The sequence below is a fragment of the Corvus kubaryi genome, unplaced genomic scaffold (assembly GCF_017639235.1).
Source record: "Corvus kubaryi isolate FWS band 111438036 unplaced genomic scaffold, C.kubaryi_AGA036_p1.0 74, whole genome shotgun sequence".
Taxonomy (NCBI): domain Eukaryota; kingdom Metazoa; phylum Chordata; class Aves; order Passeriformes; family Corvidae; genus Corvus; species Corvus kubaryi.
Genome location: NW_024582061.1, coordinates 10,991,719 through 11,135,897, shown reverse-complemented (window position 1 = coordinate 11,135,897; position 144,179 = coordinate 10,991,719). Strand labels below are relative to the sequence as shown.

Below are 144,179 nucleotides of genomic sequence, written 5' to 3'. Positions count from 1 at the left end.
CAATATCCTCTTCTAGCTTCAGAGTGATTTAGGGATCATTTTCCCTATTGCAATCTATTATATAGTCACCTATTTTGCTTTCATGGCCATATACGAGCTTTTTTTGGACTTAGAAGTCTTCTGTGTTTAGTTCAGGGTGAAAAGGGCCTGGTTCTACTGACCTCTGGGCCCCTCTGACCTTCTGCTTGGTTCTGTGTATTAAAAGATATTCCAATTTACTCGGTAAATTGTTTCTGAAATTCCTTCTAACATTCAAAGAGGCTAATAACAGTTCAAAGTCTGGTTTTATAAGAGGTTGTCTTTCGAGTAGGGGGATTGATACTGTGACAACATACAAAATGACAAATCTCAAAGCATTAGAAAAACAGGTATCTGATAAAGTCAAAGAGTAGGTAGAACATTCTAGCAACTGGATGCTCCCTGTGCAAATCTCCAGAGCCTGAGCTAAACTCTAATCCTGTTGCATCCACTCTTTAGGGTTTGCTTCTTTTGTCTATATTAGAGAGTCACCACCAAAAAAAAAAAAAAAGTACCTAAAATGGGTGATCCACCGTCATTTGCTGGAGGTTCCCAGGTCATAATACACCAGTCTTCACCTACCTCAGTCACATTTGGTGCCTGAGGAGGATCAGGGACATCTGTTGTAAACAAAATAAATATTATTTAAAAAAAAAAAATCTTTCTTCTTTTTGCATAGGTTGAAATTAAAAATGTCAAATAAGAAACAAATCTGAATCATTTTTGAGGTGAAACAGGAATTCCTAATGAGGAGAGAGAGAGAGAGATAGAAAGTTAGTGGATCCTGGCTGGTGGTTAGAGGTGGATGGATGCCAAGGTCTTCAGCATGGTCAAGCCACTTGAGAGGCACTCAAGGGCATGTGCTAAGGCAGAGCCCACAGCCACAGGGAAAGGGGGGAACCAGTGATGCCTTAGGTTTTAACTTTCATATTTTTCAAATCCTGGGCTGCCTAGTGTGTAACTCTGAAGTTCCTTGTAGCCTGTTAATTTCTGCTCTCTCGTGCTAGGTAGACATAACAAAGCCTCTCCGGGCCTGCTCTCCAAGAACACCCAGACCATCCCAGGCCCAAAAAGTATAAACCAAAAGCTTCTAAAGGGGGGGCAAGCTTGGGGAAATTACATCATTAACTGAAGCTTTAATTGGAGAATTAACCCTGATATGCAAATGAACCAAGCCTATAAAAGTGTGAAGAACTCGTGACCTATCATCCATCTTGGTGTCCATCTCGGCAATAGCCTCTGGCTCCCCAGGGAGTACCTTTGAGGGCCTTTCAAACAAATACCTACCTTTATTCCCTTATTCTTGTCTAGTCTCTGTTTTCAGGTGGCCTCTCAAGGCATCACCAGGAGTGAGAGGGGCAGCCTGAGGCAACCAGAGAAGTTTGGCCCCTGGCAGCAGTGATGATTAACTCCTACTTAAATCCCATGCCAAGCTCCTACTCCTTGAGTAACACCGAGCCTTAGTAGCCTTGCATCTCAATTCCATGCCTCACAATAGGAACAAATCAGGAAATGGAACTTTCCTGAGAATCTACCACCGTGATAAAAGATGTGGCTCATAGGCACTGTTTCACATGACTTACCAACCACTTTAATGTTGATTAGAGCTGTGTCCTCTCCAGCCTCATTCTTTAAAGTTATTCTGAAAGGACCCGAATCGTCCCTCTCAGCTGCATCAATGACCAGGCAGCTGCTGTCTGGGTATGTTTCTGCCCGTATTCTTCCACTGTCTGTGACCATCTAGGAACCACAGTAAGCAGAGGGAAAAGTCGTATTTTCTAGATTTGAGAATCAAAATACTCAAAAGATCGAAATTCAAAATAGTACAGGTCACTTCAACAAAAACATTAAAGCAAGGTAAGAAAACCCACACTAAAACTCAGAACTTTAGTCACCTAATGACAAAAATGACAGAATAACTAAAATAAGTAAAATACAGTAACTGTTTAGTACTCAGTTGAGCCATTGCATCAGACAGGATGAGGTGCTAGGCTTCTCCTGTGAGCAGGGACACACTTTTGTCAACACCACGTATCATCAATTTGATGCAAAAAGAATAGGGTATTCTTCCAAAAGTCAGATCAAAATCTGAGTCATTCACTTTAAAGGTCAGAGTGATTGTAATGGTCAGTAGTTTTTCCTCGCTGATTTCAAGTGCTGTCACATATTTTGGAGTGGGAGCTCTCCTAGCATAATTCCCTGCTTGGATAGGACCACAGTGGTGACACTACAATTAATATTTGAAAAATAGTGGTCACAGATTTGACCAGACAGGTCTGATGAATGCAGTAGTAGTAACATGTCCCAGCTTCCACATTGCACAGTGAAAATTTAAATGTGGAAAGTGGCTTTTTTGGTATTTACACAGCCAGGGATTGCTCTAAGCAAAAGTTTTGTATTGACACCAGATGCAAGAGCCCAGTTGCCCAACCTATTGTGTCATTTGAGACTTGAACTCCATTAGAATTTATCATTTGTTTTCCAAAACCAAATCGTATCATGGCTTCCTGCCCAAACCTGGCAGCCATTCTGGGCTTTGAATGTCTAGAAGTAGGAGCCATTCGGTAAATTTTCACAGGTTTTCTTCTGCATCCCATATATCCTTCTCCTCTACCATTTTTTAATTGCAAACCCATATCTTTTTCATTATTAATTTCAGCCTTTTCTTAAAAAGATCCAAAAGATACTAAATAATATTTGTCCGTTTTGCCCTTCTTGTTTGAGCAAGAAGCATTTTTAGATAGAGGACATCTCCCACTTATTTTATGCCATTAAAATCAATGTCTTCAAAAGGCTAAACACTCTTTTTTGAAGAAAAAGGCTCCTTGTTAAGCTAAAGAAACATGTACAATGACAATGTACCTTGTCCCCTCTACTCCAAAAGACTTTTGGGGGTGGTTCACCACTGATGGGGATCTCAAGTCGTAGTTTGTTTCCTGCCACTACTGTCACAGTGTTATTTTCCCCAAGACCATCCAGGTGAAGTTTAGGAGGATCTGAAAAAGGAGAGAGATTGTCCAAGTTTGCCATGTAGCTGCTGCTCTGAGAGTTCAGTGACCTGGCACAGGTCTGCAACACACAGAAACATGCTCTTTGTTTTATTTTCTTGGTATTTTTAAGCAAATGAATTTTGTTTTGATGAAAACTTGTGAAGAAAAATCTATTTAAGAAAATAGTTGTCTGATGAAAAAGAAATCATGGCACCATAGACATTTTGGAATAATAAGACCACATTAAAAAAACCCACAACTGTTTTCCTGAGGCAGAATTATGTATATTCAGGTAACTTCTGAGAGAGATTTCCTCTAAGTGGCTCTTGAAAATTTCATTTGCAGGCTTTCTTACGGCACCTTTTACCAAGCTTCAGCCTTCACTGTTCTTACAGTTTCCAAATTTATTAACCCAAATCCTTTTCTGAAAAAGAAATTATCACTTTTATTATACTCTGTGTGCAGGGAGAACAACTGATTAATATCCTCTTGCAACTTTTTTTAACATATTAGAAATATAACAATGGTCATTCCCCTCTAGTACCACTTCCCTTTTCATTCTCCCTAAATCTCACCAATACTTTTTCTAACACAGATATCCCACTTCTTTCAGCTTCAATTAAAGATAGTGTTTTCTAAAACTTTGGTCATTTATATTACTCCCCTTTCGACTTCCAAGTTACTGGTTGCAGTTAGAAGCCGGTGAGGTATTGCTGTGGGAAGAGTCAATGCCCTGTTTTATTTTTGTTTGAATCACTGGGATCATTAACAAGCCTTCTGCCTTGCTGAATGAATCAAAGCTGGGCAGAACAATTTTCCCTCTAGAGAGCGTTTAATGTTTTTAGTGAATAGGTAAATATGTATTTATTCTACTACTCTTTTACCAAACTAAATCACACTTTGCAATCTTAGCAAGCCAGTTCTTCAAAGATAGTGTATAGCTGAGAAGTAGATAGCAGCAGGTGTTTTACACAAACTCTTAATAATGGTTTAGGAGCTCAGCCTCAAGAAACCTCCCCCAGGAGCTTCCCCCAGCACATAAACTATGAGCAGGTCCTGAGCGCAGGCAAAGGGCTCTCCCACCAGCTTAACTGCACTTTGCCAAAGCTGCAGGTCTGCTCTCTCTGGTGCATGCCTGCTCAGAGGATACAAAGTGGTTGTAATCAGGGGTATTTCACACTGCTTTTCATTTCCAAGGGTCACAGAAAGATGTTATATACAGGTCACTGTGCAGTGTACTTACCCACAATATGTACTTTGCATGGAATATTAATGTTGTAGGCATCCGGCACAAACATGTATTCACCCTCATCATCAACAGCAGAAACTGGTATAATAAATCTGTGGATTCTGTAAAAGAATTGAAAAAGAAGTCTATGTAAATTATATTTTTGAAGACTGCTTGAAGCTATAAGGAAAAATCTGTGAAAATTCTAGGAGATCTGTGCAAGTGTGTAAAATTACTGACTAAAAATCCTTTGCTTGTTGCTTAGTGATATTTAGACAATTAAATACTGTGTGCTTTGTGCAAAATATCATTGAGACAACCACCAAATAACCTAACCAATTCTAAAATTGTTTGTTTGAACACAGGACAAGGAAAAAACAGGAGTGTAATCTCTTTGACACAGGGATTCTCTGCTGCTGCCATTCAACGGCAATTCGGTTGTTCAAGAAAAAATCTGTAGGTGATCCCATTGTGGGAATATTCTGACTTTTGCTGGACCACCTTTGTGAGTTGATACAAACAGGAGCTATGAGAAAAAGAGGCATTTAAAAGCTGTATACTTTTAAAAGTGTCTAACAATAATTTTATTTTTCTGCTTAATGTCCCATACTAAGAGCAACAGCAATGTCAAGAAAAATCAATAGCTAGCAGTTAGGTGAGTCAAGGATTTGATTATTGTCCTCCACAGCCAAAACACACAAGATTAAAGGGAGCAAGGAGACATGGCTTTTAAAATGAAAAAAATAAATATATCTTGAGGGACAGAGGTTAGGCTTGATTAGCAGATAATTTTTAGTGAAGTAAGCCAAATATCGGCACATCTCCACAGCATCATTCCATCCAAAGCCAAGTCCATACACAGCAGGCTTACCTTCCTTTGTGATAAAGCTTTACACGGTCACTAGCTTCAATCAGCTGCCCATTTTTGTACCATTTCCCTTCCACGTTCTCAGATATCTCACACTTCAAGTGGATTTCCTGTCCAAGCCTCACAGTCTGGTCTTCTAGTGCAAGTGATATCTTCAGTGGTCTCACTTAGGGAAACAGAAGCAGATTAAAGAAAGGTGATGGAGCCCAGTAACCATGGGGGATAATTTCCAACTTGATAATGAAAGAGCATGAATTGCTCAGGGTGCCAATTTGTACAAAATAGTCAAGAGCAGAATGAGTATTACAAATAAAAGTGTACATTTATGCAGAACGCAAGATAACTTCAGAGGATGGATCAGATACATTTTGTTTGAAAACACAAGCATTTTAAAGAGATACTGCACAAGCAAAGCTGAGGGGGCTACACAGTCATGTGCTTGTGTCTAGATTTAACTTTCCTGTGAAAACCTGGAAGGACTGAAGAAAAGCAGATACTTCCCTTGAAAATTCCCTTTGTTGACCTATTGTATCTTTGCATGGATTGCTCTGTTTTCCATCTTAATGGAGTGACAGGAGGTTATCAAGCAGAACTAGTTCATGGCCTGCTACTGGAAACAGTGTCTAAAGAGAAGCCACTGTTCTGGAGATTTGCAGCTAAAAAACTGGTATGGAAGGTAAGACTCCTTTTAAACCCCCAGGGAAAGGCAAGAAAATTGTTTCTTTCTGTATGCTAGCACTCTGTGACATTCGAGAGCAAGGTGGATGATACTCACAGTCAACTGAAAGCTTGGCTTCTGATTGCCCTCCAGTTGTCATTACTGAGTAAGTTGCAGTGTCATTTTTGGCAGCTTCCTCTATGATCAAAGTGTGTTTTTTACCCTCAACCTTAATTCGATACCGAGATTTAGGATCGTTGGAAAGTTCTACACCATTTCTAAACCTAATGGGAAACAAAGAATTTTTATTTTTCCAAAGGAAGTCCTGTGCAAATGAGACTTCCATAGACTGAAACTCCCAGAGAAGACTTTACAAGACTTTAAGGCAGTAGAAAGATGAAACAAACTCATCCATGAACGTATAAGGGTATTTCTGCTGTTGCTACATTTTTGAATAGAGTTTTGGTGAGATTTTCTTAACAATTTTCAGGTTTACTGGTGTAGGAAAAGCTGCCCATGTTTTTGCCCGTGATTAAAAGCTTCTGGGTTTTATTCTCAAGGAAGCTGTTCAAAGTGTGGCTTACCATTTCACGTTTGCATCATCCTCAGACACTTCACAGCTCAGTTCCACTCGTTCACCAACATAGGTGCTGGTATCCTCCAGGCCTTTGGTCACCAAAATCGGAGGATCTTTGGGAAGAAAATGTTACAGATTTCCAATCTCAGAGGGAAAACTAAGTGGAAGAGATTTTTTAAATCATGCTGCAGAAGGCAAGATTACTTTAAAATTCTAATATGAGTATCAGTGCAGCCTTCTCTGCCTTAAATCAGAAAAGTGGTTGCTCATTAGTATGCTAGTAGGAAATCTGCTCAATAAAAGAAAAAGAACATTTCTTCGTATTAATACATGCTTTGCATCCCATTTTATTGACAGTTTTGTCCAGGAAGCTTGACATGAGAAGCTGACATTCCCCTTTTGCTTCCCACAAATCCCTCTTAGAAAACTGTGTTTTCATCAGGTCCTACAGCCCATGATGAGATATATACCCATATTATAAGATGACCTGATGACATATTGTGGTGACCTTATTTGTTTACTCCATTCCTGATGTCGTAACTCAAGTTTATTTAATAGCAAAAGACTGTACAACAGTTACTCTATGCTGTTTCTAGGGGCAATGGGCTCCGCTATTCTAAAAGTATCTTTCAAATATTTGAAGATTTTTTTCTCTCACTATAAGCTTTACTTTTCTGTTTGGTTTCTTGTGCGTGTGGGGGTAATCAACACCATGGGAGCAGACAGAGTGAAGATATGGCCACCCATTCATAACTTTTGATAGAATCTTCCCTCAAATCAGTGCAAATGGAATGAAAACTGATTTCTAGAAAGCCTGATCTGAGGGCACTTGGCCAGTATCAGAGTCCTCAGGTACCAAGTGTGGTGTTAGGGGAAGCCAGTGCTATGACACAAAAGCCTACAAAAGGGCTTAAAATTATGAAGGGCACCACAGCCCCAGGAGATCCCAATGCACAGTATCAAATCAACTATATCCTCATTTCAGGGTTTTCACTAAGCTGCTAAGTACAGGATGAGGGAAAAAAATAGCCAGGGATCACAGAAATACTGAGTGATCCTAACAATACAAATACAAATTCAAATACAAATTCAAAAACATACCGAACCAGGTCCTCCCTGTTAATTTCTGTTGCAGCCAAAGAAGCCACATAAATGTAGCACAGCTGAAACAGCATCAGGCTGACATAGTTACCTCTCACAAAAAGTTCTGTGGAGCATTTCTCATCACCAGCTGTTACGTAATAGCGAGCATCGTCTGTCATCGTACAGTTATTGATGAATAAAATTCGCTGGTTACCTTTGTGCTCAAAAATGTATCTGTTTGAACAGCAAAGACACATTAGCAAAACTTCTGGACCCCTTTTGTTTTATGTAGAAAATGCTTTAGGGATTTTTAGAGGCAAAAATTCTGGGGTTTACACAGTACTGGAAAAATTGTCCTTGGAAGCAATTTCCAAGTTTCAACAGAGCTGTCAGACTTCTAGCAAAAAGAGCTGTGGTGTAGAGTGACAATAAGCTGCTTCTGGCTTGTTCCAAGATCCCAGGGCTGGGTGATATGAAAAAAAGAAATATAAAAAAAGAAAAGAAAAAAAAGAAGCTGGAGCGGAACGATGGCAAATAAAATGGAGTCTGAAACTCTAGATGAGGAAAGCTGAAAATAAGCAGTAAGAGGACACCATCACTCATTCCAAAATTTTTGTGAAGTATAATAATAGCCAAAGTTAAGAAGTTAATATTATTGGTAGGCCAGATGGCACAAGATATCAGTAATGGGATATGGGGTTTTGGTAATGGGATATGGAGCCTTTCACCTTTATGTCACCAGTTTAGATCTGCTCCAGGTTTGTAATGACCAAAGCTCATTAGCATCTGACAGCTGCTTCAGCAGCCTGGTAGAAATGCACTGGAACACCTAATCCAGCCCCTCCTGCTGGAGAGGAATCCATAGAGCTGCTTGCAAAACAGCTCTGAGCTGCTCATGCCTATAGATATAGGGGCTCAAGAAAAGGTACTCTATTTTCCTTTTTTTTGTCAATCATGAATATTAAACAAAATCCTTCATTGATTTCTACAGCAACAGAATGAAGGAAATCCGCCTCGTTTCTGTAAGAGGGCTTTTGTTAATTACTATTTTTTTTTCACTGGGTAAGAGGAAAAAAGGCTAGGATTTTGTACTGCTCAGAAACATTTGAGGAGCATTACATTTTTATGTACATCCTTCCCAGCTGTGTCTGACTGTGGAATGGGGTTTTATGCACTGGGTTGAAAGAGCTGGGTGTGCCCACAAAAGGACTGGGCTCAACTTCCAGGCATTGCTCTAAAAGTAATCAAATGTCTGCACCTGAAAGACCACTTTCTGGAAGAGCCAGAGAAGAAACCAATATGCAGGTGGTACAGATGAAGAAGCTTGTGTACCCTGGATCTGTCGCCCGTGACTGATGGTGCAGGTTGTTGACTGCAGTGTGTCAAAGTTAATGAGTAGAGGAAGATGAGACAAACCCCACACCCCTTTTCTTGGATGGTTTATGAGCCAGGTGGGTAAGTGTGTGATGTCAACATCTCTGCTCTTAGCACATAACTACTGTAGAAAGATTGTGTCCACCTCCAGACACAGGACCAAGGACAAGTGATCGATTTACTCGCAGTGCTTCCTGGTATTTTAAAAACTATTGAGTAGGAAATCATGCCACATATTTTTGAGGATCTCTAATACTTTTACCTTGAGACAAAGATTACATTTAGCCTACAGTAGACTTTTCTGGGTCCTGAGCAATGTAGCATCATTTACATGCTCTCCACATCTAATGAAATTCAGAAATTGGTGCAACCTGAGCAAAGAGAGAGATCTGTGCAACACACTTGTCAAGGGAATGCATGCGTACCCATTTTATTGCATACATATGCTAAGATCACTTACTTTGCACTTGGTCGTATCTCTTGGCCATTTTTATACCACTTGAGTTCCACTGTTGGATCTGCTAGCTCCACCATGAATCTTACTTTACCTCCTTTGTCCACCTGGTATGCAGGATCGAGGCCTTTGGCAAAAGCTGTTGTGGAAGTCAAGTGTTACTTTAACATGGGATCAGGAAACAAGAATATGAATGCTGAAATGACATTGCATAAATCTCATCAAAGCTGTCAGAATACATGCACACAAAGTTATGCATCACAAGATATTCTCACACTAGTTTGCATGGAATCATCTAGAAACACTAGAATAAGCACAAAGCTGTGCAGATCTGCTTATCCCGGGCAAGTTCAAGCTGGTATGTCTTCAAGACTTTGCAGTGTGACTGTATTCCAAATAGGACTGAGTAGGTGCATCAAATGAAATACACAAATAAAAATTAATGTCTAGTAACATAATATATGTTATGAGGTAATGGGCAAGGAGAGAGGGTATATCAGGCAGCTGGATTACAGCTGAACTTGTGGAGGACTTCACCTACATAAAAGGGATGCCTCCAGGAAACCAGTGACACAGCAAATGTATCTATTGCATCCAGTTCTGAAATGCTGTCCAGGAACAAGCAGATGCTACAATAGTATAATGGACAGTGTATTGTATTCATATGTGTGTGCAAACATATTCTGTGGCATATACATTTATCTTATATACACACACACATCTATATATTTCTACAAAGAAACACGTATTTATATTTCTGTATGTAATTACACCTCTCATACTTTCAGTAGGGTAGATGGGGAAAGACAAGCCTGAATGTCCTCACCCAGTGCAGGATGGAGGGTCTGTAGTACAGCTGGGATTTCTGAGCAATGGAGATTAAGTGCAAAACGAAATGATGAAGAGCAAACACTTCAGGTGTTTGGAGTGACCTCTATTTAGAGCAGAAGATATTGATAACACAAGCATTGTTTGATCAGGTAACACCTTTCCACGCACCTGGGGGACATTGTTCCAGATGGAACCAGTGTTTGTCTGAGAGGGAGGGATGCTTTAGGTAAGCACTAAGTTGGATAAGGTGTTTACACTTGCACTGTGGATCAAAGCTGCCTTCTGATTAATTCCTTGTAGGAATGAGGCTTGAGTTGGAGTGTGAAAGTTCCCTCGCGTGCAAGTGAAGTCTATTTGGGTGTTTAAGGTGAATGGTTGCTTGTGATGGATGAGCACAAGAATATTCTGCCACATCCATACCTGCACTCTTCTTCACTTCCCTGCGCATCCGCTTCAGCCGCTTTAACATCCCTCTCAGGTCAGTGATGCCGTACTGGAAAGCAATCTTCTCGTACTCGCTGGGATTTGCGTTCTTCAGGAGTTCCCACACATCCACCTCAGGCTCTTCCTCTTGTTGTTTAATCTCCCTTATGTTAGCAAAATACAATTATGGGACAAGAGTTAGCGAGGTTTTATCACACCATAAAAAACAGGTGAAGCTGAATCTATGGTAAGGCTAGAATTGTTTTGACCAAAATTTGAAGGCTGCCATCATACTTTGTTTTATTTCACCCAGTATGGTTGGAATAGCTCAGAATGACATTCACACCTTACTTTACACATCTTCAGGGCAGAATTTGGATGTAAGTTTTAATTTGGCCTTTTCTGATACAATCAGTTATGAGAATTTTTATTTTGCTTAATTGCTTCAAAAAAAAAAAGGCAGTTTGAAAATGTAACAGCATACAGGCTAATCCCACTTAAATAAATTTTATCTACTGTAACTTGAGTGGAATCAATTACAATTTATGATGGCACCACTAAGTCTAATCTGTACATTTCAAAATTAAATAAAAGTGTTTTCAAACCCCGAGTCCCTGTAGGTGCTACTGGGGGTGACTGAAGACAGGACATTGAAATACAGGGGAATCTGTGTCTGTTTATAGTTACACCGGTGCTTCTCAGCATTACTTAAAGTTGTCATATCAATAGGAACTGAAGATTTCCACACCAGCTTGGACTTGAAGGATGGATCTGTTTGCTTCCATGTGTGTCTCAGTCTTAAGAGCAGGAAATGTTTTCAGAGGCCTGTGTGAGGAATCACCTTCACACAGAAGTTTCAATATCGTATTTACTATCTGCAATTCCAGGATAAGACAACCAATGAAGAGAAGTATAATTATTTTCACAGTGGCAGCCATTAAATGATAGAAAAATGGAAGCATCCTAAACAAAATGATAATTTTTCAGACTGGCAATTCAGCACAAAAAATGTGGACTTCTAGGACAATACTGGAACTGAAGAACAAATCTAGATTTTTCCTCCTGTAGTATCATTAGGATCAGATCAGGAACATTCCAATTTGATTATAGCTTGTCTAACAAAATCAGTGCTTTTTGAGAACAGAGCGAGAAAATAAACTTTTGAGAAATAAAAAATACCAGGCTTTGCATCTAGACACTGTTAGAGCTGAGCTTTATGGAGTCCAACAGAGGATTTTCTTTGACATATACAGAAATAGCACTAAAGATCCCTGAGAATCTCTGCATGGTTGGATAAAAAGCCATGGAAACTGCTGTGCTGTTAAGTCCATGAGGTTTATTAATTTTCATAATATGTCTGTTATTTTAAAAAGCAAGAGAGGTTCTCCCTGAGTAATCTTTCAAATACAATAATTCTGAGACAGCAATGTAAGTTAGACAATCTCAGGTATGTAATTTTATATTTTGTTCCTCTTCTCTGTGCTCACACTTTCCCGAGGGTGATTGTACAGCGAATGCTGCCATTTCATTGAGATTCCTTCTGCATGGGGGCAGGCTGAGATCAGCTTGCAAGCACTGGTAAAAGGTGAGATTCCCCCTGGGGCAGCACTGTCCTCCCCCAGGACTGGCTGCTCACCAGGCAGCATCTGCCCAATGTCAAGGAGATGAGCACTCTATGGCAATCAAAATAAAGCTCCCCTTTAAATCAGGCAGGGGTTGAGAATGAGGATCCTGATTTTCAACCAGATTGAAAGAATTAATTTCAGGCTCATTTTTCTCTTGCATACCTGGAGAACAAATTTTGGTGCTTAGAGCAAGCCAACTTCATTCTCAGACCTCAGTTGCTTGAGCTGAGGCCAGGGGTCAAACAGAGCATGGTATTTCCTAAGCAGACTGACCTCACCACAAAATCATTTTCGGATCTCTTCCCTAGAAAGTCTGTTTTGTTGCAAGATGTACTTTTTTTTTTTTAATAAACAAAGACTTAAATATTTGAGTGGTTTTTAGCTCTTATGCCTCTTGGAACTTAGTGCTGCTACTGATCCATTGCATTGACAAAGCATATGCAGTCATGGAGTGGCTTACTGAGACAAGACTTTTTATATGTCTGCCTGCCAACCAGCAGAAAATTGGAAAATAGACAGTATATTGATTCTATGCATTTAGGGTTGTTTTTTTTTTTAAAAAAAAACATGTTTCAAGTAGTATGAACCAAAAGTGAAAAGTCCTAGGTCTTTCCTTGGTCATACAACCATAAAAAAAAGGAGAATGAATGCACCTCCAACATTGCCTGTTGTAAAAATTGAAATGAAACCATGGATTTGTCTTCTAAATAATGGATGTTAATATCCACAGACATGGATATTAATATCCACACTGTGGCTTAATTAACAATTTTATTCAATTAAGCTCAGAAATATGAAGTTGCATTTCAAGGCCTGAAGCAAGGTGAACCAATTTGACCGAAGTCAAATAATGGTATCTAAAAACTAAATATTTGCTTTATCCATTAAGCACACAATAGGTATACTATGTTTATATGGCTGTACAGTATTTATCTTACAAATCTTAAGAGTTAATTGTTAGTAACGTGATAATGTCTCTTGAACCACATTTATCTTTCCACAGAAACACCAAGACCTCTTACATGCAACTGTCGTGGCTACTGAAACACCATGCAGGTGGTCATGAGAACTAGCACAGCAAGTCGTATTAGTAGGATGAAAAGACAAACTGAAGATCCTAATTAGGGATGAGAAGACTGAAAAACCAAAGACCTGGTGGATTGGAATTGGTTCAGGTAATTCTTTGTCTACTTTTAGCTTCAGCTTTTCCTGTGTGCTTTAGTTGCTTAAATGCTATCCTCTCCCTCACAGCCAATGAGCCCATTGGGACCTTTTCATGTAATTAATATTGCAGATTTTCCTCTTTCAGAGTAAGTGGTAGATGAGATAAAGGATGTAGTTCCTTTTCCACTTCTCTGTGATCAGTTGCCATTGATTTCCATGGCATACAGAATTTCTCTGCTTGATTTTAAAAGATAGTGAATTAACTATCCTGTCTTAATCTGGTAAAAGACTAAACTAGGTTTAAGATCTGAAAGAACTAGAGACGTAACTATCATAACACCAGATTTTCAAGGCAAACCAGAGAAACATGCACCCGAGTTTTTTTCCATCAAAACACTTGAGTCAAATAAAACATGATTGAGCATTTGTGTGCACATATTTAAAAAAAAGCTACAAAGAATTATACCAATATCTATGGCTTGAAAACACAAAATATGATTTTTTCATATCAGGATGTTCTTTACTTTTGCACCAGACTCAATTTTCTGAACTGCTCATCCCTGTGTAGGAAATTTCCCCCCTCTGCCTTCCATGCACACACAAAAGAAATAAAATAGCAAGTGAACTAAATGTTATTGGCCTCTTTAGGCGGGGGCTCATTTTTTTTACCAGAGCACTCAAATCTGAGGTTTCTTTTCTGCACACTTAGAGGCAAAATTAACTGAACATTTGTATATTATACTATAAGAATAATAAGTTAGAAACATTAAGAAAATTGAAAGGTCAGAAAATTCTTAAGAAGTTATTAATGCTACACCTGACTGTTTCTGTGTGCGAACCTAATGGTTTGCAATCCACACCTGCTCATTGCATCACTTGGTTCTCACCTACGTTTCAGGAGACCACTAAAGTCAAGTTCTCCTGCATCATCTTGTCCTTCACCGCTGTTATTGACAGAAAAAGATCAAATCTTTGTTTAATACAGGAAGACTTAGACAACACCCATTGCAAACACTCTACACTTCTCATATACTCAACACAGTCCAGACACACAAAGAATTGTATAAAATCAACACAAACTTGTATGCTTTTTCACATGGATTTTGTTTCTGTAGGCACTTGTGAAAAATAACACAAAGGTTTGTATTGCTTCTTCTTATACTCTGATGGCAAATTTTTGTAACTGCATACATCAATTTGCCGAGGTTTGTGTTAGATTTCAGTAACACAAACAAATGTGAGCTACTCATCACAAGCAGCTTTGTTTCTCATTTCCATAATGGACATTGTAAAAACAAAGGGCTTGTGCTGATCTCTTGCTATATGAATACAAACCAAAGATTTGAATTGCTGGGTGGTGCTTTTAACAATGCATAGCTCTGTCAAATACTGATTGAAAAGTACTTAGCCTCAAAGATTTAACTTTTCTCTAAATGAAGGGAGAAAACAGTTATAAAGAAAAATAAAACAGTACATTGTCCATTTTTACAGATAAAATCACAGTCCTATGAAGGTGCATTTCTTTCTATAATGTAGTCTTTAGCAGAATTACCTTATCATAGAGCACATACAGACAAAAGAAATGCCCTAAATATTTGTTAGAAGGGCAAAATAGTGCACATCTTAACTGAAATGATGCCAATGTTTAATCGAGACTTTACATACAAGATATTACTTAGAAAACCAGAAAATACTGAGATATCTTCATCTGCTTGGGCAGAGTAGTTACTGCATTTTTTAAAATGTGCTAAAGAAGGAAATGCACCTTGAAGGTAATATCTTTTGATTGTCTCTTTAAATTAAAGCCCTCTAAATAAAAGCAGTTCTCTCTGAATCCCAGTTTTACTTCTAGATTAACATACTGCATTCATTATGTGTTTGTAAAATATTTTCATTCTATATATTTTTTATATTTCATCATACAAACCTGACACACTGGTTAGAATTGCTGCTTTATCAGAAAGGAAACAAACCTTAAGACACAATGCTTTTTTTTTACATTCTCTGTAATATACTCTTTATTGTTTTTCCTTACTGATGGTATTTACTATTTACTGTAAGACTACAAAGTCATATCCTGTCTTCTTGAAATCAATGTGAATTTTCTCTCTGCTTTTAATCAGTGCAGGATTGGGACCCGGAACTTTCATATTGTGGCTGACAGCTTTCAGGAAACATGCAGTAGACTCTTTTAGTGAATGAAAATACATTTTTAAAAACCTCTAAAGAAACATATATTTAATTGCCTTAAATATTCAATCTTCCCTTAAATTAATGACACTTGTAATGTCACAGTAGGGGTATTTAATATTGTATATACTATGTGCTGTAACTATTTCATTCTACCCACCACCAATTACCTGAAATTCCACTTCTTTAATCTATATGTACAAAAACAATTTTATAAAGTACTTGATACAATTTTCTGACACAAGTTCTGTGCATGCTACCAGTATCCATTACTGAGCAACTTGATAGGACCACTGAAGTTACCTTCTTTTGAAAGCAGATCTGATGTCAATCGATGGAGCAGCTTGGGAAGATTCTATGAAATAACAGTAATACAGGAATTAAAAACATAATTTGAAGCTCCCATAATTTATGTAAGCAGTATAATTTTGAACATGAAATTTGTAAGTTTTCTGCTAAGTGACCAGCATTTGTGCTTCCCCTTTGGCATTAAGTTCTGATATCTGCCAAGATTACACTCAGTGCTAAGTGTACCATTTCTCTAAAGTCCTTGCTGCAGTTCTGCGTAGGAAATCTGTTTCTCTGATGTTTCTCTCCATTCCCCTTCCTGCCTTATTTACAGGCTCTGGCCTTTTTGTCTTCTCACTTCCTGCGCTTTCTTCCCTGCTGGCACCTTGTGCTCTCTCAGTACGCTCAGCATCAGAGGCAAGAGACAGAGACAGTCTCCTCTACAGCTACAGACTCACACTGAGTCTTGAGCCAAGGTGGGATCCTCCTTGTGTGAGTTACCCCTTTGGGACAGTCTGAATCACATTAAATGGTTCTGATCCAGAGCCAGTGGACGGATGGAGCCAGGCTGGCCCCCACCCTGCTGACCTCTGAGCACACACACACAGCCCTGAGTCTCATGTGGCAGAGCCTGATTTGAATTCAATATTAATTTTACCTGCCAGCTTTTCTAATGTTTGGATAAATGTCTTACATGGTATCTATCCCAGTGTTCATTTAGACAACAAATTACAGACACAAGAAAGTATTCTGAGCTCTGTGCTAAAAATGTTCACTTTAAGCATTACTTCATTTAAAGGGTCTGAGCAAAATGAAGCGTCATTTCAAATTTAAAAAAAAAGAAAAAAGAAAGAAAAAAGAGAAAGAAATCCTTATAAATCTTTACAGACACAAGTGGAACCTTACCAGTGACTTCAAGGTCAAAAGAGCAGCTATCAAATTTGTCCTTATAAGATACTTCACAGCGATAGTTCCCTGCATAGTTTTCCTTAGCCTTGATGATCTGCATCTCAAATGTGTGAATCTAAAAATCAAACATAGCTTTTCATTCATGTGAAGGATGCATTTGCACAAAGCAGGAGTTAAAACATGACTCTTTCAGACATGCACCAGAAACAAGGAATAACTCAAATAATGGGCTCTGAAAAGAAATTGCAATCCAGAAATGGCAGTGGAAAATTTTGATTTTCCCACCATTCCTTGTCCTGTGCTGGGAGAGCAGAAAAGTCTGCTTCTACAGAAGGTCAGAGATCACCACTGAAATCTGTGTGGGGAAGCCAGGCTTAGGCTCCACTGCTCTTGAGCTTCTACCTGTTCTTTTAAACTGATCTTTAACCTCCCTTTGGAGCTTTGCCCCCATAAGAAAGGAAAGTAAAGACGCACCTTAGTGTGACGCTCGAAGGACTCCTTCAGCTGCAGGTGCTTCCCTGCTTTACTGGCCAGGTCCATCCATTTTCCTTTAAACCACTTCACATTTGGCTTCCGGAGAAGGTCTTTGGCTTCTACTTTGGCTATAAATGTAATATTCCCACCTTTCAAAAAGAGAAAAGAATAATGCAGCTATTGAGAAACGTGTGGTTGGTCAGTTGTATCTCTACGAGTTTCTTTCACTTCTGCTCCATTCTGTCTCCACGTGTTCTATCACAATATTAAGAGTCAGATGGAGTCACACAGACTAGGAGAGTACTGCAGTGATACAGAGGTTAATGATTTGGGGTCTGTAAGCTTTCTGTCTGTGTCAGTGTGGAGCTTGAGGCACTGAGAAATAGGATAAATTTGGGGCAAAAGTCCATGCTCTCATGGGTGAATTGTTCCGAATATTTGACTTCACTTGCTCAAAAGAAGCACAGGTGTTCTGGGTCTGGCAGCCAGGGATAAACTGCAGTCTGGAAAAGGAAGCCCAGAGCTCTTCATGCACTTCTATCATTAATTCTTTAAGCTGAGAAGTGACAGGAAAGAATCATCTCTCAACAGTGAATTGGGAATAGTAAAAGCTCTCATTTTTCAGAAGACCACTGCACAGCCCCTGCTGAATTTCCATCCTAACATTCATCTAGAGGAAAATACAACTTCGTGTATTTTTTTCCCAAATAAATTTTCCCCCAATCCTCTTTTCTACTCAGAAACTGAGAAAAATAAGGGTAATGAATAAAAATATCCCTACATCTGACCACATCTTGGTGTATCCAAGGAGATAACAGACCTACTAAGTAGCCTGTACTGAACTTTTTAGCATTGCTGATACCCTGCATAAGATCTTCCTGATATATCAATAACAGTACAGCCAACAGTGTCACAATAACCAGCTTTCTTCTCCAGAAACTATACCTCTTACTGTTACGCTCAGTAAGTTATTAGACTTTGAGCTTGTCCCTGGGTTTTGCTTCTCTCCATGCAGTCCTTTTGCCTTCAGAGCAGAGTTCACATCCAGTTGAAACCAGAGGCAGTACTTGCAGCTGAGGGCAGAACCTGAGTGACACAGGAACTGCAGGTACCATTCCCAGCTCTGCCTCAGCCTCTGTGTCTCTGGCAGTGGCTTTCGATTCTGTTCCTAAGCACTTACCAACACTCACTGTCCCACTCTGAGGTTTCTCGATGAACAAAGTGGATCTTTGGGTGTCATCGCGTTTTTCTGACTCTTCTGGAGCTCCTTCTCCAAGAGACCATACTGAGATGCAGAGAGAGGGGGAAATATCAATCATCTGAGGGTGTTTTATTCCCGCCAAAGTACACTTACCTGAACTTCCTAAACTCTCTAGCCCTAGCACCTTTCTCTTCAGATGTCCTGAAAGATATGTAAGCTTTTGTTCACACTGACATCCATTGCTTGGCTGTCCCATTGTGTACAGTTCCTGCAAGAACGCTACCTCTGTGGTGACCGAAAATTAAACTCTCAGGGAGGAAGAGGGGGAACCTGATCAGCCAGGATGGGCACTGAGCAACTTGAATGGCACCAGCATTCAACCATGAGTGCTTTACAGAGGCGATGCACAAAGGTCAGCTCTTTGTTTTTCAGAGGAGATGGAGGTTCTGAAAACACAAACAGCTAGAAGCACAAAAGTCCCCACATTCAATGCACAGTTTCAGTGGATCTCCCTCAACCCAAACTAAGTCCATTGTACAAGCTGATTCTTCCTCTATGTCTGCAAAGCAGGGCAGGAATGAAGCTCACTTCTGAACTTTGTTCTTTTCTCTCATGACAGAAGCAGAGAGTTTGGGAATCGGTCAATACCATGTCCTGCCATGTGCATTTCATGGGATTCATGGGACATTCTATGGGAAAAGTAGTTTGTCAAATGGAAATGATTGTGACATATGCTCAGACACAGCAGCTTCTCTTCTGGAAACTGGGACTTTGGAACTGAAAAGGTACTGAGAGAAGCAGCAAATGAGTGCTCTCCCCAGGGCAGAGCACTGTACAGCTGTGTGTTTCTGGTCTTCCTCTATATCTGCACAGTCCTGGCTTTGTGCTCTGCCATGACATCTCAGGCAAAACCATGGTCAAAACCGATTCCTAGCAGAAAGTGCAAGGAGAGCAAGGCAGTGGATGGGATGCCTGTCTGTTTTCTGCTCACTTTCTGCAGAGAGGCAAAGGACATGTCTCATATCCCAACCTGCAGTCCAAATGCCACATCTCCATTTTTTGAGGAGTTAGTGCCAGTACAGGGGGGAAACTGATTAGAGGTCAGAATAGTCTTTCTGATATGTAGCAATTGCTGCTGTGGGAATCTTTTCAACTCAGGAAAATTTCGACCACCCACAAATGCAACACAGCTCATGGCAGCCGTGGGAAAATGCAACCAAATTGGGTTTATTATCCTAAAGTCTATTAGGAATTTTAAAAAGGTGTTGAAATGCTAGACAGCTTTGCTATAAAATCTTTGTCCTTGAGTCAGTTGTGGGTGGTGTGCCTAGCCCCTCTTATGTATATGTCTGCTTGTACAGTTTTTCTCACAGCTAAAGACATTCATGTATATACACACACGTATATACACATATATATACACACATATGAAATGATTTACACAGACATAAATGAACAAATATATATAGATACATATCTATATATACTCTCTATAATCCAAATGTTTAGATTATATCACTGTAACATGGCCATGTATGGAAACAACATGAGAACAAGTGAAAGTTATCGGTGGGAAGACGATGAAGCGATGATAGTACAGGATCTGGTCACGTGCAGTAACAAACCTAACATGCCACGGGGTGAAATGGAAAAAGGATATTAATAAATGGAAAAAGCTTACACAGAGTCATTAATTTGGTACCACATGAAAGAACACCTAAATATTATCATCACCTTTAGATATTAACATTTTCCTATTTATTAAGCAAACAGAAGGGAAGGTGGGTTTGATGAGGGCTGGCATAGGTGGCTATGCCAGGTCTAGAACCATGGTTGAAGTACCAGCTGCTCATTTTGTTCCAGAGGCTGCAAATCCTGAAACCACAAGAGTGGCTGCAATGTGCGTTACCTGCCAGGGTAGGAAGAAAGAGGTTATGAGGATTTTGCTAAGTTTTCCCCACCGTCCTTTGAGGTGGGAGAAGAAGCCATTCTCCTACAGTCTTCTGGGACCTGCGTGTGGGATTCAGGTGAGGCTGAATGTAGGAACGGAATTCCTGTGGGCTGAAGGAGGAATGGAACAGCTATGTATCTATCTATACAGAAACAGATATAGATAGATAGGTATGTATGTATGTGTCAAATACTGCTATACATGTCCTGTTCTGTGCAGCAGAGCCTTCTCTCACTCCTGCTTTAGCTGCTAGAAACCTCTTTGCCCTGGTACTTTGACGCATTTCAACAGCTGTAGTTTGCTGCTGTCTAAACAATGAAAATAAAGTTATCTTTTAAAAATAAAGTCTAAACAGTATTTTTATTATGTAATTTTGGGAGTGTTTCATCGTGTTTTTCAGGAGGTCTCACCTGAATCTTTTCTTTCCGCTGGCTTAGACACCCCATCTGAAAGGGAAGAGCAATTTAGATGACACCCGCTCAGAGATCACAGCTTTACTGACCTCAGATCACTGGGATTTTAAGAACATTGATTCTTCATACAAGAAGATTAGACTAAATATTTAGGACCACATCCATGAGGAACTACTTGAATACCAGAAAAAAGTGAACAGCTAAGAAAAAAACCCCAAAGTTTTCCCCACTTTTCTCTAGAAAATCTAAATTAGCTTAATTCCATTCAAGATGTTCTTTAAAAGGTTATATGAGGCTGCTGTTTTTTCCATGATTTGTGTAGTTCCATGTAACAGATGAATTTATGTTGTTCAGTATTTATCTGAGGGACAGCATTTTGATTATTTAAACTTATATTAGATTTAAACTTATGCTACTTACTTATCTGGAGTTGCTTTGGGGTCTACTAACCAATATTTTATCTTCCACTGGGAGAAGATCTACTAAAGACCTCAAGACAGGACTGGAAAGGGACTTAACTGCTCTAAGGGTCTTGTACTTCTCAACAGAGATTAATATAATATACGGCACTTTAACATTTTTTCTAAGTGGCATGTTTTGAGCTCAGTCCACTGGTTTGGACTCTTTCTTCAATAATAGTCAAGAGAAAAATACATACATACATACACACTCAAAGCACTCTCACAGTCCTAACCTGCTGGTGGAGTACTAACTGAGGTGTCATCTTCATCTGGGAAAAGAAATACAAATGAAAAAGCACATGAAGAAACTGAAAGCACAGATGATCATCTGCTTTAAAACAACCACATGAAAATGTAAAACCTGCAAAAGAAAGGGAAATAAATCCCAATATTCAGGAGCATTCACAATGGAAGATTCAAACTGATGAGGAAAGCTTGGCATAATTCAGTAGCTGAAATGGTAAACCTTAATGCTTCAAGCAAGTAAAAAAAATGAGATGTGGACTGTGATCTATTATTAAATCATGAGTTTATATGAGAGGTGTGGAGTGATTCTGTTTGTTAGAGATGTAATCCAAAGTGATTACAATAAGAAAGCCACAATGAAATGAAGGTCAATCACAGATCTAACCTGAGGAAGATGTCATTTCTCTGATGACCACGTCTGCAATTAAAATGTGCACCACATATGCATTCAGCATTATTAAATCAAGGAATGAAAAAGTTAAAACTAGTCTCCTGGACTTATACTTTTTAATTTCTATACTATAATATTAATTTAAAATGCAAGGAATAGACAACTCTTTTTTTCTCCTATCAACAGGAGAATAATTTTAAAAAAGAACTATTATCATCATGCTGGATTTTCCTTTTGATCACACTAAAAGTTGACCGTCACCAGCTATTAAAAAACTATAAGCAATTGTTACCCAGTTATTTTAAAATGTTTAATAACAGAATACATTGAGGCATATATTTCTATCAATCAAAAGCCTGAAAAAAAACATGAAACAGGCATTAAAATGAAATACTGTAATCATGATTATTAGAAAACCAGAATCTACCATCTACCAAAGACCATCTCTACAAGAGTCACCTACATCTTTTTGAATTTCAAATGTTGAAACCTCAGATACCAGCTTTGATAATCAAATAGTGTCTTAAAAACCTAATGGTGAAAAAGAAAGAAAATAGCCAAGGTATCCTTTGAAAGGCAAGTATAAACTAGATCGATTTAGGATTTAATAGATAAGGAATGTGAAGATAACATGGTTTTATACTGTATCAGAAAATAATCTGTAGAACATCTCAGAATGGAGAACAGAATTGAATAAGAACATCTTTTGAAAAATATTAACCCACATCTTTAAAGATACTTTTCTTTGGGTTTGGATTTTTTTTATGTCTTATATTTGTGTTTCCATAATCACATTTTAAATCTGAAGTTATCCTTTGACTTTGACCTGAAAGTTAAAATTTATCTCTATTTTTCAAGGAAAAATGTAATGACCATGACAAAATCAGTATGAAATATAGTTGCATTTTCATAAACACTGGCAACATTGAATTTTTGGGTTTGTTTAACTACTGAAGGAAAATTAAAAGTCTGTTAATAGAATAGATCTACTTAGCCATAACATTTTACTCATTCCTTTTTCATGATTCATCAAACTTCATTTTAAAGATCTCTTGGGAGGAGGATGACACTTGTAAAAGGTATGCCTACACACAAAGGATTAATGTGTTATCTTGCAAGTATCTTTTCTTATTCACAGAGAGAGAGAAAATAAAAAGAATAGTGGAAGAGTTCTCATGACCTGCATCATCCAGTGCCATAAGGAGGTGTTGAAAATGTTGATTTTCAGCAAAAGCACAGTAATGATTAAGTCATTCCATTAAGTCAGCTGTTTGAACATACTGTATTAGCAACGAAATGGATGCAAGGCTGTGTGCTTCCACTGCAAATCTTTCTCCATATTTCATAAAAGCATCAAGTGTACTTGCAGCTCTTTTTGTCAATAATGTCACCATTGGGATTGATGATGGCTTGAAGAGCCATCTGACTGGAAAAAAATAATTAAGAACAGCCTAAAACATTTGATGTGCTGCATCCTGCATGATGATGATGTATAATAATCAAGTTATGAAAGGATCACTCAGATTCCTCTTTCATTCAATCATTTGAAAAACTAAAAAACCCAAAAAGATGTTATTAGTTTTGCAGAGGGATTGCTGGGGTTTCTCCAGGATAATCTATCACTTTTCAAACAGAATGTTAACATCAAAGACAAACAAAGGAAACAAAAACACATTTCAGAAGTATCAAGATGAAAGCCCAATTGAACATGTTAGAAATGGAAAGAGTATGAAAACAGTACATGCTGGAAGGTTTGTTTTGATAAATGGGTCATTATCAATCTATCACTCCTTATATCTCGGGCTCCTAGGACAAACTTGATTGACTATTGGTTCAACAGCTATAGCCAATTCACTTTCTGTGATGAATGGTTGTTTATGCTAGCAATAAAGTCTATTTAAAGATGACAAAAATAGCAAAAATATCAGATCTGTCAGTAGAAGTATGATAATTTATTCACTATCCTTATCTTCTGCAAATAAACTTTTAATGGAATATGACAAGAGTTTGGTGTGGAGAAATCAATTGATTCATTTGACAGTAGGCTGATAAGATGCACTACTCCATATAAATCTTTTTTCTTTGTCTCTGGCACATTCTCATTAACATATACAGCATTTATGTTTCTTTTCCTTGTTTCTAAATGATACCATTAGCTGGGGAGCAGACTGAGCTTCATCAGGAATAGAGTCTTGTTGGATGAAAGAGCTCTCCATATCTCAGAAGAAGCTAACCTAAAATCTTTTTATACTCACACTTGGTGTAACCTTAATATTAAAATTCCTGACTAGCAGCACAGCAAATGTGGAAAAATCTGTCAAAAAAAAAAATGTAATTACTTTTTTATATATGAACTGCTGGTATCAAGAATTTTAGACCTACTTTCTCCTGATCTGAAACATACCACACAACATGGAAGCTGCTATTCTGCCACCAGTCACATTGTTGACAAACAATGTTTCACAGAAGTGGCAAAAACCTATTAATTGTATATTATTTTATTTTTCTATTCCATTGTTTATGCTGAAATTACAGAGCACAGTAAGACTGAGAGTTTCAAATTGACTTCAATTTACCAATCGGATTTTCAAAGGGTGTTCAGCAGTCCCATCAAGGGGACTTGGCATTTTGGAAATGGTAAATGAAGTACATACCTACAGAAGGCAAGTTTTAGTAGGGAGATGAATGGATAAGTGAAACCTGGAAAAACACGAGGATGACACGTGCGATGAACATTTTAGTATATGATTGGAAGAAACCTAGAGGAAAGGTATCAGTAAAACATGCAGAAATTTTAGTAGCTCTCTGAATGGCTGGATGGGACCTAAAAAAAGGAATGAGCAAATTGATATTAAAATTTGATCATTATTCCAGCAAGTGGGAACAAAATTATAACATTCAATCTGTAAGATAATGCTAAAATTAAAAACAAAGACACAACCATTTAAATTGAAAGAATATAAGATAATGTAGTAAATTTGGAGGAATTTGTGCTGATTCACTTTTTTTCTCTGAAAATAAAATGGATGATCATACATATCCTGAATTTTTACATCATTATTATGGATATTTTAAAATGGTTTATTTTATGAAAGAAAATTTTATATTTACTGCTCTGAGCTATTAATTTACAGAAAAGTAACCACAAGATACAGAGAATTTACTACACTGTTTTGCATTTCATAACTTTACAGTGAACACAAAGGAATATAAATATGTAATTTTACACAGACAGTAAGTATTTAAAAGAAATAAAACAGTACAACAGACACACAGGTAGGTATACTCCATCTTCCTAACTTCTGTTCTTAATTTTGTTTTAGGGATGAGGTGTAAATTATGGACTATGGGATTTACATGGACTACCAAGATTCCCTTCCTAAATGTCAGGTTCCAGCACTGTCCCAGCTGGACTGTGCTGCAGCAGAGGCCCATCTCAGGTTCCTACAGTGTGCTCAATCTCATAAACTATCAGCAAACAGGTCACAACTGCTGACACACAAGCATTGTAGAATTGTTGTGGAATTCAGATATTAAATTTCTCCCATCTCATTCCCACTCAGGGAAGTACCCAAATCTGCTACTTCTGAGGCTGCAGAAAGTGTTTTACATATAGTTTATACAAACTATACAACATATATATATACATATATACACACAACTATACAAAAGCCAACATGTGGTTCTGTCATAATTTCCTTGCTGAACTGTTCATTTTCAAGTGTAAATGACTTTGGACAGATTGGAAGAATGGAATCTTTTCCTTTTTTGTGAGTTATGCTCACCCTTACAAAGACCTTTTTCTTCTGGCACACAAACATGAAGGAATCACTCTATGAAAATATATTTTCCCTTGCTTGGTGATATTCTGCAATAAAACAAGCGCTGATAGGAACAACTGCACTGTAAGTAATTTTTTAAAGTATTACTACTGAGTGTCTGGCAATGTCATCTACTTTGCTTTGCAGAGGTGACAGTTTCACTGGAGCATGGCAGAAGGTCATCTATGTATTAATATTCAGACTTTCATTGGAATTTTTACAGAGGCAACTGCTGCCATCATGGACTGAAACTGGAAAAGATTTCCATAGTAGGATCGCAAACAATATTTTTTGGTAGTAAAATCCTCCTAGTGCTGAGAGGTTTCCCTCAGGAAGAACATTTTTCCTCCTAGAAAGTACTCACTAAATTCCAAATAGAAACATAATAATGTATAAGAAGATAACAGAAGTATCGGATAAATGACCTACCACGTTTTCGTTTTTATTCAGTGAAATGTAGGCTTGTAAGCAGTGGGGAAATCACTATTCATGTTCAGTTTGGGAACAAACATTTCTCTCATATCCAAATTAAAGCAAGCAGAACTAACTGTTGGAATAGCTTGAGGCAAGACCTTCATCTATTTTCCTATCATTAGGCATGCAAATTGTTTCTGAATTGCATTTCCATTACCAAGTTGACAGATTTGATTACTCACACAAAATTCTATGTGTCAAAATAATTGCTCAATGGAAGGATAACTGGCAAAATAGCATGCACTGAAGCCTGGTTCAGCATTTTTATTTTCAAAAGGGTACTTGAATCACACACTCTTAGTATTTATATTTTGACTCTGCTGAGAAAAATAGCCATGCATGCCTTTGCCAAATAAATCTTCAAGTATCAAGTATGCATCCAGTCTGTCTAAAAGACAAGATTTTGTTTGGAAGAGACCAAAAGCCAGAATACATTTTCGAACAAGCCATTTCTTGATTTGCCATGAAAAAGCACCACCATGCCAGATGAAAAGCAAGCATTGCATCAGTTGTAAGCATATCTTGGTCTGGTTTAGCCTTTGATCAGAAGATTATTCTTTTCAAAATAACCTGATGGGGTGTTTTATTTCTACTTTGGCAGGGCTCCTACAAAAAAGTAGGGGAATTTGGCCCAGTTGCCTCAAAATATATCCTTGTAATCAGAAGAACTGACAACAGAGCTGGAATCTAATCTCAGCAGCACAAAAATACACATTAAAACTGGAGCTGAGTTTTGCACGCACTGCTAGTGGAACAGCTATCTATTTGTTCACAGCAGACACTCCTCAAACACACTTTTCAGAACCTGTAATGAGCTCAGCTGCTGGGCTCCAATGAGGACAGAAAGGTGGACGTGTGATTTTTAATTTCAGATGAAAAAATCTATGGAGCTTTCGGAAAGTTAAAATATCAAGTTTCTGTGGTAGAACAGAAACAGCTTAGAATGACAGTAGGACATTGTCCACTTTATTTAAAAGTATCTGAGTTTAAGCAAGCTTGGTCAGGGGCAACATCCAGGCTCATTTAAACACAGCTTTCTGCTCATGCAAATCACTTGTAATGTGAGCCATTAACTAAACAGTCAAAGTAAAATAATGTTGCTAAAGTATCAGTCTGGTTTGCAGATTTTTTGAAGATACTCGTAAGTATCATAATTTCCTCATGCTGGCTAAGTCATGCAGAAAAAGGATTTAGGAAGCCTCACATCACACTTCTGAAATTTAGCATCAAAATTCTGAATTAAAGCTCAAACAATCCAGCATCAGAACAGCATTTAGGAATGTTGCCTTTATTGCCCATTTATAAAATATGGTTTCAGACTTACCTTTACCCTTTTCATTTCCACCCTCCTGTGGTGTTGTTTTTTCTGTGTAGGAAGTACAAGTATAGTTTTGAGAGGATCTTAAAGTAAAAAGAAAGACTTACACAGCATTAAACAATACAGGTTCTGCTAGTATTGGAAAAACAAGTTTAAAGAATGATTGATACATGTGTATATGTAATGTACAGTTGCAGTCCTGTAAAGCATTTTACAACTTGTGCATATCAATGCAATTTCTATGTTTTGAACAAGGCGTGTAAGATTGATGTTCCTGGACTCAGTGGAAAAAAAATGCTAGGCTTTTTAGAAGCAGCAATTGTTAGTCTCTTGTTCTTGGGCTAACTGGAAAAAGCTTTTGAAACGAGTTACATATCACTGTTAATTGGAAAGAAATTGGATCATGCATGAGTTACTGCCACTCAGTTTATCCTTAAGGAAAATTACAGAGAGTGTATTGAGGATGTTTTCTTTAATTCTTTATCATCATCTTCATCATTATCAACATAGTCTTTCCAAGACTACTTGTATTTAATTTTCTTGATCAGAACTGTCAACCTGTCCTCTACTCTGAGCAGGTGAATGTGAATTACTTTTGGCCTCATATGTATGAGAAAACTTGGACTGTGCTTTGAACAAAACAATTTCCGCATGTTCTCTATTTCAGGATTTGATAGGATTCCTATTCCTTTTTGTTTCCTACCTCATTCAATTTGCATACAAAGTAATCTAGAATCTTGTCAAATCACATGAATTGTGCTGTCTTCAAGGTATAAACAGTCAATATTCTATTGCCTGTGAACTATGGCTTTCTGTGGCAAACTTACCTGTCAACTGCCTGACAGAACATGGGTTTGGGTGATGGTCAATAGAGTAACATTGTCAGGATGGAGTTAGGATAATTTTAGTTCCATGGAGGAAACATCTGCAAGAGCCAGTTGATTCTCTGATTATCCTGATTTCTTGTTGACATGTGTGCAGCCACAGTAACTATGAAAATTAAACCTGAAACTTAATAGGAAAATCCACGTTCTGGTAGTGTGACAGACTCTTGGATCCTTCTGTCTGGATTCCCTAAATTCCCAAGCTCCAGTTGTCAGGCTCTCCATCTTGGCCAAATGGTCAAACCTGTTCCTTTTTAATGGGACTTTTGCCGCAGTAACACTTCATTTTCCCAGTAGGAACTGGGATAGGAGATTTCACTATTCTTGGCAGATGGTAGCATGTCTACATCCCATTTGAAAACTTCATCAGCCAAAGTGTTCCACACTTGTGGCTTGACATCAAGATCTGGAAGGAACTCTCACAATGACTTCTCAAAAATTTCCTGGTGCAGTTCAAGATGCTTGATTATGTCCAATAAAATATTTATAAGTTATAAAATTTGGAATCTTGAAACCAACTTCCCTCTTTGTGTATTAGCACTTGGTAATCCAAGATGACAGCATCTTGAGTCAGGCAGAAGGAAGCTAGAAGTGACTGACACTTGCAGCTTAGAAATATCCCAGTTTGGTGTGTGCCTAACCATAAAGGCCTAATGACACCCTACTCATTTTTCAGAAGGAAAACAGGTAAGGACAAAAGAAAAGAGATTACAGAAGTGATTTTGCATTTAATTCTGTGTTTTTAAATAGAAGTGAAGAAGTTAATTATTTGAAATTGTTAATAGATATTTTTAAGGTAATGCTTCAAAGATGCTATTCCTTTCTGTGTACAAAAAGTTGTTTCTCATTTCAGTTCTTCTTGAAAGTTAAGACTGATTAAAAACATGAATTCCAGGACAAAGTATATCAGGTAAGACCCTAAGGGTGAAATTAATTAGTTTAATATTAACAGTACAAATTTAATGGTTCACTAGAATATCATTAATTAAATACCAGTTAACTTTCCTTACTAATGTATGCAACATGAAAGAGTTCATCACATAAAAATAATATATGGATAATTTAACCATGAAACTCCTCCTGGCAATTGATACTACTACCTTTGTCATTTTTTAAGGAAAGAGTGTATTGTTGGAACAAAGACATCTTGAATCAGCCTCATGAAATGCCAGTTAGCAAGACTGTAAGTAAAAGCAAATTTAACACTTGTAGTGAGAATATTTGTTCTGTTTGGAATTGTTGTTGAGGTTGCTATACAGAGAATTAAACTCACCAAATGGTTAAATTAGACATGCATATTGTAGATATATGTATTAGCCATTATCTGAGAATATAATTCAAGTTACTCAATGGCACAAGGCAAAGGCTTGCCTGCCTTTCCAGCTCCCACTAAAGAGAACCCTTGTGCTTTGCAGAGCTTCAGCTTTACCTGAAGCCCTCAGCCTGACGAATGAGTTTCACCTCACCTAACTTTGGCTTCCTGGAACTCAGCCACTCCATTCTAGACAATCAGACCCCTCAGGGCAATTGCCTGCACAGAGATATCTAGTGACATTTTAGATAGGTTATCTGGGAAATGCCCATTGGATGATGGAGGATGTACTCTGCTGGTCAGAGGCGGAGCACTGGTGAACTACTTAGATGGGATACATAATTTTCAAAGGACTAAAAGTAAGTGAAATGAATATCATGCTTGATTCTGTCAACTTTACTCACAATGTAGCTTTGAGGCAAAAATGAAATGAAATATTTTGGTAATTAGATGCTGTCCAGCATCAAAGAGAACAGCCCCATTTAGCCACAGAATTTAAGCAGCCATCATTTACCTGTATCCTGAAGGACACGCGCAATATTAAGCAAACAGCTAGTCACTCACAAACAAAAACTGAGCCTGAAATATCAGTATTCAGGCAAAGTGAAGTGAGAATATCTTACTTGGGCAGGCTTTTTTAAATTCTCTTGCTGTCCTCTTACCTTCAAAGAGACAATGAGCACAAACCATACTACGGCTATGCAGTATCTAGTCTCATGCAACTGTTCTTAGTGCCACAGCTCAAATTAGCATTTTTTACACTAACCTGGAGGTGGCGGTGCACTTTCATTTTCAGTTTCTGAAAAATAAGGAAAGAAGACAGACATTGAGCTTCAAATCCAAGCAAATCTTTTTCATACATTTGGTATACGTTTGTTGACTTTGAGTCTTCAATATTTGAATGCAGTTATGAAATTTATTTTGCTTTCACGCACGCAACATGACAGCTTCAGAGTGGCAAGGTCAGAGATCTAAAGCTCTTGTTCTGCAAAGAGAGGTTAGTGAACTTGTTTAGTGTGGAGATAGATAATATTCATAGAAACATAGAATCTTTTAGGTTGGAAAAGGTCTCTAAGATCATTGAGTCCAACCACTAACCCAGCACTGCCAAGTCACCACTAAACCACATCTCCAAGCACCACATCCACATATCTTTTAAATTCCTCCAGGGATGCTGACTCCAGTTCTCTAGGCAGCCTGTTCCAGTGCTCAGCAACCCTTCCAGTGATTGAACAAATTGACTAGCTAAAATATATTTTTAAAACAGAAAAGGAAGCTTATTTTCAACATTTAAAAGCTTTAGGAGTCTAGATGCATTAAAAACAGCAATATTTATTGGCACTAGTGCATTGATTTACAGTTTAACTACTTATAACAAGCAAAGATTTAAAAGGTTGAAATGCTGAACTGTAACAGTAGATGGCTCTTACTGACCTTTGTCATGTTACGAGCATTAACCTTTGGGACCCCACCTCAGGTCAGATTGAGGAAACAAAATTCCAATTTCTGTCACACAGAAATGCTGGTAAGGCTATTCCTTTACACTCAGTTCTAAATACAGCTAAAACATAATTCTCATTCTTAATAAATCCATTTAATGCTTAAAAGGGAGGGATATTTTTAATGCAAATATAATTTTAAGCTGACTGTGTGGATTTGATATGGTTTAGGAACTACCAGTCACATACACAGATACAACAGCAAATCCTTGTAGAGGTTCCAAAGAGAATCCCTTGCTACAAGGAAAGAGCTTGTGTTGTACGTTCTGATCACGGCACCCATCACACAGAATGGAAGGAAGTGTATTAAAGATTGACACACAGAGTGTGAAAATAATAAAATATCTTTACTTAGGTTCATAGAAATTTATTTTTTCTGGTCTAATTACTGACATACTAAGTTTTGTTTTGAAGCCTAGAAAAATATGAAAATTTTTCATATGAAAACATAAAAATTGCACCACAAAGAGTATGTCTTGGAACCTATTTGCTTTGCTACCATGACATTTCTCACTGTTTCCACTGAGAGTAAAATATTCTGCTGAGACATCGCTGTGGCATGGAAGTATGTTTCTTGTATGGAAAAGTAATAACAGAAAATTATTGATTGTATAGTTTTCCTTGTGAAATATAATAGAAACAGGGAGTGTTCTTATGAACACTGGATTAGAAAATCCTCCCTGGCTCACCAGTAAGAGTTACAAATTTATAATTGAAAACAAATAAAGCACTTTCCACTCTCAGATGAAAGGCTTATGAGACTTTTGAGGGACTTGCCTTGAATTTTTCTTTCCTTTTGAGAGGTGTTCCCTGGCTTCACCAACAGTGCACTGCTGGTCAGCTATCACACATCTTACAAGTCCTGCCATAGCCAGCACAGATGTTAGCCAAAGTCTGTGGCACACACCAGACCTGAAACACTATTATAATGGTCTAAACTTCATCTCATGCATGCAGACAACAAAAGGAGACATTCAAAACCTGAGCACTCTCCTAGGCAACCTATGCTATTGGACCCTGTTCCTAGCAGAACAGGGACTACACTATCTCCAAAGGTCTTTCCAACCTCAGCTATTCTGTGATGGGATGATGACTGAAGTCAGACCAAGAAGCCAGTGGTTTGTTTCCTAAACCATAATTCAACACTGTTCAAGTTGTTGCTAAGAAAACCAAGGCAAGAACGGATCTCAAACGAGAGACCTGAGGTATAATGTGGGAAGAAAAAAGAAACGGGGAGAGTTCCAGGCACTGGGGGTGGCAGAGACATGGGAGATACTTCAGCATAATCTTCTGGCCATGTGCAACCCCTTTCATGGTCATGCCTGGCTTACAGTTCCATTCCTGAGGACAGCCAGGAAAAAAACCATTAATAGCTCCGAGTAGTTTCCACCTCCCCAAAGAATGATAGCCCTCTCTGGCTGACCTCTGCAACAGGCTTGTCAGCCAGGACAGGGCTCTGCACACTCAACCAGCAGCTTCTGGTTGTGCTCCTTCCCTAGGAGGCATGCTCCCTGGAGTCCCCAGATGCCATTCCCTGCGGCCTGTTGCCTAATATGGTGCTCTGTCCAGGCATTGTCAGGGGGGCTGCTGGTGGAGAAGGTCTCCAGCATGCAGTCCTCAATCTCTTTGGAGAAGTGCAGTTCACTGGGTAGCAATGATGCCTCTTGAGCTAAAGGGAAAAGAGGCTGCTGAAGGTCTAGTTACCACTGAATTGACACCATAATGTCAAGTGCACCGTCTACAGAACAACCACTTCAGAGTCTCTGAAACAAAAGGTCTCTTCATTGCAGTACTTTATTTGAGAAACTGAGAATGTTGCATTTCAGAGGGTTGTGTCATGCTAAACACAGACCTTGGTTTAATCATTGGTTGTGAAACTGGCAATGCATCAGGTTATATGTAATTCTACAGCAAGAGTAGGAATTAACTGGCTATATGTGATTCTACAGCAAGAATAGGAAAAAACTTAGCAGTCCTCTCTACATGGCTACTCAGAAAAAATAGTGTATTAAGTGCAGTTAGCAAATAAAATGAAAGCACAACTGTCACTTAGATAATATCTCCAGAAATGCTTTCATGCCTCAGCCATGTCATGAGATGCATTCAGGATCTAGTCTGACACAGGATATGAGCACTTAGAGCCAAGACATTTTTATTTGTAATTTATAATTATATATGCTCTCATGCACACTTGAAAATCAGCAGGAGATGCAACTTGACCCATTACCAAGAGTTTTCCGTCTCTTTTTTCACATTTACTATGTTCAGTTTTTCAGATAAAATAAGACTTAAAATCTTTTGCTATGCATATAGATAACGAAGCTTTAAAAAGTTGCATGAGATGAACTGATGTGCTAAAGTTATGGAAATGCTTAAGAACCATGTTAAATTGAAGCTATCATTATTTAAAATTTCAACTCCATTTTAGGTCTGGTTGCACTGGCATCCAACCTGCAACAGCCAGAAGAAGCTTTGGCAGGGAACTGACATATGGATGTCAGTTTGAGTGTGGTGGCCAGTCCTCAAGGGTTCTGGATTCCCACTTCCACTGGCTTCTCTGACAGCGCCAAGCATAGAAACTCCCTGACATCACATATATTACTTTTCACACTGGAGTGCAATCATAATGTGGCATGATGATTGTTCTAAAACAGTCTCCAGGTCCTACTCTACTGCTGTGCTGAAAGCAAAGTATCCTGAAGTCCTGCAGTTCGGACCGTTCAAGAACTACAGCCTGTCAGCAAATATACTGGGAATGAGGTCTGGCTGGATAACTCTCCATCCTTCAACTCTGTTCTCATGACCAGCTTTATTTTGGGTAGGCTTAAGGCTTAAGAACTTTCAATCATTTTGGAAAATGAGTAGTGGGTGGTTTTTTGGGTTTTTTTCCTTAGGTAAGTAAAGGAAATGACCTTGAGCATTAAATCAGGGCTTGCAGAAAGACTAAAGATAGCATTTCATCTTCATTGGGCTGGAACATTCACAGGAAGGAGGAGGAAAGTCTCCTGCAGTCATTTCTCCTTGCAGTTATATACAGATCAGTTACAATCCAGCAAAGAACAGCCAAGAGATTCAAGATCTCACTCAGTCTGAGCAGAGGATTTATCCCCCTTTTACCTGGAAAGGAAAGCAGGACTATGGCTGCACCATCACGGACACAGGTATGATATCTGTCCGCAACAGCAACATATTAAAGAGACTCTCATATGTCAAACAACATGAGGATAGTCACTTAATGCTTTTTGTCACAAAGACCTGTCTCTGTCAACTTGTGTCAAATTTAAGTAGATGGATTAATCTTGTGGACATAGCCTCGAGGGATCAGACCAATATAGCTATTACGTAGGCATTCCTAAAGTGCTGACTCTGCTAGTCAGTCAAAAATAGACAAAATGCTGGTTTGGGGAGAGAGCAGGGCTCATCTCAGCCCCCGTGCAGTTGTCATGTGTAAGGATTGTCCCCTCTGCCTGGCCCCGGTAAGACACAAGAACTGTTCTTGTGGCACAAGGCTTTCTCCTGGGATAGATGCTCCACTGAAATAGGTTGGCAGGGAAGGACTTAAGATGTGAAATGGTTGCTTGACAGACCTCATTTCCAGACCAGACAAAAGCAGTAAAACTTATTCCTTTCATTCCTTATATCCAGAAAAAAAGGTGCTCCAAAGAAAAGAAATGGCTCAAAATGGTTGGACTCTTTTTTGTGGATCAGTTCGCTCAGATAACAGTGGCATCAGTGATGTGGGTAAAAGACATAGCCTCACCTTTTGGAAGGCAGGAATTTACTCAACAAACTAGAGAGATTGCCAGAACATCAGGAACATTTCATTGGGAAACAGTACAGTTAGCAGATCCCAGACTAAAAGAGCTGGAAGAGGGCTAGGTTCAAAGTAATTTATAATCAATAAATGTGCATTCAATTGGACTTAAACTGAAGTAAATACAATTCTTATTCAAAGAAAAGAGACCAATGCTTATCATTCTGCAAAACACAGAGCACAGTCATGTACACAGAATCTGCCTGGTGCCTCATGAGCCTGTTCTCCACTGAGAAATAATCTGATTTGTGTGCAACTTCCACAGACAATTCCCAGTCTGAGCAGCAGCAAGGAACTACAATACCAGCTGAAATCATTACCACTTTTTATGAATTTCCGTGGACATTTTTTATGTTGTTTTTAAAATATACCTACAGAAACTGTTCTAAACAGACATTGGTCCTAAGTCCTGAAAGCAAAAGTTGTTCTAAAGGACTGAAGTAAATAAGCTCTGGTGGCTTATTGGTGCTCTGGTGGCTGGTCAAATGTCTGTTATTGTGGCCAGCAGTGTGATGTATCAGTTTGGCTCTATTCATAATGTATTTCTAGTTTCTGTTTCCACTTGTTGTGATGGATTGGACAGATAAACTGCTGGGTTTGACTTGTGACAGTGTTTAAAGGTGAAAACAACATGTTAAATACTCCCTCTTATTGTGACAAAGTGAACAAACCAGCATGTTCACTAAGAGGAAATTATTTTATATTCCAGCAGCTAAAAGTGTCACAGTCCAGTGATGCATCTTTATGTGGGGACTGAAGAAAAAGTAAAATTAATAAAGAGTTTGCTTAAAAATTTAGTTTTGCATATGATTAAAATTCAAAAAAAACCAAAATGCCCGAGGATAATAACTAGTCCCAGCATATAATCCTTCCATATAAAGGATTTCATCGGCCACCGGAGCCAATCAAACCATCACAGGCTAAGTGTAAGAATGTTCCCTGACTTGAGGGCTGAAAGCATTGACAGTATTTAAGACAGATAGGTAAAGTTATCAAGTTCCCCTGCACTCTTAAACTCATTTTTAGCCTACTCAGTCCACAAGGCACCAGGATCGAGTAATTGAATTCCGTTCTATTTCCATGGTATCTTTCTTCTCTTACCTTATATCAAAGAAAACAATCCATAAATGTTAGTTCCTGAGCACTTGTACAGCTGAGATAAAAAATGAGTATCTATGCTGGTACCTCACACTGAACAGACTACAATTTGAGTGCCAAATGTCATAGAAATTTTTGACTAAATCTTTTTCCACCGAGTTTTTCACAATCACAGTTTTCTAATTTATTTCATCATTAAAACCATACCAAACCAAAAATCCCAACTTGTGGGGTTTTTTTAACTTCCAAGACTAAAATTTTGTGATGCTATCTATCCTGCAAATTCAGGTAGGTAAAGTTTTGCTTGTTAACCACTTACCAAATAATAGGATTTCAGTGAAATGTGTTACAGTGTTTACCAGTGTGACTTGTACTCAGGTAATTCAGTTTACCATCATTACTACACCTTCATGAGAACGCTTTGTCAGCACAACTGTACTTGCAGAGCCTGAGACTATTCAGGGTGACATTGATTTACCTTTTATTCCACATCTTGATGTGTTAAATTTTATTTCCATGTTTGGAAATAAAAACATTCTACTTTGAAATGTCGCCGCAAAAATTGTTCTACAATGAGGTGGTTGAAAAAAACTGTTGCTGAAAGAAGCTCCTAGTATGCATTTTCCTCCTAAAATGTGCAGCGAAAATGGTGGAAATCCCACACAGAATCAGCTTCTTCCTACAAATGATAGAGGGACTCAAATTTTCCTCTATTATGGCACCATCTCAGTTTGTATACCACTAGCTTAATGTGAGTCTGAAATGATTCACAGCTCCTGACATTCTGTGTTCCTCACCTACCAGTTTCAGTCATCTGAGCCATTCTTTAACCCTGCTTCACATGATGCACTACACAATTCTGGCTCTGGTTAAACAGAAAGGAGAAAGCTGGCTGTGGAAATATCGCCAACAAGATGGGTGCTTATTATGTCTGAAGGACAGAAGCAACGCTCCTATTTTTACATGTAAAACCAACAACAACAACAAAAAGCAGTCCTGAAACACGTGAGCCGGACTGTGAACCTCACAGATTTACTCCAGCAGTGCCATACCTGAAAGCCCTTGCTCTTCTTAGTTTCAAGAGACGGCACAGGCTCCTGGAGGGGCTGGAGGCAGGAGCTTTGCAGAGCCTCTTGCCCCGTACCACAGCCCAGTATTTACTCCGCCTTTTTGTATTTAAAATGCCTCGTTGAGGTCTGTGAAGGGAATCAATCCCCCCTCCACCTGCGGCTGGGCTCGGCGTTGTCCCCGCTCCTGCCCCGCAGGGGGCGAGCTGATTCCTGCCTCCGGGAAAAACCAGGGATCCGGCTCCCAGGGGAAATGCAGCCCTTTAGTATCCGCAGGGACGTAGGACAGCCCAGCCACAGCGAGCCAGGTTAGTTCCGATGCTCAGGAACTGCACTGAGTAAACACAAAATGCAGGAGCTCGGTGTAGTTTGGGTTTCTTTCTTTCTGCTCCTACTCCAGCCACGAGAAATTCTTCTTTTAAATAACCCAAACCTAATTCACTTTTGATATGTATGTACCAAAATAAATTTCTTCTTTTAAATAACCCAATCCTAATTCACCTTCAATACATATGTATCAAAATCAATTTCACTCATCAGACTAGTCTGATCCCATATTAAAAAGTATGACAATACCTAGACTTTGTTCTCAGTTTCCTATCCCTCCTTGCAATGGTTTGTTATTAATTTTTTTTTCTAGAAGCAAATATTTTCATTTATCTCAAGAGATTCCCAAGGGCAAATTGAAAGCAAAAGACACCACAGTGTAATACCAGAGATAGAAGTACAGTGACTAATGCTAACATCCTTTCTGAAAGCTTCAAAAGGTAATAAAGTAGACAAGGTTGTCACATAAAAAACTTCATAAACCACAGAACTGCTGCTCAGGAATGACAGTAATCTATTCTTCAAAATTAACAATTTATTTTCAATGGCAGTTGCACTTCTAATTATAGGATAAAAGTCAGCAATAAAGTTGAAAGGTCATTTCTTTCAGGAGATGAGTACTTTACCAGTAATGAACTTCCTTTCAGATTGCCAGATAATTTCCTGACCAGCTCAGGAAACATTTGCCAGTTTGGAAAAATGTCTTTAGTCTTGCTCAACCCAAAATGCAACACAGTTGTTTTGCTGAGCTGTTCTGAAATATTTCACTCTGAATTAAGAAAATCATTTGCAGTATTGTTTTATGGAAATCACAGTATGGACCTGATGCTCTGCATAATCGTAGTGAGTTCCACAAATGACTGTCTCCTGATGTTCAGTGCATTCAGAGTAATCCTGAGAGTCATGTGGTTGTGTGCAGAGAGTGGGAAATCATTCCACACAGGGAGATTGACTCTTAGGGAAAACGATGACATCAGCATAAGGCCGTGGTGGCATGAATTCATGCAATCTGTCTTCTTTCAGACAGTCCCAAGGAAACATTTGAGACATGCTGATGGGTTTCATTTTCACTTAAATTCAGATGAAAACATTTCAGTGATTTAAAATGAAATCCCATTGGTATTCCCATTCCATGATTTTTGATCACAAACTTTTCTTTGGTGTCAGGGCAAAACCAGACATTCACATGTTGGGATTTGCCAAGGACTGAATATATCAGCTTGTTATCAGCTCTTTGTCGGAGTAATATATGCTACAACTGGGTCTAAACATTGTCACAACCATATCCAAATACCAAATAAGAAAAACATTTGCTAAACTCTAATTGACAGTGGGTGACAGATAATCTGTTACTCTGTGATCTTTTCAAGAAGGAAGAGTCTTAGACTTCCTTCAGATAAGAGCACTCTCCTGTCATCTGCATTTCAGCCTTCAGCCTCCTCTTGAGAGGCAGTGTCTTACAGAATGGGATTGTAGCAGGAGCCCAGGCTCGGGGCTGTCAGGCGCCTACGTGATTGGGGATTGTTCCAAGTAGTTAATCACTAATAACCCATTACTTACTTCACCCTGAATTTTCTACCCAATGCTGATTTTCAGTCATCAGACTTGTGGAATACATCTCACTCAAGATGAAAAAGAGGGTAGTAGAATCCACTTTTTAGTCTGCTAAGGGTAACTCAAACTTACAGACTACAAAATTCAGTGTCTACTACTTTTTGTGCGTTTCAATGTCCCAGTACATGCTAAGCAAAGTGGACTTGTAATTAAGTTTGGAAAAGAATTTAAAAAAAACCCGAACTGGCAATACAGGAAAGCTTTGTATCAGAGTTGCAGTATTGCTGATAGGGAACACAGAATCAGAAATTGCCCTAAAACTCAGAAACACTTCTTTATTGAGATTTCTGTTTACTGACTTAAGGAGTTCTCTCTTTTTGTAAACTTTTTTGTATGTAAATATTTATCACTGTTCAGATATTCCTGGGATTCAGCCTTGTGCTAGGAAACCTTTAGGAGTGTTTTGCATGTGTGGAAAGAAAGGACTCTTTCTGTAGGTGGAAATTTAGGAGATCTACATGAAATCATGTATGTCCCTTTGTGGCTGTTCACATATGGAATTACAAACATCCCTCCATGTTACCACTGTTAACGTTTTCTACCTCTCGATCTCATCCTGCATCAATGAAGATAACTGCGAGAATTGTATGCATTCACTTTAAAAAATCCCAAGACACTTATCTCTGCCTTTAGGGAACGTTTGCACACAGCAGGATGTTTGCAGACAAGCTGTGGGGTTTGCATCAGTAAATCAGTAAGTGATATGCATGAAAGAAAGCTCCTACAAAGCCTGACAGCAAAATGCATTTAAGATGCTGTTGTGAATTACAGTCACAGCTCACGGCATATGGTTCCTCTCCAGCTAAAAAAGCTGAGCTGTCGGGTAAGAGAGAAAACTTCATTGCAAAACATGGAAATGCAAAACAAGGGCAAAGAAAAAGGGGCACAGGACAGAGGTCAGATTTCCCCTTTAAAAATAGGGCTAAGGAAAGCTTAGATGAAAGATTAGTAAGGCTGGAGGGAATGCCATGGAAAAAATGTCATCAGGCATCTGACCCTCTGTGCCTTCACTGAAGACTGCATCTGTGGGGGAGTGGCAGCCACAGTCTCCATTGGAATTACACTCTTCTTTGGGTCTAAAATAAGGTTTTTGACCTAGATACCATGTTCTTATAAAAACACAACATACCAAATGTGCTACAGTGTACATATGTATATCTCTACCTACATGAGCATCACAGGATGAGACCCAGAAGCTATTAGTCTATAAATTACTCCATCTGCATGGCATTTCTCATGTGGTCATTCCTAGATATCTCAAGCCACAGATATTCTCCACACCACCAGGAATAAGTGTTTGCTGCAGTTTTTGTAGGAACAATGATTTAGTGGCACTGGAAATGAAGAAAGCTGCTGAAAAAGGATGGAAATGCAATACTATGTACATTGAGGTGGGCAAATGGTTAGACGTTTCATTTCACTTCAGAAAACAGTGAAAGGTCCTACTACACACACACAATCAGCTCAGACTGATAAAAGGAAGATTTTCTTCCTTCTAGAACTGTTGGAACTAGAGGCCATAATTGGTGCATTTCTTTTCCACCAAGAAGATCTCGTGGCAGAGATCTATGAAAATAAACACAAAAATACCTGAAAGTTGGAATTCAACAGCTGTTCAGCAACTGTTTTACTGCTCTTTCTAGTCCACCAGCATGCTGCAGTAGGTATCAAGGAGTAAGACCTCTCCCACCAACGTAGCCAATAAACTTTTCAGTTGGGGTCTCTTTCAGTTTTAGCTGCATTTGTATTCAGTTTAGTTTTGTCACAACTTCAGGGCTTTGAGAGAAGGAAAAATCTGGAATAGGCTTTTGGACCAGATTTGCAGGCTGGCTGAGCAAAGGATGACTCCCTTTTAAGAAAAAAGTAATTGTGCTCTGGTGTGAGTTGCTTTTGCTCAATCACTGCCTATCATGTTCCATCCTGTCAATATATAGAGCAAACATCTCTGCAATTAAAGTCTAAATACACAGAGGTAAGATCTATAAGCTGAAATCTGTAGGAGAAGGGAATCTTCATCTCTATCTGTGGCTGACTGCAGCCTACCCTTGGCACATATGACCAAAATTAGGAAGTTATTCTGGGGTTGCAAAGACATGATGAATGTATTTTAATACAGATCTGTCTCAGGAAGCATCATGCTGCTACTGAACAATGCTTTCAGATGCTTCCTAAAACCACCATTTGATCCTACAGAGAATTAAATTAGAACAGAATTTTTTTTAATAATCATCTGATCAAAATAACTTGCTGGAGCCGTCACATATAAGGACAACTGCCCTAGGAAGTAGATCACACACTATTTTCAATTAGTAACAGGGCCAGGGAGAGCAAATTATGTAAGAACTATTTCCTAATCTCCAGGGAAGGGAGAGCAATGACTGTCTTGTTCATGTTCCATTGTTGCAAGAATACAGCAGGATTTCCGTCTTGCTGCACGGTCTGTACACTTTTGGAAACATGGAGGGGGCATGTGGAGGGGCTCTAAACTCTGAAATGAGTTACCCAACCATGCTCCCACCTTCTGGAAAACACTTGCACTGACTGACCTACAAGTTGTCATATTGGTGATGGCCTTTCCTGAAACAAACAACTCTGTGGCAAACTTCACTTCATGAAGCAATTTTTAAGATGGTGGTGTTTTTTTAATTTTTGAACTTTCCTGAGACTCTGTCATATTTGACTTTCTGTTCAGCAACCCTTCAACATTATTGCAGGAGGTCTAATGTCCTGAATTAACCTCCATCGAGCACAAGGAGAGAGCAGGGCATGCAGTATCTCAGTATTATGACATCTAACACCACCATGGCTAACTGCAGCAGAGACCACAGGTTATTTTGTCACTTTGAACTGAAAATACACATAAAGACACTTAGCCAACCAGCAGAGAGGGTTATGGGTGTGATTGGTCTTCAGAAGAGGCTGTTCTAAGCCATGTGGGTGTAAGGCATCCTGTATCACCTTAGTCTATGTCCCAGTGACTCCTCTGTGGAGATGCTGATAGCAATACAGGCACAGAAAATGGGTGAGAGAAGTCAAAGAGAAATCACTCCCTTTGGTGTAGGCTGCATATTTCAGGGTCTGAGAGGTTTCTGAGCAGAAATTTATCTTCAGACTTCTTGAATCCAGAGTAACTTTCTGTCCTTCCAGCATCCCAGGAATTGGTGAAGATTAACTGAAACTTTCATCAAAGCATGCTTGCTAGAATGGCTTCCTAGGACATCAAGTCCTGTTGGACACAGAACTGGATTCTTACTCTAACTCACTCTCTTCTCTAAGCTGCTTCATCTTGGCTGAACATCTGCTGGTTCAGTGAGCTCTAGGAGCTAAGACCACACCAAACAAACTAGAAAGTTCCAGAAACAGGAATTCTTGGAGTTTCCTACATGTGTTTTCTTGACACTTTGTAGCATATTCAGAAACACTGTGTTATTTAACATTAAAAGTGCTTTTTGCTCATAGGTACAAATATCACTGATGTAACCAGTCATTCATCTAATAGCATGAAGCTGCTGGAGGAAGTGAGAGTAGGCTTGTATAAAAAGGAAGAAGATGAATTATTATTGATTTGAACAGGAATGCAACTTTCTGTTCCCTCTCATTGAAGGAAAGCAAAAATTTAATGCTGAGTTGATTTAAACACTCAGCCATGCACTAAGGGATATTGATGACTTCTTATGAAAATAAAACAAGTAAAAGCATCAGATTCTCCAAAATAACAAAAGAGTGGCAGTAGAACCTTTCTTCATTGGTATTATTTTATTTTTATCAAAGCACGAAGCAGATTATAGACTACAGAAGGGTGCACTCTGCTCAAGGAAATCTGGGCCTAATGTGCTCCCTTATTTGTTGGGGAAGAGCATCTGAGTATCATGTGCAAATAATAATGGAATGTAGGTCTCTCCTTGTCTTCTTACAAAACTACTCACTGAAGAAAATCCTTAAACATCAATTGAACAAACTGTAGAGTAGCCCAGCAGACTTACTGCTAAGGTGCTCAGAAAAAGGGAGGCACATGAATGTGTCTATGATGTGCAGTGGGAGTCCAAGCTGCCATTATAATCAATGGAATCAGATTTTTATTCACTGTGAAATAGCTGCTTACAACTCGATTTTCATACACACAGGTGATGAAGGACACACAGATCCTGTAGGACGGCCATCTATTTTCTAGCTGCTGTTCTATGGCGTTGCAGGCCTCCCACAGGTCCTGAGTCCTATCTGCCTGCCCAAGATGGGTATTCTGTGTATCCCAGGGCATCTTATGTGGCAGTGAGGCACCTATGTTTAGGGAACTGCTGGGTCAGCTGAGTAGCAGCGGACCTCTGACTTTAAGGAGTGTCTGACCCTGACTCCACTGGGAGCAAGAACACCGAGTTCACTGGCACATGCTTCCAGTTGGGTATCTGGTTCCTAACCCAGAGATCTTCTGTGACAGTGTAAAGACCATTTGGATCTTTACAAAGATGCAAAGTTACCAACATTTTCAACGAACTAACATGGACATTAATCTCAGTCAATTCCTCTTGTCCCTAATGCTTAAAACACCAGCAACTCTTCAAAGCGAAAGAACAAAACCTCCTGGTGTCATAAAGTGAACGATGATGGAATGATGGAAAAATAGCTTCAACTATTGATTCTCTAACAGCAGTGAAAAAGAGAAACCTTTGTTTGGAATCTTCAGAAATTTGTGACAGAGCAGAGAGAGTGAGCTGGGTGGGACAAGAAGGGGTTGTTTCTCAGTCACACAGATCCTCAGACTCGAGAGATAAAACTGCTTGAGGTGGGACTGAGAAAACTCTAACTACAACTGAAGTTAACAATCCTATCCACTTGTCCTTCATTTTACAGATTTTTACATTCAGGGCAAAGTCACATTAGTGTCTGAATAAGAAAATTGGTTTTTTTTTCATTCTAGAGCAATTATTAAATTAGGACCTCTAATTTACTGGAATCTCTGCATTCCCATGAATGATGAGTCTAGTATTCATCCCTATCCCAAGGGAAATTTCCCCAGCTAATTTATTTTCAAACTTGATTTGCTGTTCCCCTTTAAGGAACACTCTGGATGTCCCCTGATGAAACATGAAATACATTCCATGACTTATTTTCCAAGGACTGTTGATGTGTTGGGCAGCTACAAATGTTTTCACAACTGAAGTCCCCCCAGATCTCTGTGCCATTGTTCGGTTATGCAACCACCTTGTTTGGTAGACCCCTGAAATTAATACGAAAAAACTCATTCAGTTTTTCATGGAAGAGAGGAGTACTGTAGCATTGTTGGTTTTTTTAGAGCTCTCTTAAAGTGATATATTTAGGAGGTATGAGGGGAAAGAACTGGGTTGGCCTTTATTTATCTTCCCAACAGGTGCAGTACAGGGAGGCACAAAGGCAGCATTTGCTAAATTCAGTTTTGCCAAGTACAAAGCACTCTTTTATCTGCTGAAAGACTGTTCCCTGCTTTCCTCCTAAACTCAATGAGGTTTTCATTTTAGTGTGACCATATTAAACATTTTATTCTTGTGCACAGATGCACTGTTTTTCACACAGGGTGGACAAGCTTTTCAACTCAAGTAAGAACAACAGCAAGTAAGCCACATCAATCTTGCATTACCCTCCTACGGCAGTATTAAAATAAAGTCAATGCACTGTATAAGAAAAAAAGTAGTGCCTTCAACTTACACCATAAAAAAACAAAACATAAAAGCACAAAGATAAATCATGGTGAATTTTCAGTCAAATTAATTTGATTGAAAAAGTTGTCAGAAACTTAGCAACAATGGAGGCAGAAGGTCAAAGAATAAATCTGAGATGCTCTGGTATCTCAGAAGGAAGTGTGGGAGCAACACTTGGAAGTCAGCAATGGAAGGGCAAAGGCAATCTAAGAACAACGCAGTTCCCAGCGTGCAACACAATCTGTGCAGGAGGAGCTGCTCCGTGGGGCGCGGGACGGGAGCGCAGCCCACCCTCACAGATCTGATAACAACAGTGAGGCGTAAGTTTGTTTTCCATTTGAGGAGGGCTTAAAATTTATTAGCTACAGGTGATGAAGAGAAACTTTCTAAAGAATTGAGAGGGAAAATAAGATTAGGAGTTAGGGTTTCAGTCTTTCATCATCCACCAAAACTCATTTACCTGCGTTTTGAATACAGAGCTTGCAAAAGATACATATGGACCGGACTTTGAGTGTGGTTTGGCTCTGAGACTGAAGGAAGTTAAAAATAATGGGAATACATTCCACAGTTCTGCAGAGGAGCAAAGATGATTGCAGAAGATGGAAGTCTGTATGCTTTTCTTTTGCATCACTATGCAGCAAGGAAAGAGCAGCTGCACTACCCAGTGTGGTGCCATATAAAATGGTTATACAGGTCCAGTCTTCTGCGTGGAAAGCACTAAACAATGCTGTAAAATCTTCACATGCTGGGATCTTGAACTTTCAGGAAAACTTTCCATCAGCAGTTTTAATTTTGTCACAAGCCAAATCTGTATAGTAAAGCAGAATTCCCACTCAACTTATTTTTTCATCTATGAGAAATTGTCTAGCCTTGAAAATACGATATTAAAAGAAATCTGACATTAATTAGCTCTTAATCAACCTTCATGCCTAGATTATTTTCTCATTGGAATGCTGATCTACAGTTCTACTTATATGATTTATATGTCTAAGTGACTTGTTTGACAGTGACTGTTATCTTGATACACCAGACAGTCATATTATTTAGAATATTGTAAATATAATGCAAATATAAGGATAGAAAAAAATCTCACAATGAAACGAAACTAATTATCTTTAAAAGCAAATAGAAGTAAAGGCTGTTTCCACAGGGTGTCTTCATGGGGAGCAGTGTTACTATATCTCCAAAGCAGTCTGCACTGGTATTTATGTCTGTTTACCTCCTTTCACAAATTGCTTCATGTTTTACAGATTTCTCTCCTAACAGACAGTATATGCAAGCAGTTTTCTTCACAACTTTTACATCTATGCTATTTGTAGATTGAATAAAATTTTACTCAAACTCTGTCTAAAGTAGACACACTGATTTTAATTTTGATTCCTTGCCAAAATGTGGGTGCTCCAGGCAGCATCATTCAAGCAAAGCTTGCAAACACTTGGAAAATGAAGTTGGCAGACAGTCAATAAATGCTTTGGCTCAAAATTTGGAATGGTCGCTTAACTCATGGCCATGAGTTATTTCCTAGATTGGGGAGAGTAAATAAGGCAAATTTACAGAGCTGCCTACTGGGAACAGACTTGCACCTGTCCCTGTGGGATGATGCCCACAAATAGTTTGAAAAGGTTGCTCTTGAGAGACTTGGCACTTTTACAAAAGCGTATCCAAATGCCATGGCCTGTGACAGCTTAAGAGGGCACCTAATTAATGAGCAGCTCTTATTATGAGTATTGGTTAAAGGAAAGGGGGGAGAGGAAAGATTGACTGAGTGATTGCAATAAATTGCAGGAAGTAATTATGTGAGGGAGGGTTATTTTATTAGTCACCAGGAAAGCTAAAGGCTGTTAAAATTAAATGCACTGGTTAAGGTCTTTGGCAACTCAGTCACACCCTAGTCACTAACTGGGATCAGTTAACCCATTGATGCAAACTTCACCTTGCACATATATTTTGAGGCAGGTAGGAAAAAACTGTCCTACACCACCATGACCATCTACAAAGAAGCTACATCTGATCTTATATACAGGACTTGACTTTTAGGAGTACCATAAAGGCCTTAAATCATTGGTCATGGAAGCCTGTTTCTACAGTGACAAATTCCATCAGGCTGAAGCTCTCCAGCAACCTTCTCTAAACTGAGTGGTGTGTTTAATTTGGTGATCCTATTTGTTAAGAGTGCTTTGTGAGGCTACACTGTCACCAAGTCAGGAATTTTCTCACTTTGTTAATCTAATAATCTTAAAATAGCTCAAAGAGCATTTGGCCTGAAAAAACAACCTGGGAGCTTGCTATAGCACTGCCTCTGAAAAATTAAGCTACATACTTCAGAGACTGTAGTGACAAAAAACACACAAAGCTGAGATTTTCTTAATGTTCAAGTGTTAGCCAGTTTCTGATTTCTCACTACTTGCTTGTGTGTGCTGTTTTTAATTTGCAGGGCCTATGCAAATGAGGAGTATGGGATAATTCAAGTAGGTTGCTTCTGTTGGAAATGTCAGAAGAACACTGTTTAGGTGCCCATGTGATGCAGAAACCTTAAGCCTCTTTTTTCCCCCCTTTGTTTTCTCTTGTAGTCCTCCAACAAGCTCACCAAAGGTTTCTCAGAGAGTCCTTCCAGTGGTAATCTCCAGAATTAGTCAGTCTGAGGTTCACCTTCACTGATTAATTTCCTTCAGCCCTTGATGCCTTGGAAATTACCATGAGAACAGGCATTGGATGAACATGTGAGGTTCTGAATTCTTACTGGTAGAGCTGGTATGAGTGGAGCTTGCATGAGTAGCAGTATTGCACTATTACTGGTACCAAATTCTCCTGCCACTGATACAGTAGGTGCTCACACTTACAATACAAGTGCTGCCAAAAGCTCAGGCAAAGTCTTGATCAACAAAACATCTTCAGGAAGCAGCTACTCCCTGGAGTATGATAACATAAACCTGCTACTCCCCTGATCTCGTGGCTGCAAATAAACTGAGTGCAACAAGGACCAACCAGTGTACAACCCAACTGTATCACTTCTCCAGAGCTCGCTACTACTTGTGAATTCTAGCCCTCTTAAGGCAGAATGCTTCAGCATGGTTTAGATCCTGAATATTGACTCATCAAAAATCACATTTGTTCCACCAACAATATAATGTTGTTCAGAGCTGCTAAACTTATTTTGTAACACAACCATGGAGCTGCATTTGTAATCACTGCATTGTAAGAACATCTTTGAAACAATCTAATTTTAAACAGAATAAGAAACATGAGCCTCCAAACTAATTTTCTTCAAAGCGCATAACTTTTGAAAGTGCACAAATATTTTAGGGTTGGGTTTTTTTTGAGCTGACAGACACAGAATGTATTCTGATTAAAGTGTATAATACCCATTCAAATAACAGATCAAATAAAAAGGACACTTAATACATGTGTAAATAATTTGAATTACAAATAAGACACTCTAGAAGGGGCTTGGCTCTAGGTTTGATATGGAGGATTAGGCTCTTGTATTAATACGTGCACTTGGTGTAGCTATTTTCAGAAGGCTACTTCATCTATCATTGTCCTCGAGCACTGAGGAGGGCCAGTAAGTAAAGTGATCACACTGGTCTGTCAACACTACTTGCTTAAGACTCAGTAGTGCAAGAAGTTTAGTTTTCATGTGTCCCCAGCTGAAGAAGGTGCCAAAAATGGGTAATGTTCCTGACAGTTGCTCTGCTCCTGCCTTCCCTAAAACCAGAAAATATTAAAAAAAAAACCCTTGTAAAATGTTTGTAAACTTGTAAAAAGCCAATGCTATTGATAAGTCAGTGTTAAATGTGCCTTTTCAAGCTGCACACATTGGCCTTTCAGGAGGTCTTTCAGAATTGATGGGAAATAAATGTTAATTGATGACTTCTATACTTTCCATACCTTAAAGATTAAATTCAGTTTTGCATATGGGAATGCATTAGGAAGGCTGTGTGTATAGCTTTCCTTCACCAATATTTGAAAAGCATATAGAGGCTGCATATTATGGCTTTGCAAAAGCTCTTTATATAATCAATGTCAAAAAATAACCATCAAAAATTCTTACCAAAACTTACAGATTTGAAAGAAAAATACAGGAAGGGCTATAGAAATAATGTAAACAGAAGAAGCTTATTTAGCTTAAATTTTCGAAGCAGTAGAAAAATAAATATTAGCTTTTAAAAAAATATTAAATAATAGACCCTGAATATTTTTCACCTTTTTCCTCAGCCTCCAATGGACAACTCCATGTCTCAGTAGCAGACTACACACTCAGTTTCTTTGCTATGAGCTTAAGAGCATCACAGAAGGGGCCAGTATTACTGACTTTAGCTATCCTTCTGAAACATAAAATAGTAATTTCTGTAATGTGCCAGAATGAATCATTCCAGTTCAAGCTGTACAGAATAACTTACTATATTCTTCACTTATGCATCAGATCTACAGAATATATTTTCATCAGAACCTTAAAACTGTTTCATAAGCACATTCTTCCCATTCAACAACTATTAGAAAGCTGCACAAAAAACATATCAATGTCCTGACTCTTTAAAGCATAAGAAATGTTTATTCCCTCTTTTCCAGAGTTTAGATAGCTTAGAAGAGGGAAACCACAAATTGCACTAGAGAAATCCTGTAGTTTTTAAAAAATGAATACAGCATTTGCCCAATCAAGTAGCTTCTCAATATCCATTCAAAGTCATAGTTTATTGTCTTAAACAGTTTGTGCTATAGCCCTGCCTGAAGGTAGTTTCTTAATCTAAAAAGATCAGTGATCTCTAATGATTTAGTGATGTTATATGGCTATTGTTCTCAATATTATTTGTGGCTGATATCTGGTCTAAAAGGTGTTTGGTGTGTGTGCGTGCTTGTCATTCCTGTATTTAAGAAGTGTTCAGGTAATGTTCTGCCATGCTTACCATCTTTCTTGGTGGGTTCCGGCATTGTTACAAGGATTCTTTATTCCCAGAGAGTTTCAGCCTTTCAGATGCAGCCAGTAGTAGCCCCAAGTCCAGCGGAGAGTGTGTGAGATCAGTGTGACAAGCAGAGGGTAAGAAGAATTCCTCTGCTTTATATACCGCGGCTGAAATATCAATCAAAATAGCACCTCCTCTCTTTTCAATGCAAACACTTTGAAAATTGACAGTTATGGGAAACCCTTCACATCTGTTGTCTGCAGCCTCTGCTCCCTTGGCTTTTGGAAGGAATCTCTGCTGCATTGCATGGGGCTGATGAGAACATCTATAACTTTCTAAATTCAGCCGGACAGATTGCTCTCTGCGTCCTTCTCTGTAACATGCAGACACGTATGCACACGCAGACAGAGGCCGAAAAAGTGACTGCCATGCTATTAAAGAGCCCCTACTGCCTGCAAAACTTATAGGAAATGCCTGTATACATTTATGCCTCTTCCCACAACATAAAAGTGACAAGTACAGGTACAGACAACATGCCTGCAGTGAAACCTAGTTTTCTTCCTTTAAGAGAGAGTGGTAAGTAAAGACAGAGTGAGAAGCAGAGTGTTTCTCAGTATTAATGAAAAGGATTATTGTATTGCTCTTTTCAGCAGTGAAGATCCTCTATACTTCCCTTCTATTTACATTTGCTACACTTTCTTGGGTCCTTTCCATGTAGCCATTCTCATTTTGGCATTGGTAGAGATTATAATGTTCCTTTCAGCATGAGTAATTCATTAACTGGAGAGATTGGTGCTGAGAGTTGAGTTATTCTCTTCTCCACTCATCCAGGAGATCCAACACTGCTTGCCTTTGCCAAGCCAGGAAACCAGGCAGAAGGAATGGAAATCCTATCTGTAGCACATGCACAGAACCACTAAACTGAGCTACTGGGTTGCCGTCCTCTTAGACTCCCATTTAAACTACAAACATGTAGGCAAGAGAAAGGCAGGTCAAGTTAATCAGAGGGTACTAGGATCTACTTTCTTATGCTCTTTTAGGATTTTGAGACAAAAATGTAGGAGTTAGCACAATAGATTAAATGGTGCTCAAAGATTTCATGCTATTGAAGCACATGCTCATACCATTATCAGGTATCAGTAAGAACCAGACTACTAGAAAGATTGCTCAGTGTAGGAATACACCCAAATGTTATGGAAAACCTTTCTTACATCTTTGAATAGGAATTGGAGATGTAACAGTGGTCATTATTCTATAGCCAATGCATGAGAGTTTCCTCTGCAATCTGTTTTTTCCTGGATATTTAGACATCTTATAAAGGATGGGCATTTTGTTCCTTCTTTTTAAGACCATCATCTGAATTCTTCTGCTCTATTCATTGTGGTGTTTATTATTTGACTGATTCATGTACAGAGATAGGCAAGACTTCTGCCTACAAGAACTTAAACAAGGAATATTAAAGCTATCTTCCTCCTTTGTTTCATGTCATTATCTAGGTAAAGCTGCTTGTATCACTGAAATAATTCCTGTCCTTGGAGAGCTAAGAGTGCTGCCCTGGAAGGGTAACTGGGGATTTCGTCCCTCTGTGTGAGTGGGGTGGCAGTAGGGAAGCAGTGTATGAACAGACCTAAAAACATGGCAGAGATGCATTTTTATTGTTCCCTTTTCTTCTGCCCACATCCAGGCACGGAACTCTGTGATGGCTGGAACCAGAGGGGGATGAGGAGCAGCTGCTGATGCTCTCCAGCATGGTGGTTCCTCAATGGTCCTTTGTAAGATGCACAGATATTTCGCTTTGCCTTCCACCCATCATGTGCCAAGACGTGCTGAGAATCGTGCTTCTGGAGATTCCTGTTAATACAAACAGGATTAAATTATGTCACACTCTAGCACTGAGAGGTTAGAGAGGACCTCCACCGCAGTCTCACGGTGAGAAAGGATTGGTGGCAGCTGCTTATCCTTACAGCCTTAAAGGGATTCCTTTACAGCAAGAGAAAGAAGGATATTCAGGAAGAAAATCTTATTCATAGTCTACCTTTATGCTACTGAATAAATCAGTACTGAGACCGTTGCTGGACCAAGTGAAAGTGTGTTTTTCTCATCTGCACAGCAAAACTTCTTCTCCATCGTTAAATTGTGAGACTGCAGTCAAAATCTATACAGGGAATGGTTACTGGATGTGCCTGTGTTGCGGTTAGGCATAGGTGGGAGAATGCTGGCTGGCCCAAAATGGTACCAGGGAGCATCTAACCATCTCCCAGGGTTATAGTCACAGGTCAACACTTGAACTCATGCCCTAGCCCTGCTTTATTTACAGATATAGACATAGATAGAAAAATTAAATTGGCTCTATAACCTCTGATAGGCAGGAGGGGACGAAGACTGGTTATGAGTAGAAAAAATAGTGAATTACTGTATTTGCCTTTGTAGTCAATGGAAAGATCTGGGCTTCTACAGGTCTCTGTTTCTGTGAGTGCAAGCAAAAGGCTCTTCAGCTGCATGAAGTAAACTGAATCTGCAGAGCAGCAGCCATCTGAAAATTTGCTCGTCCATTAATTCTTTCCTATCCTTACATTATACTTGCATAATTCATTGCCTTTCATGCCATGTTCTCATTTATTCTGATAAAATATTCCTGTGTTGCAACTGTACTGTAATGTAATTTTTAGTGGTCTTATAGAAGGTGCTGCTGGGGTAGATTTAGACTGTGATATCTCAGTGTACCTTAGTACTAGTGTTGACAGGGAAAGTAGTTTATTTCCTAAGAAAGTAATCCATATTTTATTTGTTTCAGTCTAATTCCCAGAAGAGTCCATGCCTCAAGCACCCACAGCTATTTCATACTCTGATCTAAGACAACTTAATAATTTCAGGTCATTTTTCTCCCTGCACAAATATTGCCACAACTGTGACCCCTTCTTGCTTGTGCTGTAACAATTAGTACTTTGGTGCTACTGGGACTTCCATTCTTATACGTCTCTTCCACACTGGCAGACTGAATGATAGTCATCAAGCTTGCCTTATCACTGCAGAGAAAAGATGAGTTGATTTTGGCCAACAATTGTCCAGGTTGCTTTAAGACTGCCAAAATAAAGAAAGAAAAATACTGAAAAGAAGGAAATGCCTCGTGGTCATTTCTAAGCTTATGCTTCTTTGATCACAGAGATGTCTAAACATACTTACAATTATCCATCCACACAACCTGTACATTCTCTGTTAATGCATTTGTCTATTCATTTCATGAAGTTTAAATTTTTAACCATTTTTTCCTGCTGTCCTCTTCTGCTTTCCTATGTATGGCAACCACTCCCCTGATTTGTTTGCAACTCATCTCGTGAAGGAGCTGAACAGGAGGAGGAAGCAGTTAACTCCTCAGTGCTGAACACGTGGTTTCTGAGCAAGTGAAAGGGCCACAAACCACTTCTGGACTCAGCCAGAACCCTATTTACCAAATGACTGATGCAAGCCTTCACAGAAACTCTGAGGTGGAAAGAGCTGAGCTCCACCTTGTTTCTAGCCTACCACCCGGACCTCAGCAGACAGAACTAAAGGCTCCGGCATGCCCAGCCATCCTTTCATTAACTCACGCTATTGCACAGGCTGCCTCTCGATGGAAACATCCCTTCTCATAACTTGCTACTGTCCCTCCATGTGTTGCCTTGTGCCCTTGCATTTTACCCGTCCCATAAAGTGAATGTCTCCTGAACAAAATTTATCTTCAGCACAGCGTGGCTTTTGTGTACCACCATAAGCCCTCTTCCTCCACCACCTCAGGGGCCAAACATGCAAAACTCTCCAAGCCTTTCCCTTCCAGGCCTGCCTCAATTAATCTCCTACAGTCTCTTTCCAAAGCATGACTACCCTATTTTAACTCTCCAGCTCCTTGAGCAGTTTCCAAATGGCTGCCAATCAGGGCATCAGATAATTAAATCATTCTCTCCTGTCTGTTTTTAATAAATTCCCTTAGTCAAACATCCAGAGCTGTATTTGCAGTTGCAGCTGCTAGATCTGCATCAATAACTTCATATTTGCTGCTATTTCAAGGACTGAACTCTCTCACTTACTTTAGTCTATTAGGTGCCTGTCTGCTTGTTACCAGAGAAAAATCTTCACCTTGTGACCAAGCCAAAGGATCAGAACACTCCCAGAAGGCCTCAGAGACAAACCTTTGACCAAAGTATTTAACCAAATAGTAGTCATTTGATTTAGTTCTAGGTAGTTCTGTGAGGAGCAGGGAGTTGGACTTTGTGAGCCTTATGGATCCCTTCCAACTTGAGATTCTCCATTCAAATTTTTTCAATTTAAAAGTTTTATTGCTATTGAGACATGAGTCCATGCCTCAAGCACCTACAGCTATTTCATACTCTGATCTAAGACAACTTAATCATTTCAGCTCATTTTTCTCCCTGCACAAATATTGCCACAACTGTGACATTAAAATAAGAATGGTGATATTAAAATAAGAATGCCAGGCAAAAATTATCAGTGAAGATGAGAACGGGTCCTCTAATATGTGTTTATATTAAAAAATAAACAGCATCTTGGGCGTGTTCTTAATAAAGAATCCAGAGTTCTGAAGTCTCATGTAACAGAAGTGATTCTTCATCAGTCTTAATATCTGGACCTTTGCAGCCTTTGGGAAACAGTTATTTACAGAGCCCAAGAATGAAGAATGAAGGACAAAAAGCAGGATGAGCTTCCCCTCCCATCAGGAGGAACACATAAACATGTTTATCCAGGGGGACACTGGAATGAGGTTTGACAGTGTCCAAGCCCCATCCCAGTCCCAAATCCCCTCCCACGAGGCAAAAGAATGGTCAGAATGGAAAGTTTCCTTAACATTCCATGTCTACAGCAGAATTGCATCATAGTGGTGACATTTTCTGCTCCAATTCTGCCTTTGCCACACGGCCTCTTTAAATCATAGGTAGGACGTTATAGATTTTGGTGAATTTATTTATTGTTACAAGTGATATTTGACATCCGCTGGTATCTTTTTCTTTTCTACCAATAAAAATTAAAAATCCATTTTTTCAATTTGTACCATGCTGGCAAGTGGAAAGCTAGAAGTGTTCAACCAAAAAATGAGCAACCAAAAAATGCAGAACTTGTATTTTTACAAGGGAAGAATGTTGTGTCTTAGAATATCTATTGCCTTTTAAGTTCCCATCTAATTTGTGAAGGTATTCCTTTTTGTCTGGTAGCTTAGCTGATCTTCCTAGTGTTGATGAAAGACACCTGGATTTACCTGGCCAGCTCAATTTAATCACAGCCTTGCACTGTAGACTTGCCAGGAAAAAACCTCTCCTACCCTGTCCTGCACTCTACTTTTCTTCCATGTAAATGAGACGTGACCTTTGTTAAGAAATACTTTCTATATTGATGTAGCATCCACAAATGGGGCCTTACTCTATCTAGCAAGATGAGGGAAGATTAAACTTTAAAGCCTACACTGGATTTTTTTTCCAAGGCAGTTGGCTTGGAGACACTTCAAGGCATGTACAAGATGTCGTTGACAGATAAACACCACTTGTCAGCTTTACCTTCTGCCTTACAGTGACCCAGAGGGTGACATTACTGTGTAAGCAACACATGCCCCATGGTGTCCTATAGCAGTCAGAGTGTTTCCTTTCTGACAGTAAATTCCAGCACTCTGAGGCACTCAACACCAAAGTCAAGAGCTGGTGCCTAGGTCAGGGCAGCAGGCAAGACAGCAGGAGAAAGAAGGAGAGCAGCTTCTTTCTGTCAACTGCTTGGCTGGATCAGTCAGAAAAAGTTAAGTTGAGGGTTGATAAGAAAGGAAAAGCGATGGGAACTTTGCCACTGCTCTTCAAGAGAGGCAGACCTTATTTCACTCTGGTTTTAGGAGGAAATTTGAAAGATGACCATGCAAGCCAGGAGAGGAGAGAGACTTCGCAGCCCAGGTTTTTGTTCTTACTTCCACAGGTGAAACTGGGAGCAGATCCTCACCTGAGCTATGCCTAGGTAAGCAAGACCCGTGCTGGGTTTACATGCTCCAGTTTCCTGGAATCTGTCTGATTGGGAATGCCCGATGCAGGGTATCAAGCAGAGGTTTCTTTGGCCCTCGTTTAACCTCTTCGTTAAGCATGTGAAGTTACCTCAGCAGCTCATGAAGACATGTGGTTTGATCCAGCAGATTATGGTGTGTCATGCTGGGATGGTGTGTCCAGCACTGGCCAATGAGGCCTGGGATGAGGTAAACATCCCTTCACCATTGAAAACCAAGGGCTCTGATCTCGGCTCCTCTCTCAATTGCAATTGCAATTTTTTTTTTTTTTTTCTAATATGCATATAGCATTTCACCACTGAAGCTGGTGGATTAATTTTAAGTTATTTTCAGTTCATTTGATGCGTCTTATTAGCAGTCTGAAAAACTTCAAAAACATAGTTGTTGAAATTTAGCCCTGAAAAGTCCTGAAATCCGTAACTATCCCAGAAATAGCACAGATTTTCCCAAATTCTTTTTTCCAGGTCTGTTTCCCTACTGGTTACATTTAACATGTTCCAGTTCCAATATTCTGCAGGTACCTGTTGTACCCAAAGATGCACACTCTCCATTATAGGAAATGCTTGCACCAGGCCTCTGGATGAAAATATTAGAAATATATGGATATAAAAAAACTTTATTTATTTTATTTATTCTCCTTTAGAAATTTAATTATTTTAGACTTACAAGTTTTACTACTTCATTGAGGCAGATATGTATTTAAACTACTCAGAATGAATGATATAAGCCCAAGCGTCAAAGTTCATTAACATTCAAAGACAAGCACCCAAATCCCAGCATAAAGGGGCTGAAAACTTTGAAATTAACTATTTGATAACCTGGAAATATTGTGAAAATGGCTGTTCTTATTGTGGCTGTGCTTATTGAGATTACCGCCATCTCAGGTAACCCTTGTCATAATGATCCCATGAAGGTACTTAATAGAAATATATTCAATTCCCAGGTGTCTGAAGTAGTTCATGCACATCTTCCTAAGCAGCTTCCTTAACTGGGACATACCTTTGTCCTCTCTTGGTAGATTGGGGTTGATATCCCATTCTTTCAGCCCACAGCTCTCATCACACCTTCTTTGCTTCCTTTGAGAACCTGTGGAGTGTGCATTGGTACCAGTTTGCACAGTGGAACCCCAATCTTAGTTGCTACTATGCCATATTATTACTATCTACAATGCCTGAAAGATACTGCTGCATATGAACAGATGGAATAAAAGGTGCCAAGATAATACCAGCTGGGGCTGGTATTATCTTGTATCTATTAAAACACTTGTTCTTAGCATAAGTGCCATATAGTTATAACACCATAACACACTCAGCTAATTTGTTTGACATATTCACAGTATAGTTTCCTGATACACATCATCCAGTGCTGCTGTGGACTACTGCAGTCAGGATGGGCCCATTCTCCTTTGCCTTCTCTCTTCCTCCTTCTTCAGGCAGGATGCCATGTTCTTTTCCTTGTGCTGGAGCTATGCAGGAGGAGTCAGTTCTGCTTACTGGTCTGAGTGGATCCTGCTCTTTTGGAGCAGGAGGTACTTTATTTATGCGGGCTGAGCCTGCTGAAGCAATGCCCTCTATCAGCCCTGTGATCACTAGACATGAGGAAAAGGGAGCACATGGCAGGAGAGTGGGACTATCTCTCCTAGATGCAACCTACACACACATAGTGCTAAGTTTAACAGGAAATTATATCCTTGTTGTGTCCAAGGTCCACAGTTTATAAACATCCACTTCCTATTCTGGAAGATAATAGAGATACGTGTGAATTATTCTATACTGCTCTCTTAACTCCCAAAACATCTGTTTCATGGAGAGATTTTCTTCATTTATGCAAATCTCTTTTCCTTTGTATTGGATAAAAAAAGCCAAATTCCTTTCAAACCTCAGTGAACCACTGGGGGGTCCTATTGATTCACTGAGGAGAGTGAGCATGGCCTGCAGGGGACATGACTGAAAAGGCAGGACACAAAGCAAACCTGCAATAATCAGCCCTGAATCTCTGCCTTGGTGGAGGCCTTCACCTTCTCACTAAAAGCCAAGGTTTATTCAGTTTTTGTCATTTGCTCTGTGAGCCCTCAGAACTTTGTAGTTCCCCTTGAGCTTGACAGATGCTGGTGATTTACCTTCTTCCTATCACATTATGTGATGAAAGGAATGACATACCCCCCTTCTGCACTAACAAATGTCATCTTTTATGTGACACACTTAATCTAAATGGCTGAATGACAAGAATGTGGTGGCAACACCCTAGCTGCATTTATGAGCACCTTTCAGCTTTCACGCAGTGCGTCTCTATGCTGGTGTTTCCAAAGTCTTTGTAACCTCTATTCACTCTGAGTCAGCACTGGGCTGCATATTAGTGATGTCTTTTAAATAACTGATGAGGAGATTTCCTTGGGGAAAACCCCATGTGTAGAAGATTCTGACTCAAAGTTTTTGGACATCATCCAGCATTAATTTTAAAGATAGGCTATAGCTCAAAAAGTTACATGCATTGGTAAGATTGAAAATTAAAAAAGACTTGTTAGAATCAGTTAGCAAGGATTTACTGCATTAACTAAGCTTCACAAACAGCCTGGTGAAAATAGGCTAAACAGCCAGGTTAAAATAATCTAGAAATAATATTTTATATATAAAGGAATAAACAGAGATAAGCAATGGTATTTGAAGATCCATGTGAGGTATTGAAACACAGACAGGAACCCAGAGATCTGATTCTCGGTCTTTGTCCTTGACCCCTAATCTGAGGTATACGCTGCTTCCTGAATTAAAACCTGGAAGAATAATCCCAGGGGGATATATTTCACTTTTGCCCTGGGCTGCACATATGACATTCAGAACAGGCACTTGCTTTTGGGCTGAGATCCCTTGTGCTTAAGTTTTACTGAGTGCAGTGCCAGCTTCTGCATCTGAACTCATCTTTCCCAGCCATGGAGGCAGTGGAGTTCTGGTCACAGGTCTCAGCACAGTTCCTTAAAGATGATCTCACACAGCCATCTGAGAGCGCCCTCTGGTATCCGCCACAGTTCCCATTGCCCCTGCGGAGTACATGGGTCATCAGTGTCAAATCCATCTCCTTCAGATGACTTAGTAACTGCAGGCACCCCTGGTGGCACTAGACACCTATCTTGAGGCACCACCACTTATCAAATGGGGTTTACAGGGCAATGCAGAAGAGAATTTTAGGATAAGGTAGCTCATATTTTGGAATTTGATGGTGATACCCCTTACAGTGACCAGCCCATTTGTCAGTGTTCCAGAGATATCCAGACATCCAGAGATGTCTCAATGCACCTTTCACAGACTTTCCAGTCAGGGCTCTGACTATTCCTTTCTCAATGGTACAATGCTTCTCTGGGGTAAATTTTTGATTTAATTTGTATGCTTTAGGAAAAAAGTTGGTATTGCAGGCACTCCTCTTTGGGAAAAATTCTTCTTCCAAAAATAAATCCTTCCTGCTCAAGTTAGAGCCTGAGGCTTAGGGTATTAGCAGTCTGGAACCATAACAATACAAACACATGAGAAGCCCAAATAGGCTTGGACAGCATTTGTGCACTATGCCACCACTGCTTTCTTATTACCAGTTCAATTACCATTCTGGGATTTCTTCCACAGGAATTTTTCCCTGAACATGAACTGCAGAAGCAGGAATACTTTGTGCTATCTACTGGCACCTTAACAAGCATGATAAACTTTTTTTCTTTCAAGTGCTAAATTTAAAAAAAAAAAATCAATGACTTGAAATATCTCAGCAGTAAATTGATCATTTAAACAGTTGAAAATGCTTTTTTATACAAACTTCTCAAGCAGGCAGTGGCAGTCCAGCCCTTTCCCTGCCCAAAAGGACGCAGCCAGAGTCCCAGACTGTTGCAATGTTTCTTCCTCATGACTCTTCCTCATGAACCATTCCTATGGACATTTTGGCCAGTTCAGCTGGACAGTGCTCAACACTAAAATGTACCGAAAATGAGCAGGTATGCCAAGAGAGCTTATACTTCTTAATACTGAATATGAAGAGCAGAATTTCTAATCCCATCCTCTATCATTGTCACCCTGAACAATCCAGTCTCTGCTGTAGTGTTCATACCTAAATAACTGAGGAAAATGGGTGAAAATCTCCATTTCCACTTGATAATGAAAATCATTTAACTGGGAGAAGTCTACCTCTGGCTTCTTCATCACTTAAAGATGATAAGCCCAACAGCTGGAGTAGATATGGCATCCTCAGGAACTGAGCAGTTTATACAATGGATTAGAAAATTAACATCCTGTGTTCTTCTCCCTGTTGCCACACAGGTTTGTGGCACATGACACAGGTCAATTTTATCCTGATCTGGGAGTTGTATAAATCTCAGGATGACAGTCTTTGTTCTGAGAGTCAGATGTCTGTAAGATGTCTGTGTGTACTGGCACACATAGTCTTAATTCAGAGAGAGATAGTCTTTTCAGGACAACAATCTTAAAGAAGATTTTAAACAAGAAGATGAAAGACTCATGAACTACAACTAAGATGTAATTCTGTTTCTACAAGAGGTCTCAGAAAAAGATGGAGCTGTGAAAGAAAACATTTGGATGTTGTGATAGGTAGGATGACAGAGATGCAAGCAAAGAGAGTTAAATCTGGATTATGACACCTTCAGGGCTTGGGAGAGTGAGAACATGAAATGCAATTTGGCAGGATGAGGGAGGAGAAGTCAGTGAAAAATTCAAACCAATGTAAAGTACCAAGGGTTGGAGGGATTTTATTGATAACAAGCTTCTCTTGGGCTACAAAATGAGGTTAAAGCATAAAGGGATATTTAGTCTGAAGATATGAATGACTGAATAAGTGAAATAGCTCTACTGTAAGGCAGCATGCTACAACCACCATGCTCAGTCAGGCATACTCATCACAGTTTTGGTGTAAGAACACACATTTGCACACAGGTGCACTTCTGCCCAGCTACTGATCCCACTGAACCTAGCAATGCTCCCTGGTGCAGGTGCTGGTGGGATTGTAGGAAGAGGCCCTTTGGGAATTTGAAGAGAATGCAAAAATCCATCATACCCCAAAGAAACTCTTCTACCCTCCAGGTAGAAGGTAAGGGTGTGATTTCCTAGCACTTACAGAAAGAAGGGCAAGGGTGGCCAGCTCTTGATTCTTACAAAGGGAGAAAAAGTTTTGTCAAAAAAAAATTCAACTGTCTCTGAAGGTGCCCATTTCTCTGAAGTCTGAATAGTTTCATCCATAGTTACACAAGCTAAAAAATAAGTGTGTATCAGCCATTGTGTTCCCAGATGTTAGAGAACATCCAACTGCCCACAGATAGCCATAAATTGACTTAAACCAGATTTTAACCCTCTGTCTGTGGGATGTCATGCTAGCAAACACTGCAGACTAAATGGGCTCTGACACGATGCAGCGTTCTTGTATACTTATAAAGCTGGTTTCTAATCCACCCTAGACATTGAATTAACCTTTTTACCCTTAGCATTTTGCATGGAAAAACTGATGAACTTATTGGGGAAAGGTCTACTGTTAATAATACTTGTCCTTAATTTTGTCACTATTTAGTAAATGGTGCTACCAGGAGTCAGCAAGCTCACACCAAGTACTATTTTACTTAGCAACTGAGAGCATATCAAAGAGCAAAGTGTGCTTACTGAGATGACTAGGGGAGGATCAAAATGTGGTCTCTCTCCTCCTTAATAACAACATAATACCTAAATTTGTAGTAATCCCTATCTGGGATGCCCTTTGGACATTTGCATATGTAGCACGGATTACATTTGTTGAGCTTCTTAACAGGTTGTCCGTACCGTTTCATAAAAGCTTATAATGCCAAGAGCTGAGCAATACTCTTCCAAAACCTTGTAGTTTTCTTATATTTTCTCTATAGCAAAGATTACTGGATTGTGTCTTTAGATTTTGATGGGTTGAATTCCCTATGTGCTGTTCTGGTATTGATGGAACCTATCACAGCTGCTTTTTAAACTTTCCCTTCTCTTTTTTGTTAAAGCAAAAAAAATCTCCATCTTAGAATCTGCTACCTTGCATGTGCAGTCCATCACTTTAATGCTGTTCATATGTCTCACTTTTCCAGTCCACACAGATTTCTATTTCACAACATTTTGTGCAGTGAAGCTGCCGGAAGAAGGCACTGGAGGATGCACCTCTGAGTCAGTGGGGCCCTTCAAACCTGCTGATTCTGCTACGAGCAGACCTGCACGTCCTCAAGCACATTCTCCAGTGAGTGCTGTGCAGCAGATATGGGCTGCTCATTCAGCCTGGGAAGCTGATAGTGTCAAACCCAGCTGAAGAGTTTTAGATCTACTGACTTCCCTTCTGGGGGATGGAGCTGCTTTCTCGAGATCTGTCAGTGAGGCATATTTTGGCTCAACCTTTCCAGACACCTCCTCTTCACTGACATTGCCTTCCTCACTGGAGGTATCACGGAGGTTGTATTGCACTGGCAGTATCCCTTGGCACAGTGTCAGTCTGACTCATCTTCCATTTCATTACAGGCTCTGAAAACAGCTGCAGCTGTCAGAGGTTTGCTGTTACTTCGAAGCGTTACGATAAAACTGTGCTTGCTAAATTATTCTGGTAAATACAGCCTCCACGGTGTTAGAAGAAAGGTACAGAAAATGAAGTCTCTTGCAGTTCAGTATGACCACAATTCCCCAGGCTTATTTGACTTAGAGCAATTGCACAGGAATTCTTAGACACAAAACAAAAGCTAACACCCTGTTGCAGGGTGAAAAGAAAAACAACTTAGACAGAAAATATAAGAGAACCACAAAATACAGTATAACACATAGTGTAACGCAGACAACTTTACAACTTCATCTTTTGCTATTACTTGAATTTATTTTTCTGTGCAATGGGAGCATTTCATGAGTATAGTATTTTTTCCTTTCATTTGTAATTTTTTTCTTAAGATGACAATAACAGGCAATACTTCTTACTTCAGCATTATTCCTGGAAGCCTTAACATCCCAGTTTTATGCATGGTAAGCACACTTTTTCATATTAATCAAATTTACAGATATGCACATGCAAGCTCTGCAAAATGCTGACTCTGTCCGTGTATTAAAAAGAGCCCCATGCACAATATCAGCATCGAGTGAACACCTAAGTGTGTGAATAACTTGGTTTGCAAGAACAGGTCCACTAACTTCAATACAAGAAATTGCATTCTAGTGATGAGTGCACTGTAGGTCCTGCCATGTAAACTTACCCTTTTAAAGCACGTGCACCTGTATTTAAACGGGGTAGTGGTAGCAGATTTAGCTGTGGCAGGCAGGAATACAGTACAGGCTGCAAAACCCACACAACAGGTTGGATAGATATTTGGAGGGGTTTTGCAGGCTGTACAGAGCTCTGTGTTACCGTGACTATACTGTATTCAGTCCTTGAAATAGTTTCCTTAAAACTGCAGCCATGGCATGATGGACTTAATCTCTGAATATCTGGTGGCTCAGCTCTAATCTGCCGGTTCTGAATTGTCCTGAGAACAGTCACAAATCTGTTTCCACCACCCCAGCCAGGAACTGAAGAAAAGGGATAGGTGCACTGTCAAGACTAGAACATGGGTTATTGCCTACTTAAGAGACAACTTCTACAACTTGAGTTTTCCTAAGTTCATCCTTCAAAATTAACCAGATTTATCATGAACAATTATTTATGTGATTTCAAACTAATATAATTATGGTATATCAAACTCACGTTTCTGTGAAAAGAAATCATCTTTTACAAAATTGTTGAAGGCATTACAGAAAAATAGTAACTCTTTGTTGAAGCATACAGAGATTCCTATTTAATTTTAGAATTTTTATATATTTTTTCACCAAGGATAGTTCTGTCATTCAAGAAAAGCCCTGGGTTCCCTTTCTGACTGATGTTTAATGATAATACAAAGACTGACTCTCACTTTCTTTATAAACAATTTTCCTCAAAACCAAACAAGACACCCCCTGCAGTGTGGGAGGAAGCAGCATTTAGTATTTTTTATTTAGGACTATTTTCTGAGACAGAATTCTGAGTCACATGAATACAGCTTTAGGCCAATGACCAGGACCAGCACAATCAATGTGAAACTGGCTGGCACCAAGAGGTAAGAATGCATGGAAAATCCTCCTAGCAGTGTGAAAGAGGAGGTGGCACAAGAAATAAAAAGCTAATTTGATTTTGACTCTTACTTACGTTGCAATATTCTACTTCTGCTTAATCATTTAAAGATACCAGCATTTCAGCTGGCCCAGAACGAAGCCGGAGGCTCAGAGCAATGCTGTGTTCTCCCAGTGCATTATGTGCAGGCAGCCAGTTGACATTTATGTTGTTTCAGAGTAATATATCACAAGGAGAACAAGCAGTTGCTGTTCCTGATGATGTCAAGGTGATGGCACGATGGAAGTCTTCATACTATCCCTGGAATTGCAAGGCAGGAGACACCCGCTGTCTGGGCAGCCGCAGGCAAGGGCTCCTTTGCATAGTGGTCACTGTGCTCCTGGAAATCAGAGAGGACATATCTGAAGTCAGATAAAACAGGAGTGGGTCCAAGCTTTTGCAACAGCCAGAGGCTCTCCTGCATGCTGTTTTAAAGGTCTCTTTAATTTGTGTTTATCTCTTTATTCCCCACTGCTGGCTATGGCCAGACCTCTGGAGGAAGGACAGCTGTTTCCCTGCTAGAAACTAGAAGCATATATTGTGCCAAAACCACGGGATTTCTGTTTAATGAGAGGTTTCATGATAACTCCAGCCAAGACACTCTGACAAGACATGAATAATCACTGCAGTTTTGGCACTTATTTGATGTATAACTAGACACTTCGCTAGCTGTCTAATTCAGAGTAAGTATCAGAGAAACGAGAAGCCTTTTCCACACAACGGGGGTGGTTGGGTCCATGGATTCAGACAGCAGCTTTCAGTAGGGCCAGCTCAGAGCTGGGGAGGAAGAGACAGGCAGGCAGTGGCTGGCTCTGCCCCCTCACTGCTGTCTGCCCCGCAGAGTGGCTAAGCTAGCATGAGAAAGCAGATTAGTAACAGACTACTTCCCCTCTTCTCTGTAACTCCTGGAAGCAAGGGTGATGCAAGGAGGATCCCTCTGCTCAGAGGTTTGCCTCCGACTCAGACTGCCAACTCACTCCTGTCCCAGCCCAGCTTATCTATCCCCTGTTCCTCAGAGCTCTGCACAAAAGCTACATCCTCGTCCTGTTACACCAAGAAAAGAGAAAGGGAAAAAAAAAGATGGAAACTCTAACTTTGTAGAGGAGGACAGCACAGCATAGCACTGGTGCAAGAGGACAACAGCAACAAGAGATTTAGAATTCATCAATTCTTAATTCTTACAAGGGTACAATAATGAAAAAAAGAAGCCTAGGCTATTGTTGAAGAGGTGGTAGCATACAACTATTCTAGCAGCACTGGCACTTGTGCACATGTTCAGAAGAAAGCTTCTGTAATGTCAAAGCTTCTGTAAATGTCAAAAGTTGGAAAAGAGACCAAGTAAAAGAACAGAAATGTTGTGATCATCAAACAGGCCAGCGAGAAAACTGGGTAACTCTAGATCTGGCAGCCTGACTTCAGTTCCAGGTAGAATATTAGCAAAACCTGAGAGGAGCATCTATTTTTACTTGGATAAAGCAGGCAAATATATTGGCTTAAAGCCAAGGGGGATTTGTGAATGAGACAATGCCAAAGAAATCTGATAGCCTGTTTTAATATGGTATCTGAGTGGGTGGGTTTTTATAAAAAAGACCTGTGCCCTATGGAAAAAGTTTAAATAATGCCTAGATAACAATTCAATAAAGTGACAAGCAAACACTTTACACACATAAAGTGTCCTTACAGAAAGTCCTTGTACTTCTTTGAAGGGTATCTTTTTGCCCAAATATTCTTCATAACAATGCAAAATGGATTTTGATCGACAAAATTCAGAAATTAAAAATGGGATAAACATAGTAAAATACAGTAGACTCTCCTGCTTGACATTTCTATCTCTTTCTTTTCCTCTCCTGTCTCTCTCTTCCTTCCATCCTTCTCTTTCACCTGTTCTCTCTTTTTCTCATTTTCTCTTTCTGTTTCTCCCTTTCTTTCTCTCTCCTCTATTTGCCCTCTTTATATGCTTTGCATATAAAGTCATGCTTTCATGCTTCCTTCCATTTCGTTGGAATGCTGACCACAGGCTGCTGAGATGAGCTACATCGAAGGGGCACACTTAGAAGAACTTTAGAGAAACTCAATATTCAGTGTCTCAAGAGATGGAATCAGTGCTTAATTAACTAATGCATTATACCCATGGATTAGTATGTTCACACCAAACATTTTACTGGGATAAACCCACAGCAGTACTGAAGTGACTCAAAACTGCATCAGAACAGACCTCCTCCACTCCACTATGTATGGGATGGGCTCGTTGGAAAGCATTTCTTGGTAAAATCTGGTGATATGTGTATGACCCTACCTGGACAGAGCCTGTAGGACCTGCCTGGACAGAGCTACAGCAAGTTTGGTTTCCTTCTCCTTGTGCATGGGTTTTGAATTCAAAATGAGAAACAGACATGGTTCTTCTTGTGTGGGATCAAAAGAACTTCTTCTTTCTTTCCATAAGCCAATAAAGCAATGGAATGGCATGGTAATGTCTCCTCTTTTTTTCAAATTGGAAGGCAATAAAACCGCTTTGATTTTTCCTTGCAGTTCTAGGGGAGAACGCATTAGAAGCTGCATGCCAGGAAAATCCAATTGAAAAGGAATGTTCTGGTCTCAGCTGCTGCCACAGCTCAGCCATGGCTGGCTGATCTCCCTTCCCCACTCTCCTCGAGCTCAGCGTTATCTGTGTGCTGTGACACAGCTTCATGCCCCACACAAAGCAGGGCAGCAGCCATTGGCAGGTCCCCATTCTCTCTGCCACACTCTGCTTTGCTCTCTCCTCCTGGCAATGCAAGGCCATTGCACGTGCATTTGATCAAGATCCAATAACTTTAATTAAGTCTTCCTGAGCAAGTGAGCTTCTCATATATTTACAGTTTCTCTGACACAACATATTTGCTCTAAGAATTTTTCACAGATGGATTCTGAGGGCTTTATATTTTTCTCTAGGATTTCTGGATGCCTCTAATGGCTGGATGGATGGGACCACAGGCATAATTTCAGAACAGCAATGTTGGTTTTATAGTTCATGTACTCATGTATCCATTAGCTTACACAGCAGATACAGAGAGAAAGGTTATGGAAATTCTTGAAATGTCACCATTGCTTACGAATTCGTATATGGAAATCTAATACATAGAGACTGCCTTATTAGGCATAGTTCTGTGCCTAACTGCTGCCTATCAATGTCTTTGCCCTTTATGATCTAAGGATGGGCAGAAGAAAAGAAATATTGAAGGATAAGGTTCTAAAATCATCTGTGTCTGGCACAGAGAATTTAATCCCTGCTAGCACTGCAAAATTTATGCAGTCCCTTCTGTGAGCACTGTGCAGAGCTGCAGAGAGCTCTGAGAATGAGTCCTCCTAGAACCACACTCACCCAGGCTGCTTCGAGTGCCAGTTTTACTTCCTTGAGGACAATCCTGAGCAAAATTGGCTTTGATGGCTCTTCATGGGAATGAGTATGTTGACTGGAGCAAGTGTTTGCAGGGCAGTTCTCCCTGCCTTGTGTTTAATGCAGGACCCAGTGTGAGAAGCTGTCACAGCTGTAACATGTGCAATGGTTTATGAAGGAAAGGTCGTGCTCCCTGCTCTGGTGTGAATGTACAATTGCCTTCTTTGCTTAGCAGTTTCAGAATGGGACTTGCTACTCAGTCAAAACTAAGAGCAACAGTTCAGGCTAGAGGCTGAGATGAGCACTGAATAATTCTCCATGCATGGGGAATTTGTTGCAGAAATTGCGAGTGAAACCAAAGACACAATAAACTGGCAAAAAAACCATGAAGTTCTTCCCCTGCTAGAAAATCTTGCAAACACTTAAATGAGAAAGAATTGTGAACCACACAGGTATGCTGCAATTCCCCTCTCTGCCAAGGCTTATTCGATTTCTGAGCATCAGAATCGTTCCTTCAGAGCACATTGTCACTTCCAGAGACCAATGGTGGAAATTAAATCCTCAAAATCAAGTAGGATCAGTTTGTTTTCCAAGCTTGAGCCCAGCGATGCCTTCCCAAATGATCGAGGCTTCATCCCCAGCTGATTCCCAACTGTGCTGAAGCAGTCAGAGCCCTGCCAGACTTAAGGGAGTCTCCTCTTGCATGTATTGCTTGGCTAAGCAGAGCAGGGCCTTAGCATAGTGTGAGGACAGAACCTTCATTACCCGAATATTCTTTCCTCCAGCCTATGATTTGAGAAGCTATTCTCAAAGGCGACACTCAGGACCTATGTTCATACGGTTACACCCAGTCCAAATAAAGATCCCTATCCATACACACATATGTTGTATGAATATTTACACATATGTACCAATGGGTGCTTAGAGGTAAACAGAAGCACCACTAAGTTTAGAACGGTCTTCTCAGAATTTTATTTCAGTTTCCTTCAGTTGGATTTAATTCAATTTTAATTAAATAAGCCACAGTAATCATCTCTTTCATACTTTTCATAAGTTTTGACACTTTTTCTCTTGTACCTACAGGTTTCAATGTTTATCGACAGCTCCTGTCCTGCAATTATTACTTAAGATTACTTATTACTCCCATAATTATTTTTTGCACTAGCAAATACTATAACATAAAATTGTAAAAAAAAACAGGGCTAGAAGAAATCTCAAAAGATTGTTTCATGCAGTCCCTATCCTAAGGCAAAATCACCTACCATCGCATCATTCCTGGGGTTTTTTTCCTAACCCGACCACAAACACCTCCAGGGCTGAAGAATGTGTACTCTCCCTAGAGATGTCCTGCATTGCTTCACTGTCCTCATGCTCCCAAAATTTTTCCTAACAACGAACTGAATCTTGCTTGCTAATTTACTGGGTACCATAGTGGCGAATGCTGACTTCCAGGTGGCAGAAAAAATGTTTTCAGGGAAACTTACAGGGAAACTGTAGAAGAAAGTAATGGATTCTTTACTCTATCTTAGCATTTGAGAAATTACTTTTATGTAATTTTTTTACCTGGAGAAAAGGCCTGAAACATTCATGAAGATTGCTTTTTCTGAAGTTTATGTTATCACTGGTGACATTTAACAATGAGGTTGCAAAAACCTCAGTAAGTCATGTCACACAAGGAAATTAAAAAGAAATTCATGCCATTTTTAAAATTTATTTAAGAACCATCATCTGTTTTATTCCTGTAGGATTTTCAGTAGTTATTGTTATTACAGATGAGACCTTGATACTCCTAATAACACCAAATGTTATTTTGGGCATCCATTCACATAATACTTCTGTAAGAAAGAGCTATGCCACATTACCAGTGGGATGTGATTTGATACGAGCAACTTATCAAGAACTGACATCAGTGTTTCTATTTTCATTGCTGAAAAATTTCTATACAAAGCTATAAAACATTCATGTCTAGCAAGAGGAAACAGATGAGATACGCTTTACACACAGATATGTGGTACAGTTACTGGAAAAGGGAAAAGCTGATATGTTAGCGTTGCTAGCACACTGAGCATGGAGTTGTCCTGGATCAAAGGCATGCTAAAACTTTCTCTAGGTCCATCCAATGTAAGACATTAACCCATACCATGGAAGGCTGGTAGACAGTGAGGCTAGAAGCTTCTGGAAGGACTGCAGAGAAAGAACATTAGCAAGTAATGGCTGATAGGAACATGGGACTAGAAAGGGCCAAAATATAGGAGATGACCAGAGAGGAGGGAAAAGGATGGAGGAAAGGCATTAGGAATTATGTTAACAGTACACCGAGCTGAGCACACACTGGCCTAAGGTTCCTTACAGAAATGCCATGTGTATGAGCTCATGGACACAGCTAGAACACTGCCATAATTGATTTATACCAAAAGGGGAATCTTTCCTTCCCACAGGTAATTGTGTTCCCAGATCTCTGAAATAAAGCTTCAGCAAAATTAAGGAGCATTGTTTGCATCTTATCTGTCCTTCCTGCTGGAAATACAATAAACCCAAGGTCCCTGGACAATGACTTCTAATGGAGCTCTCAGCTCCCTACAAGCAGAAGTTGTCAATTAGCTGACATCTCACATTTTTCCTAAAGAGGATAGCAGAGCAAGTTCTTCTGTCTGTGTGAGTAAACCCATCTTTTAAAGCTAAATCTTAAATGGCGTACAAAGAGCATGAAAGGAATATTAACAGCTCTACTATGATCTAATTTATGCCCTTTATTTGCAGCAGCAACTCATTCTGGTGATCAAAAGGTCATTAACCGTTAAAAAATGAAGCTTTAACCAAAAGGATTTAAAGGGGTTTAGTGTTGAATTTTAGAGACCTTGCCAAAGTGTAATCTGAAGTCTTACACTTTTGTTCCCATCTTCTGCATACCAAAGCTTGAATCATAAAGCTACCACTCAGCATCTTGGCTGTGGATCAAGATCAACTGAAGTCACATGCAGGGTAAAGTGGTGAAGGTGACATTGCTTCTACCTGGCTCAGACAAAAAAGAACTGATCTCTGCAGCAACCTCTGAAGGACTTAAGCTCATAAGTTGGTGACAAAGACTCTGAGTCCAGTTTTTCCACATCTAAATACTCTGTTTAATATCCAGAGTAAGAAAGTGTCACACAAGTCTGGACATAAATTCATCACTGACCTGGGACAGACAGTGCTAAGTTTTTTGATCATATGATTGACAACTGGCAAGAGCCTGCATTGTTTCTCTGTTACCTAGTGAATATATTTGCAAGGTATTAGGAGCATGACATATGTTGCTGCAGGACAAGAGAGAAAAAGGCTGAAAACCAAACAGCAATAAATACTCCTTCCCATAAGAGTGCTTCCTGGCAACATTAAGCTGAAGAAACAATCAAAGGCAAACACCAATTTTTAATGACCCTCATTCTCATGGAGTACAAGGGAGCTGGGTCTGAGCACAGACTTCCCAATGTGCTTGTCCCTAAATGGAGCAGACAAGCTACAATGCCTTTTGGAATTTGAAACGTCGATTTTTTGACTCCTAGGCCAGACTGGTCATAACATGATAATTAATTAACTGGGAGTATTCAGATCATGATCAAAGCAGTATATGAAGCCTTTGCATGCCTCTTTTTGAAATGCTCTGATTAAACTCGTGACTCCTCTGGGACTGGGTAAGAGCTCCAACCCTCCTGCAATGCTGCAGCTACCAAACAGCACCAAAGAAGAAGTGTCCCTGCAAGGCAGGTTATCCTCACCATCAAACAATGCCAGCCTTTCCTGCACCTTTCCCCAGGAATTTGGCATGGCCCACTGCTGGAAACCAGAAACTGAAGTGGCCCAGTAGCACCATCGACTTCTGCAATCCTGTCACGAGGGCTGATTGCAATATGGAAAGGCAGTCACAGCTGCTGACACAGGGAAGGAAAAAAAAAAAGCCTGTACTCCTACACCCTGGTACTTGCTTGGACCAACCCCACCAGGATGCTCTGGGAGCCTTGACATGCTTTTGGGAACCTCAGTGTCCTTCTTCTGCACTCCTGCAGCTCCTCATGGCAGCTCAGAGGGGGATGATTTTACCTTCACAGGTGGATGCATGAAGCACAGCATGATAACTCCCACGCAGGTGTTTTCACAAAACATGCCCTGGACTAATATTTCCCAGCTTACAAAAGTCTTGATCAACTGGAGCAACACTTCTGGCAAATTGGGATGGGGAGAGACCTATCCCTGCAGAGGTGGGTGACTGGAGTCACTTTGGGTCAATGCAGGGCTGAGGGAAACATGAAATAAAACTGAATTTCCTAATGAAATACTAAGCCACTGCAAAGAATCTAACCTATGTTAAAATCAGGACAAAGTTATGAAAACACAAATTTTATTGAGATATTTTATCTGCAAGATGATATGAGTGGGTCTGTTAGGTATGAAAGCGGTTCCTTTGTATGTATTTACTGAGAAAGAACATCCCTTCTATCCTGCATTTGAGTAGAATTATTTCCAACCAATTCAAAGCAGCACTGTCTTAGACTTTTAGGCAAATATCTAATTATATTTCATTTTGTTTCTAACTACTCTACAAACAGTTTTTTCATCTGTCATCAAATATTAGCAAAAGTACAGCTAAAAATAAAGTTGAGTTGCTTTACTCCTTTTGTACCATAATGCAAAGTCCTCAAAACAATTAAAACAGTAACAGTTCTGAGTACTACTAGAAGTTGGAATGAATACCTATAAGCAAGTTGCTATGTCTCTACTCACACGTCTCATTACCTTGAAATTAAAAATTGATCCTGCCCAACACACATAAATCATACAAAAAATTAAAAATAGACTAATTTTCAAAGGGCAACATGATATGAAAAGTATTTTCATAAGATATCGTTCACCTATCTGATGAACCACTTACACAAACAATTGAACAGCAACAAATGGATATATTAAAGAGGTAGAAAGGGTTCAAATAGCCAATGCTTTTTCTCTGTTTCAATCTATACAGAAGATCTAAATATTTACTATTTTGGTATCCAAGGATCCCACATAAACTTTTTTGTGCATGCATATGTCCTGTATTAATCAACATAAATGATGCAAATATACAAAAACTTCAAACACATCACTTTGAGTGCTTGAGTTAGGCACACATGTATGCCCCAACCGTTTGAAAATCCACATGAAATAAATGTCATGTTTGGTTGTGTCATCACATAAATTACATATTTCTCGAGCTCCTGACCAGCTGGACTGCATTTAGCCAGGGGGTCTCCTCTGTACAAGCCTGTGCTTAGAAGGACTTAAATGAGTTTTCCACCACACAAAATTAAGACTTACCGGTGGAAATCCCTGCAGGACTGAAGCCTAATCTACCTTCCCACGAAGTGCTGCTGCATTCCAGGCCTCTGGATATCTTTTAACAGCTGCTGTTGAAAAATTAACTATGACACAGTAGTATGAAGGCACATGTTCATGTCCAGTCCCAGTGCAGGCATCCGTGGCCTTGGCAGACCGCATCTCTCAGATGAGAGTTCCTCTGCTTCCAAAAGGTTCTGGCCCAAGTCTCAGGCTGATGAGTCATTTCTCTGACCCAAACCCAACATCTGTACCTGGAAACATAAAAAACATAAGAATGGCAGAGCTTTGCCACTGAAAAGTAAGAAATTCACTTTCCTCATGGAAAGATTAGTGCTTCTTCCTTCCAGTCTCATTAAAAAATCATTAATATAAGAGCTTAAGGTAATTTTAAGCACTTTTAAAGGTGTCATTTTTTCAAGTGAACTGGTTGTTATTTTTTCTTGCAATTAGAATGAATGGAGAGCTTATGGCAGGTGGCAACACCTTTCACACCTTATGCTGGAGGGTCAGGTTTCATGGATATCTGACTTAAAGCCAAGTAGAGGGTGGCAAAAGTCTAAATCTCAGCAAAGGGGAAGATTAATGTGGGTACCCTGGAACACCTGCTGCTGAAGCCATTAGTGCTTGGGACACTCTCCTGCCTACTCTGAAGATGGTGTGAACTGTCCTCTTGCCCTTTGCAGAAGGAGAATCAGGCCCTTACTGAACAAGATTAATAGGAGCAAGTCTGCCATTGATTGTGTGCTGCTGTCCTCACCATGTCAGAGAGCAGGCCAAGGGCTAAATTACAGCTACCCAGGGGCTCCAAAATACAAGAAGAAATCAAACTGACAGATACACACTGGAAATAAAAGCATTCTGTATCTGAGAGAAATCAATACCGAAAGCAGAAAGACTTATGCTCCCAGTTACTTACAGCCTGCAAGAGTCCAAATCCTGCAGAGCTATTTCATTAAAACATTTCTTTGCTTAGCCCAGATAAAAAAGTCCTGCCACTTTGACCACTGGCGGCATATTCATGGAAGGCTTATTCCAGAGTAAATGTGGATTTCTCAGAGACCCACAAGGAATAAGAGCTCACATGAGGAGAGAGAAATACTGATGTAACAAAAGGAATTTAAAGTTTGGCACACAGTTCAGCTCTGTAGACCAGAGCTATGTAAGAAGTGGCTTTTTTTGCACAGAGGTCAGAGAGGGAATTAAATGCTTCCCATATGCCAAAGAATACCCTGAAGATGTAATTCCTTCATCCCTCTCTGCAAGTCAATGACCACTGGTAGTGGATGAGTTTGCCTCATTATGAAGCATGTTGATGCTTGTACAAAAGATGGAGTTCTCCTCACTATTCTGCATCTCTTCAACTGTGCTGCTTTTCCAACAATCTCAGCTCTGCCAGCTGTCGATTCCTTTCTGAAGAGTGTTGGCCTCAACATTGCTGGGTACAGACTGGAAACATAAAATTAAAAAGGTTAAAAACTAGAAGGCAAACCACCTAATTCTATTTTTTTTTATTATTATTATTATTATTATTATTATTTCTTCTCATTGTTTTTAAGCCATCTCCTGTGTTTTCTGGATCTCAGGATAACTTGAGAGATTAGCCAAATCTGTAAAGAATTGTGTCTTCTAATTGTGATTGAATTTTTCTGCTCTGCCTTTAATGAGGCAGAAAAGTCAACCTTGATCCTCAGACTACTACACCCTGCTAGTACTCTAAATAGATTTGCTGAGTTTTCATTTCCTCTGAAAAAATATCTTGTATGGCTTCACCATCACTCTGCTTGGAGATAGTACTGTAATGATTAGCTACATTCCACTTCGAACTGTTATTAATATTCCCCATATGTAATTAAAGCCTCTAATTCTACACAGGAATATCCTGACAAACAAGCAGCTGCCTGTCTTTTTTATTTCATTGTGGTTCTTGAACTCTTGGCTCAGGTTATGTGTTTCTGGAATGTCAAATAAGGAATCTACTTTTCCGTCCATCAGTTTACACTCTGTGTGCAGTTTGATGGCATCTTGCTAATACAGCCTGGTTGCACTGTAATTCACCTTATAATCCATTGTATCAACACTGACTGTTCAATGTGTGACTTCCTAACAAGGTGGCTGGTGCCTCTTAGGTGCTGGATTGCCTTGGGAGAGTGGTATTTTAAAATGTATGCCCAGCATCAAAGCTGCCTGGTCTGAAGTTCCCAACTGTCATTATTAGATATAACTTCCTTCAGCAGAAAAAAGCAAAAGAAATTCTCTACTCAGGCAAAAAGGTGTCCATAAGACAAGAGGAAACGACCTCAAGTTGTTCCAGGGAATGTTTAGAGTGGATATTGGGAAACATTTAGTCACTGACAGGGCTGCCAAGTGCTGGACCAGGCTGCCCAGGGAACTGGTTGAGTCACCATCTCTGGAGGTATTTAAAAGACGTTTGGATGTGGTGCTTAGGGACATGGTTTCTTGGTGGATTTGGCAGTGCTGGGTTAATGGCTGGACTCAATGATTTAGGAGGTCTTTTCCAACAATTCTATGATTCTATGATCCCACATTTCAAATCTCATATGAGCTGTTGAGTTACACAAAAAGCCTGTGCTGTGTTGCAGTGGGGATTTCTGCAACATGTATCAGACAGCAAGGCCCATGGAAAGAAATAGGGACTGATTCTTGATAGGTGTTTTTGAGGGATCTTTATCCCACGGCCAGGAAGATGTTCCCAGGCCTCTCTCCTCCCTCCCTGCAGAAGAAACTGAAGCAGGACCATCTCAGGGTAGAGATCAAGCAGGAATTGATGGCCAGAGGAGGAGGGGAAGGAGCAGGGATCCATCCCAGGGAGCTGCTGGCACTGCCGGATCCAGCCTGGGCTCCCTGCGAGGAGATGGCACCACTTAACCTCTCCCAGGACCCCACACCAGGGGGGAGGAACCCCAACAATGCTGCCTCCAGGTGTGCTGCATGAGTCAGTGGAACACGGCTCACTTCTCTCTTGGGCACTTTCAATGCGTGGATTGGATTCTGTTAATTATTTCACTTATTTCTTTTGATGCCTCAGAAACAGCAGGAAATTGGATCAGCACATGGCCTTACTTTTGGCTGCAGGACAGGCTCTGGATGCTGGAATTCTCCTCACCTGCCATTGATCCATGTGCCTCTGACCGTGCCTCATGCATGCCCTGCTCTAACTGCAGATACCATGGGGATAATGGGATTTTCACAGAGCCCTTTGAAATCTACCAGCAAAGGTGAAGGTGATACAGTAAAAGACAGGACAATATCGTAAGATTGGCACTGTGCTGCTGGTTGATGCACATTTATAAACCAAGGATGAGTTCACAGGTACTGCTCCCAGTTTATGGTCCAAATTATGCCACATGAAATTCACAGCAAGTCAGCAGATAAGACAGCTAAAAGTTCAGCGAAATAAGATCTAAAACGGTGGTAGATTTCATCAGATGTCCTCACACAGGTGGAAGTGAAGAGAAGTGAAGTGCCTCTGAAGTTTCACTTGCAGGAGGCCTGCTGGTAACTCTCAGGGAGCTCTGCTGGACCTAAGAAACCCAAGAAAACGATGCTTCTCGGCAAACGCCCTCTGCTGTCACTATCAACAAGAGATTTCCCTGCATAGTGCACTCGCTATTCAGTTTGCCAGGTCTTCTGTAAAATATGTGAGACCTTAACCACAATGTTTAATGGAATTACACAGGAAATATTTCAGTCTGAAATGCAGAGTGAAAGGAAAACTGAAGACCATTATCCAAAAATATAGTTCAAATGCAAATTTTGTTTTCAGATCCCAGACTCTGTCCAGTTTCTCAATCAAATCTGTTCATGCAGACAGCAGCAGGCACACGCAATGTCATTGCCCTCAGCTTAGTCACGGGTGTAGGAATCTGCTCCTGCAGTTTAGAGGCAATGGGGGCTTTTGCCTTGACCTTCTCCATGAAAGAAAGTTTGGAAACTAGGGAAATTGCCATGAATGAAACATTGCTAGAAAGTAGCCTGAACAGCCAGCTTGAGCTTCAGTGTTACCTTGATACACCAGTGCATGTTTGCAGTCAGTCAGCTATTAGGCAATTAACTCTGGTTGTTTAGATCTTACCAAGAATGAAGGGGTGGCTCTCACTAACAAAAAACAAACAAACAAACAAACAAACATGCAGGTCTGTGATGTGATAGAAGATCTCAGCTTGTAAGCAGGGGGAATTGGTAACCCAATGTTCTCTGTGAGACAGCCTCCATCTGCACATGGGATGGCAGGGCAGTCTGACGCATCTGCCACCAGAATGCACATCTGGAGTCTGACAAGGTGGAGGCAGGTACTTGATGGGTGCTCAATGTGCTGCCAAAGTGACAAAGTATCACTGGAGTCAAATTCAAGCCAAATTAAATTAAATCAAATTATTTTTCATCTGGAAGCTAAGAATCTCTCCTGCTTTTGGTCTACTGAACAGCACACACATATGTAACTACTGCATATGCTGGGCAAGATGGGGTAGATAAAACATGTTACTGAAGTGCTCTAGTTCTGCCTCCTTCACAGAGTCTGTAAGGCTCTTGATGTAATTTCTGCAGGAACCCTGAAGTCTAAATCAGAAAGATCAGCTTTATTTCTTCCTCATGCATCACCCTCAGCCATATTGGCTGAGCCAGATTTATTTTGGAGAAGAGGTTGAGCTTCACATGTAAAACTGACCATTGTCCAGGGTGGTCAGCACAGAGCTGTGATCTGCTGACATAATCCATCTGCTTGAATTCGTGGGTTTTGTGTCACCATTGTGTCATGAAACTTTCTGTATCTGCCGCAGTTGGAACTGGACAGGTGGTGATTTTCAAAGGCGCAGTGCTGCTTCTGCCACATCTACAGCAGTGCTGTGCAGGAAGATAAAAAAACCTAAACCTGGTGGGGAAGGAAAAAAAAACTAAAGGGACATTGGGAGAACAAATGATCTGGAGGCCTGAAAGTGTCACAGCCCCGGTGTGAAAAGTTGTCCACTGGTGCCATCTTGTGGGTCCAGAGCCACCACCCATTCCAGAGGCAGAGCTCACTCCACCAAGGTCCAATCCCCCTGACTTAAAGTCTGGGTCTCTTTTTAGTGCTATTTAACGAGCTTCATATTTCTAAGATCAGACAACTGTCATCTTACCAAAGTACCAACCCTAAAACTTGAGTTTTGCTTAGGCAGAGTGCATTGCATTGTGTCTACTACATAAAATTACAACCCTGTACAAGTAAACAGGAGTCAGAGCAAGGGGCAACTATCAAAGTCAATTAGTTTCATCAAACATATCAGGCCACCATTTATACCTCTCCACACAAAATATTTTTGTCTTTATTAATATCCAGGCCTACACACTGCAAAATGCAGAACTTGGAACTGAACACAATTGAATGGAAATATTTTAGCACAAAAGACAACTTATATGATGATACAAGTTGATCAGGTAAAAGAAGTATGAGAAAAAGTAGATTTATAGGTATTATCCTGACATAAGGGGCTACTAATCTCTTTTACCTAAATTTCATTCTTCCCCAGGAAGAGAGCGTAAAATCACTGAGCCTTTCAGCTACATTCCCATTTAGAAAAAGAGCTGGAGAAGTGAAATTTTATTTATAATGTTATAACTCCTAAAATAAATGGCAAAGCTACGTTTGTTAGGTGAGTACAGAACTGCTGGATAAAAGTGGAGTTTCTCATATTATTGGGGAAGAACTGCACAAAACCTAATGAGAAGCACAATCCTTTACTACCTCTCTCATGATCCCAATGAATCCACTACCAACAGTAAAATGTGCACCTGACAATCCTAATACCACATGTCAGGATCTGTGCTAAGATACGTTAATTTAAGTGATTAAGGATTAACAACTTGGTCAACAGGTGCACCCGCATGTGGACTCTATCATTCACCCAGGCATTCACTCCAAAAATGTCCTTTTATAAAGAACATTGGTGAAAAAAGCAGACAGCATCTTCATGCAGTTGGCAAATCTTTCCCTTTCTAGTTTAGGGAGTGCAGCAACCATGGTACAACATCATCTAAATTCTGATTGGAGATATGCATAAAACTTCCAGTGAGTGCTGTCACAATAGGATCTTTGATGTCCACTAACAGACAAAAGCCTTGATCCTGTTCTTGAATATACCTGCTTGAAACTACAGTAATTCCTTTGATTAGCGTCATGGGGAATAGAATGTGTTCTACAGCTGCTGGATTTCTTCAACAGGCAATGACTGTATACCACTAACTTCAAAAGCAACAAAACTAGGCCAATGCAATTTTTAAACCTTCCTCTTCACGTGTTTGTATGATATCTTAAAGGAAAAGCTATGTACAGAGAAGAGTTTCTGTGCTGTAAAGTATTGCTGGATAACAAAGGCCTGTTTATGTGACAGGTAAGTCTAGCTGTTAGCATGCTGTAATGCATAACCATTGTTGTACATGTAATTATTGTAACTGGTCCAGTCATCTGCACACTGATATTCTTGATTAGACTGAATGTAGGGATGATAAATTGTTTCTCTTCCCAGGAAATAAGATGGAGCAAGTCTTTTTAAAACAACAGCACTGAACTGGTATGTCAGCTTCCTACGGATCTTAATGATTTCACCTGTTCTTCCATAATTCCTCAGTGCTCTGGCCATTTTCTGATAAGTCATGATCTTGCGGTTTCCTTTTCTTTCTCCCCACAGTTCTGCAAGTTTCTCTTTGTTTTTGGAGATGAACTGGAAGACGCCATTTGGTTTATCTACCCACTGGATGCAGTTTGCCATAGCTGGATCATACAGAGACTCATGGAGGTATTCAAATAGGCGAAGTTTTTTTCTACCTATGAACAAATAAATTGCAAAAGGTCAGAACAGAACTCATGCTTGCCTTAAAAGATGAGCAGTTGTCTTTTTCCTGGAAAGGGTCTTATAGGCAAAAGCATAGCTAAACCTAGTACCCTGTCCCAAATTAAAAGATCAGTATAAATTATTCAGTGGAAGACCAGCAACAGCAAATGGGATCACAGAGATGTGAGCAACACAGAATCACGGGACAGTCTGAATGGGAAGAGACCCAGAAGGATCTTCAAGTCCAACTCTTAAGTGAATGGCCCATACAGGGATCAAACCCACAACCTTGATATTGTCAGCACCATGGTCTAGTTCTGAAGTGAGTACAGATCTGTGGTGAAAGAAAGGGATTTGGTCATCAGAGTTTCAAGAGCAGGTTATGTGGGGATCATGACAAGTATCTGGTGATTTGACTGTGTGGTAGGTCTCAGAAGCGACTTTCATCAGTCTTCAGACACATGCTGGGCAGGTGCACAGTCAAGGAACTCACACTAGGAAATGACATCCTCAGACAGGACAGGAGAGAGGTTCTGGATAGCCAATCTGAACGTTTTTGAATAAATGTTTTCCCTGTTTAATCAAAACTCAGAGATTTTGAGATGGCTCAGTTTTGTCAGGTTTGTTTCAAGAATGTTTTGGGGATGCAAGGTAGTCTCTGATCAAAGAAAGGGCAAGTGGATGAGCAGGAAAAGAAGGCAAGTTTTTAACCAGAAACCTCATGTAGTCATAAAGGAGCTAGATCTTCTGGTACCCTGTGATATTTTAAAAATCTGCAGAAGTGTCAGCTTGCATTCCCATGCAGAATAAAGCAAGCTTAGTACTGAAATATTTGCCAGTTAAGTAAATGCTTCTCTCCACAGGCTCAGTTCTCAAACTTCAGTTTCCTAGTGAGGCTTTAGTTTCACTGAGATCTTGTGGATCCTCCTCTATGAAGTATTTCTAGTTCCCTTTCCAAAACTAATGGTGATCAAGAAGCTTCTGTAAGGAGGAAGAATTTAAGATTATCAGACAAAGAGGAACATTTTGCAGAAGAGAGAATCTATGCAGAAGAACATCTTCCACTTTAACCAAAGTGGAAATAAGCAGCTGCACCTAAAATTCATAAAGCCTTGTCTTGTGTGGCTATTTTAAACTAGGAACAGGGGAAAAGTGACAGTTGCTAAGGAACACTGAGGTCAAGCCAAGACATCTGTCAGGGATGATAGTAATTCTGTATCTGGTCATAAGGAAAGAGGAGAGAAGTAACAGTCGGACTGGGAAGAAGAAGAGCCTGAAATCAGAGGTACTTTCCAAAAAATTAATGAAGTTTCATTATCTAAATAAAAATTGGCCTGTGACTGGAAGTACATATTCTACTATAAATACATATAGTATTACTAAGAAGTTTAAAAGGAAACCAGTGAAGGACACTGCCTTGTCACAGTGGACACTTCTTAGTAGGTGACCTTCTTAGGTCCCCTCCAACTTGAATTATCCTATAAACCTGTGGTAGAACAAGTAAGAACAGGGGAAAATCCACAGACTATTGTTGACTAAATTTCTGCTGCAAAAGGATAGTGTAGTCTATGCAGCACCTGATTTCATGCTGTCTGCCCTCTTAGTTCAGCTGTCATTTCTGCCCAAGCTTTTATTTCTAGCCACATCACCTTTAGCTGCTGTCTTGGCTTAGTTGCTCTTATGTGTTTATGCAGCTGTGTCTCCAGAGCCCAGCTGTTATCTCCAAAGTGCTACACACCAGCTTGAGATGGGGTCAGTTAACAAATCTTTGTACTGCACCTCATTGCATAAGCCAGTGCTGCTCAGCACCAGGCCCTAAATATCAGTCTAAGCCAGCAGGTGAGTGCCTGCAGGTTTCTTAGTGTGGTGACTGAAGACAAGCAGGTTCCTCCAGAAGGTGTTTCAGAGCATCTGCGTAAGATTTCAGGGCTGAGTTGTCCTGAAGCAGCCTAAATCTCTCAGGGACAATGTATCTAATTAAATTCTGAAGTACCTCTCTTGGCTGCCTCCCCTCCACTGAGCTTGAGTTCAGATCATGGAATGGTTTTGTTGTGAACGAACTGGATTCTTTTCAGAGGAAACTTAACTCAAAAGATGCTTTCCAAAAGCATATCTAAGTCAGTGTACCCTTCAGAACTTGTGACCAGCCTAAAGATTGCCCTAAATAAACTTTTGTGAAACACTTTAAGCATGGGATTTGGACCCTCAGTGCTGATGGTTTCATCTATAGATCTATTCCTAAAGGGCCACACCACTTGTTAGTGTACAGAAAACCTCTCATGTCTCAATAAGAAACTAGGAGGACTAAATTTACAGAAGAAATAGTCACCCAAATCACAGATTCTAGCAGGAATATCACCATGGACATAAAGAAACCTGTAAGAAGACACAAAATAGCACCATAAGAATAGTTAGTCACTCTGAAAATTTGTGGAGGTTGTCTTCTGGAAAAATAGGTTGAGGACAGTGTAAAAGAAATAGGAAATAGGAAATGAAGTTAACAGAGCAGTAATACCTGAAGGTCAAATCAGATACTGACATGTAAAATTTCCCCTCCCATCATCCCAAATAGCCTATGGTAGAAATAGTAGTAGTAGTAGTAGTAGTATAGTAGCAGTAGTAGTAACTATTAAGCAACAGAGACCACAGTGTTTAGCATCAATGGGAAGAGACAGCACCAAAAACTGACACCATGTGGTTAAAGTTGCGAAAAGGGGATTTCAAAAAGCAGCTAAATCAGGAAGCTACTTCAAAAGGTCAAAAGTAGATACAACAGCTCAGAGTGGAAGCTGTGAAAATCTCACCCAGAAGTCATAGAAAGGATGCTGAGTCCCTCCCCTCCAAACAACCCAAATAATGAATGTAGTAAAAAAATTAAGAACTGCAATGACCAATGTCACACGATTCTTTGCAAAATAGATATCCATTAGTAAAGTCAACCAGAAGGAGGATAAAAATAGCCATAAAAATGCACACTGGAAGTGACAAAAGCTAAAATGTGATTCAAAAAATAAACAAAGAAATAAAATCAGGTGTGCAAAAATATTTGCGTATGTAAAAAACCTTTAAGAAAATCACTGCTTGTTGGGCCATGTAAAATAAAATAAAATAAAATAAAATAAAATAAAATAAATTGTGTAAGTGGATAAAGATGTTATTGCTAGCTAGATTTACTTCTGTGCATCAGACTTCATCCCAAATGATTTGAAGTGAAAAAAAATCTCTGGTTTGTTTTTCCACTTACTAACATGGATGGTAAGTTAATAATAGATTTATCACATCTTATAAGATTTAGCAGAAGGGAATTAGCAGTTGTATCCTACTCACTATTAAATGTTCACATGTTTTTTCCTGTTAAAAGTTAAAAAAAAATAGGAAAACAAGAAAGCATGATTTACCAAGAGACTTTTTAAAGTAGCATAATGTACCCATCAAGATATGATCTTTCTACAGACCTTTCCCTGCTTTTGGCTGGCCAGCAGCAGCATGCATAGCTTGACTTTCTGGAGTATTCTGCAGTGTATGGTAGACAGTCTCATCTGCATAAAAATCCGCTGCACTGTTCTTCAAGAATTAAGACAATAAAAAGTTACTAATAGAGTACATTCTCTGAATAAAAAGAAACTTGTGGTAATTAATTGCCTGAAGCCTTCAAAATGCAACTTTTCATCACCTCACCCGTGGAAGACTTTTCTCAGCCATGAAGGCACTCAGTGTAGTGTACCAGTAACAAGCAGCACTAATTCATGTCCAGGGGCAAGAGCTGCCCACCAGAGGAGAAACTGAGAGGGAAAACAGCGTAACTGCCTCACTCTGGACCTTCAACCCTTCTGCTGGAAGCAGAGGAGGAACATTTTTCAGAGTTAGGAAAAGACAAGGACCACCTGGACAGTAGCCCCTACAGTTCTGTAACCCCTACATGGCTCTGTAGTTCCCATGCCATGTTGTTGTTAATCTGCTGTTGAAAATGTGCTTTTGTGGAACCTGTTTCCCTGAAATTATCTCCCCTGCAATTTTCATTTCCCATCACTCCTGGAGACCACGCTCCCAGTGCTTTTAAGAATGCGTATGGACTCTAATGGCTGAAGCTGTGCTCAGTCCAGATATTGCTGGTCTTTCCAGAACTTTTAAAGCCAACTTCTGCTGGAGAAATCAAAGTTATGGTTCTTTTTCACAGTGGCAGAAGCTACCTCAGGGTTGGAAGTTGTTCTCTGCCTGTTACCAAGCAATACAAAGAAGCCCTTTCCCATGTAACTAACTCCCTAGTAGTTTTGCTTGTTAGTTGTCATGTTATGTGATGAACCACAAAAGAACACCAGAAGCAAACAACTGGCTCCTAAAAATATGTTATTAATCACATTTTGCACATTTGCAATCATATTTGCCAAGGTATTTTCATCCGAATCATGCCTGAAATTTGGCCAGACCAAATTTTTGTTAGTGGTAGCATAATGATTTGTATCAGAAATCCCAAATGAGCAATCAGTTTTCCAGTTATGTCTGACTATTATTAGCAATGAGTTCACTCACAATCACGTTTCTCCAGCTATACCCTTGCTCCTCCACAGATGGTGCTGCACAGTAACTGGGACTTGCTCGGAGGTGGTGGTGATGGTTGATCAAAGTCAAGCAGTTTTTATAACCTGGAAATTAGGAGAAGGGAGCAAAAACCAAGTGAGTAAAAAAGAGAGAAGAAGGAAAAAAAGAAAACCACAACAGCAAATAATTTAACACTGTGCTGGCCTGTCAAAAAGCATTTATCCTATGGCTGCCTTCTAGATAATAAAGTGTCCAGAGCCAAGATGTTCCACATCAGCAAGTTATCCAGCAAAATCTGTACTGCTACTGCTGATCACACACCTTGGGCTGGTTTTGTTAGCCTTTGGGATGAAAAACAATTTTTTTAAAGATAAAATGCCAGGTATTTCATAGCATCATGAAATTGTTTAGTTACTAGGTAACAGAGGGCAATACAGATCATCAAACATAATGATTTGGATAACTACAGACTTCTGAAATACATGTAGAAAGGAAAAGGGACTGTCAGGCGGTTCTGCAGGCCATTAGTACAATGCAAGTCAGAGTCTCCAATCACAGATGAAGGAGCATCAGAACATCTACAGTGCCTGAAGAATGACACCGAAGGAACCCAAAACTTTGGGATGCTTAAAAGAAGCACAGGAAAACACCAGACTAAAGACACTTAGAAAAAATTACCCACTGCAGGTGGTCAGAAGAAGATATTGGAGGGTATGGTATCTATTGCAAGTGGAAATGTGGGTGCAGCTGTGGGACAGACTAAACACTGCATTGCAAGGGTTTAATAACTCTCTCCATGGGCCCTAACAACATACACAAGGAAGAAGATTGAAAGTAATTATACAGAGTGAGTCCTCCAGCATGTGTAAATTACCAGTGCAGTGGAGCCAAAACTTTGTTAACAACAGCTGAAGATACAGCCCTACTGGTCTTATTTACATTTCATTTTATAATAGATAATACGTAAAAAAACTTCCTCATATGGCATACATTTCATGCAAAGGACAGCAGGTACATTGTTCTGGGCTTAGAAGGTTTGTGAGGTAGCCTCCTATTTTCCTTTCCTTGCATTTCTGCTTACAGTGTAAAAACAAGAACAGATTTTAAATTTTATAGTAATTTAGTTACCAAAACCTTGCCAGAACTGGAACAATTTACAGCTTTCTTGCATTTTAGTTTTGTAAAGTATACAACTCTTGAAGCCAAGAAAAACAATTTTCTATTAATTATCCAGACTCAAACTATCATTCCTGCACTAAAAAAAAAAAAAAAATAAGATATATATATTAGTGTACAAAAAAATTAAATGAGTAAATTGATTTCACTTGTTGGTTTGTTTTTTATTTTATTATTATTCTTTTGCATTGGGATTCATGGCATAGCAGAAGGGCATTTTTAAGTTAAAATGTTAAAATTGGGAAAAGGCTGTTTTACGACAGTCATATACTCTCTGATTATAGGAAAAGTGAGCTCAATGCACCTGGGCTGGTGCTGGGGGGAGGGTAAACAGGGCCAGTCCAACATTTTTCCTGTGCTGTGACCTGGAAGATATTCACCACAGTACTCATGGAGGGGTGGAAACCCTCCAAATAGTCTTCCTCCTTTTCATCCTCCCAAAACATCCCATTAATCTGATTCTGGGAAATTACTCTCCCACCTGTATGTTTCAAGACGTGCTTTCCTGTAGAACTAGGAGCTGAGAAATGGAGTAGAATCAGGGTGCTTGTTACCTGGTGGACACTGCATTTCCCTGTCAGAGTGCTGCTGCAGCACTTCTAGAGCATCTTCAAAAGCCTGGCCCAGCACGTCGTGGTCAGGAAAGCTCTGCAAGAACATTTTTCTGTCAGGACCCAGAAAAGACCAGGCTGGTTCTTTCAACATTGTCAATCAGCCCATGCTAAGTAAATACAGTGATGGTATAGAGTACACATCCTCCTGGAATAGATCCTCGACAGGCACCAAGGCATTACCATAATCTTTTACTTATGAGAAAGTTTTCACTCTTTTGAGGTCAGTGGGACAATTCACACAGGCAGCATAATCAAATATTTCAAGGTTCATTTCCTTAATTTGCAACAGAAGTTTACATAAAGGGTGTTACTGCTGGTGGAGAGTTTTATAGTCTGTAATACAGAGATGTTTTTATCACTAGTGTAATGTGGTTTATCATTCAATAAAATTGACATGACAAAAATAATTACACATAATTTCTGAAGCACTTTTGCAGAGAAAATGCTACACTATGCCACTACAGAAAATTGATTATTATAATTTTAGAACACCTCGTTGTAAAAAGCTAAAGATATCCTCAAATTTGAGTGTGACTGAGTCTTCTGTAGCATATTTGAAACATTCAGTAATGAAAGAGAATAAAGGTGTTGTAGACTTACCATTATTTAGATATCAAGACTTGAATCCTGTTTAAAAGAACCAATAATTTTTTAAATTGTATGTTTCAAAACAAATAATTCTCTGAGTATAAATAAAACTAACTAAATGAAACAACTCAGTATTGTTTCCAGTTACAAAGCAAAATATTTTTAATAACACAGATAAAAGGGATTTATTATTATAAGGTGATATTTAAATTAAATTAAATACCTATGACATCGTATTTTTAAAATTCAAATTATTTTTTGTTAATAAGTTTCCAGTTTTATTAATACTACAACTTTTGGATCATTATCCACGTCATTGCAAATACATTTTTAAAGACACTATGAAGTGAAAATGTGTTATTGTTGGCATTGATTCTTAGTCACCATAAATACTAATTTCCCCAAGAAAATGCTGACCTGCATTAAATGCAAGTGTTTAAGTCCCTTTGGTTCACAGCCAGCTGAAACAAGCTTAGAGTTTTTTTTTCTAATACAGATTAGCATATGACTGTATATGAACATACATAAACACTCAGACTAATTGTGAGTTCCACAGGCAAATTTGATTGTTTAATAAACAATGTAAATAGACACATTTTCAGCCAGTTTAACATGAACAATATTACTCAGAAACATATTGTTAGTACCTCCTTTTTTATATATATTTCTTAAAGAAAACCATAATCAGGTTTTGTTGCCTTGCAGGTTTTTCCCCCATTATCATTTACATTATTATTTCAAAATTGTAAATATAATAATCAACATATCAGTATTTTACTCATTGTGTGTGTGATATTTTAAAATAAAAAGGAGAGACAGGATACAAAATATTACTGAGGAAGAATTTTATCCAACATTAACTGTGAATGTTCTAAGCTGGGAATTTTCCTCAGTTAGGTATGTAAAGGTAGTGTCAAAATTTGCAAAAGTTTTTTTAAATCTTGACAACCAGACATATATTGTGGAATCCTAGTAATACAGTAAACTGACCTCACTGAAATCAGTGAGATTTTTCTCTCTGAGTACAGTGCAACAAGTATTTGAATGATCTGATCTAATTCTATTCTAAAACCAGAATGGGCAATGTTAATCCCTTAGCTCCGGTGGTGGCCACAGATGCCTGGGGCATAGGGCTATAGAAATTAAACACATGATTCTGCTTTGTAAAGATCCCCATACAGTTCCCCTCTAATCTTAAGTAATTCACTCTCCTTAAACAGATATTTTCTAACTCACACTGCAAACATCTGGTAACCTCAACGAAACATCTACAGTCACTTCAATGCTTTGCAAAGTCTAAAATGCACAAGTATAGGCAAGGTGCTGTTGAATGGTCATACCATCCACACCACTGAATACATACCAAAAAAAAGGCATACCTTAAGTAACCTTAAAAAAAATCTGGACACTTACCTAGAAATTCAGTTCCACACACACGACAAGAATCTGGTGTCGTAAATGAAAGAAAGACTGAGTTCCCACAGCAAAGGGCTGGCAAAGGGGCTGCATTAAATAGCTGATTTTAGGGAAGTGTTTTGCCTAGGGATTTTTTTGAGAGTATAGGTAAACTGTTAATATGTCCCTTCATTCTGCACAAAAGAGGGTGATTTATACTGATACAAATAAAATTCTATGTTTTAACTACTGTCTAAAATGTGGGTTTTAAGCACTGGGAGAGATTCCTTTTGTCTACAGCACCTTCTAACAAATCTGTCACTGGTATCATGGTAGGGTGAACCCAGGGAAAACTGCTACATCCCTCATCTGTCCCTACATAGACTGTAGTGGACTTGGAGCTTTTATCTGAACCTCCTTGCCAGCTCAGTGTAACAACTGGACCAAACCAGATCTCAAAATAAGAGTTTGAAGGAATTTCATAGCTCTGCTTCAAAGCTCATGTTTGCACCCCAAGGCCAGCTCTAAAGCATTGACTACAGCATTCAGTACAGATTCAGACAAGCTGTAATTGATGATTTGCCAAACACTTTCTGAGCAGCTCCAAGACATGATGTTGCATCCTGCAGGAACAGAACTCTGTGGTTTTCAGCTCAGAGCTTCTTATTGCTGACAAAATCTAGCCTGTGCCATAGCTTTTTCCAGCCAAGTCTTTCAGAGACACATTTTGCAGAATTTCCTCAGCATTTGCCATAAAACTGCTGTAAAATAGTAATCAGCTCTTACATTATTTACGTATATTCTCTCAACCAAGAACCTAGTCAAGAACTAGCCTGGTTATGAAAGCTCAGTGGAAGCAATTTGAAGCTGTCAACCATTTCTGCTGTTTTCAGATACAAGATGCCTTTTCATAATTTGCACCAAAAAGTTTCAGGATATCTTTTTTGTAGTGAAATAAATTAATATATGTATGTATTTTTTGAACTTCAGATTCTATTTTGCACTACTTCTCTGGTCTGACTCGGGCTTATAAAAGAAAATTACCTGGCAACTGTAATTTTAAAATGTCAAATTATGACTCAGCACTGAATTTCAGGCCAAAATACAACTACACAATCAACTTCCTTTCCACTTAGTTAACTTTACTTTACAACATGGATAAACATAGATTTCATGGTTCAGTTCTTTCCTGAGGTAGAAATATGTATAGGATTTAAAATTATGAATGAGCTTCAAGATTCCTTCTGGGTTTCTTCCTAGTAAATTATGTTCAAATAAGTCCTCTGATGATGCAATCTGACCTGCCTAGACTTACATCTCTATCTGAAGCAGGGCAAATAATATTCTGGCCTCCTGTGCTCCCCACTCCTCCTGGACATGAAACTGCAGGGGTGGCCCCTGTGGAGGAGGGAGGTCAGAGCTGTCTTGTGCTGGCCCCAGCCAATTCCAGCTGGCTCTGCTGTGGACCCACCACGTGCCAAAGCAGAGCCCACCAGGCACGTTAGATGCCTCTGTGAAAAGATATTGGGGACAAGGCAGAAAATGCTGAATGGGAGAAGACAAACCTGGGAGGGGACACCAAAGGGAACAGGGAGGGAATGTGACAAGGAGAGAAACAAGGGAATGAGAGGACAGCAAGGGAGGAGGAGTTGGAAAGGCCACAACACCAAAGAGATTGTGGCCCACAGACTGACCACAGTGGAGTAGAGGAAATTAGTAAGAAGGAAGCAGCAGTGGAAGAAAAAGGTGAGAAACAAGGAGCAGCGGAGAGAAACCACTATGTCTTGACCCCAAACCCCTGTGCCACTCATTGCCTCACCAAAGGAACTGAGTGTAACTTGTGGAGATAACAAGAGGGGAGGAGATGTATCTGGAGTGCAATTGAGCCTGGGAAAGGGGAAGGAAAAATGTTTTAATGTTTATCTTCTCTGCTTCCCAATACCCAAATCAGCAACTAAATATATTACAGCAGTAAGTTAAGTTCAATTCCCAAAGTGCACAAGCAGCTGTGTGGGTGTGTGGCTGCTGGCTGGGCGAAGGTCAAGAGATGAAAGCTAATGGTTTTACCACCACTAAAATGATCCATCTTCCTAAATCAAATTGCTCTATCAGAAAGTTCTCATTTCAAATGACAGGCTACACCAGAAGGCAGGTCAGCAAAAGGTTTGTTTTCAGAGGAAATGGGAGAGTGCCATACACAGCACAAACACACAGCATAAGAACAAGAGCAAATGCTGTCTCGTAGGGGAGTTTTAAACTCTGCAGCCCATTTGTGTATTGAATAACTGTCCCATCATAAGCTTAGAGCAAGGGCTCAGCCTACCTCTCTGTAAGTGTTCAGAAGAGGCAGAGGAAGGTGCAGCTGAGGACTGAGTGTCAGCTGACACTCACTGCTCACTCCTCAACACATCACCACGCAGCCAAGGCCGGCAGCCCGACGACCTCTACCAAGAAATCTATTAGGGAAGAAAGCCTCCTTTGATTTTTGCATTGGATGGGAGGATGGATTCCAGATAAAAGTCTGAGAAAGAGAAGTTACTGTTCACATCTTAATTTCTCAAACAATTGATGTGCCTGATAACAAAATTTGAGTATCCGTTAGAAACCACAACATCGAGCTCTTCTCCTTCCTCCATGTTTTAAAAATAAACTTCAAACAACAGAATGATTGTTTAAGTTTCAGAACTTTCTTCCATCCCTGCTTGGCATTAAAAGACACCTCACAGTAATGGTACAGTAGAAGCATTTTCACCCCTGAATAAAATCCAGAACTAAATAATGTATTACAGCACTTGTAGAAGGGTTTGAGAAAGCATAAAGATTCTTGCATGAGGCATTGATCAAATATAGAATAAAAAACAGTCTCTCCCTTCTTAAAGGAATATAAATCTCGAAATGGCAAGTTTTCTCACCAGGCATTTGTAGATTTCTTGAAGTTTTTTGAACATCAGGCAGTTTGTAACTGCCCAAATAGAACCCTCACAATAGAAGGCACTTCATAAAAAAACCCATCCTGAATGTGACAGACACAGAGATTTCCTGTTTCCATACTTGTTCTGGCCCTTGTCAGATGCCTTTGCCACTCCTCTCCTGGCCAGGCAGCTCTGTAAAAACCTTTGCCATGAATCCTCATGGGTGTCGATTCACAATAATTACACAACCACAGCTGTTGTCTCCCTGAAAGTGGAAAGGTTGAGAGATCACATGCCTGTGCTCACCTCCTGAGTCTAACCATGCTGACCAGTAAACTTTAAAATCTCTGCCATTATGCTCCATTCAAGGCTCAAAAGAAACTGGAAAGCTTCTTCCAGCAAGGATGAAGCCTTTTATCTGCACAGGAAGAACAGGGATCAACTCAAGTACATGTAGTGTGCAGTGATAATCCAGGCATGAATATTTCACAGTGAATGAGTCTGCAGTCTGAACTTTAAATCAGTGCGCTCAGAAAATCCCTAAATTTACATTCCCGGCCCTGGAATAAAAAGAAAACTCTCCTTTAAAAAAACCCAACAAAACAACCAAAACCAGACCTCCAAACAAACACAAAAAGGAAATAAATGCAGCTTAGTACTAGTCTAAGTACTATTGTTTACCATGATTTTGGTCAGATAATTTAGCATAGAATACATACAAAAATATCCCAAACAAACTGAAAAGGAACATAATCAAACAAAAAATCCAATTATGGCATCATATCATATTAGCAAATCAGATTATGAAACTGACTCTAAAAGTCTCCCATTTGTGTTGGAAAAGTTTAGTCTGTACATTAAAACACACAGTTGTTTATTCAAATACCAAAAAATGAGGATATCTCATCATTTCAAATGCTTTACTTGCCTTACAAATAATTCTACAAATGTCAAACTCTCTGCAATGCAAAATATAGACTTTTATTTTAATTGGTAGAGTTACAGTATCGTTTCCTTAGCTGGTGGAAATTGGTGTAGAGCCACCAAAGCCAAAGGATCGCTGATGATTTCTGCAAACAGAGGTTCTGGCTCAGAGTTGCCACCACTTTTATTTTCACTAAAGTAAGGGGAAACTTGCTGTGCCAGCCTTAATGTTGCACATACTTTCCTGTATTCCTGATTTGTTTTAATTGTCTACCTTATAACTCATTGCAGTTGGTTACCAGAAAGAGTGGCATTTCGGCATTTTAATTCTCATAAGAGCTCTTTATAGTTATTTACTGGGCCTCATTTTTTGAAAGAGCTTTGCCCAACTATTCTCTCCAAGTACATCTCATGTATGAAGCTTTTTATCTTAAGAAAGACAAAAGATATTGAAAATGTCTTACCAATTGAATTTTAAGCCTAAAATGAGAGATTATCTCCATCATACTCATTTCCTTACCATTAAATATGAAACATTTGCATATCACATTGGATTCCCATCTCTATGTGGAATTCAATGTGAATTGTAAATTATGATCCAACCTTAAGATTTATGTATTTGGCTAATATTAGATCTGTAATAAATTTCACTAAGAACCACTGAATAATTGCAGTCATAAAATGATGTATTTGGATAAATTACTGCAGAGGTTAGGTCTAAGCATAGAATTACCTCTTCTAGGGCTTAAAAAGAGAAGAGCAGCATGGAAGCTGAAGTTGCATGAGTGGGCAGATCAGCTTTTCAATGGAAAACCCACATCTAAAGCCCCTGTTTTACAACTAGACCCAATATTTAGTCCAAATGCTCGTGTCAGCAAGGTTTCTCAGGGAGCTTCTTCTTTGGCTTCATCTAACCAAAGGAAGTGAATTTCTGATGGGAAACCCCGTTGAGATAGAAAACCAGAAACCACAACAGAAGCACAAGGAACTAATAACAAAAAGTGCATTCGGAAAAAGAACAAGAACCAACCCTATACTAAAAGAAGACTCTGAAGTGAAATATGAACAAATAATTTTGATTAATTTACAGGTATAATGAGTACTGTCAAATATTGGGATAAATAAAACTCAATAATACTTCATCAGAAAACTATCAGAGCAAGATGGGAATAATATGAGAGCACTTCATAAAAATAGCGATTGAGAAAGGAACGAGCTCTATGCTAGATCTTGTTCTCACCAAGGAGTGGCTGGTGAGGATGTAAAGCTCAGGGGTGGAGAATGGAACAAGGGCAGCCCTGAGGAGAAGGACCTGGGGGTGTTGGTAGACAAGAAGCTCAGCAAGGCCTGGCAATATGTGCATGCAGCCCAGAAATCCAACCATGTCCTAGGCTGCATCTAAAGCAGTGTAACCAGCAGGTGGAGGGACGGGATTCTGCCTTTCCACTCTGCTCTCACGAGACCCGCCCCTGCAGTGCTGCATCCTGTTCTGGGATCCCCAGCACAAAAAGGACATGGACTTGTTGGAACAAGCCCAGCGGAGGGACATGAAGATGATCAGAGTGCTGGAGCACCTCTGCTACAAAGATAGGCTGAGAGAGCTGGGGTTATTCAGCCAGGAGAACAAAAGGATCCATGAAGAACTTACAGCACTTTCCTGTACCTAAAGGGGGCCTGCAAGCAAGCTGGAGAAGGACCTTTTGCAAGGGTATGGAGTGCTAGGACAAGGGAGAATGCCTTTAAACTGAAAGAAGATGGGTTTAGATTCGTTACAAGGAAGAAATTCTTTACTGTGAGGTGGGTGAGACACTGGAACAGGTTGTCCAGAAAAGGTGTGGATGCCCCATCCCTGGAAGTGTTCAGGGCCAGGCTGGATGGGGCTTTGAGCAGCCTGGTCTAGTAGAAGGTGTCCCTGTCCATTGCAAGGGGATTTGAACTAGATCCTCTGTAAGGCCCTTTCCAACCCAAACCATTCTGTGACTGTATGATTAAAAGGTGAGCCTGATAAGGGGTAAAAGTGAAAGTCTTTTCCTGAAAAAGAAAGCAAATATAAAGAAGAACACAGTATTTTAATAACCCTTAATAGTGAAACTGGGGAAGCCAAATATAAACTAACAATTTTCCAAGTAATTGGGCTATTTGTGGAAGAAACGCTTTCAGATTTGAGGGTCACTGAAATGACACAGGGTTAATTCAACACTCCATTTCAATTCCATTCCCCCTAAATCATAAAGCTGAGAGTTGAAAAATGTTAAGACTAGGTGACAGAGCCTCTTCAACTACAAAGAATGGAAGGAAGCAATTGTGTCTGTTTCTGGAAAAGATGGAAAGAGAGATATATAATAACTGCTGTAGCATCTGCAACCATATTACAATTTAGAAACTCTGCCTTTCCACTGCATAGTCTTATGTCCAGGTCAATAAAAAACAGAGTTTACAATTTAGGTACTGAACTACATGTGCCTTGGTGTCTCCAAAACTCAAAACTTTACTTTTCTTTGAAGCCCTTGGGGGCAGTTTTGTATCTCAAAATCATGCAGGAAGTAAAAGCACTTTATTAGTTAGTAAGAAACATGCCGAGATCCCAGCCCCTTCTTTTCTTTCAAAGCCCCACTGGGGAATAGGGCAGTGATGTGCATGACTCTTGAGTTATCACAGCGCTGCCCTAGACAACAGTGATGTGGGTTCAGGTACCTCCTCAGTTTCAGGAGTTTAACCTCACTTTCCCCACCATTCAGGAGAAGGCCCTGAAAAACAGACCTATTTGTTAAATCCAGACTATAGCACATCTTCCCCCAGTCATCAATTGCTCACAGACCTTGTGGCTAATATATTTGCTTTCATTCATTTCTTACTCTAACATTAAGACAAAAAAAGCAGAATAATCACTGATAGCTATTATCAAATCTCAGAATCATTGACTTTAAAGAACCTGCATCAAAGTGTAGGATATAATGATGACAGCTATGACTAAACATATGTAATTGGAAAAAAAGAGTGGACAGAAATTTAAAGGAAAAAAAAGTTTTAGACACTGTAGCAGATAAAAAGAAAAATCACATTTAAAAGACCTGTAGCAGACATATAGAAGCAAACAGAATAAATGTAATGGAGTTCTAACATTTTAAAGACAAGATACATCCCAAGTTCAGGCAGAAAGACCATGTAAGCCTCTTTTGAACCACTGCATCTGTAGTTGTTGAACAGGAAGAAAAATCAACATTCATTATTAAGTAGGCCCTAAATTATCTTTAAATCCTCTGTAAATTACCAGCAGTGGAGGAATATGCCCATAAGAAAAAGCAGTGGAAGTAAATCACAGGACCAGCCTGGGCTCCCCAAGTCTGTTGGGGATAGAAATAACATGTCGCTATTAATGAAAATACTGATATTATGCATTATAAGAATATAACATGCTGTTTTCACTATAAGAATAAAAGCTGGCTTTCACCTGAAATGAAATGCAACAATCTACAGGATTATAGCGTAAGGCCTATGAAGTGTATTTATTTCGTTTATAACTTCGAAACGGGCAGAAATTGCATGAGACAGTATAAAAGAAATAAACTGCCATTTAAAAAGAGCAGGAAATATTAGAAGTTTTCTGCACCATCTTTCACAGAAAATGTGTGATTTCATCAGAAGACCAAGAATTAGAAAAACCAACTGTATATTGGCATTAATCTCCTCAAAATTGAAAAGAGAAAATGTTCTGGGCTTTTGACCAAAACATGAAATGTTCCATAGGAGTTTTTCTACAGCTATGCCTGCAGCAGGTACTTTTGTCTTAAGTAATTAAAAATAGGGTACCCTGACAGGCGGCACCAAATTCTGCCACATGCAACAGGAAGGTCAGATGCCCTTCCCAGGCAGATCCACTGCAAAGCAAATATGCTCTTATTTTTCCTCTTAAAAGGAAAATGTGGAATCACATTTTGACATCACCTCCATGGAAGCTATTACCATACTACATGACTGGTACCACAAAGTTAAGAAAAGGTTTAAGCATACAACCACCAAAAGCAGGGCTGTTTGAGTCCCTGACAGAATCTCCATTTTCAGGGACAGACATCTACATTTAGTCCCACCAGGGAGTTGGGCAAATATTTCCCACACAGGACTGAGATGGAAAAGAAGTAGTGAAGACTTGAAAACAAGCCATTTGAAATGAAGGAAGTTGTGAGGTTGTGAGGAAGATGGTAATAAACAGTTGTGGGAGGTAAACAGTTGACCAAGTTCACTTGGGAATGCAAAAATATATCTGACCTTACAATCAAATGCTCTTGAGTAAAAGTAGTTAGAATAAAAAAACTATTTACAGCCATTCTCGGTGTTATAATTGTCATATAACAAAAACCAAAGCTAACCAAATCAAACAAAAATCCAGCACATTCTGTCTTTGAAGGAGTAGAATGAGGTCTGATTTCTGCCAGAATTCTAGATTTTAAAAATACACTTTAAGGAACTGCAGAGCAGTAAAGGAAATTCATTAGAAATAGAATTCCTGTCACTACTAAACTCTAAAGATGACTGAAAAACAGCTGTCCCAAGTAATGGGGTTTTATGCTTTGATGAGGCAAACAGTGATGAGGGCATAAAGTGCTATGACTAGCAAATAAATGCTTCCTATATTATCAGGAAAGTGCTGAAGAAGTACTTAGGCTTTGGGGATTTTTATAAACTGATGTTAAAGAAATCTTGTATCTTGGTGGTAAGGTAGGAGACATGCCAGTAAAACAGTTTCCTGGCCTGGAACCTTTTTCAAAAGAGGATCTTCCAAAGCTGAGTGGTCTTTAATTTTAGATTTCAAATGAAACTGTCACAATGGCTTCACACTCTTTTCACTTTCTCTTTGAGGTGCCTGCACTTTGAATTATTGAATTCAACAAAAAAGCAAGAGGCCTGGCAGTTACACCATACCTTGGCCTTAGGTATGTCCTGGAAATGTCCCCCATGGAATTCCCCTAACCCACATCTATGTAATCTCAGTGAGTTTAGCTCCCTCATGTTTTATGGAATGTATCTGCTAAAGGTAAATACAAAAGAACATAAAATTTAAAAACTGAGAAGTGAAATCCTTTACAGCCTAAGGCTCCTGACTTGTTTTTAAGCTGTTGGGCAGCCTAGTGCTTAATTCAGTCTTACACAAAAATCTTCAATAAAGACAGGAGAGGTTTGATTTATAGTGACTTCTTTAAAGATCATTCCAAAGATATTTAGAGCAAGGGACCCAGTTCTAGAAAACATTCAGCTAGAATCTTAAACTCACACCTAATCAGAAGCATACTTTAACTTAAAACTGAGCAGGTGCTTAACATGCCTGGACAAGTTGAGCTCCTGATTAATGTGTGGTAAGAGGCAATGCTTTGCATTATAGCTCCCCAAAATGATGTCAAACACCTTCCAGAAACAAGTATAAATAGGATTCCAGAGAATGCAGCCTGCAAGTTACATTTTTAACACAATGCCTCACAGGAGAATGACAAACATTCCCCATCAATCTTCAAATCAAATGGTATTTTTCACCTGTCTGCCATACTTATCTCATTTTAAGCCAAGCTCACGTGCAAAATACATGTTGAACAACTTTCAGATTCAGGGAATATAGCGACTACTCAGTTAAATTAAGTGTGACAGCAGCATTACATATTTCATATACAAACCCTAAGAGATCAAACTTTACTCCATCCCTTGTCAGGGAGTTATAACAACATGGGGGATAAGGTTGATTCCAAATATATGTTGAAACAGTCTGTAAACACAAATAATGACAGAAATAACTGAGTAGATGTTACATTTTTATGCCACTGTGTGTCTCATGTTGAACATTTGTTCAACAGTGTTAACTGAAACACATGGCAAGCAGAATGGCCTTGGCCTTAAAAAAACACCTTAGGGACTCTCTATTTATGCTGCTTCTTGGAGGCACAAAGTGTCACAGTTACAGGAGAGTTAAAGAAACTCTAAAGAAGTGGGTTTGGGTTCCAGTTCAAGAACTGTATTTTTCCTGCTCTTTCAGATCAACTTCTACTGACACCTGGAAAGCACTGAAACTTCACAGGATGAGTAGCTGCTTGCCTGGAACACAGGCACAAGAAGGGATAAATTTGGGAGGAAGCAGCGCCAGAGCAGTACCAGAGATTGCTGTGTAGGACACCAGGTGAGAAGCAAGAAGGAAACTGCGATTGATAACGGGAAGAGCAGAAGAGGCTGGGAATTAAGACTGAGAGCTGGAGGTCATCGTAGTTGCAAGATGATTTCACAAACACTGCCTCTGAACTCCAGTGTGCTCAGTGGAATCATGGGGAGAAGTGCCAGAAAGAGATTTAACCAGGATTTGAGGAAAGAGTATTGGAACCTGTCTGACAAGAAGATAAAAAGAAGGCTGAGATTCATATGAGAATCTGCACTAATTTTGTGAGACCTGGCTGAAGAGCACAGGATTGGACCAACATACCTTGGATTGAGGGGGGCAAGAAGAATAGTGGAAAGGGAAGACTGAATTTTCACAGATAAGGGAAGGAGGGAGCAAACTTGGGGAATGGAGGGGGAAGGATCAATGTCATCTTCCCACTCCCGAACTCCCAAGACTATGGTGGAGGCCAAGATTTCACCCGGACTGGGAATGCTTCCCTGCTGCAGCAAATCTTGGTGAAGTTCTTCAGTGAAGCAAGAGGATAACAACCTGTCATTGCCATCAGCTGAGCAGTTAACTCAAATGGTGGAGATGCAGGTGGCAGACTGAAGGGAATTTTTTCTATGCCAGGCTTTTTCTAAATGTTATTTTTGTTAATTGAGGCATCTGAAAATGAGGCATGAGGGGTCCTCTTCCAGGAGAATATGGGAGCACTCCAAAAGAAGAAAACATAAAATCAAAACATAATCATCTCCCTTTCCTCCTCCATGAGTGTATATTTTAACATTTTCCTCTGAAGGCCCCTATTTTTTAATGTGCATGGAATAAATTTTGCTCAATCAGTGAGGTGGGACTGCTCAGTAAATGAGACATTCACGTGCAGAAACCCTGTTGCATCTGTTGCAGAAGTTATAAACTGTTTAGTGAACAAGGGAGAGAGAAGATGCTCTCAAAGTTAAAGTCACTGAAGACTACCCTGGAGAAGTGGGTTTGGGCCTGTCTCTACCACAGAGTTCCCAAATGATGTGAGGCAAGTCCCTTCGAGCAAACTTTCACAGGTGGTCCCTTACTGTATGTTCCTCATTTTTGGGACTTCTGACTTGAGACCCCAGTATCAGATTTGCAGAAATGCTGAGCAGGACCAGCTGCAAATGTAGTCACTGAGCACTGGCCTGACCCCACAAACTGCCCACAAATGCTGAACTCTCCAAAACAGGAGTTCTTGGGTATCATAGATCAAATACACAAAAATAGTGGGTATTTTCCAATTTAATCTCATTGTGCCATCATCCTTGTAAAGCAGGGATAAAAAACTATCTTCACATCACAATGCTCTTGTAAATGTCTTAGTCCTTATGTAGCATTCACGTTTTAATGGATAAAGCATAAAAAAAAAACCTATAAAGAGGTTAACAATTCTCTCTTGAAAGGGGTGTCTGACTATGCAGTGAATAAGGCCTGGGGGTGCAATCAGGTTTGAAATCCCACTGGCTAATTAGTCACTAAGAGAGCACTACCCATTTATGTACTGAATGAAAGAAAGCCTCATAGCAGAAACTGCTGGTGATCGTGTCATAACAGTGCCATAACACTTGTACTCAGTGAGGAAAAATTAAAGCTATACCAGTCAACTTAATTCGGCCATGTTGTAATTAACTTTTGATCGCTTTATTTGCAACTTTAATACCCTTTTAAAGGAGATGTCACTGTGTGCACAGACAGGAGGGCTGCGGTTTTTTTACTAGTTTGTTACTGTAGAATATAGTTTCATCTTCCTTTAAAAAAAAATCAAGGACTTCACCAGAGGTGCTTTAAAAGCAGCAATATTTTTTCCCATAATGTTTTGAAGACTTTTGAGTCTGATAGATGTATTCATATAAAACAACATTTAAAAAGTTGTAACTAGCTAAAAACTCCTTTCCCTCAGTTCTCAGATATTCAGTGCTCATCTCTAAAAATGACTAATACAACAAAATCTTGGAATAATTAGAGGCAAAAAGAACATACAGCATAATCCAGAAAGGTGTAGGAAGGGGAATATCTGAGAGTGTTTGGAGTTCAGACACGAAAAATAGATTGCTAGTGTTCCATTTGTGAAGTGGTCTGGGCTGAGCTTGTAAATAAATTTCCCTCAGCAGCACCATGTGAGGAATTGGGATTAAACAGCCTCTTGTCTTCACAGAAACTCCTGCTAGGTATGGGATGCAGTTGGAGCTTGAAAGGTGCCCATGGCTAAGAAGCTAGAGAGTTCTCTGCTCTCCATATTTCATGTTTTCATTCATTTTCAGCAGCCCCATGCCTTCTAACACAAGCATGACATAAAAATCTTAATATACGTAGTGCAAAACCAATCAGTTTATATACTGATGAGGAAAGAGAGAAATAAGGTGTTGGTTTTTTTTTTTGTAATAAGCAAAATTGAAAGTGGAAAAAAGCAGATGTTTGTTTTTCTCTGTGTATCATTTCGGAGTAATCAGACTGTGTATTACTCACTACTATGTACCTACAGTTAAATATTAAGCATCAGTGATAAATCCCTCAAGTGGCCTGTCAGAGTTCTTTTTTTTTTTTTTTGCTATTTCAAAGTACAAAGACTGATGAAAAAAAATTTGCTTGAGAAAATTACATAGACCAGTAATAACTTGGAAACTGAAAGGCACCAAATGAAAGGAAAATAAGCCTGGAAAAACGTCATCAGCTTTGATTAAAATAATATCTGTTGCAAGTATGGAATTCCCATGAGAATGCTAGGAAACAATTGTAAATCTACTTTTAGAAGACTTATATGACTCAACATAATGCTTATTGCAAATAAGTTCCTCTTTTTTTAATAGAGCTTGAAACTTGCTAACATACAGTAGCACAATCCTTGCAGAACAAAAGCAGTATTTCCACATGCTACATTTCAGCAGATATATCACTTTTAAGACTCTTTTGAAGGTGTAAATGCAATTGTTACCCCAAAAATACACAGAATGTATTCTTATACAGAAATTATAAAGGACTACATAGGCAGATTGCCCTTGTGTGGCAAGAGGGCTAAAAAATGGACTAAAAGCAATTTAGCTGATAACCATGCTTGCTCTAGGTCCATGTAGAACATTTGCCTTGCACAGATCAACCACAGATAATTCATATTAGCAAGGCTATCTTGTTGGTTGGAATAGGTACCCAGGAAAAAACCCTCTCTCATGTGTCATGATTTAACAAAAGAACCAAAAATGCAGCAGACTCCTCTGAAATGATGCTTTTTTCTACACCAGCAGTGAACTGTGTGTTACAGAGCATATTGGCTTTGGTCCTACTTGAAGTATTTTTCTGCAGAAAGCCCTTTATCTGATGAATATCTCTGAATAAACTCGCATTTCACTGCTACACTTCCAGTTAAACCATACACTCTTCAGTATAATATGCAAGCGAGGTCTCCCTTTACCAAGCATCTGTTCTAGTTGTGAATCTAGGCAGATGTTTAAGATAACATGAACATGTTAGGTGTACATCTTAGTACAGTGTTGCAAGAAGCTTTTGAAAGCACCTGATTGTTGCTTGCTTTTGATGGGATCCTTTGTTCCTTTTGTTTATTTCCTGCCACCATAAGTAGCTGCCACTGATCTCCAAATCAATCCCTGTGACTTCCTGGGTGATGTGTCAGTACAGGAACATTTGTGAATTTAGATGGTGAACACAGAGAGAAGAAAATTAACTCACAGAAGAAAAAGTCACAAGAAAACTTTGGAGTTTTCACTGAAATGAGGAAGTTTCAATGAAAAGTAGGCACTAGCACCTGGAAAATAAAGCTACAAGTTTCTAATTTCTTGCAAAAGCGGTTTTAAGATTTTTTTTTTTTTTTTTTTTTTTTTAATATTTGCTTTCAGTATTTCCCACATGCAGCTGGCTGCCATCTTCAAAGGCTTTAGGAAACATAGCCACTCCTTTTGAAAGATATTGTCTTCTCCTATGGTGAAACGATCCTGCTTTTTCCTTGGTGTGCTCAGACACTCCAGGTCTCACACTTGTTACAAAGTGCTGAAGAGCTTTCTGAGGCTCAGGGTGTCTGTGGATTATCCTGTGGACATTTCTGAAATAGATGTCTAAAAACTTAGCTGCTTGTGATTATGAGTGGCTAGAATTGAGGATCCATTTGATCCCTTCAGCCTCGTGTTCCCCATCAGTTTGACCTTACAAAAATAACAATCATCTAGCCTTAAAATAGCAAGGCTTTTTTGAGCTACTGTGTGAAGACATTGCATTTTCATTCCTAAGTATTGCATGTTGTCACGAACATACCTCTTCATAGAGCTGATAGAGGTAAGTCCTTATCAAAAGAATTTCGTATTTTGTCTAAGACAGGATGGAACACTGCATGATGAGGCCAACTTCTGTATTGTTGCTGAGTGCAGTGCAGAATAAAATGTGACAGGATTCAGTAACTGTCCTGGTTCCTGACAAGTTACTTTTTTTATTCACAAGAAACTTAGAAAAAGTGCTGAGTTTTGAAAGGACCTTTTAGCTGTTAGATCTGCTAATTTAAATGCATGCATGCTAAGCAAATCATTGTGATACAAAGATAAGTGGTTTGGTGGCAACTCCTACATTAAAGAAAATAGAATTGCTGTTCACTATCTGCCAAGAGAGGTCACTCCCATCTAAAAGTGGAATGCTTAAAGGAAAAATTTACAGACACACTGAGATTCAGTATTTAGAACAGTAGATAATATAGACAGTGGATAATACAGTGGCAAATGCAGGCAAAACAGCTGTGAGAGCAGCAATAGGCTTCTGGACTTTGGCCTTCTCCATTTGCTTGTTCCATTTTCATGTTTCAATAAACTTTGTGTCTTTGGTTAGTTCCCACGCTTTCCCCCTCCACCTGGCACAAGTTTCACCTTGAATTTCCATTCTATATTTAGAGAAAAAGGAATATGAAAACTTAGCTTAAATCAATGGATTTGGTTCCCCCACCCCCCTCACAATCACGACGTTTTCCCCACCCTTTAAAGGAATTACTTTGTGGTATGAAATTGGTCGTGGCAAGACATTAGGACAAAATCACACAGAGCCACTTGCTGAGGGCATACTATATAGCTGTGATCAGCGTATGTGTTACCATTGTCACAGGGAATTGGTGAATCAGAACACTGCTGCTCAGAATATGGTTCATTTACTGCTCATTTGAGGATCACTCTAGTTTTAAAGGAGCTTCTAAGGCGGTTTCTGAAAGGTGGAGGAAGCCAGTGTACAGCATGATGGGTGTGTGTGAATACATTACCTTTTTGAGGGTATGAAACAGAACAAAAGCCTAAGGCTTATGCAATAAACAGACATTTACACTGGCACCAAGTAATAAAATGTTCAACAGAATAAGGCTAGGAGTGTGCCAATGACAAATAACAGCATCGTTAACTATACTGTGAATTTTCAGTCCCAAATTATATTTATTTTCACAAGCAAGACCGCTTGAAACATACTTATGCAGCAAACCAAACTATACACAATACAGTTTCTTCCATGTTATATTAGGCTGGTTTATTCTTATAAAACAGACAGCTCGTTGTAGATCCTGTCCAGACTATACTGTTTGCATGAGAAAATATATGTTTATATTTGTATCCTGAGGCAAGAGCAAAAAATGATTTATCCTGCTCTTTGCAGAGGCTGCAAGATCCGTGGGACAGCCAACAGCCCCACAGTCTGGTGCTACTCACATACTGCAACAGAACAGAGTTTCCTGTTTCTTGCTTTCAAGTTGTGGGTGCACGTGATTTTTAGGCTAGCATGTCACTGGGAAACTCTTGGGAGTGCAGCTGTAAGCTCAATATGCTGTTAATTAGTACAGATTTCAGAAATACTAGTCATAAGTGAATTAATTAGAGAAGTACATAGAAATAATATAACAGGTTGATGGGACTGATTCCAAGTGCACAAGCCCAAAGACTGCATGGTCCTCAGATAAAATGATCAAAACAATTCTGAGCAAAGAACAAATTAAACATTTAATCCCAACATATCAACCCTTTGGGACAAAATTCTACTGATTGTGACCAAGGTGGACAGGCCACCTATACTTAACCCAGAAAAGGAACATATATAAATTATATGTGTTTGATAAACAGCAAATACAAGCCATTATAAACCATCCAGTTGCAGACAAAATTATGGAAAATTTAGACAAGTGTTTAACCACGTTGTCAGACCATCACTGGGACAACAATTAACCCTCAAATGTGTGTTTAAATATAGGTTGAGAGGCAACCAAAAACATCTGCAAGCAAACATATCACACTTCTGTCTTCTTCTGAGCATTTTCCTTACATCCATATATCCTTATATTCCACGACACATGATACAAAGCTAGGCGCTTCACCATGCTAGGGAGGAGAAAGACTAGAACACGTGGATGGAGTGGGAAGTGGAGGCACCATGCATTATAATAACAATGGATGCTTTAAAGATGCATACAAAAATTCAGAGGAAAATCATTAAATTATTACATTTTGAAGATTGATGCAAGATTAAGAAATGATGCCACAGTTCAAATTAACACAATTATCCATAAACTGTTCCTAAAAATAAAGATATTAATCTAATGACTGACATCTGAAAATTTCTAGAGTAAAGTTTTCACCATGCAATACATCAGATGTTAACAAAGGTGGCTCACTGAAATTGCGGTACCTGAAGTCCCACAATTATTAAAACCCCATGTGCTCTGAGTTCAGCATCTGTTCAGAAACCATAGGAACTGCTTAGAGGGAGCTTATTTCAGGACCAATGCACACAGCAGTCACTACCTGTAGGCAGAAGAGCTCATTTGCAATTATGCTACAATGACATTTAGGAAAACAGCCTTACCTTTAGTTACAGTATTTGAGAGGTGAAGAGGAGCCACTTGCCTTAGGTGCCCTTCATGTCTAATGTAACTTTTATACATAGGAGGCACTTAATTTTACAAATGAAAATTGATTTTTCTGTTAGCAGAAAATTCTTCTTCTGAAGAAGATAGTACAATTTTGCCTATATATAATTCATAGGTGGGGAAGTTCTATGAAATCAAAGGGGTACTTTTATTCTTCCTGAGGAACATGGCACAAAACAAACTACAAGAAACTTGTGTGAGAAAGAATAAGCTATGTTTTACTTTGGGTACGAATTCAGGGATGGGAAGGTGCTGTAATTCAAAGGCAGCTCTGCAAACCTTCTCCTTGCATCATCATTGCCTGTTTTCCTAGTTTTACTTTTGTTCTCGTGAAAAGAGACAGAATGATAGCTCTACTCCAGAGCCTCAAAAAACTCACTCAGGAGTTCCTTCAAAGCAGGAACAGCCATGTGAACTTCCCTGTGATACACACACCAACACTTTGGAATGAATTGTAATGATGCAAAGCTACCTGAAAATACCCCTCCAAACCATATCTTACGCTGCACTTCTTTATTGGTACTCCTCTCTATATAATGTTGACATTGGTGTAGTCATTCATATAAATTTTATCCCAAAAAATGCCATATTTCTGCCAATGAGTGGGTTTTTTCAGATGCATGAGGAAAGAAAGTGTGAAAGGGAGATACAGTTGAAACATCTAGCTGGACAGCACAGTGATGCTGGGACAGGTCTTTAAGATGTAAAAAGTTGGGAGCTGATTTGATAGGATGGATTTTGGGCACTGGACAGAAAAAGCAAATGGATGCATACAGGGGAGAATGAGAGTTGTCGAGTACAATCCTGCTTCAATGCTTTTTATGCTAAAGGGTTCCCTGAGTTTTGGTTCAGCCAATATAGCTTATTACCACAATCCTAAACCCTAGGGTATATCACCGTGTCCCGCAGCCGTAGGGAGGAGGAGGAGAGAAGATCCAGCAGGCAGGAATTGTGCAGCAAGATTGATCTATTTAATTATTTTACAAACTCTTTTATAGACTTTTTTCTTCATAGTCTAATTGGACAAGGATCAGCCACCCCTTGGGGGTGATTGGCTAAAATCCTAAAACATCCATTGTCAAAATATTTTTCTACTGCACCATAAACAAGACTTTTCAAGGCTGCAGGTGTTTGGTTGTTTACAGAACTCTGCTACCTCTTTTGTGAGAGAGAAAAGTCTCTCACAGACTTAGAAAATAGCAAGAAAATCCTTGCTAGCAGCATTTTTGTATCCACAATAGCTCCTACTGATGGAGCAGTATACAGTATCTGTTGCGGTGGCTAAATTCACTTTACACCACCCAAGTTATCCTAAAACTGATCTCTTCCTACAACACTGCGCTAGAAAGTCCTCCCTTTGTCTAGATTCTGCTGGTCACTGGCCCTCTCCCCCCACCCATCCCTTTTGCCATTGGCCCCTGTTATGTCACTCAACCTTGCCTCTGCCCCCTAGCCCTCAGACTATTGGTTTTGGATGCTCTGCCCGCCTTTGGGAGTTTTCGGGAGAAAACCGGCGCAGAGCAGAGATTAATTCTCCTGTTGTGAGACTCTGCAAGGCTCTCTTTACCATCAATTTCTTAAACAACTCCTTTTCAGAACCCATCCCCTCTGTATTCCGATACTTTACCAATTCAACACAAGCTAAATTAAAAGAACAGCCACTGGTGTTGGTCAAGGATCCAGAGAGCTGTCAAATTCAGGGACCCTTTCCACTCATCACCTGGGGAAGGGGGTATGCTTATGTTTCCACTCCAGCAGGTTTGAAGTGGGTGCTGGGAAAGAATATCAAACCCTACCTTGGACCACCGACAACAGCTCCTGAGAACACGAGAAAAAACACAGATAACCCCTTGGCGTGGGCGTTCAGTCCTTGGTTCTTCATGCCTCTGTTCCCTTCGGGTGTGCTGCCATTAAACACCTCGGAACTGCATGCAGAGAACCCCTCTCGCCTCTCTGTCTCCAGTTCGTGCACAGACTGTGTGTGTGAGCAGCTGTTCACGACCACCTGCGAAGGTGAGATTGTGTGCACACGTAGGTGCTGGCAGAGTGCTGCCAAAGCGTCTCCATGAAGGATCCCGTGGAATATACGCGGCATCGATTCACCGAAGCCCTCATTCAATAAGTATCCAGTAATTCGAGGCCATTAGACAAAACACCAAAATTAGGAGTCTTCCACCCATATTCTCTTCCAGTGATGGAACAGCTGAATTTGGGGTTCGACCAGACGACCTCCTATGGCCCCTTTCCACCTCAACTGTTCTGTGATACTGTCAGTCACTACCAGTGATGTGTGATCTCTCTCTTAAAAGTGCCTTCCTACCAGGTGACAAATGTGGCCATCTGCAGGCCTGCCTCTCAAGGAAAGACTGTCCTAAGGACAAAGACAGTCCAAGCTATGGAATTACTTCCATAGAAAAAATGAATAAAATAGCGCTTTTCCTTTGTTTCAGGAAAGCTAATCAGTGGACACAGGAAAGGAGAGATGATGGACAGTAACACTCCAGCCTCCCATGTTGTCTCCTAAGCATCTGTTGATGGCCTGTCACAGGCAAGCTACAGATAGATCTCTATGAACCTATAAATGACTGAGTAGAGCTGTTTTTTGTCGGGGTCTCCTTCCCTGCCATGTAGCCCCGGGAGAGGGGCCCTGGGGGGAGGCACGGGGTTTCCCTGGCCCTGGTCAGCCTTGTTCCCCACTGGTTGGTTTGTGTTTCCCGGCGCGGGCTGGGACCCTTGGTCCGGTGACTGTGGGAGTTCCTCGGGAGATCCTGGCCATGCAGCTCGGGAAATAAACATCTCTGAAACATCTACCAAGAATCTGTTCTTATATACTTCTTTCTACGGGCCTCCTGGTTTGATACATTGTGTTACAGAATGCCCGCTGTAACAGTTTTTCTGTTCAGTACACTTGTCAAGCTTCTCATTTTGTCATTCCCTTCCTGATCTCACAGGGCAGGCAGGAAGTAAGACGAGACATGGGGAAAGGCACAAGAGAACAGGACTGGCAAAAGAAGGAAGGAGGCAGGATTTTTGTTCAATGAGAACCACCATCAGTGAGAGTCCCCATGCCTTCCACTGCCAGTCTGACTTAAATGATGGCACTTTATATCATTGTTCTGCCACATTTAAAGCATGCTTCTGAGTGAATGTAATGCAGCACCAGGAGTGTCAAAATGATCCAAAGGCACTTAATTAAAAGATGGGCACCCTTCTGAATGGTTTTTGAGTTCCTAGAGGGTGTGGCCATTGCTTGGCCACACTGTTGCCATGGCTGCTGTGTGGGCAGACGCAGTGACACCCGTGTAGCAGGCGGTACTATGAGCACTGCAAGCAGGGCAGTTACGTATCCAGGATATGTGTGACCATGACTGAGCTTTTAATTTAGATATTTAAAGGAAATGGGTGTGAGAGCAGCCTTCATGATGTATCACCATCAAACTGGCACAGCTCAGAAACCTTAACTGAGATGTTTTTCTGGTGCCTAAAGGCGGCAGAAGTCGCACACCAGCCTCCTCCCTGCTGCCTGTAACTGAGGGAGGTGAAGGAGACTCGGCTGATGGCTCCATTCATCCCTGCGCCCACTTTTTCCTATAGGAAATGTGCGATCTCCCAGCTGCCATCCCTTTTTGGTGGCATTTGATTAGAAACGGTCAATACATCCTCCAAGTCAGGCAGAGGAGAGAAGGGCCCGGTACCCCCGCCCGTGCCTCACTCCCCGCCGCCGGGTCACCCAGAGCACGCCACTCCCCTGCGGGGGCAGAGCCAAGGCTCCGAGCCGAGGCGGCCCCGCTCCCTCTCGGGCCCTTTCACTTTCGTTTCCGCTTCCGTCGCTCTCCCGGGCGGGGCTCCTCGGCGCGGTAGCCCCGGGGCCGCGGTCATGGCGCTGGCGATCCAGGCGCTGCGGGTGCTGTGCGCCAGCGGCGGCTGCCTGGAGCAGGGCGAGCTGCAGCGGCGGCTGCCGGGCTGGCCCTCGGCCGAGAAGCTGGCGGCCGTGCTGCGGGACGCGCAGCGCTTCACGCTGGTGCGGCGGCCCGGCCAGGCGGGGGCGGGGGCGGCGGCCGAGGTGGCCGTGGTGGTGGCCACCACCCCCGTGCGGCTGTGCCCGGAGAACGGCGCGGGCTGTCCGGGGCAGTGCGGGCGGCTGCACCTCTGCAAGTACCACCTGAAGGGCTTCTGCCGCAACCAGCTGGCCAGGTGAGGGGCGGGGGGGCGGCTTCCATCGCCGGGCGGCCGCGGGGCTCGGCCTTGGGCACGGTGTGTTCCTTCGGGGGAAGGAGCTCTCAGTAAAGGCCTTGCAGCCCTTTCCGCGTCTGAAATGCGCGTTGCCCGCCTCCTTTTATATTTGCGCGTGTGTTGTTGCTTCGGGTCTCAGCACTTCCTCCCCAGATCATCACCCTGGCGCTTCCCTTCCCGTGAGCAGGGCCGTGCCAAGGGAAAGCTGAGTGTCCCCGCATGTCCCTGTGCTGCGGGACCCTGGGGGATATACTCATCGGCTCAGAGGGAGCGATGCTCTGGAGCTTTGGTGGTTTCGTGTTTGTGAGCTGCAGGTCAAAAATGCCGATATTGTCAGACTGCACTAAGGCTATAATGACTGCGAATCAGAAGTAGCGTGGCAATTATTCTCAGAGTAATTATGTAATCTGTTTTGCAAATCACATAATGGCTTTATAGAGGAGCAGTAGGGATTTTTCTGAAACTAGCTAGTTTGGTGTGCTTTTTCAGCTGTTCAGTGTAATGCCCATGGGGTAGCAAAGTAGTGCCAGTCTGTTACACTCTTTTTGCTGTTGGGTTTCTTGAGTTCTAGGAAGGAATGCAGGTTTGTTCACAACTTCTACTCAGACCACAATCTCCGTATTCTAAAGCAATATGGACTTGAGAATTTAAACCATGATGAACTTTGCCAGCTTCTGCTTCAAAATGACCCTTCCCTCTTACCAGAGGTGAGTATTACTGTGCGAGCTTCTTAGCCTTGTTTCAGTGAGCATCACAAAGTGGAAGACGCTTGACAGAGATGGAGATGTTGAACGTCAATTTAGTTAGCTTAATGCAAATCTTAAAATAAATCTTCATCCTCTGTTCTCGCCTGTGGTGGGTTCACCCTAGCTGGCAGCTAAGCTCTTGAACAGTTGCTCACCCACTCCTCACTCCCTTGTAACAAGCAGAAGAGGTGAGCATTAACAAGAAGAACAAAAGTGACAAAACCTGTGAATGAAGACAGTGTAGCAAGTGGAGAAAAGCAGGGAGAAAACAAGTGTTGCAAAGGAACACTTCTGCCTCACCACCTCGAAGCAGACTGATGCCCAACAAGTCTCTGAGCAAGCGCCGCCTTGTAAGAAGGACCCATCTCCCCCTTCTTCCACCTTCCCTCTGTCCCCTTCCCCACTATTTTTTTTTTTTCATTTTTGGAGAATGACATTATATGGCATGGAATATCCCTTTGGCCAGTTTGGACTGTTTCCTGGTTTTGGCTGGAATAGAGTTAAGTTTCTTTCTAGTAGCTGGTACAAGGCTGTGTTTTGGATTCAGGATGAGAGCAATGTTGATAACACACTCATGTTTTAGTTTTTGCTGAGCAGTGCTTGCTCTAAGTCAAGGACTTTTTCAGCTGTTCATACAGCCCTGCCAGCCCATAGACTGGGAGTGCACAAGAGGCTGGGAGGGGATGCAGCCAAGACAGCTGACCCAAACTGGACAAAAGGATATTCCATACCATATGACATAATTCTGAACACTAAAACTGGGGGGAGGTGGCCCAGGGATGGCAGCACACTGATGGGGACTGGCTGGGCTTTGGTCAGTGAGTGGGGAGCAATTGTGCATCACTTGTTTTGTCTAGTCTTTTATCATCATTATTTCCTCTTTCTTTTATGCCCTATTAAACTGTGTTTATCTGAACCCCACGAGTTTTACTTTTTTTCTGATTCTCTCCCACATTCCCTGAAGGGAGTCAGCGAGAGGCTGTGTGGTGTTTATCTGTTCCAGTTTCAGCTGACATAGAGTTAATTTTCTTACTTGGTACCATGTACAGTGCTGTGTTTTGGGGTTAATATGAAAATAACTTTGGCAACCCACTGATATTTTGGCTGTTGCCAAGTAGTGCTTACGTTCAGTCAAGGACTTTCCAGCTTCCCATGCTCTGCCAGTGAGGAGCCGCACAAGGAGCCAGGAGGGAGCATGGCCAGGACAGCTGACCTGAACAGACCAAAGGGATGTGTTATCAACACTGTTTTGGTCACAAACTCAAAACATAACATGGTATGGTCTGCTGTGAAGGAAATTAACTCCATCCCAGCCAGATCCAGTATGTCTTACCATCAAAATCAGGTCCAAAAAATTCACTATTCCAAAACTAGAAAATTAAGAGATGTGACTTAGCACTAAATCTTATCTGCTTGAGAATATCTGTAAGAATGTTGTCTGTTGAAAAATCCTTCTAAACATTAGCAGGGCAAAGGAAAAGCTATCAAGTAATCATTTGGAAAACAAGAAGAAAGAAAAAATGTATCTTTTAAAAGCAAATGTATGCACATAGCCATACAAAACTAAAAATCATGGATTCAAACAGTCTAAATGAGCGCATTGTACTTTAATCTTTAAATTCTTTTCTTCTCCTACCCAAGGTCTGCTTGCATTATAACAAAGGTGATGGACTTCATGGATCTTGTACCTTTAAAACATCCTGCACCAAACTGCATGTTTGCCAGTATGTTTTGCGTGGCCAGTGCAGATTTGGCAGCAACTGCAAACGGTCCCATGACTTATTAAATCCCGAATGTTTTGAGAAACTGGAGAGACAGGGAATGAGCTCAGACATTATTGAGAAACTACCTTCCATTTATAGAAACATGTATGACATAAAAAATGGCAAAAGGAACATGAATGACATAGAAGATGCCAAGTTTTCACCACGCAAAGGTAAATAATATCATCTTTTGAATACCTCAGAAGAGTCACTGTAGTGAATTTAATATTTTCCCAGGTGTCATTAAGAAAATGGTATTGAGTCAAGGTTCTGAAAGGTTAAAATTTTAGCTAAGAGTTAAAAGAAAATTTATATTAATTAAGATACAGAGTAGAGGAACAAAAGACAAGTTAATGATTAGTAGATGCCTAAGCTAGAGCCAAGTGATGTATTATTTGCCATTATATTTTAAGTTTTGTTTGTAGAAAGAAACAGAATAAATGAACTGTCATCAAAACAAATTGAAACTAATTGAAACCAATAGAACTAAGAACAGCACCTGGGTTTCGTAATAATGAATCAAAAGTAGGAGATCTTGGGCTGTGCCTAGAGGTCATGAAGGCCTGCCAACAGCAAGAAGGTTAAAAGGTTACTGTGAGGAAGACATTCCAGACTTCATCTTTCAGGACCACTGACCCAATTCGAGAGAGAAACTGCGCATGTGTGAAAGACTAATGATCTCATTTTAATATGGAGGATGGGAGGTGCTGAGGTCATACATATGTAGAAGATGTAAAACTTTGTGTAATAAATAGAGAACAAAGAACCTTGTACTTTACTTTGCTGGCGTGTCTTTAGGAGGCTACTCCCATGCCGCCCGCCAGTGCCTGAATAAACATACCACTTTCTAACTTTAATTAGTTAGAGGGTCTTTTGTCCGTGGATATTGGGATTTAATGAATCAGTATTCACATCTTGATTTGTCTTTTAGGAGCAACCTTGTACCTGTCTCAGAGATCTGTGTCTTGACAAGTGAAGTCAGGAGAGGTTTCTGAGAAAGACAGTGCTGGTGTTCATAAAATTCTTAAATTTGAGGTTAAAAAAGCATAACAGGAACTGGAAATGGGGAGCTCTGTAATTTTGGGGTTTCTTTGGTAAAATATGTAAAGGTATATTCTGTTTAAGAATAAAGGTTCTAAAGGTATTCTGTTTAAGAATAGGAGTGGTGGTTACTTGTCTGATTATAAACTATTTAATTGTTTTTCTTTAATGTAACAATTGTCTAGCACAAGAATTTGCAAATGGCACTATTCTAGTTACTTCTTAGAAGTGTAATATTTTGTTTGCACTTTCCTTTTGAAGTTCTTTCTTTAGAATTTTAAGTTAAGTATAGCTTAGCAGGAAAAAAAAAAAGGATTAACAGAATGGAGAATCCAAGTGTGTATGTTCATCTCCACTATTCTGCCTGCAGTTCCTTCTTTTTTATTTCCTTAATGTGCTTTAATTTATAGAATATCAAATTTTGAAACTTCATATTTTATAGCTGCCAGTGTATGATCAGCTGTGTGGAATGCACAGTTAACTTGAGTCCATCTGGAAGTGTAAAGGCATTGGATTCTATTCTTATTCTGTGGTGATAGCTAAAAACTGTATCTGAGGGAGTCAGCAGTTACAGGGAAGTCAAGTTCAGAAAGGATGGATACAGGGATGGACTTGGAGTATACAAGGTTATCAAAGGCTTCAGTGTCTTTCTGGAGCTGACTGCAGTTAGGTAGTTACAAACACTGCCTTTAGGCATCTTCCCTAGGGATAGGAGCACTTTTAAGAGGGCTTGTTGATACAAAGGGTATTAATAAGTCTTATAATTCCCTCCCTAGACAGAAAACCCAGCTCTAGACGGAATTCCTCAGCTACAAATGATGATGAACCAGAACAGATATGTTTACATCATCTGTACAGAAGTTGTGGTTTTAAAGGTAGGTTGTCTCAAGTATCAGTACAGACTGTGTCAAGTCCAGCCTGTTTTTCTTCTCTCATAAAGAAGAAGTGGTAGATATCTTTCACAGAAAGGAGAAACTTCAGAGTTTCTATTTGTGTTTAGTTAAATCTCGCCAGTGTCTTGAGTACTGTAGGAAAGTGTTTGACCTGGCACACCATACAAAGGAAGTGTTTCGTTTTGCTCTGGAATCTGCCCGTGCTGAAGATTGGCTACTCTACCTGTGTTTACCTAAGGGATTGCTGAATGATAGGAGTCACATTTCCAAACAGGAAAGATGCAAAAGATACTCTGAATTCTACATTCTCTGTTGTTTCTTCTAGTACTCTTCTGTTCCATCTGTCTTAGCTGTCTGCCTTTCAGAATGTTCCAAGGTGTGCAGGAAAAGGCTGCTGTGCCAGCTTTCTTGTTGACTTTGTGTCATCTTTTCCTTCTTGATGTTCTGACCTGTGGTAGCTCCCTGAAGTACTGCACACCTTCTCATAGGAATTGTGTGGTGCAGTTTCTCCTTGACTTTCCCTGTAGTTAAGTTTCCTTTTGTTCTGCTGTGCAAATTGACCTCGGGTTTATGCGCATGTGTGCTGGTGATGTCACCTTCACTCCTGTTGAGGAGTGACTGTACACTGACTTTGAACTCTGAGTAACACTTGTGATACCTGGCTCACTGCTACCATTGCTCTTCTTCGTGGGGCCTGGACCTCTCAGAGATTTGCTGAAGGGCAAAGGACTTTGAGACTAATGGAATAATATCTGTGTATGTATCAAAAGAGAGGAAAGGTGATGGTGGTTAACTGGGTTGTATTGGAAAGCGTGGGACCTAGGCATGGTGGGATGGTGACTTTGCTTCCTAGTGGCTGGTACAGTGCTGTGGCTTGGATTTAGTATGAGAAAAACATTGATAACACACACTGATGTTTTAGTTGTTGCTAAGTAGTGCTTACCCAAAGTCAAGAACTTTTCAGCTGCCCATGTTTTGCAAATGAAGAGGTGCACAAGAAGCTGGGAAGGAGCATGGCCAGGATAGCTGACCTGAACTTGTCAAAGGGCTGTTCCATACCATTAGAATATTATGCTGTTGGGGTTTTAGGAATTCTCCTAGGGTTTTTTTTCTGTTAAAGGAATTTTCCCCATACGTGTTGCTAGGGGGACAAATTGCTGGGTATTTAAGAAAAACAAAGAGCTACCCATTGGGGGTGGGATGCATCTGGCTACTCTTTTGTTTCACCTGGGTGTGTGAGCAGTCGGTCCGAAGGAGAGGAAGGCTGCTTTTCCTTCTGCAGAGAAAAACCCCAGGATCCCCAGCCCACCTTCCCTGCCCCGCTGGGAGCCGGGCCGTGGCCGCCCTGCCCAACTGCTGCTTCGAGCCTTCACTACGTTGTAGCCCCGCTCACCCTGCCTGCCCAGACCTCCAGGGGGTTCCCCGCTTGGATACATCGGGTTTGCCACCCAGGATTTGTGCTCATCCCTGCCACTCCAGCCTGCTGTTCCCAAGGCTCCGGCCGGACACCGGGATCGGCTGCCCAGGGGTTTGTGAAGCTCCTTTGTCCCATCCCTTCCCGGGATCCCAGGGCACCGGCGCCGCGTGCTCCCCGAGCTCGCTCCGGAGCGCCCCCTGCAGCCGCGGGGGAACCATCGCACCTGCCCTGCTCACCGGGAGCCGCCAGCGCCCCTGCCGGCTGCCAGCGGAACTGCACCCGAGGGGAAAGGGCCCGACAGCCGAGAAGGCTGGCACTGGGTTTGTGATTGTTTGCTCTTACTGCCAGAGTTATTGCTGCTTGTTTGACTGGTTATACACATATAGATATATCATAGTAAAGAACTGTTATTCCTATTTCCCACGTCTTTGCCTAAAAGCCCCTTGATTTCAAAATTATAATAACTCGGAGGGAAAGGGAGTCGCACCTGCCATTCCAAGGGAGGCTCCTGCCTTCCTTAGAAGACACCTGTCTTTCAAATCAAGACATATACTCAGCATATAAACTATGGGGAGTTGGCTGGGAGGGGCTGATTGCTGCTTAGGAATGGGCTGGGCATAAGTCACTGGGTGGTGAGCAATCCTAGTGTGCATCGCTTCTCTTTCTTGGGCTTTATTCCTCTCTTGCTTTTTGTTAACTTCCTTATAGATATATGAGCGTGTATATCTACATATATATACTTCTACTTACACTTTATATTGTACTTTATTATATTTATATTATATTGTACTTTATTTCAGTTACTAAACTGTTCTGACTTCAGCCCACCCCAGATTTTACCTTTTTCCTGTTCTCCCCATCTTGCTGGGGCAAATGGGAGTAAGTGGCTGTTTTGTACTTAGTTACCATCTGAGGTGAAACCATGGCAGTCCTTCTCCTATCTTAAAACTAAGCACTGGTGTGCTTTGGATTTTCCTCAGTAATACCACTTTGTGATGTAGTTGTTAAGCATAAATACATTTTTTTCTATTTATGAAATAATAGCCTTGTATGAGCCCGTCATCTTTATTCTTTTTTTGTCTCTGGAACTGAGAAAGATCTGTGCAATTTTAATGTGCAAAGACAATCTAGTATGTACAGGAACTGACGTTCTACCTAAGCCCAAAAATTAAGTGTTGCTTGCTTATGCTGAAAAATTCTGAACTACTGCTTGTAATGGTTCCATAGGTGAACACTTCCCCTAACTATCCTTTTGATGATTTTACCAGCTAGGTGTACAGCCCTGAAATGTTGGAGTTCTCTCATAGCCTGTTAAAATAATGCATCTCCTAATTCTTTTTTTAAAAACCTTTACAGGAAAGTGTATCAGAACCCATTTTCACTTGCCATATAGATGGCAGGTCTCTGATGGTAAAACCTGGAAGGACTTCAAGAATATGGAAGAAATAGAAAAAGCATATTGTGACCCAAAGAATGTCAGGTACAAACTCTTACAAAAATTTATAATGTTTGGAGTTTGCTATATTGTACCAGGCCCTTAGTGGCTACAAATTGCTACAATTCTACTGTAGTCATTATATAAATAGTTTCATATGGCATTCTTCTGCTGACCTCACCTTGCATGAGATTTGGCCCTCCTTCCCCCTTGTCCCACAGTCTGTATCGTGGAACTGGCAGAATACCTGGAGAGAGAGAGAGATATACTCTTGGGTGCAGAGCACATGAAGAATATGGCAATACCTTTCAGAGTTTGAACTCGTTATGTAGCACGAAGAGAGTATTGGAAGGGGCTCATACCAGTATGCCATGTCCCATGCTGGAAAATTACCTGTTCCTCTTCTGTTACAGCCTCTTCGAAGCCCTTCTTAAGTTAGGACAGTGTTCTCTTTAGAATATAGTTGGTCAGCAAGAAGGAGCCAGTGCCTGTTTTCCACCGTTCCTGTTTATCTTATGTAACTCACTAATTTAGGAGTGGGTTATGGTTATTGCCCATAGAACCAATGTGAGAGATAATACTGAAATGCAAAATATGTACAAATACGAAACAGAGCTAGCATACAGAGTTGTGAAAAGTGCAAAGTGCAAAGCACACAATGTTGTGAAAAGTGCACCTTTTGTGTTCTGCTTTTGGGTGAGATCAACTTAATTTGCAAATTTGCAGTGGGCTTCTGAACCTATGAGTAAAGCTTCAAACAGTTCCGATTTTTTTCCCTCCTTTTTTTTATAGATTTGATTATGCTGTTACTGAAAGTGGCTCGTTCTGTGTCGGTTTTCAAGATATGTGCTGTGGGTTTGCAAAAGTCAGACGTCTTTCTACAGCCTCCTCTGTGACCAAACCTCCTCACTTCATTCTTACAACAGAATGGATCTGGTACTGGAAAGATGAATACGACATGTGGCAGGAGTATGGAAAACAAGTAAGTGTGGAGAAATGGGGAGACTCCTAACTCTGTGTGAGAAGCGCGGAACTCTGAAAAGTGCACAGCGTTTTTAGCCTCCCCCTCTTTTGTCACCCTCTTCCTCTCACTCATACTGTACAGATGGACATTAAAGGCCTAATGGGGTCTTTTCCCTGAGATTTTGATTGGTTCAGGTAGAGGACTGATCACTGGTGAGTCACAAATATTATCAACAGATATATTCAGTGAGCTGTGTCAGATAGGAACACATTAATACATTCTTTCCATTGCTTCTGAGTAAAGCCTCTTTCTCTGAAGTTCCAGTAATACTCTGCATCTTTGTTGGTCTAGTTGGTGAATGTGTGGTCTGTCCTGGTTTCAGCTGGGATGGAGCTAATTTACTCCCTGGTAGCTGGTGCAGTGCTGTGTTTGCATTTAGTATTAGAATAACATGAATAAGTGAGATTTTAGTTGTTGTTAAGTGGTGCTCACTCTAAATCAAGAATTTCTCATATGCTGATATATACTGCACCCACCATACATACGAGAGTTGTTGGTTTTTAAACTTCCTTGTCTATAACAGACCAGGAGAAACTTCTTTTTTCTCTATTTTTGGCCTGACAGGGTGATCTTCATGCAGCTGCTACTGTCTCCAGTGATGACCTGGAGAAGGCTTATTTGGCCAAAAGTTCTCCAAAGCTGACCTTCAAAGCTGGAAGACATGAATATGAACTAAATTTTGAGTGTAGGTTGCATTTGTTTTGTTGTTTCGTTTTGTTCCTGCCTCCCAGGTCTCCTGTGTTTTTGAACTATCTTTTACAGAAGATATAAGAGAGAAATTTGGACTTTGAATTGCAATGCTTACAGAGACAGAGCTTCTATCAAAGTTCTCAGGATAAGAGCTGTTCATATAAGCAGAGTGGCATTCTATTCCTTCAAAGCTTTTATTTTTGAGAAGTTCTCGTGCTAGGTTTCAAAATGTCTGCCAGAAAGTCCAAGTATGACACTGATGCTGGCACTAACACAAATGGTGAGGAACTTCTGAAAGATTTGACAAGCCAGCTTCTGGTCTGCTTTAATCACTGGCTTGCAGGAAAACAAATGCTTGGACAAGGTGTAGGGTCCAGACAATCCTCAGCATTGCAAGATTTTTGCAGGTATTTTCTTTTCATCCTGTCTGGAAAGGCTGAGAAAATACCTTGAGTAGGTCAAAGTAGGAAGAAGTGTTTTCCAAGAGTTCAGGAAATATAAGCCACAAAAGTAATGGCACTGTCATCCCTGAGCTGTTCCCTTTTCTGGTATCCTTCTGAAAAATTACAGAGAACAGTGGTAGGAATCAGCCTGCCTAGACTGTCAGTTTGGTGTAGTTGTCTTTGATCCAGCTCTCCATTACTATCTCATTCTGTGTGAAAAGAAGCCTAACAAAAAAACCCCAAACCAAAAAACCAGAAAGGGCATGTTGTGTGCTCTTTGTGATTTAATCAAAAGCAATGCTGGAAAACTTGTCCAGCTTAGAAGTGAAAATTGCACAGTAAAGCAGTCCCTTTTCTAAGGTTTGGGCTTTTTTAGTAACTTAGGCAAAAATATGCAGTGTAGATGTCTTCCAAAACTTAATTTCTAGGCTTGATGATGCCAAGAGGTTTTTTTGTTTGTTTGTTTTCCTGCGTGTCTCTGAAGATGAGGCCTCATTGTCCTGGCTGGTACTGAGTCTTAATTGTTAGTATGATGTCGCAGTAGCTGCAGAGGTTCCAAGATCCAGAAGGAATGCCTCTAAAATATAAGTTGCTGTGACTTGTTTCTGTTGGTGGTCAATAAAAATTAATGGTCTGTGATAGATGTTGAGTTCTGTTTACAGGGTTTGAAATCTACAACTAAATGTAGGAAGAAAGTATCTCAGTTGCAAAATGAGGAGGAAGGAGTCTTTTTGTTGATGTTTTTGACAAAGCAACTTAGAGGCAAATGTGGCTGCAGTGTGAAGGCTTTCGAAAACATCTTTGATTGTTCATGGGATTCTGTTTGGTTTTTTTTCCCAGCCATGATGCAGAAAAACCTTCACTACAGAACAGAGAGAATGATTTGCAGAAGACCTAAATTTGTCTCTCAGACAGAGGTGGAAAACACAAGAGCCAGGTAAACCACAACTGCTCATTCTGAGGTGATGAGTTTAGTGCTTTGTGAATGCAGAATCTTCCATGGGTGCAAGTAGGGTGAAGAAATAGCTGTTAAGGCAATTGTGAAAGACCTGGAGAGGGAAAGGGACATACCTTTCCTACAACCATGTCTAGCCAGGGCAGTGTTGCAGCCTGGCCAGCAGTTCCCAAATCAACTCAGGAACCTCTACAGTGAAGAAAATTTGGGCTTGGCCACAGGAAGTGTGGAAATGTAGGAAATAATTCAACACGTAGCAATGTTGGAGGGAGCTGCTGACTTCAACAGTGAATACAGATGGAATCAATAATGTTTATGTGTACTAGCTCTTTCTGAGAGCTAGTACATTGAGTAATTTTCAAAGCTAAGTGCAAGTTTAGAAAAATTCTTATGAGATCAGCCAGACAATCTGAAAGGAAAGCAGTAGTTGTTACAGATAGAGCAAAAGGTGGGAGCTTGCAACGAAATACAATTGCATGTAACAGCCAGTTTATGCACATTCCCTTGCAGCACACAGTCCTTGCTTAAACACTGAAAAGAACAGCTAAGCACGCTAATTAAAATTGGGGTGGAAGTAGAGGGGAGGACTGTGTCTATCCTGTTTCTGTCAAACTGATGTGATACTGGATGCATTTGTATTTACCTACCCCGGTGTAGCAGAGCTTTTATACATACATTCACCTCTGCAAGAGAAATCCTTACATGTTTAGTTCAGAGTATATCTTTCTTTTTTTCTAATTTGGCATCTTGCTTCCTGACATAAATCTTGACACGATGACTTGGAACAAATATTTTCATGTGCTGAATAGAAATGACAGTTTTGAAATATTTTTGAATATGTCCAGTTGCCTGTAGTCTCCCTAAGCTTGACAGAAATGTTAAGTATAATGTGTACATAAAATGCCATGTTTAGTTTTAATTTAATTGTCTTTTTGTAATATCTTATAATCTACAGGGGCTTTAAACATACAGAAGGGTTTAAGAGCATTCCAGCTCACTGGGACAAATCTGCCCTGCCTGAACTGGGATTTAAGGTTTGGAGTTTTTTGGGGTTTTTTTTCTGTCACTTTTGTCATGTAAGGTTTGTTCCATTACAAGTTCAGTGTTTCTTCTGGCTCTGTAAATGACTGTTTCTAATGTAGCATAATACAGAGGTATTGGTAAATTTGAGCCTGATATCACACTGGGCAGACCTGAGGTGAAACAAATGGTGGCAGTGAAACTGTGGCAACATGGACTTTCGTGGCTACTATTAAATCCCTTGCCTTGGCAAATTTGCTGTGTTAACAAGAACACTACTGGTGCCCAAAATTTGTTGTTTTGAAGTCCCAACACATGCTGAAGCATCAGAGGTAAATGATGCCTCTGACCTTCAGGGTAGCCATTCCCTTAGCTGTAGACTGTTGTATGTCTATGGAGAGCTGCTGAAACCATCAGATTTCACAAAATCACACAGAATGGTTGGGCTTGGAAGGGGGGACCACTGGAGATCATAGAGACCAACCCCCCTGCTAAAGCAGGTTCACCTAGAGGAGGTCACACAGGATTGTGTCCAGATGGGTTTTGAATATCTCCAGAGAGACTCCACAACCTCTCAGGGCAGCTTGTTCAGTAATAGATAATATTTTATTATTTTATTATTTTATATTTTATTATTATGTTATATTTTATTTTATTATTTTATTTTATTATTATGGATATTTTATTATTACGTTTATTATTATTTTATTCACTTCAGTGGAGTAAAACTTGTTTACCTTTGTAACACACCCAGTTAATACCTGCGTGGTTTACCTTCTTTGACTTCTGGTCTGCTTCCACCAGCTCCTCTGTCAACTCCAGTAACTGTACCTACAGAAAAAGTGTTATCTGATGCTCAAAAATCACTATCTTGCAAAATGCAAATCCTCAAGAAGTTGTCACGAAGAAATAGGGAAGACTAATGTTGACATTTTTTATGTTCCTATGAAATCATGCAAGTAAACTTTGCTTCCTTTCAGGACTGTCATGTAATGAACTGATTTTTCAGTAGTGTGATTGTGCTTTTCCCTAAAATTGTTCAAATAAAGCCTCTTCAATTGGTCTAGAAACACAACAGGCAGTGCAGGGAGTGTAAACTAAAAAGATTCTCTTTGGTTTTCTGCAATGTAAATTCTCAGCTCCTTTTTTATTTATGTGCTCATTTCTGCTATGTATTTAGATACCGTTTGATGCATGCAAATATATCTTGACCCAAATATTAAGAGGGGTTGAGTGGCTGCACAAAAGCATGCAGATCCTTTATTATCCTGTGAGAGAGCAACCTGGGTGTCATAAACACTACAAGTTCCCTAGATTAGAGCTCACTTTACCAGAGTGGGGATTTTCAATCTGCATTTTTTCCTAGATTATTTTGACTGCTCATACCTCTGCTTCACCAAAAAGACTTTAAAAGTCTGAGTAGGGCACTAGGTAGGGTGGCTTTGTTATGATTAAATAAAAGATGAGAGTAGCTTTTCAAACTTTTCCTTGCAGCTCATTGAGCTTGACTGTTCTTCTGAAGAATACAAGAAAGTCAAGGTGGACTTTCAACGCACAATGCCCAGAGCAGCTATTAAAAGGATTTGTAGAGTTCAGAACCCATCCCTCTGGGAACTGTATCAATGGTATGTGTAAAACACTGCTCTGCTATGTATGCATGATGTTTGTTGTTGCTGCAGTTAGCTGTGTGCTGTATGCTAGACACACACATTCCTGAAATGCCTCTGCTTCCACTCTCCCGCTGAACTACCTGCCTAGTATCAACTAACCCAAAACTCAAGACACAGAGCTTAGAATAGTCAGATTCAGAGCTATGTGGGAGGAATCCTTGCTCCTGACTTCTGCCAGGCCTGTGTCCATGACAACTTCCTTCCAGTGAAACCTTGGAGCTGGTAATGAGCCACATCTACCACAATGTTTTGCAGCTGGTCAAAAGTGAAACAGCCTTCAAAATTAAATGCAAAAGTCATGGAGGGCAAGCCTTAATATGAACTAATATGAATAGGTGTTCAGGGAAAAAAAATAATGCTGAGATTTTTCCCCCTCTCTTCAAAGGCAGTGAATGAAAGAAAACATTGTAGTATTAATGCATTTGTGTATAATGAAAGCATGTTTGTATGCAGCCTGACAGCAAGATTTGTATGCCCAAATTAGGCTTTACTGTAAGGATTTTGAGAATATACTCTGTAAAATTGTATTTGAGTGCCCGTATGGCTGGAACCTGGGGGGACGGCCTCTGTGGAACTGCAAAGATTCTGCTTCTCATTGCAGGCAGAAGGACCTAATGCAGAAGACCAATGGTGGAAAGGCTGCAGATGAGCGATTTTTATTTCATGGGACTAATAAAAAAGACATTGATGCCATCTGTCAGCAAAACTTTGACTGGAGAATCTGTGGCCTTCATGGGACAGTCTACGGCAAAGGTTGTTTTTCACCTCTTTTAGTAATCCTAGACTTGCTAAAAAATTCTCAGTACTCACTGCAGAGGTGTAAAGTTTAGAAAGCAGTACTTGGCCAGTCCTGGGCTTCTTTCTGTTGTGATGTGGGCAACAGAGCTGAATTTCACAAGGGTCATTTGGAGCTAAGGCACACTGAAAGGCCTTGGGCTCTGCTCTCCTAAGTCCTTGCAAGAAAAGACAGACTTAGGAGAGGTCAGTTGTAGAGTTGGTTTCTGCTAGACTCCAGGCTTAGTGCTGTTCCAGTTTCTCCCAACTCCTATAGGAAAGCAGCCTGGCTTTTTTTTATCTTTTTTCTCCCCCAGGAATGTAAATGCCATTCTGGTTACAGGCTTTTTGCCTTGTTAGCAAATTATATCCTTTTACATTGTCCTGTGTACAGGAAATTACCAGCACACGGAGTGGAATAGCTGAAACAGGCTGACTGGCTGACTACCCACCTTTCTGCTTGAATACTTTGTAGCCCTCAGAAATGTTAGAGAATCACAGCATATTCCAAGTGCGAAGGGACCCACAAGGATCATCAAGTCCAACTCCTAAGTGAATGGCCTGTAAGGGGATGGAACCCACAGCTGTGCTGATGAATATTAGTAGCCTCTGCCAGGAGAGGAAATTTGGTGATATTGGGGAAGGTGGACATCTAGGATCAGGAGGAAATCCTTTAGAGGATTATGATAACATTTAAAACATTGCTGGGATGGCTTTTTAATATGTGTGCTGTGAAAACTAAAAAGTGGAGGTAATGCATAGTGGTCATTTTCACGTAGAGGGACATACAGGACAAGTGAAGGCTTTGGAAAGGCTGCTGATGAACTGCATAATGGGTTTGTTTATTAATTCATTTTCACACAGTATCATTTTGTTCCTGCAATGTTGATGTCTTACCAACTCTGTCTTGGTTTCTCTTCTGCAGGAAGCTATTTTGCAAGGGATGCATCTTATTCTGACAACTACTGTGGGACAGACTCACACACCAAGACCATGTTTCTGGCACGAGTGCTGGTGGGGGAGTTCACTGTTGGTAGTTCTGATTATGTTCGGCCTCCCATGAAGGACAGCCAAAACTTCTATGACAGTTGTGTGAATAACTCTTCAAACCCTTCTATCTTTGTCATCTTTGAGAAGCAGCAGATTTATCCAGAGTATCTCATAGAATACCAGGCATCAGCAAGATATCTATAGCAGCCAAGCCTGTCATCCTTATGTTTAACTGGTTTAAACATTTTTTTAGTTTTGGCTTAAGAGAGAGAAACTGATTTCGAAGAAGCTGTGTGATCAGATAGGTGAGTGGTCAGAAACATTTTTTCTCTATCCTTTCTGTGCAATAGAAAACAAGGCATAAAAAGACAGGATGTTTTAGAATTCCTAAAATCTTGTGTCTGTATCCTATCTTTAGCAGCTTCCACATTTCCCTGCATTATGAGAGCCCTTCCTAAATTTATTAGAAGAATTTGCTGATGGTTGTAGCATGAGGATTGGCTATGACTGCCAAGTTTAAACAATTTTTAGTTACTCTTTCAGGATAGATCTTTACACATGCTCACTGGTCAGAGGCTCTGTCCCTCTACCTGTTTATCTTTTAACTCAAAAGTGGATAAAACACATGTTTTAGTAATCTGTCTCCTGTAACAGTAGACATTCAGGTGTTTGCAAATATGAGTGTACAATCTCTGTGCTCAACTCATTGCATACATTACTAGTAGCACTCTTCTTTTTTGTCCCTATTTAATCTGCACCAACAAAACCTCAAAAATTAAACTTGCTTGTTGAAAAAGAAGAGAGACTTATTTTCACTTGTTGAGTTTCTCATTTGAAACAAGTACCAAAGATACAAGCATAACAGGGGTTGCTTGGTGCTGTGTGACTCAGTTGATGTACTCTATCAAATAAATACTCTATTTTATGTCTGTGAGAACACAAGTTTTTCATTACTTTCACTGTGCCTACAAATGAAAGAGTGCTGGCAGGTGCTGGGGAGGAAGCAGAGGAGGCAACTCACACTGTTATTTAATACCATACTTAGGAGGGAAATACACGGCTTGTCCTGCTTGATTATCGGTACCTTGTTTCTGTGGATGAACTTTATTGTTCCTTTGCAGCTGTTGGGAAGGATGGTGAGTGACTGTCTCTCATCAGGTGTACTGCCTCTTTGGGTGCAGGAGATTCACAGGTTTCCTGTGTAATCAAGCTATCTTTGGACTTTTTTCAGGAAAGATGTGCTTACTAAGGAAGTGGTCTTCAGCCACAGAGCTGAAACCTTTAAAATGTGAAGATCCGGTTGAATATTTAATTATGCCCATCAGAACAAGATAATAGTGTTGAGCAGTCATCTTACATGTGTGCAATCAAAAAACTTGAGCGTGCAAATATTTTTTTAAGATTAAAGTTGCTGATGCATAGAGAAATACTTTATCATAGGTTTAATGTGCTAAATTAGCTATAAGTCAGCTATAGTGTACTGCAAAAGCCTTAAAAAATACTTTCCATATGACCTAAAAAAGCTCATCTCTAGCTGCATTCTGTGTACTTCTTTTTAATTCATCTGGATGATGACTTACAGGTGTACATTGGGTAACTCTATTACTTCAGCACTGTGAGCCAGGAGCTCGGCCATGATTAGCTGGAGTAAGGCTGTGCAGACCCCTTTTTATGTGAACTGCAAATCTACCAGCATGATACCTAAAGGAAAATACTCCGATTTGTGTTTAATCCCAGTAAAACACAGGATAGGGAAAGGCAAGTTGACTGTGTTATTTCTTCTGAAAGATTTGTAATAGAACATAAATGATAAATCTCATGTCAGCAAATGAGCTTGTCAGCAAATAGTACATTCATTGAGGAGGAAAACATTTATGTGGGAAAGCTTTCCTACCTGTGCAGAGTAAGGTTTTTCTGCCAAAAAAACCGCCATATTCATCTACATGTTAATGGCAAATGAGAATACTGGTAGTATGCCTTTCTTCCTCTGAACATAACCAGAATTTCAGGTAAGAACTAGGATAGCTAAAATATGTTAATCTTCTGTCAGAAAATTGAAACAAACATCCTTTTTCAAGGAAGAAAGTTGAGATATTTTTATTGACATTTTTTATTGTATTTTTAAAATGTTTAACTTGATTCTTGGAGAGGATGTGTGTATGCTTGTGTGTGTGTATGAGTGTAAGTAAAACAGCGAATAAAATGCCTGGTTATAGTAATTTGTCATCTGTTATTTCTCTATTATCACAGAAAAATAAAAGTTGCCATGTTTTCCACTTTTGAAACTGCAGGGGTAACTTTCTTGTGTATAGTAAATAAACAGGTATTCAAACCACTAAATTCCTTCTGATGGTTTTCTCTCTAACAATACTGAAAGTACAATGTTTCAATACACTTGTGAGTTTTTGGAAGCTACAGCTGTTTGGATTGCATTTGGAAATGAACAGATTAAAGAGATGTTTGCATTAAATCCAAACTTTGGACAAAAAGTAATATTGAACCTCTTTTCTGAGTGAGGAGGAGCTCTTTTGGCTACTTAAGACAAGCAACTGAGCAGGAAGAGTGCAGTAATCTGTCACTCACTCCCATGCAATGTGAGGAGAAAGATAAGCTGAGAAGATTGTTTCCTTTTTCGGTAGCAGGTCCATCCTGGCAAGACCGACTGCACAGCCAGCAGAAGCCAAACAGCTTGCTGTGCTAGCCGTGGGGTATGGAGCATGGGGGTTTATAAGCCCTGATCCCACACCTGCTGGGCTGGGAAGGGGGCTGGCAGCCAGCCAGCCAAAGGCAATACACTGCACCCTTTAAGGAGGCTTACCTGTAGCCAGGTTTGTCATGATGTTCTGACTAGATTTTATAAGATGTGGATGTCAAAATCCTGTCTAAGTTTTGGCAGCAAAGGAGTGGCAGTATCTGGTGTGGATACCTGCAGCCTGGCAAAGTAAGGGCTGGTGGGTGAGAGGAACTTGGGTGGATGGCACATACCGGCTGTGGTGGTGTGCTCAGTGCTGCTGGCCTTGGAGAAGGAGCGTGGCTTCTAGGAACCCGTGCTCAGAGATGCCTTAGGGCCAAAGGGCAAGCGGGAGTTGCAGAAATGCTGCTTAACTTGGAGTACATCCAGCAGAAAATCCAGGTGGCATGGCTGTTACATGGGCAGCATTTCTGGTGCTTCCCTGTTTCACCAAGGGATAGGCTTCATGGCCTCCATAGCTCCCCTTGCACTTCTTGCTTCAGGCCCATCACAAATTTGTCTCTATTGCAGAAATCCTAGCAAATGAGGAAATTCTCCCTCCTTGAAAATAGCACCAGCTCCCAGCAGTGCAGGGAGAAAAACATCTTGGAGACGGATGAGATTTTTCAAGGTCAGAAGAAAGTGAATGGGGCCAGTATGAGCCAAGCAATGAAACAATTTATAATCAGCTTTAAATTCTTTTACCATGCTTTCTACTGTAAACACGTGGCAGAGTCTGGTATCAGGTGAAGCTATGTCCAGGATGTTTAACAAAGGGAAATGAGAAGGTGGTCATTTCCTGAAGTATCTCACACAGAGAGGAAATTCTGCAGTTTAATGCCAGGTAAGAATAGATAGTTCAAATTTGCAATCCACGAAGCATAATGATTTCTGCCACCCAACTCTGTTTTTCTAGGAATACTATTTATAAAGTACAAAACTGTAAAGCCTTTTTTCTATCAGCAGCCTCATTAAAAATACCATTTTACACTGACAGCTTTCTGTCATCATTACAAAGACCAGAAGACATTTAATAGAAGCTTTCCTTTACCAAGCAGCCTTTGCTTGGTATCAGCTGTCAGAGAATGACTAAAACCCTTTTCTAACACAGACATGCCAAATTTTAAACAAACTCACAGCTCAGCAATGCAAGACAACACACTTGCTGTTTCTGAGGAGCGGAATTATTTTAAACCAGCTCCCTTGTTCCTCCCTAGACCCAACTGCTGTTGACTGAAGCATGTTGTACCAGAAATGCTAAATAGTTACCATTACTTAAGGATATAAAGCTATGTTTTGCTGTTGCAACTATAAACATAATGCTGGGGGTGGGGTTTTTTGTTGTTATTGTTTTGGTTTTGTTTTGGAGATTTTTTGGGTAGCTTTTTGTTTTTTTTAGTTTGGTTTTTTTTTAATTAACTGTAAAACCAGCTCTGCTCAGGATCATGTTATATAGGTGCACAAACACACTGTGATTATGGTGATATTACCAGTTTCTGTTTTGGACAGCTGCTGGCAGTCTCATGCCTTGTTTTTCTGGAAATGTGTGCTTCCAGAGGCTCACTGAGCCCAGCCACAGCTCACTCTGCAGGTGTGTTGCTGAGCTCACACAGCCAGGGTCAGGTCCAGCACCACTGAGTGTCCTGGTACAGTGTCTGCAGTGTCTGGGGGCTGTATTGCCAACTGTTACTGAGAAGGAACAAATGGCTTGGGGCTCTTCCTGTATTACTGGAAAGCTGGCAGCCTTTTTTCTGTCTTCTCTAGCTGTCTGTCTCAGCCTGCATGTAGAACAAGGGTTGATGCACTTCCAGAAATCTGCCTTCAGATGCAAAAAATAATTTCTCTGTTTCACAGTGCTACAAACTGACAGGTGAAAACACATAACACTTCCTAACCAGAAGCCTGCAGAACAGTTGAAAGACTGTTAGCACAGACTCAAGTGAGTTTACTTGCACACATACTGTCCATGTTCAATGTGGATGCAGCTGGGAAAGACTCTTGGTTCACTTCCCAAGCCTGTAAAATGTGATGCACAGCTGCAGCCACTGCAGGACTGGTTTTTTCCAGTGGAATCAATATTTGAAATGATGCTGGTGGAGAGGAACCTCAATGCATCCCAGTCGTACCAGTTTGATGCCAGTGCCAGCAAGAGATGCACAGAGCCTGGAGAGGGATCACAGATCAGCAGGAGATCACCTGAAGAGCAGCACAAGGGAATTCCAGCCACTCCAGCCAGTAAGATGGGGCCCATCTTGACTGTCTCTGTGCAAGCACATGCAGCATGCAGAATGAAAAATGGGGTTAGAGATGTGCACTCCTGCAGGTCTGTGATCTCACTGGCATCACACAGCCATGGTGGGATGGCTCCTGTGACTGGAGGGCTGGAATGGAAGGATACAGGCTTCTGAGGAAGGACGGTTGGAGGAGATGAGCAGGGGGTGTCACCCTCTGTCGGTGACCAGGTGTAGTGCATGGAGCTCCACCTAGGGATGGATGAGGAGCTGACTGAGACCTTACAGGTCAGGATTAAAGGGAGGGATGAGGGGCCCAAACAAGCTCATTAATATTCAAAGATCACCTCCTCCAAGATCAGGAGTCATGCATCCCAACAAAGAGGAAGTCAGGCAAAAATACCGGGAGACCTTCATGGATGAATGAGGGGCTCCTGAACAAATCAAATACAAAAAAGTCTAAAGAGGGTGGGAACAAGGACAGGTATCCTGGGAGGAATACAGAGAAATTGTCTAAGCAGTCAGGGATCAGGTTAGGAAAGCTGAAGCAAGCCCTGATGGAAATAAATCTGGCCAGGCATGTCAAGGGCGACAAAAAAGGCTTCTATAGGTATGTCAGTGATAAAAGGAAGACTAAAGAAAATGTGAGCCCTCTCTAGAAGGAAACAGGAGATCTGGTTACCTAGAACATGAAGAAGGCTAATGTATTCCATGACTTCTGCCTCGGTCTTCACTGCTAAGTGCTCCAGCCACACCACCCACGTTGCAGAGGCAGGGACTGGCAAGAAGAGTTTATACAAAATCATGTGTAAGAAAGGGACAAGCTTGATTTAGGCTTGGAGTATTTTGTCAAAAATGAAGCACATGACAACCTCCTAATTCATGTAAGGAATACAAACAAGCCTTTGACAGACGACTTTAGATGGAATAAACTTGCTGCTCATTCAGGCAGGTGGGAAGTTTTTAGGCAAGGCCCATCCAGCTTTTTGCCAACTCTGTGTATAAGCTGCACAGTAAATCAGCCTCCAACATACTGTTTTAAGGAGGGAAAAAGTTATGTAAAATGTGAAGAAACTAAGGTAAATACAGCATGTTGCATTTCAAATGAATAACAATCTATCCATCAGCAATTCATTTAATCACTGTGTCTGTAACAGGGAACTTCTGTTTAGCATGCCAGAGATGCTCCGTGGAAAAAGGAACAATTCCAAGACTGCCCCCGTCAGTACTTCACCACTACTACCTATAGAGATATGTTTAAAAAAAAAGCACATGAAAGAGAAAGAGACAATCTTTGAGGAACAAGATCTAGTAATTTGATCAGTGTTCAGGCAGCATGTGGAAAGAAGGCAGCAAAAGATGCTTGCTGGAGAGAAACTCAGGGACCTAGCCAGGCGTCAGTGAGCAGATGGCTCCATCCCTGCAGTGAAGCTGAGCAGTCAGTCTCTTCCTCCTGCTGCTGCAACACTTCTCTGTGCACACCACCAAGAGAGATGCTGTACCTAAGGAAACCTCAAGCAGACTATGCCAAGCAGGCAGAAGGTCAAGACTTGCAAAGAACCAAAGGTGCTTCATTATTTTTATAATGCTGCAAAAATTTTTGTTATATACAAGAATTTTAAAGAAAAAATATAAGAATAAATAAAATTTTTAAAAGGATCTTGACACTGCACCAATCTCTTCTCATGGTTCTGTTGTGGTTTAACCCCAGCCAGCAGCTCAGCCCCTCAGAACTGCTCATTCACTCCCCCACAGTGGGATGAGGGAAAGAACTGTAAGAATGAGAAAACTCATGGATAAGACAGTTTAATAGGTAAAGCAAAAGCCACACAAAACCCAAAGAATTCTTCCACCATTTCCCATGTGCAGGCATGTGTTCCACCACCCCAGGAAAGCAGAGCTCCAGCAGGTGTTAACAGTGACTTGGGAAGTCAAATACCATCACTTTGAATGTTGTCCCCCTTCCTTCTTCTTCTGTTGGTTTTATGTGCTGAGCATGGTGCCATAGGGTATGGAATGTCCCTGTGGTCAGTGGGGGTCAGCTGTCCCAGCTGTGTCCCCTCCCAGCTTCTTGTGCAACACTAGCTGTGTGGTGGGTGAAGGCTTTGCAGAGGAGTAGGACAGAGGGAATGTGACAAATGGAAGTGTATGGCTGTTTTGGCTGAGAAGATGCACGTGCACAGTCACACAGCTAGAACGTATCCACGGGGCTGCTGCAGCTGGAAATCAGACAAGTTCCTTCCTGAGGGGAGTGAGGCACTTGGGACATGACCTGCTCCAGTGTCTCAGACGGAGTCAAGAGAACTGCTGGGTCTGATGATCCTGGATCCCACCCCTTTGCCACTGGCTCTAGTGCATGCATGCTCTTAATTTCCTTGATTCAAGGAGCTAGACAGGGATGGTGCCAGCTGCAATGCTTGGAAAGGAAAGGCCTCCCCATGGAGCAGATGTACCAACACCTTCTGATTACCTTTAAATTTCCTCCAGTCCTCCTGCTTGCTTTGAATTCATATCTTCTTTGACTCCACCTTTCTAACAGCAGTTCAGCAGCCAGCAAAATGGCTGTCACCTCATTTCTTTGGTCTTAGCTACTGGAACTTTACTAGTAAGCCAGGGAACTCTTCATTCTTCTTCTGTCATGTCGATGGAATGTGCCAAGTGCAAATCGTTAATCTAAGTGTATTTAAAATCTCTTCAAAGCATGAAGGAGGTGCAACTCCTCCTGCTTTACAGACACAGGGAGAGATTAAGCATTGTGCAGGAGCCTCAGCTTTGATTGTTAGTGGAGTTCATGATAAAATCCAATGCACTGCGTCCCAGGTCTTCTGCTGTAACTGTGGTGCCTTTGGGGCTTTCTCTAGAGAAGGGACTCACAAGTGCATGAGAAGGATGTGTCATGCAATGAATTGAAATTAAAATCTACTGTAAATTGTGGAAATTGAGCATGAGGAAAGCATTCTCAAAGATTAAGTGAAAAGAAGTGTGATGTAGAAAAGCAAGTGAAAGTGGGATGCTTCTTCACAGATACCATTCACAGCAATTTGAAAACCTCCAAAAAAGACTGTGGAGCCCATTTTAAAAAGTGACTGGAGGCTGTCCCACAGGAGGGCAGTGAGCAAGCACCTACTGACCATCAGAGGGACTTAGGCTCCAACCCGTCCTTGGAGTTTGGAAAAATAATTATACCCAGTGAATCACTAACAAAGGGCCTCATCCCAGAAGGCTTCAGGATGCACATTTCCATTTAGCGAGATTCCAGCATAATGTAGACTCCATTTTTTGGTCCAAGTGTGGCTTTTGATTTGAGCTGCAAAGGAATCTGAAAGAAAAAAGAGCATCTTATGTGCAGTTGTATGTGTTTGTTTATGTGTGTATGACAGCCCCACATACACACAGACATTTTTGCTGGAGGACCAGTTCATACCAGGATTACTGTGGAAGCTGTAAAGTATTTGTTTTACAGTCAGCTGTGGTGGTATAATATTAAATAGAATTTACAGCCAGAGGCTGAGGCAGTGGTTACCCAGGAATGCTGTAGATCTGAACAGAAAGAAATTAACTCTGTAAACTCTAGAGCTGGGTGCAAGCTCCATAGCAATAGGCCTATACTGAAGAGCTGAGCTCCTGTGAGATATGTACACACATTCTCACTCTCTATGGATCATAGCATTTTGCCTGTGGTCTTGCCATACTGCTCTCCACTAAGGCAAGGCTGTGTAACAGGTCTTTTGTTGGAAAATTATATATCTTAAATCATATTTTGCTTAAAACACGCAGTCCAGGCCTCTTGTCCCTCCTTATTATGGAAGTGTCTCTACCAATTTTCTCAAATGAAGAGAAGTCACAAAGGCAAATCAGTTGTCCTAAGACACACTGTCAACTCCCTCAAGTTAACAAGTGTGATCTTTAAGCCTCTGCATTTACAAACCTCAGTCTCTGGGCAGGTCTTGAATTGAAACTTCTGCAAAATTCTCAGCAGAGTCATTTTTGTCTCCAACAAACCCATTTTCATGCCAATGCAGCCACGGGGTCCTGCCCCAAAGGGCAGGTATACAAAGGGATGTCGTTCCTTCTTGGCCTCCTCTGTAAACCTAAAAGATGCAGATATGGAAACCAGTTCAAGAAATGCTTTTTGCTCTTGATTCCACGTTTTTCATTCAAATCTCAAATGCTGGTTATTTCAATTGATCTTAATGGACAGTTCAAGGGGACTATTGACAGATTATGTCCTGACATCTTAAATAAACAGATAATTGACTTATGGCCATCGGCCTTTGTCAGCTGGTGATTTCAGGAGAGGATGTGGAGACATGAGTATTACACTTCCAATCGATCTTTAATGAAAATCTCTCATCATTTTGGATTCACTTTCCAAGAACTTTAGACTGCTAAAGCCCAGAAAACTCATGCAGGGTAGAAAGAGATGAGAGGCAATACAAGCTATTTCAAACTTCGGAGAAAAATATTGTGTATTTCCACTAATTTCATCCCCATGCTTAGATAACCTAAGTAAGATTGAGACACTACTCCAAAAAGTACTGTAGAGGCCCCTACTTTGAGATTGAAGGACCATTAACTCATGTACTAACCACTGTTGCATATCCCGTACAAACAGGTTCAGGCAATTCTTGCCTTGCTCACCCCCATATATCATTCTGGTAAATTTAAAGTCTCCCTTGTTTTAACTCCTACGGCCAATTTCAAAATGAAAAGGTGGTGGGGGGGTTGTAGCTGAATTATTTTATTTTTTGTTAATGCTCTTATCATTCTTACTAACATTACCAACTGATACAAGCTGAGCAGAGTGTTAGTAATTATGCATCATTCCTCAGGGAAGGTTCAAAAGGGAATTAATCTCAGATTCATAATGAACAGCACTGTGTGAGTCAGGGGGACTGCAGCCCCCACTAACCATTTTACCCTTTCATACTACTGTTAAAGTGGTGAATGAACAATTAAGAAAGCATTTCTAGATAAGCATTGCTAAAAATACCCACCCCAGACTTCCAGTTAAGATTCCTCTCCAGCAAATAAGATTCCTCTCCAGCAAAATCTCTGGGCTTCTCTAACCCTGGCATTGCTCTTCTTCATGGCCAAAAGAGTCTGATGGAGCACATGCCTAGATTTCTTCCAGAAGGAGCATTAGGCAAACCCACCTACACCACACACGTGTTGTCTTACTGGCAGAGATAGTTCTGGGCTGCCTGCCTCACACCCAGTTGTTTGTGGAGCAGGCACTTTTTTTCTTAGTAAACTTTTCAATGTAGTGGTAGCTTAAAATGCATCTGCCCACAAAACAGTTTAAAAATATAGCTGCCCACAAGACTAAATTGTGCTTCCACACAGCACCACATCAGCTGAAACTCCCCCAGTAAGCTCAAGTAAGCTCAGCACCTGTAACACAGGGCATGTACAAAACCACAGCTTGACAGGGTTCTCCCCACCCACTGAAGACAATAAATGCTCCATGTGAAACTATGTCTTGCCAAACAAGAACCAAGGATCCTGACTTACAGACAGACAGCAAATTCCCAGTGGGAGATGGGGTAGATTCCCCACTCACAGAGCAGCCACACTCTTATGTTTCAGGTGAAAAGGGTGCTCTAAACCAGCCAGGAGCTGGATGAGTTTCCCAGGTACATTCCCAGGTGAATATACTATCCCACTTCAGAATTTTGGCACCCAGAAGTGACATTATTCACAGTATCTGATTTGGAAACAGGTCTGAAAACCTGTGCCACAGTTCAACCTTGACCAAATCTCACACCTTCTGTGAGATACACCACTATCATCACTTGTCTGATTTAGTAGAAATCACATGTTTTTATGGTCCAAATGAAACTGTGCTCCTCTTGGTGGAAATGCTGGTTTGGAGGAATAGTGGGTGACTGTGGCTGTGAAAGAGCAGCCGAACCTGGTGTCTGCACTGGACAGGTTGGAGTTCTGTGCCCACAGGCCCAAGTAAGGACTTCAATTTAAGAATGAAAAAGCATTACTCCATGTACCTCTCAGGAATGAACTTCTCGGGTTCTGGCCAGAACTCAGGGTTGTGGTGAAGGTGTCCAACTGCAGTTTCAATGACAGCTCCAGCTGGAATATGCTGCCCCAGCACTACACAGTCTTCAGCTGCTTCCCTAGTGAATCTGCAACAACATCATGCATCCCAGATTATTAATAAAGGTTAAAAACACAGCAGGAGAGATCTATAAAAGTATCTGTCTTCATCTGACCATACAGTTGCTGGGTAACAATTCCTCATAGATAAATGCGAAAACTGTTGCTGATGCCAGTGTCTTCTCAGGTTATAATCATCTCCACTTAGAAGTCCATAACTCCAGCCCAGCTGGTTGACTTTTGCCCTTTTCACAAGAAAGCATTTCTGGTTGTGTACTGTTTTCCAAAGCATTAACTGCTAAACTGCAATTTTGCTGTTGAAGTTGGGTTTAGACTCATTCTTTATGAAAATTGCTGATGAAATCTCTCAGTCACCTCTAATAACAGGTAGAAAGAATATGCTGGTTGGCTTCCAGAAAAAAAAAAGGATAGTAAATATAGCTTTGAGTTTGTTTATTTGAGAAGCTCCCCCTGTTGGTGCAGCACCTGAAATTTAGCAAGGGCTGGTTTCAATATTAGGGGTGAGTGTTCTGCTGCTGCTGCTACTCCAGAAATACAACCAATTCACAAGCCTTGGAAAACCACATTTCACATACACTCATCAAAGACAGGCATGATGGTAACAACAAAACTCTGCAGTCTTCTCCCACCCTGTGGTGATAGGTGACAGAGGTGTCCTTAGGAACCTCATAATGACAAAAAAAATCACTCAGGAAAGCGGCCTGCTAAAGCCAAGCTTGTCTCTGTAAACCTTACAAAGGATTGTGTGTGGGTGTGCATGTGTGGTGGTAGGTTCTGATCCACATCTTTTGGGGCTATTCAGACCACAGCCATTCGCAAGCAGGTGGTCACTACAGATCCCAAATCAGCCCAGACCAGGTGGGTGCCCTGCTATCTCAGTCTGGGAGCTATTCCCTGGCACCAGCTGCAAGCACAGGGGTGAAACAATGTGCAGGAACTTCCTTTGCTGCTTCCCACACTCTGCTTAGAAAGTTGAACAAAGATTTCAGCTTCAGGGCTGTCAGTCTGGTATCATTACAGGAATACATTCTTTCCTCACTGTCACTCATCTCTCTTTCTCATAGACAAATAAATAACAGAGGCTCCAAACCTGGAACAAAACACTGGCATGCCAAAAAAAAAAAAAAAAAAAAGAAGGATTGAAGCTACCCTTCTCATTCTTATGTGAATTTGGTGATAACAGAAACATGAGTTCTGGGGGAGAAAGTTCTCTGGATAGTAAATTCATTTTAAAAAAATTAAAACCAACTCATTTTATAACAAGTTTGGCTGCTGCTGATTTTTCCGCTAACTCAGCTTTACCCTTGTCATAGGCAATTACCATCTTTCAGTGTCACTGGGCTGTTCTATCCATTCCACATCCATCAGAGTAAAAGCCAGATCAATAAACAGCACTGACAACACCAAACAAAACTTCGGAACAACTTTGCTCCATTCTTGTTTTGTCTCCCATCTGACAAACATAGATTGTTTCCCAGTGATACAGCCCAAACTCAAAGACCCCTGTCACTTTAACCAGCAAAACCATTTCCACCTGTACCCCAAGTTTAACACAGTAAAGACCCATCATCTCATCCAGGAGCAGATCTCTTTGATATTTACTCTCTGAACAATCCTGCAGATGCCCATGAAAAATATCTTGACTTCCAATCTTAATGAACATATAGCAGAGAATATGATTTTAAGCTTTTTTTAAGGTGCTTGCAGTCATGGGTTAAATTTTTCAAAAGCTCTCACAGCAAGCTCAGCTTTGGCTTCTTTCCAGTCATATGAATTTGCTTCATGAGAAGTATTGCAACTGGCTGATCACTTTGAAAAATTCTATTTCTTAATATCTGTATTTATGCTTGTGATAACTTGGAGCTTTAACAATCAAACAGTTTTCTAATTTCTTTTTCCCTTGTTTTCAGTTCATCGATATAGCTGAATTAATCTTGTGTGAATTGGGACAAAACTTTTGAAAGTTCATGGATGTTAACCATTAGTTCAGCTCTATTAGTGTAATTCAGTGCTAAGTGTGAATGGGCCAAAGTTAAACACACATGTAAAATACAACTTTCTGAATTGCAACCCTGCCACAGGTCAGGGCCTTAATAACCAACAGGGTAGGGACACATATCCCTGACGCCTGAGGCACATGGAAGCAGCAGCCTCTGGCTTTCTAAGGCCAGACCTGCTTCAAAATGGCTCCATCCTCTAACCTTGGGGGATGTGAAGAATGGTGAGGAAGCAACCTTGGCCAATTCACTGTAAAAATGTGCTTTAGAAATACCAGAGTTATCCAGCTTTCCTTCAATAGGCTGCATTATATCTTTCAAATGCACAAAGCAGTATTGATGTTGGCACAGAGACTGAGAGACCATTGGTCTTCCAACATCAGATTTCCATTTAATAGAGCCAGGGAGCTATCCTGTGTAATCAGAAGGGGAAAAAAAAAAAAAAAATACCTGAACGCAGGTGGGTACATGCGCAATGTCTCTGCAATCACCATGTCCAGATAAGGGAGTTCTTGTACATTTTGGTAATCAGGGACCATCTGAAAGGGCAGGACGAAAGGAACAATTACATTTTCTCACATGTTAAGTGCCAAACTCAGATTAGCTTTTAAATCATCTATTTTTTACTGGGCATCTTTCCTGTAGAAGAACTCGATGTCTCATCTAAAACAGTAAATGATAAAATTATACAAAAATGTGGGCAGTAATTAAATGTGTGTATAACATTCCTTTCATCATCAAAACGCTTTGGTGCACAGCCCAGCTGAAGATATAATAATAAATCAACTTGCTAGGGAGTACTAAAAGCAGGTCGTTACAGAGAGCATCAACAGCTACAACAGAGCTATTGTTTTACACATGTACCAAAATCTGCACAGGACCCTTGTTTCTTCCCAAGGGCAAGAGCATGGCTCACACTTCATTCACAAGAAACAGCAAGTCCTTCAGTTACTGCTGTTGAAGTTGGAACAACCCCTCTGCACTTTCCCAGCTATAGAAATAAAGCACAGTGCTAGTGCTGTGATGCCTGTGGAGGGATGGAGATGGCACTGGAAGAGCTGGTACCCCGATGAGGAACAGGAAGCAGTGCTAAATTGATCTGCCAGGTAGGGTGGTGCTGAGGTATAGCCCAAATCCCACCTGGCAGGACTGTGGCAGTGCCTGAGCAGAGAAGCCTGTTTCCTCCAGCCCTTGTTTAATGCTGCTTAATTTTTCATGGTGGTCAATGCCTGAGCCCACGTTTTCACAATCCTACAAAGCCATTTAGCCCTTGACAAGGAGTGGTGGGCACTAAAACCCCAACAGGGCTGTAGCTCAGAAGGCTTTGCCCTCTGAATGGCAACAAACAGACAACGAGAGACACCAAACAGCAGCAATGGCACGACTCTGCACAGGGAGAAACAGGGAATTTCTTCCACTGTTACCTTCCTTGGAAAAAGGACATCTTCCCTGTTTTATTCAGTGCTCTCAGCAGAGGGCAGCCGAAGAACATCAAATAACCTCATCAGGAAAGTAGAGTTTTGTTTTAAATTAGAGCATCTCCTAAAGACTGACACAGAGAAAATTGGAGAAAAGCACAGACGTCAGACTAGACTAAACCTTTTATGAAGATTTGGGGCCCCTGCCGTTCACAAAGGGGACTGGATTCCATCCTTCCTTTATTTACTACAGCACTTTTCATGTATAATGCATATTTTATTGAATTTTCATGCAAAAACATATGGTAGATACTGAAAATACTAAGCAGAGAACAACTCCAGATGGTATGCAGAAAAGGCATACAATAGAACAGGGATACCTTGCTGGATTAGGGTATCCCACTTATTCAGCACTAAGCCACCACGCACCATTTCACATTAACTGATCTTTTCTAGGAAGGAAATAGATACATTCTATTATCCCCATTTTTTGGCTCAGGAAAGAAAAGCAGAAGCAGAGAAAGTAATTTGCACGGGCTGAGTAGAACCAGTGTGTGTGCTCCTCTCTCAGGGGGAAAAATGCAACTCAGCTTGTCAATAGATGAAGTATGTTGTCAGTTTATGACAAATATTATCAATACAGGAAGTATGGACTGCACTGCCAGCCTTTCAGTGTGGCTTTTATCTTGTAGCGGTGCCTGCTAACTCAACCCTTTGGCTTAAGTCAGTGGTTATCAAACCAAGGACTAGGAGACTAAAAGCCACGTGAGAACCATGGCTGAAGGCTGTGTGAGGAACAGTGTTCCAATAATTCCAATAGCTAAAACCAAAGCTGGGAGAATTATTTTTATCACCCTTGTTTTGCAGAAAGGGATCTGAGGGCTGCCTAATTTTGTGTGGGAAATCAGTAGCAGAGGCTGGAAATGTAGTCTCAAATTTCAGGTCTTCACTCCCCTTCTCCATGCCCACCGAGGTGCTCCACTCCTCAATGCAAATGCATGCTGTAGTGTGCGTTCTTTTATTTTTTCTGCCCATTTTACAACTCTCTTTCAGAACTTTCCCCTGTCCTTTTTATACTGCTCTCCTGCATCTCTTTGAATCCTGAGTCAGCATCTGAGTCCTGTTCCTGCAATCCCTCATGATTTCATGGCCAGGCTGGCTGAGAGAAGAGTCCAGGCTCAGAGAAAATGAGTCGTGGAGCCAAGAGCACACCCAGATGTGTTTGATTCTCTGAACCATGCTCTTTCCACTGGGCCTTCCTGTCTCTCTCATAATCCCTCTACTTACTTCTGGAGTCAATAATTAGGATAATTATATGGTAACCTGATATAATAAGTAGCCACTAAATCAAACCATACATCAACGAATAATATAACACTAAATTATTGGAGCTTTGATTTGCTCTTTCAAATAGCTTCTATACCTTCAGGGGATTAGCAGTTCAGAAAACAAAACCAAGGTGTAAAATCAGCTGATTTTCTTTAGAAGAAAATTCCTTTTGCTTACGTAAAGAAGGAGGGGTCAGTCAAATGGCAGCAGTGAACTCTGCTATCATGAGCACGACAGACACATCAGTCATTTCCTACATCTGATGCAACTTAATTACTGGCACTTCCATGCTTTTAGCATCAAAGTAGCTGGACCTAATTTAGTAGTTGTTTGCAAGGTCTGACCTGCAGCTGCGTAAAGTACACACAAGCCAAGCATCTCTATTCAGGAAGGACAGTTTGTTGCTTTTTTCCCCCCTTTCAAAGAAAATATTTTCCATTTGTTTTTCCACTCCCTCTCTTAAAAATATGCCTTTAGCCAAGCACATTTCAAAGGAACATAAATATGCTTTTCTCCCCTAAATGTCCCTATTTATATCTATCAACTGCTGGCAGGTTTGCTGGGGTGAGGGTGGTGTTGTGCAAACATGCCACTTTAACCCCCTGAAAAAAAAATTTGTCTAAATTGCCTTGTACTCAAGATGAGATGTTTTTTTCACTAAGAAAAATTCCTGTCTTTAACAAGCAGAGATGGGGGCGTGAGGGAGGAAAAAGACATAGCAGATAATAAAACATCCTGTATTTTAATTTTGCAGCCACTGCTTTGCACAGCAGTTTTTCTTGTGCTTTGCATAGCCTCGTAGTGTCTTTTCCTGTTGATGTGGAAGTGAAATGGCCATGTAACATCTTGTGGCATTTCTCTGCATGCATGTTTCCCCAGTTTGGTTTCTGGATGGGTGGTGGTACACCCTTACCAATCCCAGATTGTTCAATCACTTCTGGCATCTAGTTTGGCCACAGGCTCTCCTTTATGATTGACAGAAAATCACAAGCCTCCATTACTTGGAAAAAGATGGGAAATTAATTCTTCATCCCACAGAGTACCCTGAGGTGAAATACCAGCAGTGATTATAAAATTGCCTATGTGCTACAAGGATGACGCGTGTTTTAATCCTCATATAAACTCCAAGAGACATAACTACCTTCAGATCCACCTCTGCTTTTCAATATTGGTTTTAACGTTTTCTAGGCAGGCAAACCTATTTTTTACCACCGCCCTCAGTTAACTTTTAATTCCTCAATGAACAGCAAGGGAATCCAAGTGCTGACAGGAGCGGTCTGGCCAATCACTCTGCTGCAGTTTGAGATGTTACTGTTCCCAGTTGCTGGCTCTTCTTTGCTGGCTGTGGTTGGTGCCACCACAGCCAAGTCAGCAGAAGGGAACATATGCCCGCACCTCAGTTGCTTCCATACAACGTCCAGCATGAACCCATCTTCAGTGACAGCTCAAGACGAGACACTAACTTTTCCCCAAAGTAGCTGATGATCATCCTCTGTTCTGGGAATGATAATTCAAAGTACACATCAGTGAATAAGAGATTTCCACTTATCCTATTGGCCATGCTCTAGTGATGCTCAGCATCCAGGAATGAAAAAAATCAGAGAAAATTTTGTGCAGCTGACAGTGTGACGTGCACCTGAAATCAATTTAGAAGCAGCAAAGCCTGCGGAGACCACATTCCTCACAAGGAGCACTGCTGAGTCATGGCCTGATACTGAACCAGCTGAGGTTTCTGAGAAATTGCAATCCAAATCCAATGGCTCATGGGCAGGTGTGGCTGTGACAAAGTCCAGGTCAGAGAGATGACGTGCAGATCTGCTTAAGCACAGATGCAGATCCATGAGTTATTGTGTATGCATAGCTACACAGCCCACATGGGCTCTCCCCCAAAATGTAGACTTTGGATAGCAATAGGATAGGAGTCAAAAAAAAGCCAATATCACCCCTCAATTACTCTCACCCGACTCCCTTTCAAATTGCCCAAAGGGCTATTCAGACCACAGCCATTCACAAGCAGGTCAGTAATGTTTCTTGATCAAATGGGTCAAAAGCTGCCAATAGATCAAAGAATCTGCCTGGGTTTTTGACCTCTCTGGCCACCTCTAGGATACACTAACAGAACTAGAGCCTGTGTGCCTCACTCAGCCTGAGAGAGGGGGAAAAAATGTAAGAATGTTAAGTACAAGAAAGTCAAATTAGGGTCGTCCCACAACAACTTTGCCAACAACCATATCACCAAAGGAAAGGTTAGAGACAGGACTGCGCTCAAAATGCAGATCAATGAAACAAAGGGGTGGGTTGGTTTAACAGGTACCTATCCTTAACTCACTTAAAGAAACCTTGTCTCATGTTTTACCCCTTCCATGACAACATGCTGGAACCCCTGTAAAGCACCAAACCAAAGCCTCCCTTCGATCTCAGGCAGCAGGATAGGGACCAAGTTGATGAAGTAAAATTTCTTAACTTTATCCCCAGAAATTGGACCAAACACTTCAAAAATGCTTAAGGCAGTCCTCATACAACACTGACTGCTCCTCTGCTGTCTGTGGTCCAGCCTGCACCTGCCAGGTGAGATGTGTCTCTGAGCCAAGGCACCAGGCAGAACCAGTCTGTGCTGCTCAGGAAACAGGACCCTGAAGCTCCTGAGTCCCACTTGCTCTGGGAGACAGATCATGGCCTTAAGACAGAGAAGCGTCTGCCTAAAATCACCAAGTGTCTGTTGGCCACTTCTAGTGACAGAGGCCTACAGAACCTTCTAGCAAAATATTAAGTTCTTGACTACAGAACTATGGACAAGGTTCAGGAATGAAAAATGGGGCAAAAAGCCTGATTTCCAGATTAAGAGACTTTCTGAGCTGCCTGACACCTCTCAAAGCCTTAGAGCACACCTTGGTAGCACTAGAGCATCTACCATCAGCATTGTGCTTTCTCACTTGCTCTCAGAAATCAACGTTAAAGTTCTCAGCTCCATCCCCTCTTGCATCTTTCCCCAGAAGCAAGAAAAAGCTATCCAAAACTCATACTACCAAGCTTTCAATTTATTTCTTTGTTCCATGTGGGTCACCTGCCACCTTTTTCATCTGCTTGGGTTGTTATTCAAATTGAATTTTGTCAGGCTCTCACCCCCACCCTTGGTGGCTGCTCACTGGCTTTGGCAAAGTTTCTTTGCTCATTGAAGCACATCTGAAAATGTGACAACATTCAGTGCTTCAGACACCTCAAACAAACTCCTCCCAGCTCCTCCTAAAGACTGCGAGTGCTAAATAAATTTAATCTTACAGCTTTTTGTTCAAATCACTTGCCAGTCACCCTCACCTCCAACTCCACCTCTCTCTGGGTTCACTACCATGCAAGTCAACTGACCGCACACAGAGGAAGGTGCGGATTTGCAGGCGGAGTTCAGAGCTGCTGGGAAAGGCTGGCGCACCAGTTTCGCACCGATAACCACATTACACACAGACCTTGCAGCCAAATTCCCTCCACCCCTTTGGTGCAAATCCACACAGCTCCCTGGGGCTGTGTCAGTGTAAGGGAGAGGAAAATACGGTTCTAAGGATGTACCAAACAGTGCTGGGGAAAGAGCCCGAAGGTATAAGGTTACACCAATGTCAACTCACTTTAACGTTACTTTGCTTTTTGAATCAAAGGATTCAGCTCCTGACAGAAGACAGACCTGCACTACCTCCAGTAGCTTCCACGGTGCTAAAACAAGGTCTTTGTAGCATCACTACTTACAAGGAAACTTCTGTGAGATAAAAATACTTCCTGAAACTGAACAGTGTCCCAAAGCCAAACTGATAAACATAAAAGCTGCAACCAAAACAGTCAGAAATTCCCTTCCACCTACATTACTACTGACACATGGTGATCAGCAAGAACAGAACGCGTGCCATCAGGTAGAAGATCCAGAAAAAATAAAGTCAGGCAAAAAGAAGAAAATCTATGAGGAAATACTTTACAAGGCAAGCTACAAATGAAAAGAGAAAAAAAATCTGTTTCTGTTCAGGTTTTGTAAATTTGTCAGCTTCCCCTAGTCCCAGATTGCCAAGAGAAGTATGTGCCTTCAAATGAAAATCAATTAAATAACTGTGAGACTGGGAGCCTGGGATGCTCTGCTGTCACAAAGGAAGGTGCAGGTCCCCGGTGTGCTGATGCTGCCAGGCCAGGCAGCATTTCGTACATAAGTACCCTCACTATACTAATTTTTATTATTTTACTTAGGTTGGATGGGAAAAAGTAGTTCCCCTCTAGAAGTGGCTCCCTACCTGTATGCAATGCATGCCCTGCTCCAGCTATTTGTGATGTGGTATAATCCCTGCCCATGCACTGCAGCAAGCTAAGCTCAGCAGAGGCACAGAGACTGCATCTTTCTTGACTCCTTAAAAAACACTCAGCCCCCAGGAAATCTGTCCCGGTTCTCTCCACAGCCCACCGAGGCTCAAAAGTCTCTCTTTCTACACTTGTCTGACACAATCAAAATTTCTAGTTGGGTGGCAGAAATGCTGAATGGTGAAGGATCCCAGTGGGAGGGAAGCAAGGAGGAAATTAAATAGGAGAAAGGACTGCCAGAGGCCCAAAAGGCTGAGAAAGAGAATTATAAAACTGGGGTAGGTCTGTCCGAAGGGCATGTCACCAGTCCAAAGCACATTAACCACTGAAGTTTGTGCAAGACTTAATCCTTCCTGCTACAGAAGT

At 40.5% G+C, this 144,179-nt stretch overlaps 4 protein-coding genes and 1 long non-coding RNA gene across 24 annotated transcripts in view; 1 reads left to right on the top strand and 4 right to left on the bottom strand.

Annotated features, from left to right (window-relative positions):
- The window catches only part of MYBPC1 (myosin binding protein C1), a 71,065-nt gene extending 21,251 nt beyond the window's left edge, over window positions 1–49,814 (bottom strand). For 3 of the 14 annotated variants that reach the window (XM_042051102.1, XM_042051107.1, XM_042051112.1), the window contains exons 1-21: window positions 49,622–49,814; window positions 30,393–30,425; window positions 27,437–27,478; window positions 21,812–21,844; window positions 21,414–21,449; window positions 20,717–20,752; window positions 18,335–18,439; window positions 17,155–17,303; window positions 16,678–16,795; window positions 15,787–15,838; window positions 14,181–14,237; window positions 10,502–10,668; window positions 9,257–9,389; window positions 7,532–7,656; window positions 6,347–6,452; window positions 5,880–6,046; window positions 5,108–5,270; window positions 4,252–4,358; window positions 2,881–3,014; window positions 1,602–1,758; window positions 534–638 (exon numbers count right to left, since the gene is read on the bottom strand). In XM_042051102.1, coding sequence (XP_041907036.1) covers window positions 534–638; window positions 1,602–1,758; window positions 2,881–3,014; window positions 4,252–4,358; window positions 5,108–5,270; window positions 5,880–6,046; window positions 6,347–6,452; window positions 7,532–7,656; window positions 9,257–9,389; window positions 10,502–10,668; window positions 14,181–14,237; window positions 15,787–15,838; window positions 16,678–16,795; window positions 17,155–17,303; window positions 18,335–18,439; window positions 20,717–20,752; window positions 21,414–21,449; window positions 21,812–21,844; window positions 27,437–27,478; window positions 30,393–30,425; window positions 49,622–49,646 — 2,050 coding nt within the window. In that variant the 5' untranslated portion in view covers window positions 49,647–49,814. The remainder of the gene's footprint in view (window positions 1–533; window positions 639–1,601; window positions 1,759–2,880; window positions 3,015–4,251; window positions 4,359–5,107; window positions 5,271–5,879; window positions 6,047–6,346; window positions 6,453–7,531; window positions 7,657–9,256; window positions 9,390–10,501; window positions 10,669–14,180; window positions 14,238–15,786; window positions 15,839–16,677; window positions 16,796–17,154; window positions 17,304–18,334; window positions 18,440–20,716; window positions 20,753–21,413; window positions 21,450–21,811; window positions 21,845–27,436; window positions 27,479–30,392; window positions 30,426–49,621) is intronic. The other 11 variants (XM_042051105.1, XM_042051106.1, XM_042051108.1 and 8 more) reach the window with 9 other exon arrangements.
- Window positions 49,815–63,601: 13,787 nt separating this feature from the next.
- Window positions 63,602–74,951, bottom strand: LOC121675624. The gene is made up of 2 exons (XR_006020141.1): window positions 72,499–74,951; window positions 63,602–64,131 (listed from the first exon to the last, which is right to left on the bottom strand). It is a non-coding gene; the product is annotated as an uncharacterized LOC121675624 (long non-coding RNA).
- Window positions 74,952–77,815: 2,864 nt separating this feature from the next.
- On the bottom strand, window positions 77,816–104,597 carry SPIC (Spi-C transcription factor). 3 transcript variants are annotated; one of them, XM_042051133.1, is made up of 6 exons: window positions 104,486–104,597; window positions 86,279–86,305; window positions 85,619–85,712; window positions 83,880–83,992; window positions 82,805–82,913; window positions 77,816–79,342 (listed from the first exon to the last, which is right to left on the bottom strand). In XM_042051133.1, exons 2-6 carry the CDS (start codon window positions 86,279–86,281, stop codon window positions 78,915–78,917), a joined length of 747 nt encoding a protein of 248 aa, XP_041907067.1. In that variant the 5' UTR covers window positions 86,282–86,305; window positions 104,486–104,597; the 3' UTR covers window positions 77,816–78,914. The 3 variants fall into 3 exon arrangements, with proteins under 3 accessions (XP_041907067.1, XP_041907066.1, XP_041907065.1); XM_042051132.1 differs by lacking the exon at window positions 104,486–104,597 and adding an exon at window positions 87,680–87,780; XM_042051131.1 differs by lacking the exons at window positions 86,279–86,305; window positions 104,486–104,597 and having other exon boundaries at window positions 85,619–86,187.
- A 3,645-nt stretch (window positions 104,598–108,242) lies between these two features.
- Window positions 108,243–125,983, top strand: LOC121675222 (protein mono-ADP-ribosyltransferase PARP12-like). Of its 2 annotated transcripts, none has more exons than XM_042050425.1 (12): window positions 108,243–108,743; window positions 109,354–109,489; window positions 111,170–111,464; window positions 113,109–113,207; window positions 115,999–116,122; window positions 116,870–117,059; window positions 117,666–117,786; window positions 119,075–119,171; window positions 120,145–120,223; window positions 121,704–121,834; window positions 122,481–122,632; window positions 123,579–125,983. In XM_042050425.1, the coding sequence occupies exons 1-12, from the start codon at window positions 108,427–108,429 to the stop codon at window positions 123,845–123,847; spliced, it is 2,010 nt and encodes a 669-aa protein (XP_041906359.1). In that variant the 5' UTR covers window positions 108,243–108,426; the 3' UTR covers window positions 123,848–125,983. The 2 variants fall into 2 exon arrangements, with proteins under 2 accessions (XP_041906359.1, XP_041906358.1); XM_042050424.1 differs by having other exon boundaries at window positions 108,373–108,743; window positions 109,348–109,489.
- Window positions 125,984–130,395: 4,412 nt separating this feature from the next.
- The window catches only part of TBXAS1 (thromboxane A synthase 1), a 260,715-nt gene continuing 246,931 nt past the window's right edge, over window positions 130,396–144,179 (bottom strand). For all 4 annotated transcript variants that reach the window (XM_042050428.1, XM_042050426.1, XM_042050427.1 and 1 more), the window contains 4 exons: window positions 137,188–137,276; window positions 134,611–134,748; window positions 132,534–132,696; window positions 130,396–131,924 (listed from right to left, as the gene is read on the bottom strand). In XM_042050428.1, coding sequence (XP_041906362.1) covers window positions 131,850–131,924; window positions 132,534–132,696; window positions 134,611–134,748; window positions 137,188–137,276 — 465 coding nt within the window. In that variant the 3' untranslated portion in view covers window positions 130,396–131,849. The remainder of the gene's footprint in view (window positions 131,925–132,533; window positions 132,697–134,610; window positions 134,749–137,187; window positions 137,277–144,179) is intronic.

Excerpts from the sequence above, each read along its gene's own strand:
- SPIC (XM_042051131.1), bottom strand. The coding sequence starts at position 85,769 with ATGTTGAAAGAACCAGCCTGGTCTTTTCTGGGTCCTGACAGAAAAATG. Across the intron at positions 83,993-85,618 it reads GGAAATGCAGTGTCCACCAG|GTTATAAAAACTGCTTGACT; the intron begins GTAACAAGCACC and ends CCTAATTTCCAG. Across the intron at positions 79,343-82,804 it reads CCAGCCAAAAGCAGGGAAAG|GTAGAAAAAAACTTCGCCTA; the intron begins GTCTGTAGAAAG and ends ATTTGTTCATAG.
- LOC121675222 (XM_042050424.1), top strand. The coding sequence starts at position 108,427 with ATGGCGCTGGCGATCCAGGCGCTGCGGGTGCTGTGCGCCAGCGGCGGC. Across the intron at positions 108,744-109,347 it reads TGCCGCAACCAGCTGGCCAG|TTCTAGGAAGGAATGCAGGT; the intron begins GTGAGGGGCGGG and ends GGGTTTCTTGAG. Across the intron at positions 122,633-123,578 it reads TGGGACAGTCTACGGCAAAG|GAAGCTATTTTGCAAGGGAT; the intron begins GTTGTTTTTCAC and ends TCTCTTCTGCAG.